General features: G+C 35.0%; 7 protein-coding genes, 1 long non-coding RNA gene and 1 other non-coding gene across 19 annotated transcripts; 3 read left to right on the top strand and 6 right to left on the bottom strand.

Moving 5' to 3' along the window:
* The first annotated feature begins 4,963 nt into the window (after nucleotides 1–4,963).
* LOC111009235 (uncharacterized) lies at nucleotides 4,964–11,863 on the top strand. Its single transcript, XM_022282254.2, is given in 13 exon segments — nucleotides 4,964–5,299; nucleotides 5,389–5,519; nucleotides 5,695–5,789; nucleotides 6,071–6,128; nucleotides 6,731–6,925; nucleotides 7,073–7,149; nucleotides 7,389–7,471; nucleotides 7,719–7,770; nucleotides 8,016–8,084; nucleotides 8,962–9,048; nucleotides 9,156–9,217; nucleotides 11,398–11,542; nucleotides 11,544–11,863. Coding segments are annotated over 12 exon segments (1,116 nt in total). The 5' UTR covers nucleotides 4,964–5,299; nucleotides 5,389–5,401; the 3' UTR covers nucleotides 11,619–11,863.
* Nucleotides 11,864–16,572: 4,709 nt separating this feature from the next.
* LOC111009215 (Pentatricopeptide repeat (PPR) superfamily protein) lies at nucleotides 16,573–58,146 on the bottom strand. 2 transcript variants are annotated; one of them, XM_022282223.2, is made up of 12 exons: nucleotides 57,921–58,141; nucleotides 56,725–56,791; nucleotides 43,330–43,555; nucleotides 43,033–43,135; nucleotides 42,845–42,909; nucleotides 42,522–42,638; nucleotides 42,307–42,405; nucleotides 26,369–26,522; nucleotides 20,409–20,524; nucleotides 19,915–20,064; nucleotides 17,185–17,280; nucleotides 16,573–17,017 (listed from the first exon to the last, which is right to left on the bottom strand). In XM_022282223.2, exons 1-12 carry the CDS (start codon nucleotides 57,952–57,954, stop codon nucleotides 16,904–16,906), a joined length of 1,341 nt encoding a protein of 446 aa, XP_022137915.1. In that variant the 5' UTR covers nucleotides 57,955–58,141; the 3' UTR covers nucleotides 16,573–16,903. The 2 variants fall into 2 exon arrangements, with proteins under 2 accessions (XP_022137915.1, XP_022137916.1); XM_022282224.2 differs by lacking the exon at nucleotides 16,573–17,017 and having other exon boundaries at nucleotides 17,192–17,330; nucleotides 57,921–58,146.
* On the bottom strand, nucleotides 35,355–36,431 carry LOC111009216 (uncharacterized). The gene is made up of 2 exons (XM_022282226.2): nucleotides 35,712–36,431; nucleotides 35,355–35,475 (listed from the first exon to the last, which is right to left on the bottom strand). The coding sequence occupies exons 1-2, from the start codon at nucleotides 36,289–36,291 to the stop codon at nucleotides 35,441–35,443; spliced, it is 615 nt and encodes a 204-aa protein (XP_022137918.2). The 5' UTR covers nucleotides 36,292–36,431; the 3' UTR covers nucleotides 35,355–35,440.
* Nucleotides 58,147–60,843: 2,697 nt separating the features above from the next.
* Nucleotides 60,844–67,865, top strand: LOC111009259 (uncharacterized). 4 transcript variants are annotated; one of them, XM_022282295.2, is made up of 9 exons: nucleotides 60,844–61,241; nucleotides 61,449–61,660; nucleotides 62,239–62,520; nucleotides 63,401–63,523; nucleotides 64,344–64,491; nucleotides 66,393–66,613; nucleotides 66,900–66,989; nucleotides 67,123–67,159; nucleotides 67,257–67,358. In XM_022282295.2, the coding sequence occupies exons 1-7, from the start codon at nucleotides 60,884–60,886 to the stop codon at nucleotides 66,900–66,902; spliced, it is 1,347 nt and encodes a 448-aa protein (XP_022137987.1). In that variant the 5' UTR covers nucleotides 60,844–60,883; the 3' UTR covers nucleotides 66,903–66,989; nucleotides 67,123–67,159; nucleotides 67,257–67,358. The 4 variants fall into 4 exon arrangements, with proteins under 4 accessions (XP_022137987.1, XP_022137986.1, XP_022137985.1 ...); XM_022282293.2 differs by lacking the exon at nucleotides 66,900–66,989 and adding an exon at nucleotides 67,524–67,865 and having other exon boundaries at nucleotides 60,845–61,241; nucleotides 67,257–67,428; XM_022282292.2 differs by lacking the exon at nucleotides 66,900–66,989 and adding an exon at nucleotides 67,648–67,865 and having other exon boundaries at nucleotides 60,846–61,241; nucleotides 67,257–67,428.
* Nucleotides 67,866–68,593: 728 nt separating this feature from the next.
* TRNAG-GCC (transfer RNA glycine (anticodon GCC)) lies at nucleotides 68,594–68,664 on the bottom strand. Its single transcript has one exon. It is a non-coding gene; the product is annotated as a tRNA-Gly (tRNA).
* A 3,331-nt stretch (nucleotides 68,665–71,995) lies between these two features.
* On the top strand, nucleotides 71,996–78,974 carry LOC111009380 (uncharacterized). 2 transcript variants are annotated; one of them, XM_022282442.2, is made up of 9 exons: nucleotides 71,996–72,192; nucleotides 72,339–72,504; nucleotides 73,144–73,355; nucleotides 74,362–74,643; nucleotides 75,299–75,421; nucleotides 77,412–77,553; nucleotides 78,184–78,281; nucleotides 78,484–78,520; nucleotides 78,626–78,974. In XM_022282442.2, the coding sequence occupies exons 2-9, from the start codon at nucleotides 72,372–72,374 to the stop codon at nucleotides 78,742–78,744; spliced, it is 1,146 nt and encodes a 381-aa protein (XP_022138134.1). In that variant the 5' UTR covers nucleotides 71,996–72,192; nucleotides 72,339–72,371; the 3' UTR covers nucleotides 78,745–78,974. The 2 variants fall into 2 exon arrangements, with proteins under 2 accessions (XP_022138134.1, XP_022138133.1); XM_022282441.2 differs by having other exon boundaries at nucleotides 71,997–72,192; nucleotides 77,412–77,556.
* Nucleotides 78,975–80,557: 1,583 nt separating this feature from the next.
* LOC111009194 (ENTH/VHS family protein) lies at nucleotides 80,558–90,639 on the bottom strand. 6 transcript variants are annotated; one of them, XM_088123545.1, is made up of 15 exons: nucleotides 90,422–90,639; nucleotides 90,239–90,336; nucleotides 88,565–88,650; nucleotides 88,369–88,420; nucleotides 87,857–87,936; nucleotides 87,696–87,774; nucleotides 86,450–86,533; nucleotides 86,183–86,328; nucleotides 85,181–85,531; nucleotides 84,474–84,515; nucleotides 84,247–84,342; nucleotides 84,001–84,179; nucleotides 82,631–82,773; nucleotides 81,473–82,319; nucleotides 80,558–81,359 (listed from the first exon to the last, which is right to left on the bottom strand). In XM_088123545.1, the coding sequence occupies exons 3-15, from the start codon at nucleotides 88,597–88,599 to the stop codon at nucleotides 80,899–80,901; spliced, it is 2,595 nt and encodes an 864-aa protein (XP_087979671.1). In that variant the 5' UTR covers nucleotides 88,600–88,650; nucleotides 90,239–90,336; nucleotides 90,422–90,639; the 3' UTR covers nucleotides 80,558–80,898. The 6 variants fall into 6 exon arrangements, with proteins under 6 accessions (XP_087979671.1, XP_087979669.1, XP_022137872.1 ...); XM_088123543.1 differs by having other exon boundaries at nucleotides 84,247–84,345; nucleotides 90,422–90,638; XM_022282180.2 differs by having other exon boundaries at nucleotides 84,001–84,155; nucleotides 90,422–90,638.
* A 3,510-nt stretch (nucleotides 90,640–94,149) lies between these two features.
* LOC148211198 (uncharacterized) lies at nucleotides 94,150–96,869 on the bottom strand. Its single transcript, XR_015790712.1, has 2 exons — nucleotides 96,739–96,869; nucleotides 94,150–96,611 (listed from the first exon to the last, which is right to left on the bottom strand). It is a non-coding gene; the product is annotated as an uncharacterized LOC148211198 (long non-coding RNA).
* Nucleotides 96,870–112,165: 15,296 nt separating this feature from the next.
* Nucleotides 112,166–116,702, bottom strand: LOC111009171 (uncharacterized). The gene is made up of 3 exons (XM_022282137.2): nucleotides 115,003–116,702; nucleotides 112,710–114,364; nucleotides 112,166–112,619 (listed from the first exon to the last, which is right to left on the bottom strand). The coding sequence occupies exons 1-2, from the start codon at nucleotides 116,555–116,557 to the stop codon at nucleotides 112,737–112,739; spliced, it is 3,183 nt and encodes a 1,060-aa protein (XP_022137829.2). The 5' UTR covers nucleotides 116,558–116,702; the 3' UTR covers nucleotides 112,166–112,619; nucleotides 112,710–112,736.
* Nucleotides 116,703–125,554: the final 8,852 nt, after the last annotated feature.

Raw genomic sequence — 125,554 nt, 5'->3', positions numbered from 1 at the left:
TTCTAGCGTGGCTCTTCTTCCTTCTCTCTTTATTTTCTTCCTCCTTGCTTCTCGTCTTCTTCATCCTATCGCCACCGTGCCCCGGCCCATGGTCGCCTGCAGGAAATTTTCCAAGACCATCACTTTCATGTTCAAGTGATATCATCCATACATGACCAGTAAGTAGATTTTTTACCTTCATTTTTTATTTTTAAGGAGGGCTACAAAGGTAATAATTGAGATAAAATATTATAAAAATATAGCTAGTTAATTCAACAATTACAAGGTAGGAAATTGACCTACTGTGAGATGGTAATAAGGATTTTATTCATTGAGTTTTGTTCGAAATTACCTAAAAAAAGAAATATTATTAGTATAGAAAATAGAAGAATGCACATTCAACCATAATGGTTGTATTATAGTAAGTTAATCAATTATTGTTATAACTTTTGTGCATTAGTATTTAGGTCAACTATTGATTATTGGGATTTGAGAGATATTTACGTTGTCATTTTTTTTCAAGCAGTGAGTAAATGGAACTAAGTCTAAACAAAGAATAAACTTTCTACTAATTATACAATTTTTTAAGATTCAATTTGATAAAATAAAAAGTTAAAGAAAAAGAAATTGAAAAGTAATAACAATTCGGAAAAGTCTCCAAGAATGACTTAGGACTTCAAGAAATATCTTTGAGTTATTTTGTTCAAGTCATAGAACCGAACGCTGAAATTTAAAGTTTGGTACAAATTTTTAAAACTTGACTCATCTTGATCAAGTACATGGATAAGAGTTCAACCTTTTTATAATAAAATAAAAATACAGTGATGACCATAGTTAAAAGGCAATAGATGATATGAAAGAATATTTAGAAAAGAAAAATATATATTTGCAATTTTTTATTAAAAATTATAAACTTGTAATTTTTTTTAGTGCAAATTATTAAGATAGCACGTTAGCAAATAGACTTTTTGCTATTTGATTAGAATATCAGTTAGTTTGTTTCTGTACCAATTAGTCTATTTTGTACTGGTTTGTGGTTTTAAATACTTTCAAATTTTATTTTTTAAACTTAATCAAAGATGATTTTATTGTCTTTCATGCAATTACTTTTTCAATAGGTTATTTAAAATAATTTAACATTGGCATATCTTTTTGCTCGTTCAAGTGATTAATAAATATCGATATGGATAAATATTTGAAGTCATATATACATATCAAGGTTTACCGAATAGAATTAAGTTCTTTTTAAATGATTAATATAGTTTTATGCAAATTTAAGAACTAACGCATAACATTTTAAAGTTAAGAATTGAAATATAATCCGTATGAAAGTTTATGAACAGAGTCGAGTTATTTTTTTTTTTATCCAAAGGATATTAAAATTAAAAAAAAAAAAAAGAAAGAAAGAAAAGTTTGCAAACCTTTAAATTTTTGTCTCAAATAATGGAAATTAAAAGTCAGCTCTATGATTTCATTTGACTTTTAATTAAATATTTATTAATTATAAATGGATCCAATAAACATTATAAATATTGCAGACTTGCAGTAATATGTGAAATGAGTGTCATTTGTACAATGCTATACGTCTCGTACATTGGACAATCAGATCATAATGCAACTTTTTTTTTTTGACTAAATTGGTTAGGATTCTTATATGCTTTTGTAGATAGCATATTTAATTTATATATGATTTTTTTTTTAAATAATACAAATGTTATGTCATGGGTGTATTCTTCTATGCTTCATAATTAAAATATTTTTATATTTTTTTTAATAATACAATATGTTATGTCATGGGTGTATAATATTCTCATATGCTTGATGATTAGAATATTTTTATATGATTTTTTAAAATAATACAATATGTTATGTCAGGTCATGGGTGAGATTTTTAAAATGAGAATAATTTACATTGATCGTGCAATTGAAGTCATATTAAGCATTACGCAATACTTGGTAATTAAGTTGCCTAGGCGAGACTCATGTCTAAAAGATTGTCTACTCAACTTCACCAAACGAGATGTGGAATAATGTAGCAACTCATGACAAATGGTTCTTGATGATCGTAATGAGTCGAGTCTGGTTAGAGGGAGTAATCGAAAGAAATGAAAAAGTATCATTAAATGAATGCTTGAATCTTGTGAAAGCTAGTCAAACATGACTAGGATGAACTTAGTCGTAGCTACTTGTCATTGCACGATTGTAAATCATTACGTAACTACTTACAACGTAGTGAATGCACTACATGTTAAATAAAATTTCCCAAGGATGCTCAAGAAGCCTCTTGAAACCACTAGGTTAAGTGATTTGCCAAATTTTGTTCAAGAAGTCTCCTTACAGATAGAAACCTCTAGAATCCACTAGAATAAGTAAAGCTTGCTCAAGAAGCCTCATTGAATTGAAGAAACTAGAAGATACTTGAGTGCAATATGTAGCAAAATTGTGGCCACTAGATCTTCATCTATCCAAGGTTAATATGTGGCATAATTATAGCCATAGAATTTTGCTTCATGAGCAAGCGTGGATGGACTATAAATAGGAGGGCACCCATGCTTGGCAAACTATCCCAAAAATTCTCCAATTCCAAATGAGCTAAAGTGTGAGTGTTAGTGTGAGGCTTGGTAAAATAAAGATAGAGAGAGTTTCTTCTCATGAGAGGTTTTGTTCTCCATAAGAAAGAAAGTTTGTAACTCCTACTTTATTCAGTGGAATTCTTCTTCCTTACCCGTAGGTTTTTACCCTAATTCATTTAGGAGTTTTCCACGTAAAATCACTGTGTCATTTCTCTTCTTTCTTCTCAATCCATTTTAGCTACGTCTTACTCTATTCGATTCTAATCCTTCTTACAACACTACAAATGTATAATTAAGTCACTTACAACTATAACTACGTATTAAGCTAACCATAACTAATAACTATTTGTTGCGAAAAACAAGGGATAATTGGTCAAGAATGACTTAATAACAATTTACGACTATATTATCTCTTCTGTATTATACATGGAAGATAAAGAAGAGATAGAGTTACACTCACCAACTAAGCAAAATCCTACTAATTTCAAGACTCGAATAAACTTATGCATCTCTATGTGTGTTTATTAGACACCACACATTAGTGTCAAGTACTTGATGTGCATATAATCAATCTTCCCAATTGTTTGTCTGTAGTCAATAAATATTTATATACATATATATTTTTTGGAAGGAAAATTGAGATGTAATATGAATCCTAAAATCATGACTTTTTTTTTTTTAATTTTAATTCAAGTCTTGATTAATATGTTAATGATTAGAAAAGTAAGCTAGTTCTAGTGCTTCAACTTTTTACATATCAATTACATATAATAATTGATAGCTTATAAATTTAGTTCCAAATCTTTTATAATTATATTCATCTAATGTAGTGAATTTTTCACTACGTTATAGAATTTTGATTTTGATTCTAATAAATTATTGTTGTTAACATTATTACTAGTATATATGTTCATTGAACTTACATATAGAATAAAGGGACCGTTTGTTTCGGGAATTTAAGATTTCCGTGAGACGGACATCTGGATTCTCACGTTTGTTTTGTGGTAATATAAGATATCCGGGTATCGTACGGGAGGCATCTTACGAGTTTTGGATGCCCTTTTGAAACACGGGTTTCTAAGACTCCCGTGTTGGGCATCCACTTTTTACATTTTTGTCCTCCATTTTTTTCTCCATATATTTTCTTTCATCAATTTTTTAAAATTTTTCCTAAAAAGTTTGTTTATTTTTATTTTTAAATTTATAATTAAAATAAATTAATATACTCATCGTGTAATAAATAACTTTATGCTATTAAGTATATTTGTACATTAGATTTACATGTAAAATAAACTACAATTAAATTATATAATATATCCATTTATTTTTAATATTGTGAAGGAATTACATTATTAATAATATTGATTATCATAAATATATAATTGTAAGGCAAAGATTTTTTTTACGATTCCTCTTAAAAAAATATAATGTGATGATGACAGGATAAATAAATTTTAGCGAAGATAACATAAATTATATAATTGTCATTTTGAAAACTTGTTAAAGTTGAAAATGAAACTTATATTAAATTAATAATTAATTAATTTGTTCTGTAAACTAATATATAAAAAATAAAAATATTAAAATAATTCAAATAAATCTATTAAATATTAGATAAATTTATAAATTATATAAATATTTATGAGGGCATTTTTTTGAACCTTCTATAAATCTAACAGAATAAATCTTGTAAAACAAACTGTGACTATCCAAATATTCCCAGATATTTTTAAAAATATTCTTATGAAACAAACATGGTTATCTGAAGATGTCGGACATCTAACATTCTAGACCTCTGAAATTCCGGTATCTCTAGATGTCGGTCATCTACATTCCCAAAAAACAAACGACACCTAACAAAGAGTAAATAAACTCACGATAAAACAAAGATGAGCGGGAAAAAATATTTTGATTTCAAATGTATTTCACCTACCTTGCCAATGAAATCTTTCGGCTCATCCATTCTTATTTTATTTCAATAATCTTCTCTTCTCTCTTATGTTCAGTATCAATTCGAGCCTAGCTTAGCTCACTAAATTTAGAAGTTGGATATCCCACGGCAACAAAAGAGAAAAAAAAATTCTAACATGGTGGTCTTAAAAATATCAAAGTCAAATATTGATATTTTATTAGTTATAAACAATGTTTTAAATGTTGATGTTGATGTTGATGGAAATGACGACCTTGATTTCATGAAAATATTGATGAAATGGCCATATCAAAATATTTCTATAAAAGTTAGAAAAATTAAAAAAATTCGTAAAAAATATTTAAATGAATAAATAAATATTTTTCTATTTCTAAATTAATTAAAAATAATTAATTTAGTGCCATTTTGTTAATATTTTTTTTTGAAGAAAATATCGATTTCGAACTCATGTTCATGTTCATGGATATGTTTATCGGCTATTGTTGCAAATGCTGCAAGAGCAGCAAAGCAAAGACAGCTGCAGTCGTTTTCATGGTGTCCGCTGACATTGCCGCATGATCCGGCCATTGCCAGTTTGACTTGGAAAAATTCCTTCGCGATAATTTCAGTGTTTTCCATTTCATCGCTTAGATCATTTCAAGAAAGCGAAAGGAATTTTACAACCATGCCGCTGGAGTCTAGTGTCGCGATTGTCAAAGCTGTTGTCGATCAACATTTCGATTCTTTCATCCACATTTCTCCACTCACCCATTCTACTACTCTCGCCATTCCCAATTTCTCTTCCCAATTGCCATGGCGGTTCTGTAACCTTCTGAAGGTTCTGCGATTTTCTTTTCCTTTAAGGGTTTTTTTTTCCTTTATCTTTCGATTTCGTCGTAAGGCTAATTTGGACGCGTAAACATGCAGGGGAAGGTTGAAGATGAGAAGTTTTAAGCAGCTGTGGACGAAGAAGACATGGGTTGGTCTTGGATTAGGGCAGTTTCTGTCCCTTCTTATCACTTCCACGGGGTTTTCGTCCTCCGAACTTGCCAAAAGGGGTTGGTTTGTCTTTGCATGTCCTCCTGCTTTTCCCCTGTTCTAGCGAACTGTATGTCTATTTCTGACCTTTTTTGTTCACTGCATCAGCAGTTGAGGGAAATTAAGTGGTTCTTATTAAACTCTAATTGGAGATTACTTTCTGAAATTGATGCTTTATATCCTGCTTTGTTTTAGGAATTGATGCACCCACCTCGCAGTCTTTTGTAAATTATGTGCTCTTGGCGTTTGTCTATGGGATCACCATGATTTCCCGTAGGACAGTTCTGAAGGTTACTTTTTCTGTGATTGATTTTTATTTAGATTCTTTTGTCCTCAATACTCAAACGCCAGTTAGATAACTTCATTTATTCATTTATTTGTTTGTTTTGTTATCTACTGTTTTGAAAACATTTTCAGAATCCAAGCGAAAGCTTGAAAACTAAAAAGGGTAGTCTTCCTTCAAAAGCTTATTTTTGGTTTTGAAATTCAGCTAAAAATTCAATAGTGTTTTGGATGAGATTATTTTCTAATGGATGGAGCGTAAATAATAACATGCTTCCTTTCAATGCAGGCAAAGTGGTATTACTACATACCACTTGGGTTAGTTGATGTGGAGGCCAATTACCTCGGTAAAAATACTGTGATATTTTTAGTTTGTGCTGTGGATTTTTATTTGTTTTGTGTGCGTGATCAAGAAATTGGTTACTGCAAGAGTTATTTGTTTTTTGAATTATTGGAATTTATGTACTTTTATTCTAGATCATTTTCTGTCCTATGGATAAATTTCTAGTCTCATATGAAGCGATAGTTTGAAATTCATTCAAATCATTGTAGCTTCTTTTCTTTCGGCACATAAGCTCTCTGCAATTGAACTTTTCTTCCGATCCTTCAATTTAGGAATTCAAGCAACTGGGAATAAGGGATTCGATTTTGTAACTAAGTAAACGAACATAGAAACTGAAATTGAGTTGGAGATACACCATTTTCCATTTTAATTATATCTTATTGAACCAGTGAAGGGAGTAAAATATAAAATGCTTTAACATTTCAAGTTTCATCTATCATCTTGCATTGAATTTCTTTCCTAATTGTTCGGGAATATTTTTTCCGACCAAGCTCTTTTGTCCTTCAAGTTCCATGCATTCAGGATTCCCTTGAAATCATATCATTATGGATCTTAATTCCAATGATTTCAGAATGAAAACTGATTCAGTTCTCATCTTGCTTGCAGTGGTAAAGGCCTATCAATACACGTCAATTACAAGTGTAATGCTTCTTGATTGTTGGTCAATTCCTTGTGTCATGCTGCTTACTTGGCTGTTTTTGAAAACAAAATATATACTGAGGAAGATAATTGGCGTGCTTATCTGTGTGGCTGGCCTTGTGGCAGTTATTTTTTCTGATGTTCATGCTGGTGACCGGGCAGGTAGTATTGTAAGCTATAATGCTCTATCCTATCTCTCTTTTCCTCTCTACCGTTTTCTCTATCACATTTCGTTGTCAGAAACCTTTTATTTAATTATTTTTTGTGTGTTACATGTTTCTAGAGCCTTAATAGTCAATTTTTTTGCAGGAGGAAGCAACCCCATCAAAGGGGATGCACTGGTTATTGCTGGTGCTACACTCTATGCTATCAGTAACGTCAGTGAGGTAAAAAAATAATTCATGAAAAACAGAAAATATTCTTAGTTGAAAGGACGTGTAAAGTAGGTGGTGAAATGATTAGTTTTTAATTCCATTTTTGTACCTTCATTCATAATGATATTTTCTTCACATGCTATCATCGTATTCTGCTTAGGGATGTTCTTATTAGACTCACTTTTCTTTTTCACTTATCATCGATCCTTGGTCCTCTACTCTTTAAATTTTTAGTTCTCTTTTCTTTTCAGGAATTCCTTGTGAAGAATGCTGGTAGAGTTGAATTAATGGCAATGCTTGGTCTCTTTGGTTCAATCATCAGTGGTATCCAAATGTATCCATGACCCGATGCTCAATTGGTTCTATTTATTCTAATGGCCTTTTTCTGAAACCCATAACTTGGTTCTCTTTTTTTTATTCATTTATTCTATTAGTTTTCGAAAAAACGACGCTTTTGTTCCATATTTATATTTAATCAGTGAACTCTATGAGACCTTTTTTTTTTCATTCTTTAGCTAGTGCCTACAACTATTATGTCACCAAAGTTATTCTCTAGTTTTGACCCTTGACGATTTCAATAGAAGCATAGTTGAACGCAATGCGCTAAAATCGATTCATTGGACAACTGGGGCAGTAAGTCTCTCACTCTCTCTCTCTCTCTCTCTCTCTCTCTCTCAACATCTACTCAAATAGATGTATACTTCTCCGTGCTCAACAAATTTATTGTTGGAGAATGTGACTAAGAATATATGGAGGATATTTACTTGAATACAGTAGTAGCTTACAAATAAGCAGGGCAGGTTAGAAATTGAATTTGGTTCTTGATTATGCGTGTCCTTTCTCACACGGTTCTATCCTCTTTTTTTTTATGGTTCCAGGCACTTCCATTTGTTGGATTTTCATTAGCTATGTTTCTCTTCTACTCGTTAGTTCCTGTATTGCTTCAGGTATGCGAGATGCAATTTTGAATCTATGATATGTTTAACAATACGTGTCCATAAGCAAGACTATTACCTGAAAAATAAATGCAGAACCCGGGACTGGGATCTAAAGGGTGATGTTTATATTAGCTCTTATTTGAATTCAGGAATTATTTAACAAATCTATTTTTATCCCTGAAGTGTAGTGTTTACCTCTTTTCAACCACCATGGATTGAGCTAGTGGTTACAATGGCATTGTAAATCACAGATGTCTTTAAGGTCATTAATCAAGCAGCTATCTCATAGAATTAAGGCTAAATATATCAAATGGTTCCTATTAGGTAATTTTTCGTTGGCCCTTAATCTTTTAAAACTCACAATTTTACCCTTAATATATTAAAAATTCTTAATTAAGTCCTTCCATCAAAAAATCTTTCAAATTTTGTTAATAGAAAGTTGTTGTGTCATTAAATTGTTGTTTTATTAACATATTTGGATATGTGGGATATCGCTTGAACATATGACATGGAAAAAAATGATTTTTGTTGATGGGCCAATCATATTTTCTTGTCATCAAATTATGTTTCATGCGTCAAGTAGTATCCAAGTGTGCATATCCACTCGGCAAGATATGTTAATAAAATACAAAATCATACATCAACTTTTTTTAACCAATTTCAACCGATGTTTCCTAATTGAGAATTTTTAATATCTTAGGGGTAAAATTGAGAATTACCTAAAGGATTAGGGACTCTTCAATATATTCCACCTAGAATTAATTAAGGTATGTGTATTATGGACACTTAGTATTCATAGGATATATGTTGATATTTCTCGTTCCCCAGCCCCTGCGCGGGCACAAAGACTGATAATGCATGGAGTTTCCTGTTTCTTCCATTGTAGACCAGTGGAGCGACAATGTTGAATCTGTCTTTGCTGACCTCAGACATGTGGTCTGTCGTAATACGCATCTTCGCTTACCATGAGAAGGTCTGGTAACCTTGAATGCGTATCTCATTTTAGTATAAAGTCCTATCCCAAACGACTGACTGACTTATGCCATAAGGCGGCCTTTCTTATTGAACTATTGCCTACAGGTGGACTGGATATACTTTTTGGCATTTGCTGCCGTTGTTGTTGGGCTTATTATTTATTCAGTGTACGTATTCTACTTTCTTTTTGGGAAGTTTTTTGATTGCAGCAATGGGGAACTTAGAGCTTAGATTTCCTTTTACTTCTATTTTGGTCTTTTAATAAGCTTTTGGTATTCTAAATCTTTAATTTAAGCTAGAAATCTTAAGGATGAGTTTCAGTTAAAAGATTTTAGCTCTTCATTGACTCATTGTGTTAGGCCACCTTGTTCTTGAATGCTTGAGTTAACGAAATTTTACACTTTTCAGTTGGGAAGGTAAAACTAGAAGTTCTGTAGGTTTTTGTTTTCCTTTCTAATAACTGAGGTATCGAGGACTCCACAGTTGCATTATGCTCATGGCTACCCTCACAAATTGTCTGGGATACATTTCCCACCTATGCTTGTTTTTCGAGACAATAAAGATTTTAAATTATTAATTTTTTCAACGGTATGTAGGCTTCAAAATAGAATTTTCAATATTTAGATGTTTTTATTATCTTCTCGTTACCTTCCCTTTGGGAGAAATTTATTTTTACCCATGCAATAGTTGAGTTAGCCGATTATTTTTTATTTTTTTATTTTTATTTTTTTATATCTGTGAGTATCTAGGCTAGCTTGTGCACACTTTAACTAATCTTACAGGGAAATCGTCTAACCCTATAACATTTGGTGCTGGGAAACACATAAGAATTAAATTCTTAAAGTAGGTGGTCATCATGCGGTTTGAATATATTCTCTCAATTAACCGTAGTCTTTTTGGACCAACGAGCCACCCATGATAGTTGTTGAGTTAGTCAATTATAATCTTTTAAGATTCAATTTCACTTGGTGGTGAAATTTATACTGGTTCACAATGTTTTAAAAGGCTAAAGGTGGCCTCGAGGCTTTTCCTCTTGAAGAGGCGAGACGTAAGTCACAGGGCGGTATGAGGCGTAAGCCTCAATTAATTAAAAGAATTATACAAATCTATCAAGTATTGCTAAACATAATAGTTATATAAAAGTATAAAAAAAATCACATGTTAATTGTCACTTAAATAAAAATCCTAAAAGAAGATCCACAATATCACTACTAATATCACTAATAGGATTGACTTATTCTATAAAATTTGTCTCTAATGTTTTTAAAGTCTAGATAGTAAAAGTAGCGATAGTTTGAATTGTTACCACACCTACCGTGCATTCCATATGCAAAGAAATCTTTATATTTTGTAAGAATTGGGCAAATTACTAATATTGTTATAATCATTACACGAGGCGTAAAGACTTTAAGCCTCAATGTGTCTTCAATGAGGCGTAAGCCTCTTATGGTTCAAAGAAGGCGTAAGTCTTGAGGCTAGAAGTTAGAGTCTTGCCTCGAAGCGAGCCTCAAGGTGTAAGTCTCAAAAGCCTTTTAAAACATAGCTGGTTCAAAACTAAATTAAAAAATTATATATAAAACAACCAATTAATCTTATAAAGTTTAATGAACAAACAACCAAAAGTAAAACATTGAGCCAAAAATGTCCAAACCTAATTATGAATTGACAATATTCAAACTTTGCCAACTACAAGATGAAATAATCCAAACTTTGCCACAAAATCAAGCGGATGAAGAAGTCCTCAAAACTCAATACCAAAATGCTCAAACACAATTAGAAAAATGCCTAACACTAGATTTACCATTTACCAATAGCTACAAAAATAGCCTCTTCCAACAAGAATATCCACAATTAGCCATAAATCTTGAAAAGGATAAAGAAATTTAACTAAGGGATGGTACTAATTTGAGTAGGTTTAATTCGATAGAAATTAAAACTTTAAGATTGAATTTGACTTTGTAGAATTACGTATAGGGGTAGATAGTGAACTTTTCCCTCTTTCTTTTTGATAGCGGCAATTGAGACAACGAAATTCGATTTTTTTCCTTCTCAAAAACTAGTTTTTATTGGTTGTACTGTCCTTTTGTGGGAAACCATGTCATGAAAATACAGGTACCTGGGATCTCTATATTACTTTGTATCTGAACCAGGCATTTCAAAAATTCTCTTCAAGCTTCCAAGCTAATTATCATCTTAACTTCCATTGATCACTTTTTTAAAGCCCTGGATGTAGAAAATGTGTTATTTGATTTTGGCTTATAACAGAAAATATTAACCTAGAAGTAAGTTTTTATTTACCCTATCAACATCTATGCTGCCTTGTGGCTGAAGACTAATTCAAATGCAGGGCTGACGAAGAAGAAGATATTGGCCAGGCCAACGTTTCTGATGTAGCGGTAGAGTCCAGAAAGCCCCTAGATGAGGAAGGAGGGTCGGGGAATCGCGAGATAGATGTAAGAAGGACCATCACTGAAGGGAGTAGTAGTAGTACCTAGTAAGGCAGATGACATTGTTGGCGGCAGTGCAGGGAGGGACGGCATTGATAAGAGGGTGAGAAAGCCTTTGTAGGACCAGATTTATTGCTATTGTGATTAAGCCAGATGATATAATATGGTTCTGAATTCTCAATAGCTACAGAAGTTAGGAAGTGGAAATTGTAGGGTAAGAAAGAAGAGTTCAATTGGAAAATCTCAACAAGAGAATGTTCCATTGAAAGGCTTGAATGTTAAAAATTGTGAATTGTAGTTGGACAAAGAAGATTATAGTTATTTTAATGTATAAATGAGAAATGTCCAATTTTTCATTTGATGAAATTTCATGTGTCTCAAATAAGATAAATTGGTAGATGAAATTTCATAAGAAGTTTGTGAAATTACAGACATTAATGTGACAGCATCATCTGGTGTGAAGTATTCAAAAATATTATCAAGGTTTAAAAGTTTTATCGCGAGATTTGAAATCATGAGGCATACTTTGATACATCGGCTCATTGATCTTATTAAGAATACAAATTGCCTCATTTTCTTTGGCTTTTTAACTTCGAGTGAGTTTAATATCAAAATATTTTATGTCTCCTGGATTTGGGTCATGGGGTATACACGGATGCTTCGAAAATTGGGGATTAAAGCTTTAATTCTCAATTATCCAGAAAGAAAGAGGAAAAAAAAACCTTATTCTCACTTCTATAGTTAGAAAAATACTTATCTCATCTCACTTCTATGGTTAGAAAAATATGCAATAAAAATATACATAGTAGTTTATAAATAAAAGGTTCAAGGGCGTGATTTACCTTCCATAAAGGATAATGGACGTTATTTAATCCAAATGAATCGCTTCTCATTCACAAGTTCTCATGCATCTTAAATGTAGTTTCCATTCATTTTTTTGGAGGCATTTGTAGTTTGAGGTGGTCATTTGCAAATCAAATTTTCTATTATTCTTTGAAAAGTCAAATCAAGTGTATAAAACACCTGAACTCCTAATTGTCTAGTATATATTTTGAGCTAATATTAACTCTTAAAAATATCTCAAATATATATGTTTAATTCTTTCTAGAAATATCTGCGAACTTATAAATAGAGAAATCTTAAAAATGTTCTAGAAATACTTTAACCTTTAATAATATTCATTGAGAATGACCTAAAAAAAAATCAGTTTTTTGGGCTACAAAGAACTCAAAAGTACCAACATATCTCAAAGGTGAGAAAATGAGCAAGGATTAGAGCATGAATGGTCTCATTCTTGTATTTTTCTTAATAAAAGTTTTTTCTCCTCAAAGTCTCCATCTTTTCCCTTGTGTGCTAATTTCCTCTGCAAGGAAATCAAATGGCCACATATGCACTTTATCCTTTTGGTTGTTCAATGAAAGAGCTCATTTTCTTTTGGTTATTTATGTTCAAAAAAATTCTTCCCTCTCTTCCCTATCTATTATCTTTTCTAACAATCTCTTCAACCTTAGCTTTTTTTTTTTTTTTTTGAGTAAATATTGCTTTCATTAAGAATCAACGGCCACGGGGCAACAAGAGGGGAAAAACTTTCCCTTTCAGAGACACGAAGAAGCCAAAAGGGGAAATTACAAGTCCAAGAAGAAGAACAAGAGGCATTGAGACCCTGTTTAGCTAAGATGTCAACCGATCGATTGCATTCCCGACGTACATGCATGAAGCTGCAGACATCTGAACCGAGAGCAAGAGCACTAATGTCGTGAATCCAAACCTATTCAGGACCGAGGGTTTCCGAATCACCTTGAAGAAGAGAAATGGCGGTGAGACAGTCCGGTTCAACTGTTAAATGTGAATAGTCCAGAGAAATTGCGAAATAGAGACCTTCACGAATGGTCAGAAGCTCAACAAGTAAAGGTGTGTAAGAAAGAGGTACAAACCCACATCCCGCTGCCAATAAACGACCAAATTCATCACGAAGAAGGAAGCCTAACCCAATCGAATTAGCTCCACACGCAGCATCAGTATTTAATTTCAACCGTACCGTGGCCGGACTCTAATTGGCAATTTTTGTTCTCTGTTGTGGAGCTAGCGTGGGAGAATGGAAAGCTTGACGAGATGAAACCCAGTACGAGGTGATCCATTCACTTTTAAAAGAGACTTCAGGAATTGGCGTCTCTTGAATGATTTGGTTTCGGTCATTCCAAATGGCACAGCATGTGATTATTGTAATTTCTAATTCTGAATTACTAAGCTCCATATGCCATCTCTCCAATTGATCAGGAAATGGAACATTCAAACTCGCAAGACAGGGTGTAGAAGGGAGAATGGTAGACCATAGTTGCTGCACTCGAGAGCAGTTCAATAGAGCATGAGCTGTAGTTTCCACCTTGTTTTTTCAGTAGGGGCAATAAGGCGAGACATCTAACCCTTTCCTTTGAAGATTGTACATAGTAGGCAAGAACCCATGCATTGATCTCCATAGGAAAGATCTGATTTTCGTAGGAATGCTCATGTTCCATATGTTCTTCCAGAAATTACCTCTGATAGAATAGTTGCTAGTGTCTGCAATAGCCAGTAGTCTTCCAAATTATAATAGCTGAGGGGAATTTTTAGGATTAGATCAATATCATCTCTGTAGAAGACACTAGACAGTATCCCAAGGTTCCAAGTGCCAGAGGGCTCGATCAAACTAGAAACCATAAGATTACCATTAGAAAGTGTTGGTGTGATCGGCTTAAAAGACTTTTCTCTAGGTAACCAAGGGTCCTAAAAAACCCTTATTGTATCATCTTTGCCCACTTGTTTGCGAATCCCCTGAAGAAGGAGGTCATGGCCTCATATGAGACTTTTCCAAAAATATGAAGCAGTAGAATTAGCAGAAGCCCCAATAATAGAGAAATCCGGAAAATAAATAGCTTTCAAAACTTTGGATACTAATAATGATGGATTTTTTAGAAATCGTCAAGCTTGTTTGGCTATTAAAGCCTTGTTAAAGCCCTCCAAGTCACGAAAGTTAAGATCTCCAAGCTCAGGCATACATAGGCGCTCCCAACTCATCCAATGTAATTTCTTTTGCTCACTAGTGGACCCCCACCAGAAACGAGTAAAAATACGAGCAACATCATCACAAAATCCTTTAGGCAACCGAAACACACTCATAGCATAAGAGGGGATTGCTTGGGTCACGCTTTTGATAAAGGTTTCCTTACCTCCAGTGGAAAAAAACTTGTGTTTTCACCCCTACATCACCTTCCATATCCTATCTTTAAGAAAATTCCAATCATTTCCCTTCCTCCTCGAAAAGCAAGAAGGCAAACCAAGGTAGTTCCCTAATTCCTGAACAAGTTCAACCCCAAGAAGGATTAAAGGTAGGCTTGCCTATTAGCATGGACATTTGGGGAGAACAAAATAGCGGACTTAGAGAAGTTGATACATTACCCCGAAGCATTCCCATAAGCGGCCAACAACTCCTTCAAAAATAGGCATTCAAGCTCAACGACATTAAGGAAGATTAAACTATCATCAGCAAATAGTAAATGGAAAATAACAGGGGCAACTTCATAATCAAAAGAAACACCATGGAGTTGGCCTCTTGAGTTTGCACTGTAGAGCATCATAGAAAGGTCTTCTGCACATAGCAGAAATAGATAAGGTGAGAGGGGTCACCTTGGCGGATACCTCTGGTAGGAATAATTGATCATGTTGGTCTCCCATTTATAAAGATAGAGAACTGAGCCGAAGTTATACATTTCATAATCAAGGAAACCCAACCAGGAGCAAAGCCGAACTTGAGCATTAACTGCTCTAAATAAGTCCATTCCACTCTATCAAAAGCCTTACTAAGGTCCAGCTTTAGCGCAGCAAGCTCTTTCTCACCAGTCTTCCTGCTTTTAATAAAGTGAAGACATTCATGGCCTATAATGATATTGTCACTAATAGCCCTATGCTGGACAAAAGCAAACTGAGCAAGCGAAATAATAATATCAAACACCCTTTTAAATCTGTTGGCTAGAACTTTCATGATGATCTTGTAAGAAACATTACAAAGACTCATTGGACGATAACTAGAGATGTACCTTGGCTTTAACCTTAACCTTAGCTTTTTCAACTATTGACAACTCTTCAATGAATTGTAATTTTGTTAATTTCTTTAGAAGAGTTTCTTGCCGATCTCCTTGAAAGTTGTCTTTGAGGGCGACTTAACAATTGCACAAACAATTCTTCAATCAAACAATTTATACATTCCAAAGTGAGTTGTAGCTAGGAATTCATTCCACCTTCTCCTTCCCATTATGGTCAATTATCAACTCATTCTGTTACGAACCTCAAGTATGAACATGTCATTGCTCCAAGTACACTTTCGTTCTTACATGTTAATTGATACTCAAAATATTAACTTGATCGTTAGAGCTTCTTTAGTTGTCACAGCACTAGTGTCTGCTGTGTCTCAAGTTTTTCATTACTCTCATTGTAGATTACCAAACATCATCATAGATTTTCACAGGTAGTTAAACAATTGAATATCAACCTTTTCATATGTAGATTCTACGAGTGAAAATTGTATTACTCCTAGAAAATATCTTGCCTCACGAAGCTCAAAGAAACAAAATATGGTGTATCAAAATATACATTCCCAGCTCAAATTGTAGTTATTACAGTTGGGATATTGCATCAGTTGTTTTACACATCCAGCAAAAGGATATCGAACTAAAGCTTGTAACACTTATATCTCACATAGACCTCATTTGATAAACAATTCTATTCTTTGTTTTTCTACTTTTTATAAAACTGCTTTGATAGTTACCTTAATATTAAGACCATTTCAATTTGAGTCTTTTATTTTCCTACTTCCTCTCCATTTCCTTGATATGGTTTTCACATGAATTTTTAGCCGAATTTGAAAAATAAAGACTGCTTTCTAAAACCCACTTTCTTTAGTTTTAGAAAGTCAGCTTCATTTTTAAAACCGGTTCAAAAAAATAGATAATAAAACAAAGAAACGCATCAGTATAAATAGTATTTATAAACTACTTTTTCAAAAGAAACAATAAAATGATTATCAAACGGGATTTCACTAATTGCATAATAAAAATTTTATTGAATGAAAAGAAGCTTGCGCCAATAAAAGATCTCGAAGAACAAGATGATTGATGACAGAGCTCAACAAATTTCTCAAAGCCGGTGAGGGGAGGACACCCCAGGGAATTCAGATATGAAGGTGAAGAGGGTACCAAATACAACTGAGGGCAGACAGAGAATCCGTAATAAACAGAGAATACATTATACAACTTGAACTGTACAATTCAGAAACTAAGACTCTAATGTGACAGATTTGAGTGAAGAAGTCACCTTGAGCTTTGAAATTTGTTTCTAAGATCCTCCAAATCTCACAATAATGCACAGGGTGTTCTAAAAACTGACACTGTCTCTAAATCCATCTCCATGGCTTCGTAATTTCTTACGACGAGACCGTGGGAACAAGAGTTGCTGAATTTGCTTCTCTGCTGCAACTTCAGATGTTGCCTGCAAATACAACATGGAAAATGGACAACCTTTTAAGAGGTGGACATAATTTTAACAGGGGCAACTGGCTAAAAGATAAAACGTTTGTTCTAGGAGGCACCCACCGTATATGGACCATTATATAAACCAGAAATCTTCTTATAAACCATGACGTGTAGATAGCTTACCCGGATTTTGAAGGGAAATCGAAAAGTCCGTACTTCTGTCCCGAAACATACCCTCACATCCATGCCAAGACTATCGACTCCTATCAAAATAGCGTCCTGGAAAGCAGATATCACCGACAAGTGATAATCACGGAAGCAAAAGTTACCTGTACCTCTAATTAGATAAACTGTCGTCTATTAAGTGTTAAGTATTTCAATCAGATGCATCGAGGTCACAACCGTCACATAGGCCAATATGACAGTAAAATATCGAGAAACAACATTGAATTCCACCAGAGCAGGTAAAATGGTTGGAACTAAACGACTCGCAAAACACAAATTTAAACAGAATTTGCATACCATATTGAATATGATGCTTCTTTTCTACATGAATTGTTGAAAATTAGTAAAAAAGTCTTCATGGCATAAATGTAGTACTTCCTATCTAGATTTCTTTTTAACTATTTATTTCTAGACATCCTATTTTATCCCCTCTGCTACAAATCTCTACCCCTTATCCTTTTTATATAGCCTTCCTGAAGAAACCAACAATATCACCCTTTAGACCTTGTCTTCAACAAGATTGAACCCTCCCTGAAAAACACCACATATATTCAGATTAAATGATAAGTCTAGTCCCTTAACTTTCAGCTTGTGACTAATAGACCCCTAAAAGTTCCAAACTTTTAGTTTTGTGACTAGTAGATCCATGAACTTTAAAAATATCTAACAAGTTCTTAAACTTTCAATTTTGCATCAAATAGATCATAACTTACTCGACACTTAATTTTACGAATCTATTAGACACACGATGTTGAATAGGACCTAAACCTTTCAATTTTGTTTCAAATAGGTTTGTGAGTTTGAAAAAAATATTGAATTATGACACGGGCCTATTAACTAAAAATTTAAAGTTCAAGGACCATGAGACATACAATTGAAAGTTTAGGAAAGACACTTTTTATGAGACTTTTTCAAGTGCAAGTGAACTATTAAACACAAAAGTTCAAGAACTTAATTTGTAATCTAAGCTAAAATTTTTCTTCTTGCTACTAAGTAACTTTTTCTTTTTCTAAATTAAAATTGAACTTCCAGTGAGAATAATGAAAAAGAACAAATGAAACAGAAAGGCATAAAAAAACAGCTCAACAAAGGGGAGCCAAATTAAAAGAATTGACTCCCATCAAGTAGGATTAAACCTAAATTTTCTACATCTCACCAGCCTCCTCTCCTCATTAGAAGTAAATCATAGAGGTTATTTTCCCTAAAGTTCCCACTTCATCTAAAGCTAAGGATGTGATACAACCCGAACAACTCAAAATATATTGAAATATAAAAGATATAGAAACTACAATAGCTACCAATTAATTCGAGGTACTTGGACCCTCCCCTCTCTTGAGTATTCTTACACAAGTCTAAGTCATACTACCAATTGCCTACCCTCATCCTTACCCCCTCACCTTATTTATAACCATAACTCCCTAACCCAATTACTGATATACCTTGAATACCCTAATAATATCCCCAACCTATCCTAATAACAATCCTATTAGGATGAAACCTCCTCCTCGGCATCCAGCAAATATAAATCATTTCCTCAATCTCCTCTTTACAACGATACACTGTCCATCACGATCTACAACTTTTAAGCTGCCTTTCAATATATCTAAGTTCTTCATAGACCATCCTGAATAATTTTCTCCTTATACACCCCACCTCCCACTGATCAACAAGCTGCAGACATTTTTGAAGCGAAAGGGAGATGGGTCCTACATTAGGTGCCAGATTTCTAATGCAAAGGGTGGAGTGACTTGACACAATTTTAATGAGTATTACGTTAACTGTATATGATTTGCTGGTTGACTCAATGTTTAATTCAATGTAAATAGAAGTTGTTAAAATTGACTCGCTAAGAGAGTAAAATTGATCTTTTCCCAAATTGATAATAAAACTCAGAATAAAGGAAAATGGGGTCTAGAATAATTAAAGTTTTTTTTTTTTGGCATCCAGCATCAAATAGATAAGATTCCAAATGCCATACTAACTTTTATGAGCTAGCCAAACGACAAAATGCAGTATTAGAAATCTCTCCAGTTATGCAACATTTCACATACACCAACATCCATGGAAATAAATGGACAAAAGTACCATATTTCTTGAACCATTATTGACGTTAAAATCCCAAGGTCGCGTTAAGAACCAGCCAAATGAAATTTTATTGCTACATCATACACGATTTTTTTTTTTTGTCCTTTTTTTCTCTCTTCTTGGTGGGGTGGAGGGAGGGGAGGGGAGGCAATGAAACCAAGAACCCTAGGACATTCCTTCAGTAAAATAATTTTAAAAAATGGGCAATTGCACATATAGCAATTTGGCCAAAATAACATTCAATTAAGCACAAGCTAAAAAGATTTGCAAATATGACACAACTTTTCCGCACATATATCAGTTAGATGTACGTTGCTGATGGACGTCTGTCTATCAGTTTATTACTTACGTCTATTGGTTTAGATGTCTATCGGTGATTGACACTGATAGATACACGCCCTACAAAATTACCATATTTTAAAAATCTTATACTTTTTGTGCTATGTTTGCATGTATGAAGAGACCCTTTTTCCACCTTACAATCTCCTTTTGAAAATTCTTTAGATGGATCAAACTTGTACTATTAAACGAGTTGCATGATCAATAAAATTATAATAGAATGTAAAATTGTCACCGCAACAAAAATAATGAAAAAAACATTACCTCAACATGAAGACCTCTTTTTTTGCAAAGAGCTTTAAGAGCAATATTACACCTAATACCCTTCTCACTAAAATGCTCTACAATTTCCGCAGTGGAGTGCACAAGAATATCAGGCTCAGCTTCTTGAAAATCTTGCAAACTGATTTCAGTCTGAAACCATTCAAAAATAGTATATCTAAGTTACTAATACCAGAATTTTATGAACTATTTTTGTTCTCCTTTTGCTTCATGTGAAATCTATTCATGTTATCATGTATCCTACCCTTTATGTAACTCTTTTTCTTGATTAAATTTTTGCTTCATATTCCACAATGCAAAAGGATAATAGCCAATACGTTCTTCCATTATAATCTTACCGACACTACTGATAATAGCCAATACGTTCTTCCATTATAATCTTACCGACACTACTAGAGATCAAATAAATATTGATATGTGAGACCCAAATTACCCAACAGCAAAGAAGGAACAAAAAGGAAATCTGATATACAGACCTGAACTCCATACACTGAGAAGAGCTCAATTCTCATTATCTCCAACCTGTAGAGAGTTGATCTTTGGCTGCTTTTATCACTTTTGGACTCGAAGCTCAAGGCTTCACCATCTAAACCTGCGGTCGAAGATTACATGACTACGAAGAACTCCATCAACACTAAGCCTATAATGCTTAGAAGCTAAAACACTGATATATATATCCACATACACACAGCGTAATGAATCAGTGACCTTTCTGTTTATACCAAAGGAAAAATAAAAACCCTGCAAATGTAGAACCTTCTAGTACTTCTCATAGATCTATCCCTGATTCAAAACCGCAAGCACAGATTCCAGGTATGTCATTATAAAATGTGAATGGATCCTACATACAGAACTAATGATTGTGATATTCCTTATGTTAAAATATAGATAATCATTCTTGCCTATTGGCTATTGCAAAACAAAAAGTTATAAGATCTTGTACTAATCATCCTAAATATAATGTTTTTACTCCCCTTTCAATAGTTGCAAGCTAAACGACCTTATCGCTAATTGGAAGGCGTTCTTGTAACTTGCCGGCCTTTTGTATTTCATATCATCAATGAAATTCTTGTTTCTTACTTAAAATAAATAAATAAATATATATATATATATATATAATCCTAAACATAATTCTATAACATTGAAATCCTTAACAATATTCAAGACGTTCTTAAGGGCCCTAAATGGATACATGCAGTTATTTATTTAGGCCTTAGAGAAGAATGAGACCTGGGAAACTATGACCTTCCAATAGGAAAACAACCTCAAAGTTGTAAGTGGATTTTCATCATTAAACATAATTTAAATGGTGGCATTAGAAAAATTCAAACCTAGGTTGACATTTAGTATAAATTACCAAGAAACCTCTGCACCCGCTGCTAAACTCAATACCATTTACATTATCTTCTCTTGGGCAATCAATAATGATGGAGTCCTCTATCAATTGGATTTTTTTTCCCAATAGGAAACAATGAAATTGATTTTATGAAATTATACAAAAGGATTAAATCATGTCTAATGAAGTTATGAAAACTTCTCCAATGGGATATAAGAAAATGCAAACAATAGTTACTTTAAGGAGAAAAATTTTTACACCACGAAAAAGCCAAAAAATATACAGAATCAATCGTCATGGAGAATTTTCCTTATCCTTAAAAATCCTCGAAATTCTCTCTCCAAATGAACCAAATATATGCTCTGTTGAGGTGGAGCCAGAGGATTTTCTTTTCTGCTAGGAAGGCTGTGGAAGGAAGATTAAAGACAACCAATTTCTTGCGTTGTCCGGCAAAACCACTGCCCAGCCAAAAATATCGAGTAAATGCTTCCAAATGGATGCAGAGAAAGGACAATCCACAAAAATGTGATATTGAGATTCAATTCCAGCTTTTCATGAACAGCACCAGCTTGGAGAAATTAACAACCAGGGGCTCTTCTTTGAAGCTTGTCATATGTGTCGAGGCACAAGTGACTTAGCTTCCAAATCAAAAACTTGATTTTTTGGGGGGATATGTGCCCTTGCAAATATATTTGTGAAGGTCAGCGGAAGAAGATAACAAACCCAAAGCAAGGCTTTGAGTCAATAATTTTGTTGAGAAGATACCATGTTTTTCTAGGTTACAAGACCAAACATCAGCCCTACCAAAGGAAGAAAGGAATATAAAAGAGCTGATAAGGATGCCCATTCCTCAATTTCCTATTCCTAAATTCCTCCTCTTTGAGATTTCTATGAAAATCATATTCCAGAACTTATTTTTTCCATCCCATAAATCAAGCATCTTTTTTTATAGATAAAGCATGTAGTGAAGGGAAGTCGATAAAGGGGTCGTCTTTGACCCATCCAAAAATCTGTCCAAAACAGTGTAGTATGATCATTTCCCACTTTGCAGCAAATATTTGAGAAAATAAGATCTCCTGTCGCTGGATATATTTCCAATGCCCTTTTTTGAATAAAAGAACTTCTCATCAGCTTTTTTAGATCAAAATTCTTGGACTCGTATTTTGAAATGATGTTTTTCCTCCACAGAGCTTCCTTTAAATAAATGATGGCCAGACCTCCTGATGATGAGGGCAGTTTCACCAAATCCTATATAAGGAGATGAAAGCCATCATTTTCCTTGTTACCTGCCCAAAGAAATTTTATATAAATTCACCCTATGGAAGCAGCGACTTTGGTTGGTATTAGGGAAAGAGATAAAAAGTAAATAGGAATATTTGCAGGGGTTGCTTGAATAAGGATGACTCTACCCTCCTTTGGACACATGGAGTGGTTCTAAATTCCAATTATGAAGTCTTCTCTCCACTCTTTGAATGACAGGCTGCCAAAAAGAAGTATGGGTGTTTATCATGTAGAGGAAAGCCCAAGTAGGAGCTCGGCCATGTGCTCACTTTGCACCCAAACAGGTTGGCAAAATGGGAAAAATGGTTACCTTCACAGTTAATACCCAAAAACTCAAATTTCCAACGGTTGACATTAAGACCCGACAGTTCTTCAAAGCATCTAATGCATAAAGATATAATCTCAATGTCTCTCTTCATGGGAGGAAAATAAAATCTTGTCATCGGCGGCTAATCGTTTTTTGATAGGAAACTGCACTTTTCATTAAGATAAATGAAAAAGAATACAAAAACCCGGGCACAAGAAACAAGAGCCCGACAATCAGCGGCTAATCTGGAACTCATCTTTATGCACATGAACATCCCCCGATAAGCCTTTTTGAGGCTGCAAGAGATAAGATCCTACTTAAACAGTCAGCAACCAAAATAAAAGGAAAGGAGGGGGAGGATCTAGCTGCATATGACCCCCCTCGTAGTGCAAATTTTTCCCTTGGACTTGCCATTTATAATGATGGAGAAATTTGTAGAAGAGATACAGCCTCTAATCCATCACCTCCAAGATTCACCACCAAAGCCTTTTGCTTACAAAATCAACTCTACAAAGTCCCAGGTTTACCAAAGGCCTTTTCCAAGTCAAGCTTGATAACTACATCCTTCTTCTTTCTAAACCATTCATCGATTAATTTATTTGCTATAAGGGATACATCTAGAATTTTTCTTCCAGCCACAAAAGTTCTATCAATTAGATATTCATAAAATCTTCTTTTAAATGAGGATCCTAAAGAAGAGATAGGGAAACTTCCACTGATTTTGTAACTTCTAAAATAAAGAAAAGTTTGTAAACCAAAGAGATCCCTTAATTTTCTTAAACAATCATTAGAGCCAAGTTTGAAAAATGTTCAAATGTTGTTGAAAATAAAGGTTGCCCTATATGCCACATTGATCCTACTTTACTTGTTAAACATTCTACTAATGGTAAAATTGCAAATGTATTCTGTAGGCTGATGACTATATCCTAACTAGGAATCATGTGGAAAAAATAAAGAAAGCAAAGGTCCTTGGCAACTAACTTTGAAGTAAAAAACCTTGGAAACCTAAAACACTTCAGGATGGAAGTTGCTAGATCAAACCAACCAACAACATCTCCCAAAGTCAAAAGGGAAACGTACCCTCCATCTCTCAAGAAAAAATTAGAATGTCAGGATGTTAGTTAGCATTTTTTAGTATTAAATATTAACCTCACCCGTATCCAATCTAAACTCAACCAGCCATATCAAATTAAATACCCACGGTAAGGTACTATGACAAGACACTTTATATCACTCGCCCCTTCTTACCTTGATATATCATATTTCACCATCTCCCCGTCATCTTCAGATCTCACCCGATCAAAGGAAAAGACATGCTCTTGTGAGTTCATGAATGAATTGAAATATCAGCTGAACAATTTTTGGTTGTGAAAACTGGAACCATTCGGTAAAGCTTTAACTTGATTTTCTGTGAAAAAAACACTACTAATATTTTCTGGTTCAATTCCCTGATAAGGAAAGTATGCAATTATTTTGAGTGGTTTGATGAAGTTATTTCTTGTCGTGCCAAGATAATTGGAGCAAAGCAGAGGAAAAAAATAACATACAGACCCCTGAGGAAGAAGATGGTGGGAATGGTGAGATACTTTTTTTTGAACAAGATACGAACTTTTCATTGATAAATGAAAATGAACAAAATTGTTCAAAGATACAAACTCCCATAGGAGTGAAGGTACAGGAAATAAATAAAAGTAAGCATTAGAAGAAATAAAAACCATAAACTTAAAGAAACCTCCTTAAAGGGGAATTATAAAAGCCTCCAAATTCATACAAAGCATACTAGGAGAATAAGAATAGAAGAGATCGGAACGAACACACCATTGGGAGGCTTTGAATTTGGCGATTGAGAAACACTCCATAGGAGATCGATTCTTGCCTTCAAATATTCGTTGATTTCTCTCAAACCATAATTCGGAAAGAAGAGCTTTTATTCCAAAAGCCCAAAGCATATTAGTTTTAGAGCTTGCTTGCAGCCCACTGAAAAGCTGAAAAATGATTTGAGGCACCTCCAGATCCCACACCCATGAAACTCCAAACATAGATAGGAATTTTTTCCAACGGACCACTGCATAGCTACATGAGAAGAAGACATGCCTTTGGGTTTCCCCACTTGCTTTGCACAGTAAACAACATGATGGCTGCATCAAAGAATTGGGCATTTTCTTTTGTAATGTCTCCGAAGTGTTAACTTTGCCCATTAGAAGAATCCAAACCATGAAATTAACTCTCTTTGGACAAAAAGAGTTCCATAAAATAGGTAGTACTTCCTTAGGAAAATTAGAAACCGAATGCTGGAATTTGCTCAATGATCGAACTGAAAATATACCCGAGGCTTCTAAACTCCAAACTCGTTGATCTTCTGAATCAGTGATGGAGGTTGAAGAAAGCAAGGATAAAAGATTTGCCAATTCAATGACTTCATCATCCTTCAATGAACGCCTAGTTGGCAGCCTCCAAGAATAACCAGTGTTATCCCAAGCATCCGCAACTACAGTGGACGGATAAGAAGAGATCCTAAAGACGGCTGGAAATCTATCTTTAAGCAAAAAATCTCCCATCCATCGATGATGCCAAAACAGACACCTTTTGCCATTCCCGATTTTTAAATGGAAAAATGATTCCACTTGCTTCCATACCTTAGATATATTCCTCCAAGGGCTTCTACCTGAACCTATCAACTTAGTCAAAGTGAACCAATCACCAAAATCAAAGCCATGAATACTAGCCACCACCAGCCTCCACAAACTTGAGGATTCAACACTGAACCGCCACCCCCACTTGGCAAGCAAGGCTCGGTTTCTTTTAGCAAAGTTCCCTATGCCAAGGCCACCTTCCTCTCGATCTAAAGAAGATATGTCCCACCTCACTAAGTGATTTACTGAACCTTTCAAAGAATCTCCCCAAAGAAAGGATCGAACATTTTTCTCCATTATTTTGCAAATTCGCATAGTGAGATATGATGCAGGCCAGGTGAATTTTTTGTAATTAGGTGAGATATAAAGTGTTCTGTGACAATATTATAGTGGAGTGGATATTTAACACTTAAAAATATAAGCTCATACAAAATACATTTCACATCACCATTCTATTATTTAATTTTATTTGCATTATTATGCAGGAATTCAGTTTAAAAAAGCAGCAGAATTGAACTTTTAAAACATTGGAGCTGAAACTAAAAGGATTGTGTAAACTTCAAGGACTAAATGATGGTTAGCCTAGAAAATAAGTTTTGAGTTTTCACTTAGATAGCAGATACATGAAATAAGAGTAAGAAAAAGTAGATAATGAAAAGAGTTTTTGGATATGGTGGAAGGAATTCTACCACATCTTCAATCATACCAATCGAAAGTAACATATTCATGTTGAACAAAAAAAGATAGGAATGAGATTAGCAAGTGCTTCTACAAGATCCCTACACGTAATTATCTCAACCATTCAACTGAATGGTTCAGAAACAGAACGAACTTGTTATCCTAGTTCCCAGTGCTTTTTCATCATAACAAGGAAGTTACCTTTCCATTCTGTGGTGTAGCCTTCACTTCCTTCAAAGTAAAATAATCTTCTTATATAAGATTCTTCATCAGCAAATGCAGGTCTGAGACATCCCAAAATGGAAACTCCATTTGAAGGATGCTTCATCTTTTTATCGTATTCCATATTGATAACCTATAGATAACAAACATTTAACAAAGAAAAGAGTGGGTTAACTCTTCCTAGTACTAACGGATGTATTATGAACTATAGCTGCTAGGAGCAGGATATGATGTTTTGGTTAAATACATCAACAATGGGTGGGGTGGGGTGGGGTGGGGATTTGAACTTCTAGGCTATTTTATGCCTTAACTAGTTGAGCTATGCTTAGAAGAGATTAAGGTAAATAGAAAACATAAGGCATCAATGCAAACACATTAATCAATATATCAACTACAAGTATTACCAAATATTCTGGTACACATTCAATGGTGGATCAAGAATTTTGTTGCAGAGGGTCACCAGGGTCACCAACTGACTAGTTCAACCATAAATTTAGTCTAGTTGTGTATTGAAATCATAGGTTAGTCTTTTACTTACCATTTAAATTGTTATATACTCTCCTTCAGTCAAACGAATTATATTTTCCTCCACTAAATAACTCTAATTATAACGTGTTAACAATGTTACAAGTGGACATAATTCTATCTAATTCTACAAGTTTTTAGCACTTGATCAATAAAAATTGTGAAATATTTAGTGAAAAATTCAATGAACATGAATTAACACTTAAAAAGAAATAAAATAGTATAAAGTATAAAGACTAAACAAAAAAACAAATATCAGCAATCTTTTTTTTTTCTTTTTTGAGCACCCAGTTTCAATAAGAATGAAACTTAACAAAACCAATGCACTTTACACTTCTGAATCAAGTTCCTTTCTTCCTAAATATATAACCTGAGCAAAACGTTTTGAAGGGAACACCTCTTCTCACTTTCAACTGTTGATAAGCTGAAACACTCCTCCAATGCATCAAGGGAAGAAATATCCTTGATTGATCTGAGATTCTTTTTCCTTTTTCAGATTTTCATTCTTGGCACTCCACTGTTTGAGAGAGAATTTCAGATTCCTCAATTTAGAATTAAGAGCAAACCCAGCCCACCCATCAGAAGTATCTTCTGCTAACTTTTCTTTAATGAAACGAACAGTCTTTGTTCTTCAGCCATGAGTTAAAGAAAATAAATGGAGGACCCCAGAAAAAACCACCAGCTTCTAAAATAAAAGAGTGGGGAAATGATCGGAAGCAGTATTTTCAATTTGTAAGTTCAAAAGCCAAAGAAACCCAGCCCACCCTGGAATGGGTTGTGTGGCCATCAACAGGAGGAAGAAAGAGCGTTGTAATTCCAGCAGGAATGAAGACAGAGGGATGGCAAGCTCTTTGGACAATGTTGAAAACCTTTTTTTAGAACAAGAAACAACTTTTCATTGATATATGAAAAGGAGAAAAAGTTCAAGAATACAAACTCCTAAAGGGGAGAGAAAAAAATAAAAGACAAAAACATAGAATAGTCTCAAGAGGGAACAATGTTGAAAACCTTTTCGGCCAGAATAGCAGAGGATTAGGCTATGCAATTGGAGAAGAATCGTAAGATGGGGGCTGATCGAGGTACAGTGGTAGAGAAGAATCTAGTCCAAGGGCCTTACAAGAAAGAGCAAGGGAAGCTCCACCATGCTGTAGAGGTGGTGGCTGGGGTCGACACTAGAAAGAGACTTTTAAGGAGGTAGTAACGAACAAAACCCCTAAAGATGCTACATTCTTCAGAGATTCGCTGAAGGGTCCAACGAGTCATTGGGTCAAGAGGGCCGATGAAGTTCTGAAAATGTGTTGGGGATGCGACTTTCGTAATTACCCGAAGTTGTGCTCATGATGATTGGAAAGCTATCTACTACAGTTCAAGCTTACTTCTCATAGAGATGTATTATTAATCCTTTTATGGCAGACAAAGGTTTAATCGAGTTTGAAGACGATAGGTTGATGGACATTGCTACTCAAGTTGGCCACTAGATGAAGATTGGGGAATTTTTCGTTAAGATCGAAAGATGACATTCTGAAAAGCACAGTCGAGCAGATGTAGTGATCGGGTATGGAGGTTGGATCAAAATCCTTGACTTACCTTTGATGTATTGGAGGAAAGGAACCTTTGAAGCTATTGGCAAACGTTGCGGTGGTCTGGTAAGTATCTCCTCCAAAACACTTCATAGATTGCACGACTGCCTTCATACACGTTAAACCGAACAGATGTGGCTCTCTTCCAACTTTGATCAAAATAAGTGATGCTAAGCTAGGTGACTATGTCGTGCGGCTTGTTGGGTTAAGTTGTGTAAATCCTCCTCGTCAGTGTGGAATCCCGCCCCCTTGGTTTTCCCGAGATGTTTATGTTGTCCAACAAGAAGGGTGCATCGATCCAGAATGTTGGAGTCCTGTTTCTCTAATGTGGGATTTGGCCTTTAGAAGAAACCTCTTCGACAGAGAACTAGATAGCTGGGCTACTTTTACTGAAAAGCTGGATGGAGTGCTGTTAGGGCAGGGTCAAGACAGAATGTGGTGGAAGGAGAATCCAAGTGGGGTTTTTTCAACTAAATCAGCTTTTTTGGCCCTGACTTCCCTCCTCCGAAGATGAATACTTCCTTTTGTTACAGATTTGGAACTTTAAGGTTCCAAAGAAAGTTAAAGTGTTTTTGTGGTCGATGTTCTATCGTGGGATTAATACAGCCGACAAACTTCAGCGTAAACTTCCCACCTGGACCCTCTCACCTTCGGTATGTTTGTTATGTTGCAAGGATTCTGAGACGTTAGATCATATTTTCCTCCATTGTCAGGTGGCTTCTTCAATGTGGTTTTACTTTGCTTCCATTTTGGGAGTGTCTTTTTGTCTCCCTCAAAAGATAGATGAGTTTATTTCAGAAGACTTCGAGGGAAGGGCCCTTCGGGGTAAAGCTTTTGTAGTTTTGTGAGAAGGGTTATATTTTTCTTATACTCATTACAACCCATTTAGGGGTAAATATACAAGAAGACCTTTCAACAAATAAGGAATTAATCTAAACCTATAAGGAAAACAATAAAATTACAGAATATACAGAGACATAATGTAAATTCTAATAAGGAAAAAACTTAATTTACGGCTTGATTTTCTACACGCCCCCTCAAGCTGGATGATATATGCTTGTCATTCCAAGCTTTGAGATTAATCTACTAAGGCTGGGTCGATGCAATGCCTTAGTTAAAATATCAGCAGCTTGTTGTTGGGAAGATACATATCTCAGATTGATAGTATTTGTCTCAATCTTCTCGCTGATGAAGTGACGATCTATTTCGACATGTTTCATCCGATCATGATGTATTGGATTTCTTGCAATGGCTATGGCAGATTGATTGTCACACAATACCTCTATAGTACCTTCTGTCTTCACCTTGAGTTCAGTGAGAAGACGTTTCAACCAAACTCCTTTACAGATCCCATGGGCTAATGATTGAAACTCAGCTTCAGCACTACTTCGAGCTACAACTTGCTGTTTCTTACTACGCCAGGTTACTAGATTCCCCTATACATAGGAACAGTATCCTGATGTTGACTTACGGTCAATAGGAGATCCAGCCCAATCTGCATCCGTGTAGACTTCAAGAGCTCGGTTTGTGGTTTTTCTGAACATCAGTCCTTTTCCAGGATCGTGTTTGAGATATCTCAATATTCTATACACAGCTTCCATATGCTCCTTTGAAGGTTTGTTCAGAAATTGACTTACCACACTAACAGCAAAACTAATGTTTGGTCGCGTATGAGTTAAGTATATTAGCTTTCCAACTAGGCGTTGATATCTACCTCGATCAACTGGTTCATCTTCAAGATTAACTCCAAGTTTTGAATTTGCATCCATAGGAGTGTCTGTTGGTTTACAACCACTCATCCCGGTCTCTATTAGGAGATCTAACATGTACATTCGTTGAGTGACAGAAATCCCTTTACTAGATCTTGCTACTTCCATACCTAAGAAATACCTTAGGTGTCCCAAGTCTTTGATCTCAAATTTCTTCGAGAGAAGTTGCTTTAGACGAACCATTTCTTCAGAGACATTTCCTGTAAGTATTATATCATCAACGTATACTATTAATACAATGATCTTACTTGGTAAGAAGTGCTTGACAAAGAGGGTATGATCGGATTGACACTGAGTATAGCCGTCTTGTTTCAACACATTTGTAAATTTTTCAAACCAGGCCCGAGGTGACTGTTTTAGTCCATACAGAGACTTCCTGAGTTTACATACCTTTCCCTTGGTATATCTGTCCTCAAATCCAGGAGGTATGTCCATGTACACTTCCTCTACTAAATCACCATTTAGGAATGCATTCTTCACATCAAGTTGAAACAATGGCCAATCTAGATTTGTTGCAATGGAGAGAAGTACCCGAATAGTGTTTAGTTTGGCAACTGGAGCAAAAGTTTCCTGATAGTCAATCCCATAAGCTTGGGTGAAGCCTTTAGCCACCAGGCGAGCTTTGAATTGTTCTATACAGCCATCTGGTTTGTGTTTGGTTGAGAAAATCCATTTACATCCAACCGTGCGCTTACCTGGAGGTAAGTCTGTAAGGATCCATGTCCCATTTGTTTCCAAAGCCTGCAATTCTTCTAGAGTAGCAGCCTTCCATTCAGGTTTCTGCAAGGCTTCTTGAACTGTGTTGGGAGTTTGAACCTGATCTAGTGAAGTCACAAAAGCTCTAAAATACGGCGACAGATTAGTGTAAGACAAGTGATACCGTATGGGATGTTGGGTACATGAGCGAATACCTTTCCTGACAGCAATGGGTCTATCATCTCCTGATGTCTCATGTGCTATTTCAGGGACATTGAGATTTTGGTTTAGATCTTGGCTTTGCTGAACTTGTGTAGGTTGTATTTCGTTTCTCTCAGGTTGTCTTGTTCGTCGCGAATAAACTTGCAGTTCAGCCTCAGAGGGAGATACGTGAGTTGGCTCAGAATGAGGTACAGGTGAACTCTCAGAGAATGTAATTGGCTCAGAATCAGAAGAGGGTACAAGAGAACTCTCAAAGGATGGGTTTAAAGAGAAGTCAGGAATGCAATCCCAATTTTGTGATTCAAGAACAGAATTCTCCCCCTGAATGACAGAATTGGGATAATATGGTTGATTTTCAAAGAAGGTGACATCCATGGTATGAAAGAATTGTTGGGTGGGAGGATGATAACACTTGTATCCTTTCTTATTTAGCGAGTATCCAAGAAAGATACATTTTATGGATCGTGCATCAAGCTTACTACGATGCTGAGGATATATATGAACAAACGCAGTGCACCCAAATATTTTTAATGGTAATGGAGACACAAGATGGGATGTAGGATAAATTGAGAGTAAACTTTGTAAGGGTGTGTTGAATTTGAGAATGCGGATGGCAAACGGTTTATAAGATAGGTAGCAGTTAGGACAGCTTCACCCCAGAAAGATTTTGTAACATGGGATGTGAGCATGAGAGAACGGGCTACATCGAGAAGATGACGATTTTTGCGTTCAACAACACCATTTTGTTGAGGTGTGCCAACACAAGAGCTTTGGTGAACAATACCATGAGATTGAAGATATGGACCAAGGGTAGAGTTGAAGAAATCACGAGCATTATCAGTTTTAAGTATTTTTTTTTTTTTTTTGAACAAGAAACAAACTTTTCATTGATAGATGAAAAGGAACATAAAATGTTCAAAGATACAAACTCCCAAGGGAGTGAAAAAACATAAAATAAAAAGATACAATCCAGAATAGCAAAAGTAAAAAGACAGAGTATCATCCTGTATATGTCTAACTAGGGAAAATGAAAGCCCCCCAATTAACATATATCATGTCTGGAGAATAATTAGCAAAAAGATTGGATAGAGCACACCATTGAGATGCTTTAAACTTAGCCAAGCTGAAGCACTCCACCGAAGGTCTTCTTTTTTCCTCAAAAATCCTTTGGTTTCTCTCAAACCAAATCTCCGAGATGATAGCTTTGACACCATTTACCCAAATAAGGCTCGCTTTAGGAGGTAAAAAAGGACCGAACATCAGCTGGGTAACAATCTTTGAAACATCCGCATCCATTACCCAAGAGATATTGAACATATGGAGCAAGGAGAGCCAACAATCTGCTGCATATGGACAAGAAAAGAAGGTGTGCACCTGAAACTCATAATCTGCCATGCACAGTGTCACAACCATACTAGTAGAGAGTAGGTTGTGACGCCCACGTAGTGTGCAAGTGTCAGCGACAAGCATATGTCGCCCATCGGGCCATGTCAAGGGCCGAGAGTGAAGTGCCGTGATGCGACCAAGGAGGATGGTGCATCACCTATCACACCATATGGATGTGCTCAAGAATGCCTAGAGAAGGCATATGCAGAATGCAAAGCGAAGGCGACGTCAGTGGTGTCGGTGACAAGCTCAACGGGGGCCAGTTGGGGCCCCGGGCCACGACCCTAGAAGTTGGGGTTCTGTCAAGAGTTTGGACGAGCGGCTTTAAAGTTAGATGCATATTAGTGAGATATGTAAGCACGCCAAGTTTCGTGTCAATCGGAGTTCAAACGTGCACTCTACGTTGGCGAGTGACTCCTCGCCACTTTCGACGTTCATGCCTGCCAAGTCAAGTTTGCCTTAGAATGTACCTTAGGGGGAGGCATGGTGTTGGCTCTCCACCACCCCTGGGCCATGTCAGGGCCTAAGTGAGCCACCCCATGGCACATGCGTGTGTCATGGCGAGGGCGAGCGTCTACAAGACGAGTGTCTTGGGCGACTTCCGTCGAGGATAGAAAACTCGAGGACAGTGTCGGGCGGCACGGGTGTGCCGGCATTGCGCCTCGGTCCATGTGTCGGAGGTTGCACCACGGGGGTCCCTATGCGGTACGGTATGCTCAAACGACACGGCACGAGCGCAAGAGTCGTCGTGCCACGATAGTGTCCGGATGGCTGGATGTCCGGAAGGTCCCGATCATTAAGACAAGCACATGGGTCGGTTCTCGGTATGCGTGCCCAAGTGAGCAGTGAAGCCCGATGACATCCCGACGCTCGGGGTGACATCCTAAAGTACCGGTGGGCACCCGGTAAAGTGAGAAAAAGCTAGTCTTAGCCCGGTAAGTGGCAAGACTCATCCCGGTTGCCAAGTTTAGTCATTCCTTGTCCGGAAGTCGGCAGGAATCATCCCGGCAGTACCCGGTAAGGCCGTTTAGCCCGTTATTGAATAGTTTCTCGGCAGGAATGGTCTTAGAGGCGTCCGATGGGCCCGATAAGCTAGTTCCGACATAGTTAAGCGGCAGGAATGTCCCGGTTGTACCCGGTTGGCGTTTTAAGCTCGTTCTGGCCTCGTTATAGGTCAGAACTCATCCCGGTAAGGTCCTGGCTCATCGTAGGAGCAGGACGATCGAGTGACCGAGAACCAAGATGGTTGAAAACAAGTTGCGACGTCGCGTTCAGAAGACCTTGGCCTAGAGTAGAGGCAAGGTAGAGCCGTGGGACTTGGCCTAGTGTAGAGGCAAGCCGGCTAGAGTCGCGTTAGAGTTTAAATGCACGTACGGGCGACGTGCATTGCCGAGTCAAGGGAGAATTCCGCTGTAAGTGAAACTCGGTCGAGGAAGAAAGAACCTCGCCTAAGGTCCGACGAAGCCACGAAAGGGCGTGAAAAGTGGATTGGAGCTAGAGTTCCTCGTAAGGCTGGCCATGGTCTAGCTTAGATCATGGCGCCGCACGGTTGAAAAATGTACGACCGTGACACACAGCACACAAATGGATGGTTGCAAATGCATATGTGATAATTTTTTTTGAAGAACTTTTGCTGTGTTGACTTTTCCATTAATAAGAATCCAAGAAAGGATATTAACCCTTTTTGGGCAACCCGTCCGCCATAGCCTATAGCATTGATCATTGGTCATCAAGGAAGAAGCCTTTCTAGGCTTGCATAAAGAAGCAACCGAAAAGGACCCTGAAGGTTCCAAATTCCACGTCAACTGATCTTCCTCCTCTTGCAAGATAATTGAATTTAAACTTGATAAGAGTACTAAATAATCATCAAATTCTTCATCTTTAAGATTTCTTCTTGTTTCAATTCTCCAAGAAGAAGAGCATGAATCCCAAGCCTCACGGACGGAGATAAAAGGGGCAGAAGAAACTCGAAATAAAACAGGAAACCGTTATTTTAGTATTGAGTCCCCTAACCATCGATGGTGCCAAAAAAGAATACGCTCACCATTTCTAACTTTGAAGATACAATGTTTCTCCACTAGGCGCCACTGTTTTTGAATTGTAAACCAAGGGCTACGATTGCTTCCAGTCTTGTTCCAAAAGCGAACCAACCAAAATTGTCGGTTCCATATATACTGGCCACTACTTGTCTCCATAAGGCAGAGGGCTCCACATTGAATCTTCAACCCCATTTAGCCAACAAAGCATTATTCCTTGAAGTAAGGTTGCCAATACCCAATCCGCCATCTTCTTGATTTAAAGATGCAATATTCCATCTTACAAGATGATTCACAGAACCTTTTTCAATGTCCCCCCAGAAGAAGTTTTAAGTATTTTTATATTGACTTGAAACTGAGTTTGGATCATTTTATGGAAAACGGTGAATAAGTGGCTTGTTTCAGATTTTTCTTTCATAAGGAATGTCCAACTCAAACGTGTGTGATCATCAACAAAGAGAAGAAACCAACGTGCCCCATTGATATTTTTTACCCTTGAAGGTCCCCAAATATCTCCATGGATAAGGGAGAAAGGCTTAGATGGAAGATAAATGTGAGGTGAATAACAAGCACGAGTATGTTTGGAGAGTTGACAAATCTCACACTTGAAAAATTGACTCTTTTTATTGAGAAATGAAGGAAACAATCGTTCAAGATAAACAAAGTTGGGATGACCAAAACGATAGTGCAACATCATGACAAGATTATCTTTATGATTTAAGGACTCAGAAACCCTAAACATAAGCAGACTCACGATTAGACTAAACTACAAGTTCATTGCATTTCTTTGTTGGTGGAGGACTCGTTGCTTTAAGAAGATACAATCCCGCACATAATTCAGCATTGCCAATCATCTTCCCCGATCCCAAGTCCTGAAAAATACAAGAATTTGCAAGGAATTTAGTTTCGCAGTTCAAGTCTTGATTCAACTTACTCACAGACAATAGATTATACTCTAATGTGGGCACAAACAATACTGATGCAAGAGTTATGGAGCTTCATATCTGAATACTCCCAATTCCAGTGACTTGAACAGGTGTACCATTAGAAATTCGAACAGACAGGTTACCCGTATAAATTGAAAATGATGAGAATAAGGATCTATCACCTGTCATATGATCCGATGCTCCTGAATCCACTATCCATTCAGATGGAAGAGTTTGAGTGTGGAGAGCACGAGAATTTTGGTTACCTTGTTGTACATTCCCAGAACCACTTACTGTTGTTGGTGGAGTTGTTCTGTTCAATAGTTGTTGTAGCATGTCCAACAACTCTTTGGTATGTGGTTGTTGGTTAGAAGTTTCAGAGACAACAGCATTGCCTCGAGTTTCTCGCTCTGATTTGGTAGTGTTCGGCTTCCAGTTCGCTGGTTTTCCATGTAATTTCCAACAGGTTTCTTTGAGATGTCCCACTTTATGACAAAGATCACACCATGGTCGCCCTTTGCGCGGGCGGTTATCGTCATATAGATTCCCCCGAGCAGCAAGAGCGATTGGATCATTAGGATGATCTCGTTGGGAAATTAGCGCAGATCCATTTTGAGTAGGAGGATGTTCGGTTTGTCCCAACATGACTTGCTTTCGACTTTCCTCCCTACGGACTTCGAAGAAGACTTCTCGAAGACTCGGTAATGGCTTAGTACCAAGAATGCGACCACGAACTTCATCAAGTGATTTATTCAGACCCATCAAAAATTTGAAGATCCTTTTTGTCTCCACAAATTTTCGAAAGAGGATACGATCATCAGAACATTTCCATTCATAAGTTTCAAATAAATCTAGTTGTTGCTAGTAACGAGATAAATTGGAGTAGTACGCTGTAACCGTTGAATCACCTTGTTTAATGTCTTGGAGAGTAGTCTCTATCTGGAATAGCTCAGCAGTGTTTTCTTTATTAGAAAATGTATCCTCAGCAGCATCCCAAATTTCTTTGGCAGTAGAAAATAGGAGAAAATTCTCACCAATTTCAGTGGTCATGGAATTTATTAACCAGCTCATGACTTGATTATTTTCAGCCCTCCATTTGCGAAATGTTGAATCATCGAGTTTGGGTGATTCCACTTTACCGATGATATAGTCTTCCCGTCCACGACCATACATGAACATCATCACCGATTGGGACCACTGAAGGTAATTGTGGCCATTGAGTTTGTGACATGTTATCAGATTATTGTTGCTTTCGGAAAAGGACGAGACGTTAATTTGTGATTCTGAACCTGCAATTACAAAAAAAAAAAGGTGTAAGGAGCTGTGATTCGGAATAAAGTACGGGTAGTAGCGGCGGCGGCGCGGCGGCGGAGAGCTCGACGGCGGCGGCGGAAAGCTCGGCGGCAGCGGTGGACACAGCAGCAGAGAGGCAGGCTTCTGCGAAAGACCGAAGCTGCGACGAGCGACGACCGGAGCTGCAACGTGCGACGACCGGAGCTGCGACGTGCGACGAGATCTGTGATGGGGTGATGGCGCCTGAGACGAGAGTTGCGGCTGGGATCTGCAGCGGAAGCGGCGGCTAGGGTTTTTTTCAGATTGTGACGGCGCCTGAGACGAGAGCTGCGGCTGGGATCTGCAGCAGAAGCGACGGCTAGGGTTTTTTTTTAGATTCTGGCGGCTAGGGTTTTTCAGATTCTAGGGTTTTTCTAGCTCTGATACCATGTAGTTTTGTGAGAAGGGTTATATTTTTCTTATACTCATTACAACCCATTTAGGGGTAAATATACAAGAAGACCTTTCAACAAATAAGGAATTAATCTAAACCTATAAGGAAAACAATAAAATTACAGAATATACAAAGACATAATGTAAATTCTAATAAGGAAAAAACTTCATTTACGGCTTGATTTTCTACAGCTTTTGTCCTATGGAATTGTGCGGCTAGAGCATTACTTTGGCTTTTGTGGAGAGAAAGGAATAGTAGACTTTTTGAAGATAAGAAATCCTTGGTGGATTCTCTTTGTTGAATATATAGCATACAGTTTCTTGGTGAGCTTCCATCTACAAGAAGGTTTTTTGTAATTACAGTCTTCAAATGATTATACGGGATTGGAAAGCTGTGATTGTATATTTCTTTGTGGAGGGTTTTCTCAACCCTCTGTCTTTAGGCTCTCTTTTTTTAATGGAATTCATCTTGTTTGTTTCTTATCAAAAAAAAAAATCCTCATCGTCAGTCCTTCACCAACTCCTATTTGCAGTCCCTCATAGATTGCACGACAGCTTTCATACACGTTAAATCGAATAGATGTGGCTTTCTTCCAACTTCGATCAAAATAAGTGATGCTAAGCTAGGTGACTATGTCGTCCGGCTTGTCGGGTTAAGTCGTGTAAATCCTCATCATTAGTCCTTCACCAACTCCGACTTGCAGTCACTCGAAAACTCCATGGATGTCGCTCAATTCTGCAACATGATGAGAACTAAACCGTCAGACCATTTTCTCTCCCCTATTAATAGCGCCCGAAGGGAGCCCTTATTCGAGGCAGATAAGGAAGCGGATTTGTCGTATTCATTTGGGCTAGAAATCCCAACGACCATGGAAAAGGAAAAGTCTCGAACTAAGAGAATAAAGCTGGTACCTAATATTTTGCCTTTATTCATTCCCTGAATCCTGCAGCACCCATTAATTCGAATTTTCCATACGTTAGAACTCGTTTGCCACTTGGAAAATCCTCCAGGAAATTTACTCAGTCATTTCCTCTCTCATATTCTCAAAGGCATTTTCGTTTCCTCTAAAGATGCAGTTTCGAAGGAATTAATTGATATTCCTATAACGAACCTCATTACCGACTATGAGAAGGCACACGTCATGGACACCAAAGATTCTGATTCTGTTGGGCCCGACCCTACTCTAAAATCTAGCTTGATTCATTCTACTAGGATTGTGGCAAATCCATCTCCGAGTAACGTTGTTTTATCAGAAGATGAGGAGGAGCTTAATGTTAACATCAGTAGTCCAGACGTCACTCCTCTAGCTGAAAAATAGTTAGATGTCCTTGCTCACTCAAAGGCCATCTCATTCGGGAAAGACTTTATTAATCTATTTGGCCTGAATAACAAGTCTCCTCTCCTTGATTCAAGGCTTTCGCAAGACAACCTCCTCTCTTCGGAAGATAAATCCTTGCAGGTAATTTCAGATCATCCCTCTAATGTAGATCTACTACCTCTGCTCCTCCTTACTTCAAGAACTTTGGCTTAACATTAGCGCCGGTTCTTATTTCCCAATGACAATTCTGTCAAGGAATGTTTCTGGTATCCATGCTTATAAGAAACGGTTGAAGATCAAGAAATTTCTTTTGAAGCACTGTCCTGATATTGTTTTACTTCAAGAAACGAAGTTGCAGCAGTTAGATGAGAAAATCATCAAATCTATTTGGAGCTCCAATGATGTTGGTTGGCTCATATTTGATTCTATTGGAAGATCAGGAGGAATTCAATTCTCACATTATGGGATGAAAGCAAAATGCAAGTGCAAGAAGTCCTTCAATGATTATTTTCCTTAACTATTTCTTGCTCTCTCTCATATGCAGGGTATTTTTGTAACTAATGTATATGGGCTGACGGATTATAGAGAAAGAATTCAGTGACATGCAAGGATTTACTGATAAGGTGCGTGAGAGGTGACTTCACGGGATACCAAGTTTTCTATCTTTATTAATGGTAGACCTGGGGGCAGAATCCGCACTTCCAGGAGTTTAAGGCAAGGTGATCCACTCTCCCTTCCTTTTTCTCCTTGTGAGTGATGTCCTGGGTAGTTTATTGGATAATATCTATTCCAAAGGTCTTTTTGAGGGCTTTACAGTAGGTAGAGACTTGGTACATATCTCCAATTTACAGTTTGCCGATTATACTATTTTGTTTAGTAAAGACGAAGACACTATACTATCAATATCCTTGTTGTCCGAAACAATCAAAGACTTTGAATGGCTTTTGGGGCTGAAAGTTAATTGGGAAAAGTCATCTTTAGTGGTGTCAATATCGATTTTCTAAGGGTGCAGCAAGTTGCTCAAGGCCATGGGTGTACGGCTTAAAAACTTCTGATTATTTATTTAGGATCGTCTCTTGGAGGAAATCCTAAACATCATGAATTTTGGTGTCCCATTCAAGATAAGATTTCTCACAAGCTTGATCGAAGCGTTATCATTTATCGAGGGGTGGGATATTGACTTTATGTCATCTGTTCTAGGGAATCTTCCCTTATATTACTTTTCTTTTCTCTTTTCAAATGCCAGCACGAATTTGCAAAAAGTTGGAAAAGCGTATGCGCTCTTTCTTGTTGGGAGACTCATCAAAAGGTTCCGGGAATCATTTAGTTTGGTGGGATTTAATCACTCTTTCTCGTGATGAAAGTGGCCTAGGTATTGGAAATCTCTCCAAAAGGAATAGAGCTCTCTTATCCAGATGGGGATGGAGGTTTGGCATGGAGCAATTTGCTCTTTGACATATGGTGGTGGCTAGCATCTATGGTTCTGATTGCGAGGGGTGGAGTACTTTGCCCAAGCAGAACGGCTCAGGGAGAAGCCATTGGTCTAGCATTTCTAAATCTTGGCAGTAGGTGGCCTCTTATTCTCATTTCAAAGGTTGTAATGGTAAAAGAGTTCATTTTTTGCATCATCTATAGGTCGGAGATGCTTTGTTGAAGACAGATTCCCCACTATTTATAGAATTTCCTTGGCCCCTTCTCTCTTGGTTGATGATGCGTGGGACAGAGGTGTGTTTAATTGGCGAATTCTCACCAGACGTTCATTGAAAAATGAAGAGATTGTTGAGTTAGCAATCTTTTGTACTTACTTTCTTTGATTTCACTTTATGAGACAGAGGATGTTCGGTTTTGGAGTTTGGAGAACTCGGGTGCTTTCACCGTCAGTTCTTTAGGAAAGATTGGGGCTGTTTCCTCTCTTTATCATAAGGATGTGTACTCTTAACTTGAATAGTCCAAAAATGGTCAACCTTTTGACTTGTATTCTTCTCACAGGCAAAGTCAATACATCATAAATTCTCCAAACGAAGTTGCCCTTTATGTTTCTACAGCCTACGATTTGTTTATTGTGTGTTGCTAGTGGTGAGTTTCAACAGCATGTCTTCTTCTCCTTACGCAGCTGATTGTTGGGCTCTCTTCTTCTCTTTGTACATCTCCGGGTTTCGAACTTGGAGACCTCAAATAATATTATACAGCTCTATTGTGGTGTCCATTTCCATAACAAAGCTAATCTTCTATGGCTTAATGGGTGTAAAGTCATCATCTCATAATTATGGTATGAAAGATTCTACAGCTCTATTGTGGTGCCCGTTTTCATAACACAGCGGGTTTTTTAAGGCAAGCACAGATCCTATGTGGATTGTTTTTCTACAGCAAAGTATAAAGCCTCGCAATGGTGTGCTCTCTCCAATCTATTCTCTAATTTGATGCAGCACTTCACAAGGTTTTTTAAGAAATGATTCAATGCCCTTTCACTAAAAGGCTGAAACCTATTTATAGAGGTTTCAAGCTTAAAAATTACATGAGTAACTATTGTTACTGTGCAGTAAAAGTAAAGCTATTAAAATAAAAGCTATAACAGTAGCTAATAAACGAGAAAAGCTATGAAGAGCTACTTAACTACATCATAATTATTCTCCAAGTATGATTTGTATGGATTGGGAGGCCTTTATAACTCCCCTTAGTGATGTTCTTGCTGTCTTTATTGTCATTTCTAGTTTTTGTTTCTTTCTGTTCTTTTTTCACTCCTTTTGGAGTTTGTATCTCTGAATATTTCTCCTTTTCATCGATCAATGAAGAGTTTGTTTCTTGTTAAAAAAAAAAGTCTTGCATGTGCTCCCATACTTGTTTGCTAAGATCTTTCGAAAACTCAAGGTGCCTAAATGCAAGGATTCTGTGAGAGTCCTTTAGGAGTATAGGGGAATATTAGTTTGTTAGTATGAAGGGGTAGTATGGTAAAAAGTATGCTAATTAGTTAGGGTGAGTCCTTATAAATAAGGGTAGTAGGGAGAGGAGAAGGATATCTTGGAGAATAGTTTTGTGTAAGGAACTTGAGAGAGTTCTTGGGAGAGAGATAGCCCTCTCGAAAGACTATCGATATTGTAATTACTCTTTTGAATTGCAATATAGTTATCTTGTTAGGTTCTTGGATTTGGGATCCTGACAGACTCATTAACCACCTAGAAGTCTCAACTCTATGGACAAGCCCCACTATCCTTAGCCCAAGCAAGAGCTCTTTATGCAGGAGTAACCAGGAGGATGCCAATCATCTATTTTGTCACTGCCATTTTGTCGCTTCTTTATGGTTTAAGCTGCTGGAGGTTTTTTATTCGAGCTGGTCCAGAGTAATTCAGCAAAGGCTTCTCTTTTTTTTTTTTTTTTAACAAGAAACGAAGCAAAGGCTTCTATTGTTCAAATCCTTAATGGTCAAACTTCAACCATTCAACCACTAGAAAGAAGACACTTTGGTTCAGTGCTAATACAACATTTTTTGGACAGTTTGGATAGAGGAATAGAAGAGTGTTCAAAGACATGGAGAAAACGAGGGATCATGTGAGGTGATATAGTCTTTTATTTTTTGTCTGTTTGAGCTTTTAATCGATACATTTTTTGTAATTACTCTCTTTTGGCTTTACTGACCAGGTAGAGAACTTTTTTGTCACTCTACAGTTCTCTGTATGTAGTACATATTGTACATGCTATAATAATAATAAAGTAACAGCTTATCGGTGGCAATCACCTTATTCAAGCACTTGGCAAAATATACAGGATGAACCAAGCTAGAAACATCTGGAACTCCCCAGTCAACTGGAATATCAGACAAATCAGTTTCCACTACCTATAAGACCAAGAGAGAAGTGGCTACATTAACTCCAGAATATAAATGAATTGGGAAAGATAAGGAAAAAGAAAATCAGAAAACTCTGAACCGAAACTAGACAACTAGATATTTACCTCAATATAGTCATAATCAAAAGGAACAACATCACCATTGCCACTATCTGGCGCATTATAATCTCCAACTATCCTCCTACTCTCATACATTTGCATGTCCATTCCAATCAAAGCATTCTGAGGGTGAAGAAGTTAAATAAATACCATAAATCTCTCTACAATGTTGAGGTAAGGAGGAAAGAAGTAGAGAAACTTCAGGACATAAAGAAAATAGGAGGTCTCCAAAAGCATTTGATAATAATGAAATATGTAGATATAAAACAATTAACTTGGACCTTTATTGATTCATTCCAATAATAAATCTAAAATATGTAGATCCTTACCACAGGATTGTGTGCTCCACGATCTTCTAACATGTTCACATTGTCAAAAATTTCAAAATACAAATCTGTAAAGAACAAAATGTTACCAAGATTTATTCAGTAACTAAGCTACAGTATGCGCTCATCCATCACAAATGACAAACCATTAACAAGAGAAAGTCAATAAATATTGAGAAGAAATAAAAAACCTCCATAATCGTCGATAACATATTGAAACTCATCCCAAGATACTTGTTCGTGTGGTTCACTGTGCACAGTTCCAGGAAATAATAGCAAAGCGTTGCTATTGACCTAATATAGGGAAAAAGGGATAAAAAAAGAAAAGTATGACTGGACAGGTCATTAGGTGAAACCACACTCAATTCTACCCTAATGTTATCTCCATAGCATACAATATTTTCCATTAACCACATGTCAGATCACTTCTATTTTATCTAAAAACTTGAATATAATCAAGAAGAAACACCTAGTGCATCAATCCAAACCTCCACAGCTGTCCTTGCTACTTCTGCTGCAGTGAGTTCAGTGTCCCGTGCTCTTTTGCAAACTTTTAGATCTTCAAGAGGATGATAACCTTGGTTAGTCAAGTAACTTGATGAATCTGGAACTGAATCTGGATAATCTGCAGCAACTGAAACTTTTGACAAGCGAAGGTCACGTCCCTTAGACAACCAATGTAATTCTGTTGATCCAAACATTGGGTTTCTGCCACTAAAAAATTACCACAGAAACAAAAAACAAATATTCAATTCTTAAACGGAAATGACAAGTTAAAGACATGATATCAAAAGACCTCTTGGCTGAGACCACGACAACAACAACAAAAAAATAAATAAATAATTAATTGCAAATAAGGAAGTACGTTGATATATTTTTTCATTATCAAAAGTTTACTCCATGAGAATTGAATTTTTTATCTTAACCGTCCAATCAAAGTTACATGCATTTCAAATAATATCATGAGACAACTACCAGATCTTGCATTGTGTAGCATTGAGGAACTAGTGAAGTTTATCAAATTTATAACTTCACTCCAACCTCACCTACTGAATTGGCAACAGAACAATATATGCTTCTGATGTTCCTCATTTTGTCAGCAAAGCACACACCAATTTGAAAACAAACTCCAAGACACCTCTTCAGCAGTATTATACACTTTTTTTTTACAAGATACGAACTTTTCATTGATATATGAAAAGGAACAAAACTGTTCAAATATATAAACTCCCGAAGGAGGGATAGAGAAAGCAAGAAATAGAAAATAAAACATAAGACAAGACTACAAAGGAGAAATAAAGGCCTCCCAATTCTTACAAATCATACTAGGAGAATACGAAGAGAACAGATCGGAAAGAGCACACCATTGAGAAGCTTTGAATTTGGCAATGTTGAAGCATTCCAATGGCGGGCGACAAGAATCTTCAAAAATCCTTTGATTTCTCTCGAACCAGAATTCTGAGATGATAGCCTTAAATCCATTAATCCAAAGTAGATTAGCTTTAGGTGCCAACCCAACACCATGTAGAATCTGAAAAATATTATTAGCAGCCTCACGATCCCACACCCATACTAATTGGAACATCTGGAGAAAAAGATTCCAACAAACAGCAGCATATGGGCAGAACAAGAAGACATGATTTAAGCTTTCTTCATTTTCTGCACATAAAAAGCAAATGGATGGCTGTAAAGCCATCTTAGGAGACTTTCTCTGCAAAATATCTGCTGTATTGACTTTGCCATATAATAGAATCCAAATTAACATATTAACTCGTTTTGGGCTGCCCGAACTCCAAAGAGAGAGTAGAAGAGCTTTTGAAACCCGCAAATCAGCTATTTGAGACTTGCACAGAGAAGAAACAGAGAAGAGGCCCGACTTTTCCAAACTCCAACAACGAACATCATCATTTTCTGAAATAGTAACTGAAGAAATGCAAGAAAGAAGCTCCGAAAGCTCCAAAATCTCCTCATCTTTCAATGCCCTTCGAGTTACAATATTCCATGAAGAGGACTCACTATCCCAATCTTCCGAAACCGAAATAAGAGGAGAAGCCGAAATGCTGTAAATAGAAGGAAATCTATCCTTTAAGAGAGAGACTCCAATCCATAAATAATGCCAGAAGAGAGTTCTCCGACCATTGCCAACTTTGAAAAAAGAGGATTTCTCCACCTAAAGCCACTGTTTGATGATATTATTCCAAGGACTACGACCCGAACCATGAAGTTTAAGTATCGCATTCCAATTAAAACGGTCAGAACCGTATAAGTTGGCCACCACCCTACGCCATAAAGCTTCTGTCTCCAAGCTGAACCTCCATCCCCATTTGGATAAAAGAGCATTATTGCGCTTAAGAATACAACCAATGCCTAAACCACCTGCTTCCCGCGAGAGGGAGGCAATATCCCATCTCACCAAATGTCTCAAGGACCCTTTCGAAGAGTCGCCCCACAAAAAGGAACGCATCTTTTGCTCAATTTGTTTACTAACTCTCACTAGGACTTGAAAAATAGATAAGTAATAAAGGGGAATGCTCTCAAGTACATATTGACATAAAGTCGCTCTTCCACCTTTTGATAAGTGATACTTTTTCCAACGATCAAGTTTCTTAGAAATTCTTTCTTGAACTAGAGCCCAAAAAGAGCTTGGGATTTCCTCCTAACGGCAGGCCCAAATAGGAAGACGTTCAGCTTTGCAACAAAAAGAATTTGCAACCTGCACAACCCTTTGGTCTTCCATATTTATGCCACTCAAAGATGATTTTTCCCAATTCACTTTAAGGCCGGACAACCACTCAAAAGCTTTAATGGCTTCAAATAGGATCTTAAGCATCTCATCATCATCTTTACAAAACAATAATGTGTCATCAGCAAATTGCAAGTGGGAGATGTGAATTGAATCCCTTCCCACTACAAAACCTTCGAACACTCCTTTTTGGTAAATGTTGTCCAAAAAACTACTAAGCACATCGCTTATCAATAAGAATAGGAAAGGAGAAAGGGGATCTCCTTGCCTCAACCCTCTTGAAGCCTTAATTCTCCCTCTCGGTCTCCCATTAATGAAAACCAAAAAGATATTGCCTCTAATACAACCGTTTATCCAATTAATCCACTTTTTGCCAAAGCCTTTCTGTTTGAGGACATCTGAAAGAAATGCCCAATCAACTTTATCAAATGCTTTTTCCATATCGAGTTTCAAAATCCACCCTTTCTTCTTTCTACTTCTATAATCATTCAATGAGAATAGGATCAAGAATCTGCCTTCCACTTAAAAAAGCACTTTGATTACTAGAGATGGTAGAAGAGATAACCTTATTAAGCCTTTCTGCCAGCACTTTTGCCAAAATCTTATAAGTAGTCGTCGTAAGGCTAATGGGACGGAAGTCTTTTACTTTCTCCACTTTGTCTTTTTTCGGAACAAGACATATAAAAGTCTCCTTAATACACGAGTTCAGTTTGCCATTATCATAAAATTCAGCAAAGAATCTTGCAAAATCTGCCTTCAAGAACTTCCAGAATTTAATGAAAAACTCTGCTATAAAGCTATCGGGCCCTGGGGCCTTATTCTTGCCAAGGTCTTTTAAAGCATCCCAAATTTCTCCTTCCTCGAAGTGTCTTTCTAACCAGACACTATTCTGAGCTGAAATAGGTCTCCAATTGAAGCCAATTGGTAAAAATCGCTGCTGTCCATCCTCTCTGTAAAGAATTTCAAAGTACTGCACAATTTCCATCTCAATATCCCTCAAATTCACAAGAGAATTCCCTGCAGAATCTTGCATCTCAGAAATTAGAGCTTTTCTCCTTTTTGCTACCAAGAATCTATGAAAGAATTTGCTATTTTCATCTCCTTCAGCCAACCACCTGATTTTACTTTTTTGCAAAAGATAATGTTCCTCTCGAATATAAAGATCAAGCAGATTCTGTTTTAAGGAACATCTCTTCCCCACTTCCTCGATTTCTAACCCCGACTCCTCCTCTTTCTCATCAAGCAAAGAAATTTCTTCAATAATTTTTGCTTCTGCAACCTTATCCTTCCTTTCTTTCTGTTTGTGTCATTGCTTCAGAGCGATCTTCAGATTTCTAAGCTTAGCAGAAATAAGATAACCTGCCTACCCGTAGGATCTATCCTCCGAAAGCTTGGATTCAATTAAATTGATACATTCCTTATCTTTCAACCAGGAGTTAAAGAATCTGAAAGGGCAAGGCCCCCAAACAAATTCTCCTGAATCTAGAAAAATAGGGTAGTGATCCGATGTAATACGTTCACCTCTATATACACGAGAGTTATGAAAGAAAGAGTCCCAATCTGAAGAAACAAAAAATATGTCCAGCAATGAATGCGTATTGTTATTTCCCATCTTTGACCATGTATACCGGCCATTGGATAAGGGAATTTCCTGGATTTCAAGCTCTTCAATGATTTTATTAAATTTCCTCATTGCCTTAGACTGCCTTCCACCCGAAGACCGATCAGAAGCCCATCTCGTGACATTAAAATCCCCTCCCATACACCAAAGTTTGATAGAGAATCTAGCAATATTACAAATTTCATACCACAATTTCTTCCTTTCTTTTAACTCGTTGGGCCATAAATGTTGGTGATACATATATCCTGTAGATTAGAAAAAGAGCACATTATGGTTAATGAAAAAACTCCTTCAAGGACTTCCTGAATAGCTACTTTGCTTTCATCCCATAATGCAATGAGGCCTCCTGATTTTCCCGCCGATACAATCTGAGCCCAGCCAATATCTCGAGAACTCCAAAGTGACTTGATCACCATAATATCAATCTGTTGTAGCTTGGATTCTTGAATGAGTACTATGTCCGGACAATGCTTCAAGATAAGTTTCTTGATTTTTAGCCGTTTCTTATAACAACATAGGCCACGGACATTCCATGACATAATCTTCATTGAGAATTCTGAATTGGGACCACCTCTATCCCCACGGATTCAAAGAAAGGAGGAATAGCAGTCTTGGTAACAAACTTTTCTTCCACTCTTTGGGCTGACTGTTCAAGGTTGGAGTTAGAGAGATCCTTGTCTAAATCAAAGAGATTAGGAAGTACTTCATCAGAAAGAAATTCGGATGAATTATCAGAGTCGGAAATAAAATTCATTCGATCAGGGGAAGGATCAGGGCTACTAAGACTCACATTAAGTCTTCTTCATCTTCATCTTCGGAAAGTGCAAAAAAAACTTGGACTTTTGTTGAAAGTGTCTTTGGTGGAAAACACAAGACCAGGGAACAAAGTTTGCTTAAGGGCAACCGGTAATTCTTTTTGCCCAAGGACTTTTCGATCTTCTCCCTCCTCCATTAATGTTTCCTTAATAATTGGGATTTCTAATCGCTGCAAATTAGATTCGTCCTTTAGCTTTGGTTTGAATTTCTTCCGCGAATACGAGAAAGGTAATGGGGGAATAAACTTTCTTGACTTATTTTTCAATGGCGTAGATTTTGGAGAATCATCTGGAATAGCAACCGCCTTTGGGGTTACAGAAATTAGGGTTTCATTTATTACGGAGAACATTCTCTCCTCCCCCAAATCTTTCCCCAATAAATCTCTTTCCATATTTCCTTTCGAATTTAATTTGTTTGCAAATTCTCTTTCTTCATTAATAGAAATTCTGCCTCTTCCTTCACAAAGATCCTCTACCTTTTCTGATTCCACATGTGAAATCTCTACAGAATTGTTAACTTCCCTCCGATTTCCAAGAGAATTTAAGTTAGCCTCAATCGGAACATCTAACGCCATCTCTCCTTCCTTTAATCTCTCTTCATTATTAATGGTAACCCTAAAAGCCGGAAGAATATCTTCCTCTCCCTCCTTATTTTGAATACCAAACAACATTTGCTTCATAGACTCTTCGTTTTCTATAAATGGCGCTGTCATTCCGCCTACCATATTTAATTTTCCAACTGTATGGCCCAATTGACAATTAATCTCCTCCATTACTGCCTCTTTTTCCAAGTTTAAAAATAAGTCTTTCCTCTGCGACTCTTCAACTTCCAAGTCAGGCTTTCGATGATCCAACTGTTCATCTTCCATTATTCTTCGAAAACGATCAACATCCAAAGGGTTTGATAGTGGTTCAAAATCCAAGCTGGAATCAACTGAAACTACTGAACATGGAGGGTGATTAACAAAAACCCTAATCTCAAAAGATCCATATTTCTCATCTGCAATGGTCACAGTGGCTGGCATTAAACCATAGATATTAGGTTTAACTTTGATGAATGCATCTGAGGCCTCCAACATGTTAAAAGTCTTTGAAGAAATCTTCAGTAATCCCCCGAAATGCCTACCAATAGCTTCAAAAGTAGAACGAGTCCAATAATACAAAGGTAGGTCTTTGATTGTTATCCAACCACCATAACCCTGAATGAACTCTTTTCTATTATGCAGGTAAGGACTCCACTTTTCTAATTTAATATGATATTTTCCTATCTTTCTCCACTTTCCAGATAGCTCACAAGGCTTGAGCATCCTATCCCCTGAAAATCTCAAGAGACCCTTATCAACCATGATAGGATTTATCACACAGTAAAGAGAGAATTTTTCTTTTAAAGCCTTGGAAATCGCATTCCAATCGTCATGTGCACACCCCTTAGAAACCACCATAAGGCGATTCCAATCTAACTCCAGCACCTCTTCTTCTTTTTGAACCCAATAAACTTGATGTTTGTCGACTTTAGACACCTTAGATCCCTCAAGCATCCTATGGATGATGCCGGAGGCCCTTGCAAGCTTTAACTCACATTTTCCAGCAACCACTTCGGCATAAGACCTTCCATCTTTTGGAGTCGACTTGGGGACAAAACTACCTTTCCTTTCCGAAAACTCCTGGTGAAGTTGTTTCCCTACTACATTAGCATTTTGCGTAGCAGAGAGTCGATCATTCCTTACCATCTTCGAAGCTTGAGCTTCTGTAAACCTGACAAAGAAAGTTTTCAACATCTTCCAAAATATTTGCCAACCATCTCTCTTCGATCCAGCAGGGACAAGTACGCTCTTCCTACCACCCGTAGAAGGCCATACCACCCATTCTAAAAACCAAATGTTCTTAGTTCTGTATTTTTGTATACGACATTGCCCAAGATCATCGCGTAGCTGAAAGAATAAGGAGTCCGGAATCGATTGCTGATTAACTTCCAACATGTGATTTTCGAACCATAAAAATTGAGAAGAGTGCAGGGACATCACCGTTTTCCTTGCCACATCCTCGACCCTGAACATATCATTCTCACCCCAAATACAGAAGAAGGAGTCATCAATACAACAACTACTGATTTCCATAATGAAAATCCGGAATGAACCACGAACAATAAGATTAAAATCAAGCTAGAGACAGGCTAATTCAGAAACTAACAGCAAAAGAGAGACCGAAAGGAAAGGAAGGGAAGGAAGAGAGAAGAGAGAGAACAGAGCATTTTTTACCAAGTTCTTGATTGTGCCACTTAGCAGTATTATACACTTCATAGCACAAAGTCCAAAATAAGACTTTAGTTTTCTTAGAAATTCTGCCACTCCACAGTCCGTACCATATTAAGCAATTTTTTCTTGACTATTATTTCTTCTACCCCAGTAATCTTCTTCAGCGTTGTCTTAGTTGAGAACACAGGGGCACAAAGACATCGCTTTATTATCATCAGAAATTGGCTTTTAAACATATGTCTCTAGTAGTGCAGCATACTCAGAAATCTCTACTTCAAGTAAGTTTCTTTTCAGGACAATTCTTCAGCATCTTCCACCCCAAACCATCATAGGTTGGCCTAGTGTTCAATAAGAGCCAATGTAAAAAGTAAAAGACTTAGAGGGAATGGGTTCAAACCATGGTGACTAACTACCTAGGATTTAATATCTTAGGAATTTCCTTGGCAACCAAATATAGTAAAGTCAGGTAGTTGTCTCATGAGATTAGTCAAGGTACGTGCAAGCTGGCCTAGACATTCATGAATATATTAAAGGAAAAAAAAAAAAGCATCTTCCACCCAATAATCTCTCAAACAACCACTTCTATAGTTATGTCCTACACATTGTATAATCTTGAGGAACTTATTTTAAAGGTGATCTCTTGCTCATCTATCCTCTCAAAAAGAAATCCTTCTTCCATCCCCCAGCTTCAAAACTGAATTATCTTTAATAATGTTTCAAGTTTGGAAATTACCCACCAAGGACTACACCAACTTCCAACCTCTTGTTTTCTAACCAAATGCCTCAATTTTCTACTTGAAACTTGTTCATGATAACTTCATATCATAGTTCTTTCCTTTTTCCTATGGAAACTCCAAATTCACTTGGCCAACGTTGCTTCAATTATGGATTTTGCCAACACAAATCCCACACCACCCCATTGGTATAGCTATCAAATCCACCAGAGGCAATCTCACGTGATTTTATCTAATTTTATGGCTACAATATTAAGCAGTTTAAAAATAAACATGAAATAGGTTGGAATCGTCAAAAGTTGATTTTGCCCCTAAAAGATGTCACCCACTAATTGTGTTAGTGTCCACAATTCTTTGCTAGCAAATGGTTAGAACTTCAGGATGTTTTTTATTAGCACCAATTGGAGTAGTTTCTGTAGTATACTTTTGTTTTCAAGTAGGTGTACTCAACTCATCTCTGGGACTTGTCACTTAAGTTAGTTTACGATCCAAAATATTAATAATAATAATATGCATTTTATTTATATAAAATCTCACTTAAAATAAAAAGAATAACAAATCAATGTTGGAAGAATATTGTATTACTCTTCAACTCAATTCTATGTTCATTCTTTAAATTCAAACTCTTGAAATTATGTTAGTCTCTAAATCAAAACAAATGAAATGTAATCTTCAGTGTATATTATAGTTTCCATGTGATGAGAGCATAAAAACAAGTCTTTATAGCATTGTCCCATCCGGCATCCCTGCTGACTTTGCAGTAAGCACAGAGGCTTTTGTTCTTTTTTACAGCCTTCTCACGGAAAAGACATTGTTCCAGTGGGTCCCACCCCAACACCCACTTTCTGTAGAGGTTCCGTGTAGTATCCAAATGGCCCCAAACAAAGAAGCAAAAAGGAAATTGGTTTCCTTCTCCAAAACCAATCATACCCGGTTCTTTCCCAAGAAAGGTAACTTATGCTCTACTTCGAAGATGGGGGAGGCAGAGACATCAAAAAGGAAAGAGAGAGAAAAATCAAAGGATGGTGATGGGTCCTCAGAGTTGTCTTTTTCTAGCATTGAGAGTCAATATTCGAACAAAGAGGATGGGGATGAAGATGGGATAGGAAACGGAAGTGACGCCCTTTTCTGGTATGGATCCTCCGACGGATTACTTTGCTTGTTTTGGAGAAGATGTAGTTGAAAAGAACAGCTTAGAGAAACAGGGGCCACAAGCTCCGATGGAGGTCAATGAGGAGGTAGGGGACAGAGAGGTAGTAGGAGTTTCGGAGGAGGGTGATGAGAATTGCTTCCCTTTTTCCCGAAAAATGGTGGTCGCCATGAGGAAGCATAACATGTGTATCAAACCAATATCTTACAAAACTACCTTTAAAGGTAGCACGGCGAAAAAAAGGGAGGCCCGTGAGATCGTGGGGAAGTGGGGAAGTTAAAGGCATGGGAAAAGGAGATGGAGGAAGAAGAGCTAGCAATTTGTAGCCTAGATCAGGGTATAGAGGGTGATTTATGAAGATAATATCCTGGAATGTGAGAGGTTTGGGCGCTCCCTCCAAAAGAGCGTTGATTAAAGATTTTCTTTACAAGACTGATCCTGATCTGGTTATTTTGCAGGGGACAAAATTAGAGTTTATCGATAGGAAGATTGTGAAGACAGTTTGGAGCTCCCGGAGGATAGGTTGGATCACGTTGGCTGCAGAAGGGTCCTCAGGGGGGATTTTAATTTTGTGGAACGAGGACATAGTTGAGGTTGTAGACTCCATTGTGGGTGTGTCTTCAGTGACTATACGTATCAGCTATGCGAAAAGCTTCATTGGTTGGGTGACAGGAGTGTATAGCCCTTCGTCGAGTAGAAACAGGGATGGTTTTTGGCAAGAATTGCCTGATTTGGCTGCTTTATGCTCCGATGATTGGTGTATTGGAGGAGACTTTAATGTGGTTCGGTCTACGCTAGAGAAATCTAGAGGTGGTAAGGTCACTAGAAGTATGAGGGAGTTCAATGAAGTTATTGAGGCAATGAATGTTGAGGATATTCCTTTGAAAAATGGTTTGTTTACATGGTCCAATTTAAGGAGCAGCCCGGTCTGCACCCGTATTGATAGATACTTCCTCTCTCAAAGCTGGTTTCAGTTTTTTAAAGACGTTTCGTTGTATAAACAGACTAGAACAACCTCAGACCACTTTCCTCTTCAACTTAATCTAGGAAATCATAAGTGGGGCCCTTCTCCTTTCCGATTTGAGAATATGTGGTTGAATCATCCCTCTTTCTTACAAAATGTCGATTCTTGGTGGAACTCTTGCTCCCCCATTGGTTGGTCGGGCTATGTTTTTATGACAAAGCTTAAGGAGTTAAAAAAAGAAGGTTGTGGCTTGGAATAGGGATTCGTCTGACGTTGTTGAGAACGTGAAAAGGGAGATCATTGAGAAGATAGAAGAGATAGACAGAGAAGAGGAGAGGGAGGGGGAGCTCTCAGGAGAAAGAATAGCTCACAGAACATCTTTGAAAGCATCCCTGATGGAGGTTTCCTTTAAGGAACAGCAAATGTGGGCTCAGAAATGTAAATGGAGTTGGCTTAAAGATGGTGATGAGAACTCTCATTTCTTCCATACATGGGCTTCGGCAAGGAGGAGCAAAGCCTCCATTCAACATCTTTGTGACATTAACGGTTCGGTCCTCACATCAGAGAAGGAGATTGAAACAGAGGTTTTAGGCTACTTTAATCAATTGTATTCAAAGGCAGAAGGTGATAGATTTTTTTTAAGGCTGTGAGTGGAATTCTTTGCAACCTTCCTTGGCTGCTAGCTTGGAAGTTCCTTTTGGGGAAGAGGAGATTTGGAAAGCTATCCAAAGCTTTGGTAATTTGAAATCTTCGGGGCCAGACGGTTTCACCATGGAGTTCTATAAAAAGTCTTGGAACATTCTGAAGGCTGATATAGTAAGGGTATTCCAAGAGTTTTTTAAGAATGGGATTGTTAATCTTTGCACAAACGAAACCTACATTTGCTTGATCCCGAAGAGCTCACAAGCAAACATAGTCAAAGATTTCAGACCTATTAGCCTAGGTACCTCGCTTTACAAAATTATAGCCAAGGTTTTGGCTGAGAGGCTTAAGAAAGTTCTGAGATACATTATTGATGATGCTCAAGTCGCCTTTGTTGAGGGTAGACAGATCCTAGACGCCATGCTTGTGGCTGCGGAGGCTGTCGAGGACTATGGCAGCACCAAGAAGAGTGGCTATTTATTTAAGATTGACTATGAAAAAGCCTATGATATGGTTGATTGGGATTACCTCGACGCTGTGCTCTTACGGAAAAGCTTCGGAAAGAGATGGAGGACATGGGTTAAAGGTTGTGTCTCCTCGGCAAACTTTTCTGTCTTCATCAACGGTAGGCCCGGGGGAAAATTCATGCTACGCGGGGTTTGAGGCAAGAGGATCCCCTCTCCCCTTTTCTCTTCACGTTGATAGGAGACTCTTTCAGCCGAATAGTTAACTGTCTGTTGCGAGAAGAGAATCTTTTGAGGCTTTGAGGTGGGCCGAGATAGGGTTCTGGTGTCTCATCTACAATATGCAGACGATATTTTAATTTTCTGCCGGCATACAAAGGTAACTTTAACAGATTGTGGGCTTTTATATCGATGTTCATTAGGAGATCGGGTCTGCGTATTAATTTGGCCAAATCCTCTCTGATTGGTATTAATTTGGATGAGGATAAAGTTGCCTTCAAAGCAACCACTATTAGGTGTCGAATTGAATCTCTGTCGTTTCACTATTTGGGGCTGCCTCTTGGTGGAAATCATAGAGCAATAGAGTTTTGGAGACCGATGGTGGAAAAGTTCAAAATCAAGTTGTCCAAATGGAAAAAGTTACTTTTATCGAAGGGGGCAGACTGACACTTGCCCAATCTGTTTTGAATAGTTTACCAATTTTCTACTTCTCTCTGTTGAAGGCCCCTGTGAGCATCACGAAGGAGATGGATAAGATAGTGAGGGATTTTTTTCTGGGGGGGCAGGCCTACTCATGGTTGTAGAAATCTGGTGAAATGGAATATATCCTTGCTTCCTATGAAGTTGGGAGGGTTCGGAATCGGTGGTTTTCGCCTTAAGAACACAGCTCTGTTAACAAAGTGGCTATGGCGGTTTACACAGGAAGATAATGCTCTATGGAGGAGAGTCATAACTAGCATTTATGGGATGTCGAAAGCTCCCAAAGGAAAGGCTAGGGGGAGACCTTGGTTTGATATTGCCAAAAATGTGGACTCTTTTAAAGAAACGGTGGTCTTTAAAGTGAGTCGAGGAACTAGACTTAGCTTTTGGCTGGATAAATGGGCAGGCATCTTGCCTCTTGCGCATGATTTTTCGGATATGTTCGCCCTTTCTTTAAAGCAGAATGCGTCTGTTTTTTAGTGTTGGGACAGAGGAAACCAGACGTGGGATATTGGCATAAGGAGGGGTTTGTTTGATAGAGAAGTTGAGCAATGGATGAGGCTGGTGCAGAGGCTGGTGCAGAGGCTGGATACTGTTGTTTTAGGAGAGGATGATGATAAGATTGTGTGGAACCTTGAGGGGGATGGGCTTTTCTCTACGAAATCAACATTTTTGAATCTTGTGGATACTAATGTCAATTCGCTTCAGTCCCCTCTAATTAATTTTATTTGGAAAGATGCCATCCCGAAGAAAGTGAAGGTTTGTTTATGGTTGTTAGCTTACCGAGCTTTGAACACTTATGAGAGGCTCCAAAAGAAATGCCCAGGTTGGTCGATTTCCCCTTCTGGTTGCTGTTTGTGTTTAAGAGAAGCAGAATCACTAGACCACTTGTTTCTTCACTGTCCTTTTACTAAGAAAGCTTGGATGGTTTTGTTTGATATTTTTGGGCTCTCGGGTTGCTTGCCTAGAAGCATTGAAGATTGGCTGCTTGAATGTTTTTATGGATGGCATCTTAAAGGAAAGGTCTATTTTTTGTGGAGGTGTGCTTTCAGATCGTTGCTTTGGAACATTTGGGTGGAAAGGAATCTTCGTTCTTTCGATGACACGTCTAAGTCTTTTGATTCTTTTCGTAATAGTGTACATATCACAGCCTCTTGGTGGTGCCATAGAAATACTAAATTGTTTTGTAACTACAGCCTCTCTATGATCTTACAAGATTGGAGAGCCTTGTTGTTCTAGTTTCTCTTTTGGAGGGGTCTTCTCGTCCCCTGTCCTTAGGCTGTTTTTGGCTTCTTTTTCTTTCTTGTTTCTTTATCAAAAAAAAATATCCTCAATTTATTGAAAATGGCTAATAAGTAATCTGAAGACCCTAGATAGTTAAGCAAACAGAGAAAAATAAATAATGTCTATACAGCTTTTTGAGTATCCTAATGACCTTATTCTCTATCTTTCTTTTCTCTTTTTTAATAAGGAACAATTTCATTGATGGTATGAAATTACAAAAGATGGAAAAATCCTAGAAAGTCATAAAAAAGACTTCTCTAATTGGATATATAGAAGAAACACTAAAGTGATGAAACATAGGGGAACGTTTACACCTACAAGCAACCAAATAAACTATGGCATCAAAAAAATTGATCATTCTCTATCTCTCTTTTAATCTTCCATGCAACCAAAATGTTTTCTTGCAAGTATAGAACAAATAGCACAAAAAATTAAAGGGATGTGTACATGCCTGAATACAAGCAGATTGACAACAAGCTACAATAAATCATAACTCATCAGAATTAACTCACCGAACATCACAAGAATATCTATTCCAACTGCTTGTGAATGCATATGATGTCGAGCAACAGGCCCCTTCTGCACAACATTAATAAAAAAATAATAATTAAATAATTAAAAAAAAGTTACAAAATTTAAGACAAACTCTAAGAAATGAAGGATTTGAATAAAAATACCTCAATCATTAAAAACCAAGTCAAAAAAAATTAATAATAATAAAAATGGCGACTCACGATGACAAAACTTGAAGTTGTAACCAAGTAAAGTAACAGAGATACTAGTTTACATTACCATTTCATGATCATTTACTCAGTTTTACTTATTTACAACTTCAAGTTTAGATGCTTGATAAAATGCTAAGAAGCAAGGATACTTCAACTTGGGTAACGTGTCCGTGTCGGACACATATCGAACACTTGTTAGCTCAATATATGTTTTACACATTAGTCATACAAGGTGAATATGGATTCGACACTTGTTATGCATGTATTTAAGTATAAAAAATAGACATAAATAGTACTTTAGGATAAAATAATAAAATTTGAGAGTAAAATACATTGATATTTCTTTTAAGTATAAAAATGCATAAGCTTATTGACTTTGAGTTTCCTTCACTTTAAAAAATGGTATGTTTTAGTAAACATGTTTGTGGCGTGTCCGTGTCCTGCATTTTTAGAAAATGACGTGTCACCGTATACGACAAGTAAACGTGTCCGTGTCCTAGATTTTCAGAAAATGACGCATCACCATGTCTGTGTTGCATCCGTGTCTCGTGTCCGTATCCAAGCTTGTTAGATAAAATGAAAATTCACATTATGATAGTTGACAAAATGAAATCTGCTGGTAAACATCAAGAGCTTCTAAAGCACACAAGACCTAAAACTTCGGCAGTTTTATGTAACAACCAGACTCCCAGAGTAATAAATAAGACAATTTCATCCGTTTTTCACCTATCTAGATCCAAACAGCTGAAAACCCACTTCAAACAAAATTAACCCATCACTTAATTAGCAAATGGGTATTCAGAAACAATTTGAAAACGATGATCGATGGCCCTTTCTCAAAAAGAATGTCCAGGCAATCAATTCATCTTAAAACGAGGAAAATGAAATGGGCATGTCATAAATTCACAGATCGTCGCAATCGATGATACCAAATGCGAAGATATGAATTCAATATATAAAAATATGCGAATGATCGAGATTACCGAAGGTAAGTGAAGAAGCTACAGCAATTGCCATGAGAGAGATCAAAGTTGAACCGGGCAGAGATAGGTATCGTTCTCAACGTATAGCCTGTAGTACGAATTGGCCATCGAGATTTGAATGTCAGCGGAAAGGGAAGATGTCAAAGCGTGTGCAGAAATCTCAGTTTAATAAATGTATAAAATAACAAATGGGTCTGTCGATTCTGTTTTTATTAAACCTGAAAAAGAAATATTGAGTGCAAAAATATTGAACAAAGGATATTGCAATTGTGAAGTACGAAAGTGGAAGGACATGAGACTGACACCACATGTTTTTATTTTAACGTGGTACACAAAAGATAAAGGGAAAGGGGCATTGTGTAAAGTAAATATGTGGGTAGTTTGTATATATAAAAAAATAAGATATTTTGAAAATATGGTAGTTTTATGAATAATGTTGGCTTTATTTTTTTTAATTCATGTATGCCGTTACTCAAGTCGACATCCTCACTTCCATTTCGTCCGCCGCTGCTTGCACGATTGTTTGTAAAGGCGAGAGATATCAAACCTTCAACTTTGACTAATGAAGTATCTTATTAGAGAAGGGAAGAAAATGGACCTGAATACAACAAATATCTTATACTTTCTATTTTTCCAAATCCATTGGTAATGCTATATTCTAAAAATATGAACCGAAACTTTAATTTGCCATGGATAAAATAATTGGATTTTAACTATGAACATGAGGTGTGGTTAGTGCCATATAGGTCGTTTGTTGTGGCAACACAGCTTCGTATCTTCCATGTAATAACTTACCAAGTCATGGGTTCCATACATTAAAGGATTTATGCCCAAGAGTTCTTTGGTATCCATTCGCGTTCTTATAATTGTTTACTCCATCACGTGTTAGGTCTAGAACAAGCTTAATGTTTTTTTAGTATTTTTAATTTTAATGAAAAATTGTGTCAATGACTTGACATAAACTGCAAGTCTAATATCTTTGTGTATCCTAGTGTTACCATTTATCAAACATTTTGATAAATAATATAATTTGATTATGGTTGCTGAAACAATTGTAAATCACTTGGATGCTACAAATTTACTTGCTTACGTATGACAAATTTGCTGAGCAATATCAAACTAATTTGAAAGGTAACTAATTGTACTCTTAAACAAAACTAGTTGCAAACTTTGTAAGCATCAATCGGAGTGTGGAGGTAACAATTTCAAACCTAATAAATGACAACTCAACTCAAGGGAGTGGCTATAGTCAAAGTCAAAACAATTGAGTGGATGAGATAGCCAATGAATTAAAAGAATTTGGACAAGTATTAATATATCTCATATTGTTGATGATTGAGCTGATAGACAAGTATTAATATATCTCATATTGTTGACTTTGGCTTACAAGTTAAATATGGTATTTTGAACTTAACGAGACTTTCTTTGTTCGTGACACAACTAATAATTTATTGGGAACAAATGAGTGCATAATATTAGAAGACATTATGATATTTAACGTTACAAAGTTAGTATATCGCAAGGGGCCAGTTTTAACAAACTCCATATGTTGATTTCAATAGAACTTTTAGGTTTGTAGTTAAGTCTCCAACAATTTAAATTATTTTAATCATTGTTATTTAATTGGAGTACTAGTTAGTTTGGATATAAACAAATATACATCTTAATAGTCCTTTCAACGAAATGGTTATTGTGTAAACTAAAAAAATAGGGGGATTCTTCCCCTCCTAATAGTATTTGTAAATTGTTGAATACTCTATAAGGTCTCAAACAAGTCTTTTGAGTATGGTATGACAAAGCTAAAAAATACTCAGTTGCTCGGGTACCATGAATATCAAGTCTAATTCCTATGAGTTATTTCTCGGGAATTATAAATGTATTATCACTAGGCTCATTTATGCATGTGACATTATTATTCCCCTTGTACCAAACAATTGTACGATATCTTTTTGCACAAAAGGATATTAGTCCTCTCCATTGCTTCCTTGGGAGTTGAAATGCACAAGGTTCCCTCTGGTTTAATTCCTAGAGGCTCACTGTATTGCAGACATATTTGAGCAAAAACTCAGTTTTCTAAACCTTAATTTGTGTGCATTTTCAATCACCCTAGGCATTAAAATTGTTGTGTTTCACTCTAACTCTGTTATTTGGAGTATATATTCTAGGTTCATAAAATGATTTTATTTGTATACATTATTTTTTAATGTTGGTGGACTCTACATCTTTTTTAATACGATGCTGAAGCACGCGGTGAATGAACAAAGTAAACATCATCCGAGAATGAAAATACTTGGCTACTCAACAATTGAGACCAATATTGTCATGATCACAATTTTTAAAAATAAATCTCTATTTTTACATTTTTTTTTCAATCTTAATTGTCTGACATTTAATGGTGGTTGCTGACCAGGAGGAGACAAGTATTTTCCGCTAAAAAATTAAATTCCCTAATTTGATTTCTACTCACTTGAAGTTTTAGTGTAAAGTGAGAAGAATTAAATGTGACACCTGTGTAGGGAGAAGAGGTACAGTAATGAATCGATGCCACCTCCGAATGAGAGAGATCCTGAAATCATGAAAGAATGGTCAAGAAAAGCTTAAAAGAATCGATAGTCACTCCCTATATTTACAACGTGTTAACTAACTCAAAAATTAAGCGTGCTTGACTTGGTAATATTCGATTGGCCTCCTACTTGCTTATACAGGGGAATGTTGGAACAAAGAGGTGCCGAATCCGAATTTCGAATCCTAGATCTAGGGCGTTACATTAAATCATACAAAAGGAGAAGTTATTATTTATAGGATAATTAAGTAGTGTCAACACGAATATAGATCAGCGATAATTGACATGTATGTTGAGTTTCATCCCGACCCCACGTGGCAATACTAAAAGAGAGTTGGGCATTATTACTTTTTAGTTCTTCCATTGTCTCTTTAAGCTCATTTCAACCCAAAATCCTGCGATGAAGCTTCCTGTGGCGAGTAACGATGGTTCTCTCTCACTCTCACTCCCACACTGCGCATCTCTCCGCCTCCAGTTGCCGTCGCCGCCGCCGCATTCACTTCAACTTCATCGCTCTCCCTCATGCTCGCCTTCGATCAAACGGACCATCTCTCTCTCCAGCAATCCTCATCAGAGGCGGGTTGCTCGAATCATCGCGATGTCAGCAAGAAACTACGACGAATTTGTGGTCGATTCTCCGGCCAAGGCGCTTCGGAGGATCCTGGAGATGCCTGGCGTCCACCAAGGCCCCGCTTGTTTCGATGCTCTCAGTGCTAAGCTAGTTGAGAGAGCTGGCTTTCTCTACTGCTTTACCAGTGGTCGGTGTCTCTCTCCCTCGCTCTTCAACCTTTTGATCTCAATCAATTAACATTCACTGCTGAAAGCGTAAACGAATTATTGAAGTGATGAGAATCTGGTCATAAAGTTAATTTTGAGTTGGAAGAAATTCGCTTTAGTTCTCGTTCTACCCAAGGTTTTAAAATAGTCGTGCAAGCTAGTGTTATATTGAACTGGTCTTTCTACAGGATTTTCTATATCGGCTGCTAGACTGGCACTGCCAGATACAGGTTTCATATCATATGGTGAAATGTTGGATCAAGGGCAACAAATCACTCAATCAGTGTCAATTCCTGTGATTGGAGATGGTGACAATGGATACGGAAATGCAATGAATGTGAAGAGAACTGTTAAAGGGTACATACGAGCAGGCTTTGCAGGGATCATACTTGAAGATCAGGTTCTTTTATAGCAATTTAGATGTTCTGCATGAACGTTAAAAGTAATGATATTTTATTTATTTATATATAACTTGGTTTTTGTCATGAGCAAGAAAAAGAAAAAGAAAAAAAAGAAGAAGAAATGTTCTAGAAAACTTTATGCGAGTACGAATGAAAAACAACTATATTATACCCAAAATTATCCTCATGAGAATAAACAAAATTTAGAAGATAATTTTGAGATATTATTGTTACACTTCTAGAATTATTTGTTTCCACTTTACTATTCCATCGGTTTCAAGTATGGAAATAGAAACTTCTCATTCAGGGGCATCCAGGGATGATAATCAAGTGGTGATTTTCTTAAATTTCACCTCAGCTCAAAATTTTCTTGGCAATAAAGCGTAATAAGGTAGTTTGGAATTTAAAAACTATCTACTTATTTTCCTTTGGCACCCTGTCCTGAAACCCAGAAGTATTATTTGATCATTTTGATGCCTTAACTAGCACTGCATTGTATGAAGTATTAAATTTTTCATCATAGAGTTTGCTCAGTTATCTAGGGCCATTTTATTACTTACAAGATTATCATGGCAAGGTATCTCCAAAAGCTTGTGGCCATACACAAGGTAGGAAAGTGGTATCTAGAGAGGAGGCTGTGTTGCGGATAAGAGCAGCTGTTGATGCTAGAAAAGAAAGTGGCTCTGACATTGTTATTGTCGCTCGAACTGATTCTCGTCAAGCAGTGTCCCTTAACGAATCACTGTGGAGAGCAAGGGCCTTTGCTGATGCTGGAGCTGATGTTCTTTTCATTGATGCTCTAGCTTCAAAAGAGGAGATGGAGGCTTTTTGTAAAATCTTTCCCAAAGTGCCTAAAATGGTATTCTTTGATTTCATTGCCATAAAATACAAATCAAGAAATGCGCATTCAGAGTCTCATATTGAAAATGATAATTGCATGAATTTTTAACATTAAAGTTTTTCTTTTTAAATGTTTCTAATGCACGGTCTTTAAATGAGCTATTCACAATTTTAAACAATCTTACTGTGTTCATGATTAGTGTTCTCCATCGATATTATGATGAAATATTGGATAAGCGAAAGACTGGAATTACTAATATACTATGGACCATTTTACCAATCAATCTGTAATTTTGAAACAAAGGTAAATTGTGTTATCAAGTGAATGGCAATGCCATTTATTTTCATTTTATCCATCTTCAGACACTTGTATTTGTAGCATCTTTTGGGACTTGGTAAGGGCTCTTGTATTATAATTGTCTTCTTTTTTTTTTTTTTTTTTTTTTATAAATTTGATTAGACTGTAGTTTAGAACTAAATAGAGGAGTGAAAATGAAGGAAGGAAATCCCTTTATTCTTCTTTGTTCTCATTACTTATAGTAAAAGGGAGGAAACAAACGGACATATATATATGTATGAACAATGAGAAATTACAAATTATAAAATGAGGAAGGCTGGAAACAGGAAATATATCAAGGAAACAATATACATGGAAAAATAATTAATAAGGCAAATAATATCTAAATAATTTGAAGGAACTAGCATCCCTTGAAACTGGTGAGCTCCCAATAGAATTCAAATTAGATTGTGTTTTGGACTAAAAATGTGAATTATGTTTTATACGCTGTTCTCTAGTATATGGAGTTAAAGTTTTCATACAATTAGGACGCTTTTATTATTCATGACATCACAGTCAGTGATTCATAATTGAATGGTATATCTCTTCTGCTTTTATGTAGGCCAATATGCTTGAAGGAGGAGGAAAAACACCCATTGTTAATCCTCTTGAACTGGAGGCAATTGGATATAAACTTGTTGCTTACCCTCTTTCCCTGCTCGGGGTATCCATTCAAGCAATGCAGGTATAGCATGTCTTCACCTATAATGTGCGCAAAAGCATTGATCATAATATTCAAAGAATTTTAAACAATTTTTTTCATTCAAGTTAAGAAAAGTTAAAGATGTTCTGGCACAACAGTATTAAATGATGAATACAAATGATGGCTTCAATTTGGAAGCTCGTACAATATGGGTGGTAGGAATTAAGAATATACTACGGTCAATTTGGCAAGAAAGGAAATCTATAAAGTTTGTTGACAAGAAAAAGATTGGGAATAGATTATTATGGCTCATGTAATGCTTCTACTTGGTGTACCTATCAACGCTCTTTTATAATTATGATTATTTATTTGTCATCAACACCACTCGTAATGCCTTTTTGTATTGTATATTGGGTTTCTTTTTACTTTGTTTCTTACATTTTTTTTCTTACTAAAAGAAGGAAGATGAGTTTTCCTATTTTATGGACTTAGGAAAAGATACTTGTTTAGGAAGAAGGGACTTTGGAAAAGGTTAAATTATGTAGTTGCCTCATGATATTGAAATTTCATTAAAAATGAGGGTATTACTTAAAAATATTAATTTTACTTTTCACTTCAGTTATTTATTTAGTTATTTTTTCTTATTATTCATTAACTCTTAAGTTATTTTAATTATTTAAAAAAGTATTAATTGCAAAATTTTAAAATTGGCTTGTAGATATTATCTTGAATATTTCCGGAATAGTTCCGGAATATCATTATTTGGAAAATTACATTTAGCCTTGAAAGTGTAAAACGACTAGATAGCCTAATAGGAAAAGTCAAGATGTTATAGTTGCTCCCCACATTTCGTTACTTGCAGGATGCACTGCTTGCAATTAAAGGAGGCCGATTGCCTTCTCCTGGAAGCATGCCAACTTTTGGAGAGATGAAGGAAATATTGGGTTTCAACCGTTATTATGAAGAAGAGAAGAAATATGCTTCTGCTGTCAGTCAGCCTTCACTAAAAGGTTTGTAGGTCTTTACCTTTCTCTCCAAGTGAATGTGAATCTATTGCACTTTATGAGGGAATTGAATAATAAAATTTTTGACTTCCCCAATAGGTTCATCTGCTCAATTTGAATAGATAATCAATCATTTATCAACCGAGTGGCTTCCTTGTTTCTCTTTTAGGCCCGTCCAACTTCTTCAGTAAAATTGTGCTTCCTATGTGAAGTTATGTTTCTTATAGAAAATAAAAAGTCATGCATGTGCAGCGGAAGATCTACATTAAGCCTGAAAAGCTTGTTTTGCAGATGGTAAAAGCAAGTTCACATAATTCTTCACTTGATTTTTAGTTTATCAGAGGTAGGGTAGGACAATTTTGTGATAAATATTTAGTTTTGTTGAAAATATTATTTTTTGTTTTTAATAAGATACAAACTTTTCATTGATGAATGAAAAGAAACAAAAATTGTTCGGCGATACAAACTCCCAAGGGAGTGAAAATAAAGAGACAAGGACAAAGAAAGAAAAGAGCAAAGCTACAAATAAAGCATAAGCAAAAATAAAAGACTAGAAGGGAAAGATAAAAGCCTCCCAATTAGAAAAGATCATGCTGGATGAATAATTAGACAATAAATTGGAGAGAGAGCCCCCAAGGGGCAGTCCAATTGGCAAGGGCTTGGGGTCTCTTGGTCATACTAGCTTAGAGGTCTCAGGTTTGAAACTTCTGGTGAGCTTAATATCAAAAATCCTTGATGTCTTCCATGTCCGAGTCTTGGGGCGGGCGCGAGTGCTCCTGGGTATAGGGGAGCAAAGCTCCGATTACCAGTTATAAAAAAAAAAATAATAAATAAATAAATTGGAGAGACCACACCATTGAGATGTTTTGAATTTAGCTGAGTTGAAGCATTCCATCGAGTCTCTGCAATTTCCTTCAAAAGGCCTCTGATTTCTTTCAAACTATAGGTCATACAACAATGCTTTGACTCCATTTGTCCATAATAGACCTGCATTGAGTGACAACTCCGGACCAAATAACAATTGGAAGACAGTCTTTGAAACCTTGAAATCGAATGCCCATGACATGCTGAATAAATGGAAAGAGATCTCCAACAAGATAGTGCATAAGGGCAATGGAAAACAATATGCCCCTGGCATTCTCCATGATTGGCACAAAGGATGCAAAATGAGGGATGGAGGGCCATACGTGCAGTTTTTTTTTTCTTTTTGGGAGAACTTCAACTGTGTATTGACCTTGCTGTTGAGAAGGATACAGGATAACACATTAACCTTCTTAGGGCTTCTAGACTTCCACAAGAGAGCATAATAATCTTTTGGGAGAAGAAGCGATGTAGCCCTTGGTTTGCATAGAGAACTTACCGAGAATAAACCGGAAGATTTTAGCAGCCATCTCCTTTGATCGTCTTCTCCCCTTAGAATAACAAGATTAAGGCAGAGTAATAAACTTGAAAACTCTTCAAATTCTTTATCCTTAAGCGGCCTAGTATCAAGTTTCCAAGAAGAGGTAGCTGAATCTGAAAGGTCAAAGATAGAAACCGAAGGGAAGGTAGAAATCCTGTAGAGATGAGGAAAATCTAACCTTTAAGATACAGTCTTCCAACCATAAATGATGCCAAAAAGAATACACTTGCCATTTCCTAATCTGAATGACAAATGTTTTTCCACTAATTTCCACTGTTTATCAATATTATTCCATGGGCTTATACACCCATTCTTGTAGCCTTATTATTATTATTATTATTTTTGATAATACTATTAAGTTTCACTTATTTTTTTTAATAATGTGATCATACATGGGCAAAGATTTTCAATTACCTTGTAGCCTAATTTTTTTGCCTGACCCAAATTTTGGTAGTAGTTCATTAGTTCTACTGTTACTTCATATAAATTAGGGTTGTTTTGTCAGTGGGCAGTAGCATAAACAGTCTTCAAGGGAGAGTTGAAGATGATTCAGAGGAGAAAGACCAAAATCCTCAAGGTCCAATTGTCGAAGTGATTACTCCTGAGATATATAAAGGCTATGATGCAGATGGATCGAGACGTCCCTTTTCTGGTATCTGGTCCCGGAGATTGAGAGTCAAAATAATCGGAAGAGATGGATTTGAGAGACTTGATGTTAGGATTCCTGTAAGTATTAAAGATAACATATTACTGTCTCTTTAGTGTCTATAGATTGTGTTTGCAGAAAAAATAGGCACATATCATATTCAAATAATTATAATGTTAATAATACACCAGCCGGACATATCTTTTCTAATTAAACGAGCGGTAAAATGCCAGGATCACTGATGCAGCTATGAGCATGATATTCTGGTCATAGTAGCATATTATGTGAATTGGTATATTTATATAAGCTGCTGAATGTTCTTGATGGCTGCCAATTTGGCTAAATGAATTCAATTTTCATTGGCAGTGAGAATGTAAATTGGTGAAGTTAAACATTCCTGATTCCTTGTATATGGGCATATACATGGCTATCTAACTGAATTTGTGTAATATGGAGGTCAGAAAATATTCTAGGACCGAGTTCTGTTGCAGTTTTGTTTCTTCATTACTAGTTCAGTTTCTGATCTAACTTTCCATTATTAGTGTTCTTTCCATTGTCTTGAGGAGTTTTGTATATTTCTTTATTTCAGGCGGGATTCTTGGATGGACTAACAAATATAGTTCCAGGTAGTTTTTGCTTCCTCGCCCTCGAAGCGATCAAAATTAAACTTTGGTTGACTATATCTTTTATGACCAATGAAATTGACATATTTTTGAAGCATAGCTTTGGGAGGTATAAATATCAAAGAACTGATGGACGATGCAGCTGGAGAAGTAGGAGGGAAACTGTTACTGGATTTTGTTGATGGCATGGGCGACCGGATCGAAGTCTTTCTGGAGTAACTAACTTCATTTTGTTCATTGCAACTATGATAAAAGTCCAGGAGCCAGCGAAGGTATCTCAATTGTAGAATTTGCGCTGATAACATTTGATGAAACTCACTACAAATGCATTTGTATTCAAAATGATTGGATGTTTTCTTCCACATAGAGCTGCATATCGACATTGCTTCATCAACTGGTCAATTTAAAGTACAGCTGTTGCCATAAGTGAAGAGTCCAGGAACCTAGTGTGATGTATAACATGTTCGTCTTCTATCTCGTGCTTCTTGCAGGACATTATTTCAAGCAGTTCGCACGATCTGATGCGACTGCCGAAGAACGGCTGCATACAACTGCATCATCAAGGGGTGGCTGGATTATAGCTATTTATGCAACTAAATTTCACATCTTAAAATTGATGTTTGGATTCCTACGTCTACAGGTGTTCCTTACTGCTTAGAGAAATGAGTTCTCTACTCAGAGAAATGAGATTATAAATTGTCATTTTTAAGTGTGGCTCCTTTGCCTTGTTTTGATTTGGTTGATGATTATTGATGCAGGCATTACTTTATTGGTAAAAAACAAAGTGTTTAAGACCATGATTTACAACATCTTTTTTATAAGGGAAAGTTGCAAAAACTATCTATAGTTACAATCTTATTCTCAAACTTTCAATTCAAGCTGACCATCTGCTCGGGACGTTCGAATTTCGCTTCAAAATTGTTGTTACATTAAACCCTACCGTTGTAATAATTATATTCAGTTATAATAATGGTATAAATTTGAGGGTATAATTTGGTTATAATGAGATTCAAACTTGTATAGAGGAGAGGGAATATAGAATTAATGCGTACGCTTTGTGCCAGTTGTTGACTAGCTTACCAAAACCTTCTCCCACTTTTTCGTTCAAAGTTATTCCTTGTTTTGTTTTCTGTGTGATATTAGGAGCTGCATTTATCTTTGCATTCATCTGGAATCTGGTTTCCAGAGCTGTGAGAGTTCCAATTTGAGCATTATTATTAGGTGGATAATCTTTCGATATACAACATCAAACAATAATCATGAGGCCAATTCTTCAATGTTGGAGAATGTAAGTAATACATTGTCACTTCTTAGTAGGTAGTTAGTTATTTAGACTCGTCACTCCAAAAATATTTATGTACACCTTGTTCGTGGTAAAATTTGCAAAAGGAATTCGGCCATTTGCTCAGATGTGCCTATATATTCATCGTTGCAAAATGCACCAGCCGGGAATCGAACCCGGGTCTGTACCGTGGCAGGGTACTATTCTACCACTAGACCACTGGTGCTGTTGATTCCAAGTGGCACAAAGATTGTAATTGATTTTTAACTTATGATCATTCCTATATTTAAAATTAAATTTTGATTGAGGTCTAAATCGTCTTATTTCAGGATATTCTATTTTGGTCTATGAATCTTCAAAATCGTTGAACTTTAAATGGAATACTTTAAAGAAAGTAGAATGATAGGGGAGGGAAGAGATGGGAGAAAAGAGGGAAGGGAAGAGGATGGTCACGTTCGTAGTCCAATCATATCAAAATCCAACCAATATGTTAACTATCACATCAGTATTTTGTTAGGTCGACTATATCAAGTTTAGAAATCATATAGAATAATTTTCTAAACCTCACGCTAAAATACATTTCTTTTAAATATTAAAATCTAATTTGACACAAAACTCGTCAACCTCATCCTAACTCAATTGGTTTGAGACGTGAATCTCTGGCCAAAAGATCGCATGTTCGAATTCCCTTCTCTACATGTTGTTATACTTAATAAAAAATGAATACAAAACTCAAATTTTAGAAACCAAAAGTGTGTATTTTCTCCAATATACAATTACACAAACCATTCTTATTACCATAATCTTAATATATTATTTGAACTTCGACCTTTAGAGAGGTGGGTAATGTATTCTAATCGTGCCATAATTTTTTTTTTCAAATATTTGTGTTAGAGGCTATTTATCGCCTGTTGCGTGGTTTGAAGACGTTTTCTATTTGAACAAATTATGATTATTACAAGTTTCTCTAGCTCGGTGTAAACCTTCTGAGCTGAGCTATCAAACACCTTATTCGCCCGATTTGGCGAAGGTACGAGCCGACTTACTCAAAGATATCCACAGGGGTGTAAACAACACATCACTCTGACAACGCGCCGCGTTTCGCGGGCGATCGGATGACCGTTTGCCACTATCGGAAAGACCTGTCGGAGATCATCCCTATAGGTAGGGATGTCTACCTCTTTTACAAGTTATGTGAATCCATTTATGCTTAGAGCTTAGATTCAGATTGAGATTGACTTGCTCGTTAGAGTGGTAATCTTGTTTTGCATGTTCTCCGATGGAGGGAAGAGAGATCGTCTCCTCTATTCCAATCTTCGAGGATTCTGAAGTTGTCTTTTAGGATCAAACAATTAGATATTATTTGACACGAACATTTGATAGGATTTTTCCCTCTATAGGGATTTCACCAAGGGTGGGGATTGCAACTAATAAAAGGTCAAATTGCATTCACATTCAGAGTCTTTTTCTTCCATTTCCTTTTAAGAATGTCACTTTACAAATAGGAGGGTGAGGAGTTAGCTTCATAGTCTAATTTTAACCATAAGAAAATTTTCTTAGAGCATGAAGTTTTTAGTCATCTTAGCAAGGGATCTCATTTGTTTGTTAATAACATTTTGGTTAAATTACAAAATTGATCTATGCCAAGGTCTATTAAGTGACATTTCGAAAAGTTATATTAATTTTGTCTTCCTACTCTAAAAAGTTTATATTAAGTCTACTCACTTTCAATCGGGTGAATATGTTATTATTGTTAAATTTTCTAACCCCTATAATGACACGCCGACAACGTATGTAAATTACTTAAGACAATGTGGTGGGTGGATTTTTAGCATAGTCATCAAATAATACAATGACAATGATAAGACCTTAAACTAACGGCGGATATGAATAAAATTCAAAGGGTGAAGACACTATTTATGGCTTAGCCTTAGTCGTTGTTTTATTTTATTTTTAGAATCTAGATGCCTAGCCTTTTAAAAATATCAAAAATATTAAATATATGAAACTATAGATACATACCTTATGGGAGATTTGAATCTCTGCTCTCATATATTGAACTAAAAATATATATTTGACAACTTAAACGATGAAGTTGGGTATAAATTTTGGAAATAGCAAAATAAAGTTTTTTTTTTTTGTTATTTTTTCTTCCCAAAATTTTACAAAGCATAAATTAATTCATTATTTTATCAGTGTTGGCTTAAAAAATTCATAATAATATTAAGAAGTAAATATAGCGTAAAAAGAATTAAACTTTTTAATTATAAAAGAAGTAAATTTCATATAAAAAAGTTTACTTTTTAAAAATATTTAAACATTAGTAAATGAGAAACTAGCAATTATTAGCAAACATGTTCAATTTTTTTTTCATAAGAAAAAAAGAAATAACGAAAAAATAAATAGTTATATTTTTATTTATTAAAAAAATTAAAAAATGAGAAACAATAAACAATAACAATAAATAAAAAACAAAAACGCTACCAAACGAATTCTTAAAAACTCATGTTGTGAAAGATATCAAACATTCTAAAATATCTCTTCATGGACATCAATTTAAGTTTTTCAACAATTAAATAGACACGGTTTTAGACCATAACCAATTTTACTATCTAACCCGACATACCACTTTTTTAAATTTCTGATTATAGTTTTTTAGTACAATAAGACCCTTTACTTACTCGCAAATCGTAATCAATGGATCGTAATGAAAATTTTGATTCCCTTTAATGGTGTTTACCAAATTGTAGGAATGTAATCAAATTGTGGACCCATCTCAAACTTTGTAATCTCATTACATGAAAATGTGTAATCTCATTACACTCCTACAACCTCATCAATTCCATTCTCATTCTCATTCCTATGAACCTCACATATATATTATAATTAATGTACCACTTTTACCCTTTCTCTCACACCTATGGATTAGATCCATATAATTTTTAACTAGTCTTTTTTATACTTTTATAATTTCTTTTCCATTTATACTCCAATTTTTATTAGTTGATGGGATTTTATTATATAATATTAATATTATTTTTAAATAAATATTATTACTTTTAAATATTATAATAAATAATAAATAAAATATAACAATATGTTTTTATTAAAGTTTGGTTCTTCTAATAAAAAATATTTTATTTGATGTAATTTTATTTTAATTTTTATTATATATTAATATTAGAAAAATTGTTATGATAAGAAATATTTAAAAAGGTTTAGTACAATAATATATTTGTAATTGGTTAAAAATGGAAAAGAGGTATATTAGTAATTATGATATATCTGATTCCGATTTCGATTCCAGTTTTAGTAAACAATATCAAATATGAATTCTGATTACGATTCCAGAAAATTTCTAGTAAATAACATTAATAAAATAACATTAGGATTCCGTTGATTTATTATGATTGCAATTAAGTAAAGTGGGACGAAGGTTTAAACTTTCACAACTGATTAAATAGCTTAATCAGCTGAGCTACGTAGAAAGAAGGGAAGATTCGAAGACTTTTCTTTGGATATATTTTTGTTGCTTTCTATAAATAATGTAACATCGCGAGTCAGTTGAACGTACGGAAACAGGTTCGTTCTTCCTGTATGTAGCGACCAAGAATCGTTGCCTTCTGTCCTCACACTGCGTATTTCAATCTCTTCATCGCACCCATTTTCGCCGTCCCGATTTGCAGTTGCAGTCTCCTTCCAACTCCCACTCTCTCCAATTCTTCACTCAAGAAGCCGCCCGCTCCAACCATCGGTACGCTCTCTAGTAGTCTACATTCTTAAATTCTTGCATTGCTCTGTTAATTGCCACTGCGCTCTAGCCAGGGTTCCATGATTTTCTAATGTAAGCGGTTTCTCTTCTTCGTTCGCTGATGATTGGGCCACCGGAAACCGTTGTAGACTGCGTAAAGATAGTGAGGAAATATTGGAGTCATGGGAGAAGCTCCTGCGAAGGCGCTTCGGAGGATTCTGGATTCGCCTGGGGTTCATCTAGGTCCTGCTTGCTTCGATGCTCTCAGTGCTAAGCTTATCGAGAGAGCTGGATTTTCGTACTGCTTTACCAGCGGTCTGTGCTTCTCTCTTAATCAATTAGCATCCGTTTGGTAATAAGTAGAGGGACGTTAGAGGGGTAGAGGATTAGACAAATATTGAGGGGCTATTCCAAGTAGTTGGAGTTGGGAGAGGAAGGGAGCTCTCAAATTTCTTCTCCATCTTTGTGATTTTTCTACATTTTATAACAGTATCAATTTGGTTTCTATCAAATTCTGTAATTACTTCTCTTCTATAGGCAGATTTTTTACTAGATTATAAATAAAGGTCGTACTTTTCAGAAAGGATATACAAAATTATCAACCATTTATTACTTCATATAGCTTATACTACACAGCGAAGAGTTATCGTAACATTCTGCATAATTGGAGCATGTATAAATTCCTTATCCAATCTAAGTGCAGCTTAACATATATGCTACTTGGCTAAACGTTGCATCGTGTCCCAAGTCTTACCACCCAAAATAATGAACATGAAAATAATTACCTAACGGAAATCTGATGAGAAATGTTGTCTAAATTTTCGAGGTTAATAAATTAGCTACAATTTTAGCAGTGCGAGAAAATTCCTTTTATCTAACCGCATTGGCCTAGCTTTCTTCATAGTACTCTAAAATGGTTACTAAAACTACTGACATTACTTTGGCTTCATATAGGATTTTCAATATCAGCTTCCAGATTGGCACTGCCAGATACAGGTTTTATGTCATATGGTGAAATGTTGGATCAAGGGCAACAAATTACTGAAGCTGTATCAATTCCAGTCATTGGAGATGGGGATAATGGATATGGAAATGCACTAAATGTAAAGAGAACTATTAAAGGGTTTATTCGAGCAGGCTTTGCAGGGATCCTTCTCGAAGATCAGGTTCTTTTACTGTATGGCGATGACCTTTTTGAATAATTAAAATTTTTAATCTTTTATGTATCAACATGATACTTTGTTTCTACGGAAGGAAAGAGTTCTGCATGAGCTGCTTTCTTGTTAGGTGAAACTTTTTGGTCAGTCCCAGTTATCACTTTCTCTTTGTTTCAGTCTTTTGGATGTTGGATAGATGAGAAATAGAGAGAATGGGAAGAATAGAGGAGGAGGAGGGAGAAAAATGAGATCACTAGTCCCCGGTCATCACTCAAATACTTCGTTTGTGTAAGGTTGAACTGAAGTGTAAAATATCTTGAACTGAACATTTCTTGAACACTTAAAGACTCTAAAATCATATATCAATATAATTCCATGCATAACTTTAATTGTATTATAAATATATAAAAACAAGGTTGATAAATGTATAAAACTATAAATATTTCTGTAGTGTATACGTGCTGCATCATACTGTTCATAACATAATATCTCTTAGCAACTTATTAACATTGACTCATTTCCAGCTCATGGTGAGGTGGATGGTGATTGGTAGTGAATCTTCATATCAGACCTGTGCAGTTGTTTCATGAGTTAAAGATTACAAAGATGTCATATTAATTTATTATTCAGTTTATTAATTTTTTTAAAAATATGATTCCAATGCCTTTGGTGGACCTCATGTTAGGAATGTCAATTTTCCCCACAGAGATAAACCTGCCCCTGTCGAGAATGGGGAACTTTTTCCTGGGTTTAATTGAGGACAGGATAATCTTTATTTTAGGAATATTCTTTGCATTGGACAAGAAGTAAAGATCTTGGAAACAAAGCCACATAGTTCGGTTTCAAAATTTTAGGACTTTACATTGATTCTTTTTCAGTGTACTAATAAAAAAAGTGGTCATTGGATGTACTGTCTAGCACTTCTATTCAAAAAGAAATCTTATTTTTTCATTGAAGAATTTGCTTAGTTATCTAGGAGTTAGGACTCATTGGTTGACAAGATTATCATGGCAAGGTATCACCAAAAGCTTGTGGACATACACGAGGCAGGAAAGTGGTGCCTAGAGAAGAAGCAGTGTCGTGTATAAGAGCAGCTGTTGATGCTCGAAAAGAAAGTGGCTCTGACATTGTTATTGTGGCTCGAACTGATGCTCGACAGGCCGTGTCCCTTGATGAAGCACTTTGGAGGACGAAGGCCTTTGCTGATGCTGGAGCTGACGTTCTTTTTATTGATGCACTAGCTTCAATAGAAGAGATGAAGGCTTTCTGCAAAATCTCTCCTGAAGTACCTAAAATGGTATGTTCGAATTTCCTTGCTATAAGATGCAAGTGAAGTACTTTTTTTTTTGGATAGGAAACAAATTTCATTGATAGCATGAATATACAAAAAAAAACCCTATCACAAAAAACTTCTCCAGTTGGATATGAGAGAATTTAAACTGTAGCTGTTGAAAGAATTTACACTTTTGCACCAAGATAAAGCCAAAAAGATAATAGAGTCCATCATTTGTTGGAGCGGATGCAAGTGAAGTAGTTTGAACCACATTCTCATATTGAGATGTTATTACATGAATAGTTTGACATGAATTACTTTTAAGCTGCAATTTATGGATTTTCTGATATGAAATTACTTATAAGTTGCAATTTGTAGATTTTGAAGTGAAAGGTTTTCAATTCAAAAAATACCTTACCATTTTTACGATTTATGTTCTTTGTCAACATTGCAATGAATTACAGAATGATACGAATTTATCATAAACAATGTCGCATTTCACACAATAGAGCTGGCATCTTGCATCTTGCATCAAGCATCATTAGATATCTGTTATTAGTTTCTTCAATTCCTTAAATTATGGCACATCTTGGCATCCTTTTCATGTTGCCTTTTAATTCTAAATGTTATAAATCAAATGAAAATTTCATTGACAGATACTTCTCTTATATCTTTTTAGGCCAATATGCTTGAAGGAGGAGGGAAAACACCAATCCTCAATCCTCTTGAACTTGCGGAAATTGGATATAAGGTTGTTGTTTATCCTCTGTCCTTGGTTGGCATCTCAATTCGAGCAATGCAGGTAGCATGTCTTTCTACACCTATAATGTGCACTATAGAATTGATCATTTATGAAGTCTTACAAGCGGAATTATAGTTGGGAAATCAAGGACAAAGTTACACAACCCATAGAATAAATCATACTCAAGCATGGTCGTACGAAATTTGATTATCCCAATCCATTTATTTCAATATTTGTAATATCTTTTGTATACAGAGAGAAAATTGATGGTGGTTCCTCATGTTTAAAATGTTTAAAGAAATATCGAACTTCCTTTGTTTCCTGCATTGGCTTCCCCCATCTATGTAGGCCTAACAATCTAATTTATTGTGCCCCAACAAATTACTGCATTGTGCTCAAAATTTTGGCTTATTGAGGAATGATTGAGTTTAGTGCTATACCATTAAAATAATGGAAGGACGAAAAGGTTCTTAGATTACAATCTTATGCAGCAACTTTTATAAGGTTGATATCGTAGATAATAGATTTTAGATATGTTACAAATTTGGAAATCAATCAGGAAAACAGGAAGGATTGTTTCGAAAAGGGGTACTTCAATCTTTTGTGATAGATTTCAGAATTGTTACAAATTTGAGAATCAATCAGGAAAATGGGAGGGATTGCTTCAAAATGTCCAAAGGGTACTAGTCTACTAGATGAAGGTTCTTGATAGGATTACTATTAGGATAGAATTGGGGATATTATTAGGATATCAAGGGTATATTAATAATTGAGTTAGGGGGTTTGGTTATAAATAGGGGGAGGGGGAAAGGGAAAGAATGAAAGTAGGCAATTAGTGAGTATGGTTTAGGCTTGAGTAAGAATACTCAAGAGAGGGGAGGGTCCAAGTACTTCGAATTACTTGGGAGTTATTGTAGTTTTGATATTTGTTTACATTTCAATATATTTCTAGTTTGGGTTGGACGCTGCCGTGCATGAAAAGATATTGAAGATTTTATGAAACATGGAAATGAGAACATTGGATCTGGGGAGGAAAGGAGAATGATCAATAAAGTCTTGAGGAAGGTGATGATGTGATGTCTAATTTGTGAGATCTTCAGGAAAGGAGAAAGGAAAAAAGAAAAAGAAAAAACTAAAGGTAGATGTTTACAAAAGGCCTGCCCAAAGTATTTGGATGGCTTAGTATGTCCCAGGGATCATAGATTATTTGCCAAGTTTGTTTGCTCTGTGGGAAACTAAACAGCTTCTACATTTGGCTGATATAATCCAAAGAATATGCCATTATCTAGTCTGAAATCTAAGTTGTTCTTGCTTGTGTCTAAAAATGAAGAGAACCTTAGTCACTTGCTGTTTCCACGTCCCTACGGGAGCAAAATATTGGGAACTAAAAGCAATGCCACTTTGTGGGCATGGGTTGCAAAAAGTGCTGGAATATTATGGATCAACATGATCAAAGAACCGTTATGGAGTTTGTGATGGAAAGGAATTATCAGATTTTGAGAACAAAAAACTGAGTTTAGAGGAAAGACTGGAGATTATCAAACATTATATGGCCTCTGGTGTACTCCCAAAGTATTTAGATTTTATTCAATTAACACAATCAATTCTTGTTGGGGATACCTTATTATTATCAATTCTCGGATTTTCTTTGATGGGGTAATCTTTGGAGAACTCCCAAAGGAGATTAGTCATGTAACTTTTCAAATCAATTATTTTAAAAAGGCTTGGAACATCCTGAAAAAAGATTTAGCAGGGTTGTTTCAAGACTTCTTCGAAAATGGTATTGTCAATAGTAGAACAAATGAAACCTATATTTGCCTAATTCTGAAAAAAGTTAGAACTTCTAAGGTTAGTGACTTTAGACCGATTAGCCTAGTCACCTCTTTACAAAATTATTGCCAAAGTTCTTGAAATAATAGTAGTTTCAGCTCAAAGGTTAAAAACCATTGCTCCTTGTTTTATTTTTATTTTATTGTTGCTTTTCACCTTACACTTCATCTATATGTTGAGTGCTTGCTAAAAGCAATTGTAATCTGTTAATTTATTGCAGGATGCACTGCTTGCACTTAAAGAAGGTCAAATACCTTCTGAACGCATGCCATCTTTTGAAGAAATGAAGGAAATACTAGGTTTCAACAGTTATTATGAAGAAGAGGAGAAATATGCTTCTGCTGTTAGCCTTCCTTCGCAAGGTGGTATGTAGACCTTTTACCCCAACTATTGTGCTGTACATGAGAATTGAAGGAAATAATACTTATCTTTGACAATGGATTCAATTGCTTGACCTTGAACAGATAATTGATTAGCATTGAACGCTTTTTACCTAATTTCAAATTGATGTTTATGAACTATCTGTCAATGAAGCCATCATATTTCCTGTTTAAGGCTCATCCAACTTTTTAAAGTAAAATTACGTTTCTCGTAGAAAATGAAAAAGTCAGATTGCAATAGCTGATCTACAGTAAGCCTTTCAAGCTTTAATGCAAGCTCATGATTGTTTCTCCTGCTTTGTTAGCCACCTGAGGAGGACCAATGTTAGGATGAATAGCAAGTTAGGAAAAAAATTGCTTACGTTTTGTTATGTAGTTACGTAATTCAGTAAAGATTTTCTGGTTCCAATACCAATTTATGGAACCGACCTAAAATTTCATACTACTTATTAGATCTGCCATTATTTGATATAAAATTAAGGTTCTTTGCCAGTGGGAAGTAGCATAGACAGTTAACCTATGGTTGAAATGATTCAAAGCTGAAAGACCAAAATCATCAAGGTAAAATTGTCCCTGCAAGTACGCCTGACTTATGCAGTAACTTTGTCGCAGATGGATCAAAACATCCCTCTTCTGGCATCTTGTCCCGGAGATTGATGGTCAAAATAACAGGAAAAGATGGACTTGAGAAACTTGATGTTAGGATTCCTGTAAGTGTTCATAAATATCATATTTATGATCTTTAGATGTCGCCTTAGATTGTTTTCCCAATATTTTGGTATTTGGTCCGAGTTGATGCATCCGTGTCCACAATCTTTAAAATTGGTTGTACTATTCAATTCCAGTCCTCTGCCAAAGTTGTATTGTAATGCCAGATTTTCTTTTGAGAAGTTCTGTTTTTACCCTTTTCAGGCGGGATCTTTGGATGGAGTAGCAAACATAGTTCCAGGTAGTTATTTTTTTTTCGTTGAAGTCATTAAGATTAAAATTCCTTAACATGTCCTTAAGTTGACATGTTATAAACAAAATAAAAATTGTCATGGTTGGAGCACAGCTTTAGGAGGCGTAAACATCAAGGAACTGCTGAACGATGCAGCTGAGGAAGTAGGAGGAAAGCTGTTGCTTGATTTTATTGATAAAACTGGTGACCGAATTCACGTTTTCCTGGAGTAACTTCGTTCAGTTCATTGCAACTGCCATGAAAACCTGGAGATGAAGGAAGGTATCTCAACCGTAATATATGCTCTGATAATTTGCATTTGCTTACAGTGATACCGCAGGACACATGTAAAGAATAGGTAAGCAGACATGACTGTATTTGTCTGTTAATAAGCGGATTAGTAAGCAAACACAAACATCTTTGTCTGTTAATTACTGGATTATGAATCTCTTTTTATGTTCAAGCCTATTCTAGTCGTTATTCGTTTGGACTCTTATTGTAGCGAGCCTTGAAAATTCCCTTTGTTAGCAATTGGCAAGGAATAGGCTAGGACCAAAATACCAGTGATAGACTACTGAGACAAAGATGAGTTGTTAGAAATATTGAGGTAGGATGAGTAGTTGGTTAGATCCTGTAGGACTATATATGACGGTAATTGAAGTACTTAAAACTAAAGTGATGTTGGTGGCTCTTTTAGGGTCAAAGTTCTAGGAATTCCTGTCTAATGAAACTAGGGATTAATATTATGAATTCAAGCTAGAAAGGAAGTATAAAGAAAAGTTGCAATGAATTCATTCCGTCTTCAAGCAGTTATAAAATAATAGTTGAGAAATCATAAGCTAGTGGGTAGAATTTGATATCGTTGGGGCAATTCTAGTGCAAGATCACCAACCAGTCCCCTACTACAAAGTTTTGTCTTTAAAAACACACTAGAGAGAACCTAATGTAAACTGTCAACTATGTAGAATGGAGGCGTCTTTTAGAAAGGAAATTCCTTACTCTCTACTAAAATTTTTGTAATGCCTTCTAGAGAGATGTTTGATTATTATGGAGCATTGGTGTTAGCTAATATATGCTACTTACTTGCCTATCCATCTTAATGGTCCATGTAGGCGACAATCCATTCCCATAGTGAATAATTACTTTTCCTCCATCTAATATAACTCGAGTTGAATATGTTAAGTCAAACATGGTTCAACGGATAAGATAATATATCTTTTTTGAGGTAGATCCAATTTGCCACTTCTACACATTTGATGAACAAATACTGTATGTGTATATGTATAATTTAATCCTTAGTGTTTGTGACTTTTTCCATTTCATTTCAACTCTGTTAAATCCTTACCAAGGAGTGTGAACTTAAAGATGAGTGTGAACTTATTTAAAAAGAGTACTTTTTTTAATAATATGAAGTTATCAATTGTTAGTATAATAATATTTTGGACAAATTGAACTTTTGGCTTTGAAACTTAAACAAACGTTTCTTGAAGATATAAAAACATTAGTCTTTGAATTTTAGGAGATGGTCCTAAATGGTCATTTAATTGGATTAGCCTTTAGTTGACTTAATCAATTTTATTGTAGAATGATATCAAATGGGGCGAAAAATTTATTAACTATCACTTTTTTTCCTCTTCCTCTCGACTTTTTATCTCTTCCATCTCTTGCAGCACTCGCTACTGCACCAACTACCACTTATCGCCAGGCTCTTTAACGGTAGAACAAAGCCACATTTTCGCCTTTACATGTATCTATTGGTGACTTTCTCCTAGAGAACAACATAGTTTTAGACTACTTTTAACAGGTCTTAGATGACCCCACTAGAGTCTTCCAATTTCCTCTGGTGAATTTTGAATCATGCGTGAAGGCCAGGCTTGAAAAGGCATAATGTAGAGTAGTTACTAGAACAAGGGAGAGATTCAAGCCCTAACAAAGTGATTACTTCTAAAGGGATTTACCAAAGTGCGTGAATTTTTCTTCTAAAATCATTCACAGAACAATTAGACTCTTTCAATCAGTAGACTAAAAAAATATGAAATATGAACGAGACATAAACTTTGACCATCGTATTTTATTCTTTAATTTGTATTCAATCAAATATACAATCACCAGAAAGTGAAAAGGGAAATGATAACAGAGATTAACCTCATTCATACACACAAAATTCAAAGCAGAACACTCAACCCACAAAGAATGAGTAACAGGAGATGATCTGGGAGAATACAATGACGATCAGATGGAAATATATTAGATTGAAAAGTAATAAAATCTTGGGTTGGATGCAGACCTTCGAATATTTTTAATGCTGTGTCCTATCTAATCTCATCTTATCAACCTGGTAAACAAGCAGCAGCTCTGCCACAACTCTAAAAAGATAGTCTGATATGTCATCGGTACCCGCCATACGGTGGCTGTTGAGGGGCATAGCCACCACCACCCATCATTGGGTTGTATACTCCGGGCATGTTCGCTCGAGGTTGCTGCATCGGGACTCCTTGTTGCCCCATACCCATATTCATCCCCATGCCACCCATTGGTTGATTCATACCTCCATAGCCTCTCATACCTATACCCATGCCCATGCCAGGATTGGGGCTCATACCCATACCCATCCCCATGCCACCCATTCCAATTCCCATACCCATGCCCATACCTGAACCCGACATTACGTTTGGCGGAGGCCTTAGTGCACCAGCACCGGCTCGGCCTATCCCAGAACCAGATCCCATGGCTTTACCCATGTTAATGGTAGATACAACTGGAGCTGTACTAGGCTTCTCCATCCTCTTCTCCTTCCTATTGAGGGCTTCAAAATCAACACCAATATCTGCCAATGGGCTGGCTTTAGCTGCACATGGGAGAACTTTTTAGTCTTCAAGAAATGAGGAAGATCCAATATGTTCTTTTTTTTAGACGTATGATTAAGTCCAGAAGAATAATCAATAAAAGCAAGATACTCACGTCCAGATATGTTTAGATTGACAAGCCCTCGGCTTAATGTGTCAGACCATACTGTAGATTTGGTCTCAAACTTGTTCTTTGAAGCTTGAGATGCAGTTGAAAGTGATCCAGCCGAAGGAGGAATTTGCTGGGAAGCCATGGATGTGTAAGCTCCTGCTTCAGGATGAAAACTACCCGTAAAATTGGTGTTAGATTTTACAACGGGAGAGTTTTGGGCTTGGTAAGATGCTTGAGAAGCTACTGGAGCTACTACAGAACCCTGTGGCAGATTGAAGTTCCCGCCAGCAAACTGAGTATGCGGTCCTGTAGTTTGAAGCGTGACGTGAGAACTTGTGGGAGCTACAGAACCATCCTGAGCAGATCCAAAATTGTTGGGCCGTGTATTATTAAGTGAAGTATTTGGAGGAGCCATATATGAATTGACATGAGCTGGGGTCCCTCCCTGTGGCTGTGGAATGAACATCCCATTGTTGAACTCTCTTCCTGGTACTGTTTGATTTTGAAAATTCACAGGAGCTACATTTCCAATGTCTTGCGGAAAATGCTCCCCAGTTACAACTGGAAAATGTGGCTGTACTGGTGGGCTGTTAGATATTGCAAGTCTGGGCTGTGAAACAGCAGCAGGTAAAGATTCAGGAGGAAGGAGATTGGCCAGTACACCGATGTTTTGATCTTGTAGAGACTCTTCGCGAGGATGGTGCAAGTTTGCTTGTGATTGAACAGGTACATCTGTTGCGGAATAAGTTGGTGCAGAAAATGACTGCCCACGGTGAAAATGTGCTTGACTTTGGACATCAGAGGAAGAAATGGCTTTAAAAGGTGAGTCACCAAATGGGTCTTCAAAAGTCTGCTTGAGCATAAAAAGTTGCAAAAAAATATCAATCTATGCCAATAGTAATAATGGTGATCTGAGATCCAATTATACATGGTAGTGATCTACCCGGATTTACGAGAAACGTAAAATTTATTTGTTTATCACACCATAAAAATTTATACCCTCCCGCTACATCTACCAAACTCTCTCTAATGCCAGCAATAAAAGTGATGAGAAAAGTCATGGATGCACAAGACCAAAAAAATTGCTTCATGCAATGATACACAAGCATGCATAAGCAAAACAGAAATGAGTTCAAGATCATTTCAACGCCTCAACATTACCTGATTTTGAGTATGGGGACCCAAACCAGAGCTAGTCTGAGTATGAAGCTCAGGATCCACCGTTGATGTTACTGGTTCAACAGGCACTATGGCTAAGGCGTCGAGCAAATCTGTCTTCGAACTGTTTGAGGTGGTTGGAGCAGCTGAGATAAGAAATAGTAAAAGAAAACAAGAAAAAGATCTTGAGTACAAAGCACAAATAAAGACCAGAGGAAAATGCAATATGATGGAGACAATGCCATGTACTTTAATTCAATCGTATCTGATGTGTTACTAGAATTAAGCCATCTTTTGATCTTTTCTTAGCATATCAGCGATTGAGATGTTACTGTCAATGCAAAGAAATGCCTTTGATCTTTTTCTTAAAAAAAGAGAGTTAATTGAAAGGATTGAGAAAAGGAGGTAATAAATATGCTCAGACAGGATGGCAACCCATAGCCTAGTAGCCTCACTTTGCAGCAAAGTGGTATCTCCATAATACATTATCCAAGTCTTCTGATGCCCTCTCTCAGAAAAAACACTAATAAGGAACCAAAAACACACATGGAGATCTCTGAACAATCTGGTGTTATTCCTCTTCAAAGTAACCAACCAATAGAAAAATCTTGATCTACTTAAGAATTTATTTTAGCTTTCCAAAGTTTGGCATGGCAAAGGTGGGGAGGAAGGGATGTATTGGGAAATCAAATGGGCAAAAGAAGATTTACAAAAGAAAGTGTCTGAAAACTCAGGAGTACATCTTTTAGTTGGACCCCCACAAACGTTTCCTTATATACTGATCTTTCTTTTTACAGAGAGCATTTCTAATCAAAAGATAAGAAACTGGAAAATTATTTGAAACATATGAAAGATGAGGATGCGCAGTCCTACAATATTCCTTTTCAAAATTCCCAATAAAAACAAGAAAATCTCTTTTTGGAATTTTATCACTGCTGACAAAGAGAAGCCAAAAGAACTATCCTACTCTAGGAAGTGCTCACGTGAAACAGACAAATTTTCTTTTTTTACCTTTTCTTGCTAAAGATAAGAGACGAGAATTAAAAAAACAATGGTACGGAGAGAAGGGGAGGTAGGACTAGATGGCCATTCCATTCCCAACCCAGGCAGATAAGAAGGTTACATAAGGCCTCTCAGCATGACTTTAAAAAAACAGTATAAAGTTCTATCTTTCGTCATATACAGTAAAATAGACACCAAATTTCACTTGTGTCCAAGCCATTCCCACATCTTCCTTTAATCTCAAAAGATTCTCATCCTCTCTCCTTAAACTCCCACAAGATGTCTAAGATAGTCGAGAAAAAGAGAGAGAGGGGTTTGGGTGGGGGGGTGGTATGCTTTACAGGAAACTTACAATCGAGTGCTTCCCATACCTGGAATAGAACCACGGGGGTCAAATTCATCAGAACCATCAAATTCCTGGGTACGCGGGGATCCAGTAGTTCCCTGAGTAGGTAGCTGGCTTGGAGTACTTGATGAGGGAGGAGGAAAAGCTCTTGAAGCAGTAGTTGCTGGCGCTGCGACATCCCTGTTTACAGATACAGTATCCCAACTGAAGGGATGGGTGAAAAATATCAAAAGCAAAAGTGATGGTCATATCTTTGGAGTAAAATTAGTACCTTTGACTAGGCACAGTGTTCCCAGATTCACTCACAGCTTCTTCATAACTAGGAGGAGCACCAATATTCTGTTCTGAAAATTTACGTTCAAGCGGCCTACTGAAAGATTCAAAATTTGTGATGCAACATACGTACCTCAAAGTCTCATCAAACAGTACCACTAAACTGCTTCCGCATTAGAGAAATATAAAATGAACAATAAAATTACATGATTGAAGAGAACTAACCTTCCATCCTGAGATTTCTCTTCAGCTCTAGCACCACTGTTGCTGCAAGAAGAAAGGGAACATAGGAATAAGTGCCTTCCAGAAAAATTATACTTATATATAGCTTCATATATATGCAAAGAATGTTTCTTATCTAAAAAGAAAAAATATAGCTTCATATTGCATATTGCAAAATTGCAATGTTTATTGCAAGTTTTCATTGCAGAAGACTTTAATGATTTAATAAAGTTTGCATCCCTCAGAATGTGAAAGAGCACAATATAGGAGAACTTAATGTACATTTCCAACAAAATCTGCATGTCAAGCTAAAAAAAAAATATGCTCGACTCTTTTTTTATAAGCAGGCTTGGTAAGAAGAGGGCAGATGGCAAAAACTATTGGAATTTGTGGGAGTCCTATTAGGAATATTAGTTTGTCAGTATGAATGGGTAGTATGGTAATTAGTATGATAATTAGTTAGGGTGAGTTGTTATAAATAAGGGTAGTAGGGAGAGGAGAAGATCATCTTGGAGAATAGTATTTTGGTAGAGGAACTTGAGAAAGTTCTTGGAAGAGAGATAGCCCTCTCGAAAGTCTATCGGTATTGTAATTACTCTTTAGTATTACAATATAGTGTTCTTGTGGTTCTTGTAATCGGGTACCTAACAGAATTCACTAATATTATAGTTATCTAGCATCAACATATTATATCTGCAGCATATTCTTACCGAGAAGGAATTTGACCATCATCATCATATGTACGTTCTCCATTTCTGTCAGAGCTCCTGCTCCTTGAACCATACTGATCATCAATGCTTCGGCTTCTTCCCCGATAATCATCATCCCTATAACCATCTCTGTTATAGCGTTCTTCATAATCACGACCATAGCGATCCATGTCACGGCCGTATGACTCCTCATTTCTGCCAGAATGATCATAACCATATTCTCTTTCCCTTCCATAGGAGTCAACACTTCTGTCTCCATCACGGCTTCCATATCGTCCTTCATAGCGGTCCTCATATCCTCCCCCTGAACTTGGTCTATACATACTGCCCATAGATGACGCGTTGCGAAACCTGTGTGGTATCATTACATTCATAAAGTTTTTAGAACTATTCCATGAAAGCTAATAGGACATTTTTATGCGACTTAATTGTGAAATACATTATAAAACAGATTAACTAATGAAAGAGTATTAGAAAATACAGACCTATTTGAAATAGATGAGAAAATAAACATGATATGTATGTGGAAACGGTATTTTATTTTTATTACTTTTTTGAAGGTGACCGTATTAGACAACTGAAAGAAAGTATTAGCAACCTACACCCATAATAGTTAGTTATTATTATTATTATTTTTTATGAGATACCCATAATAGTTAGTTAAAATATTTAGCAATAACAGTTAATAAGCAGTGTATAGACATTCTATGAGAAAACAAATGTCAAGTTTGTTTTTTCCTTTTGCTGGGGGGAGGGGGGGTATTTACTGTTAAAATTAGCAGGAAGTTTAATATTTGGGTCACTCGGATGCAAAAACACTAATCTCGCTTGTTGGAAGTATGGGTATATGAGTTAAAGTAACCTGAGGATCAGAAATGATAAGCAGGCACTAATAAATAAGATTATTGGTGCAATAGATAAAGACAAACTAAGAAAAAATGAACAAAAGAATGAAACCTGAACAAAACTATAGATTAATCAAACTTCTGAGAGTAGACTCACTTGTCCCGATTAGTAGCAGCTTTCTGTCTGACCTCAATAATTCTTTCTTTATCATTTACAAGGGCAACAAGATTTTGAGATTTCTTTCTCACATTGTTACCCTGGTCCCTCCCACTGGAGTCGATGTATTGAAAATCTGATAAGGTCTGTCATCCAAAAGATGATTGATTAATTAATAAAAACCAATCACATTTCAAGAAAATCAGAGAGCTGGAGTGAATATAGCTGGTAGTGAATTGAGAATGAGGAAGAGAAAGAGAAATTTACCGATATCTGATATGAATGTTCTCTAATGTCATCTATGACACGCTCCGACCCATGACCCACCAAGTACTCCAAAACAGTCAAACCCTGAGAAAGATTTAAGTTTGGATAGGAATAAAGGAATAATGGGCATTCTCTCCATGCAATCATCTCATGCAACCATCAGTTCACAGGATCATTAGCATTTGAAAGTTTTACAAAACTAGCAACTTTTTTCACCTCATAAATGGACTCCACATTGTCATACATTAAGCAGAAAATTACTAGATTATACGATGGAAATGAAGGGGGCGGTTCTGTTAACACATTTGGTATAGGTTAACAATTTCTTGTTTCTCGATCCCAAATGTTTTTATTCGTATAACTACAACGGAGCTTGAAAAACCATTAGAGAAAAAAGTCTGGTTCCTCTGCTGCCCAGGAACATCAATTTTTTTTTTTTTATTTATAAGAAACAGACTGATGTATTTAAAAGAAGGCAAAGGACGAGGGCACCCTCCCAAGAAACCACTTAGTAAGAGCCTTCCAATTGTTAATTGTCATAAAAAAAGAATGGAACCACGAACAATTAAAAAGCAGGAAAGAAATCAGTTTTTCTAGTGATTCTGCAGCCTTCATCCAACTAAATGGGCACTTCAAGCCTCCGCCCATTCATTAACCTCTAGTAGATGGATAGAATCACAAGGCCTTATTTGTTTTATTACAGGAGAAAAACATCTTCCCTTCTTTTGAGATGAAATTGAGACCATGAAAACCTCTAGCCATGGAATTTGAAACTTAAAAGTGAAATATACCGCCAATGAAATCATCTTCCCTTCTTTTGAGAAGCTTTTTTCAATGGGAATGTGGCAATAATATATTTTTTTCAAACGGGCAACTCGAGTCTTGGGCTTCATTATTAGGGGATTGTTACTCATTTATCTTGGGTACACGAGCAGTAATATTTATTGAGAACTTTATGACTGAACAATGGGAAAGACAAAGATGAAAAGTGAATTGATTAAACAACTTCTTGAACAAATCGAATATTGGCTCCTGGGGAAAAAATGATAATTTAAAATATTCGAAGTCAAGGCTATTAAGATTTCTAACAATAACCGAAAGCGGTAAAATACGATGATTGGTGAGTGGAGGAGTTCATTTTATTTTCAGTGAGGTAGAAAGTCTGAAATAAATACCATAACAACAATCCACAACTAAGCACCACTCAGAAAGATATTACTGAAAGAAAAACAGAAAAACGGCAAACCTTGTAGACATGCCTCCAATTCTTGCCAGTATCATTAATCCGCTTCCAGAGTATTCCCATGATCAATTGATATTCATGACTGCATGGACATTTGGAATAAGTTCTCCCCTGGTGTAGAATATTCAATCTAAAAGCATCCACAAAAGCAAGCCTATGCTTACTAATTTCTAGTTGCCTGTGCTATATCTGCAAGAAGGGTTCCATGAGGACCCCAAGGCTCATTGCTAGTAGCATCTAAAACCTGAAAAGGGGAAAGAAAGAAAAAGGTAAAAACACTGTTTCATATAAGTCAGCGTGCAACTAGAACCCATGCTATGAAGCCCGCATTTCTGTCCTTTTTTTGTTGTTGTTTTTGTTCTTTTTTATAGGACTGTGAGAAGCATTTTTACAATGAAATTCATGATATTATAAGTCTCAATCACAATACCATCGTAAATAACTTTTTGTTAATTATTTAATGCAGCATCCGTAGCTTTGCAACTTCTTAGATCCCCAAGAAATTGTGCATCAATTATGTTGATAACTGACCTCAGGGCTATCATTGTGGACATGAGTGACCAATGAATCTAAACACTAGTTTTCTCATTTTAAGGAAAAAAGAAAAAAGAAGAAAAACAACGAACCTAAACATGATCACTTTTAGATAGAAAACAGAGGAACTGAAAGGGTGTACCTTCTGCTCTATTTTAGGAATTTTGAGCACGGTCTTATTGACCTCTCTCTTTCTGAAATGAAAGATAAAGGGAACCTTTTAGTCACATCTAATGCATAAAGTTAAATTCACAGGATCAATGAACAAATGAATTTTGATGAGACAAGACAACTCGTTTATAATTTTAAGTAATAATCAAGCTAAGAATATAGCTTACAAGTCCCTAACGGTTTGATCAAAGGCCTTCTTCATCCTAGCCGGTAATTTCAGTTACAGCAACAAGCAGAAGCACCCCTACTTCCCCTGTTCAATTAAATTGAATCTTTCGTTAATCTACACAGTATTGACACACATTCAAAAGGAGATATAGTTATGTATATAATATGTAATAGTTCAAACTTGAGAAGAGACATAGCAAGAAGATCAATGATCTGTATATCAGTAGACAGTAGTAACGTTCTGGTGAATGCACGTTCCATGCTGCAATGAATGTCATGTGGAAGATTATAAATTTTACCTTAAACTGAAGCCGAAGGAAAATAAACCAATCATTAGTCCAGGCCTAAGTGGCCCTGTAACTTTGAACTTCAATCACCAAATAAATTTGAATGATTGGAAAAGTCAATTTTTTTTTTTTTGGGGATGAAGAACCATCTTTCATTGAGATGGAAGTTCAGAAGAGAGGACAACAAAAAACAGAGACACAAGAGCCCAAGAACGAAATCAACAACGGCTACAGAAAACAACTCCAATTGTTAAGAATGAAAACAACATATAATTAAGAAAAACACAAACACAAACAAAAACAAAATCTTTGCAACACCCCAAGGAATGGGAGGCACATTAAAGTAAGAGCTTTGAAAGCCTCCTTCTAAGTCATATTTTTCTCTAGTTAGATTTTCCAAATAGTAACAAAGAAAGCCACCTGCCACCAACCAAAGAAATTGTCCATAATTACATAAGGGAGGATGGACAAGTACCTTCTCCATCATATCCGAACTAACACCAAAAGTTTCAAGAAATAACCAAATTTTCATAGCAAGATGAAGTTACTGAAACACTAAGGACAATGGGAGATGGCTTATGGGATCCTAAATTTGCCCTTTACTCACAACAACCGTTACCTATCCAACAAAGCGACAATCATATTTGCTCACAAGAATCCTACCGTGAAGTATCAAGCTCTAAACGAAAGCGGAATAGCCTCTAAGCTAGGAGGGTAAAGTTCTTGCTTGCCAATTTCTCTATACGCAACCAGCCCACATTGCACCATTTGGAAACAGCATCCCACCTAACAAGATGAGACCTTCCACCTTCCTCAACCACCAAAAAGTTCCTCATGATTCAAGGAAAGTCATGATATTGTTCCATTACATTCAATTTTTACCATGCTATAGACCTAACTTATTCCCCATACAATTAAAGCACCCTGTTTTTGGCTAATGCCCTTATCTTAAGCCCCATTATTAATAATCTCCTAATCAGCGACGTAAATGATCTGAATTGGAGGGTGGCCACATGTTGACTTTTTCAGGTAGCTCTCGAGAGATTTATACCACAACTGGAAATTGAAATGAAACTTCCCCCATCGAAAAATTCACAACACAATGCTAGAAGCAATTATCCCAACAGATCTTCGGACCAATGAAACAAAACGAAAAATTAACATCAAAACCGATAAAACACAGCTAAAAGAACAAAAGACATCCCATATGTTACAATCATTACCAGCAATTTTACACGGTCAGAGCAATTATTAACAAAAAAATCTCCGCACGAGAAAAGGTAGTCACAATGAAAGACAAACATTGCAAAATCCGCAATATGAAAACAAAGAAAACTACACGACATTGGAAACAACGAAAAAAGGGTGTAAGCATAGGAATCTTACAAGACTAAGGACGAAAAAAAGAGAGCTGAATCAACTGTTTGAGCAGCAACCCAGAAATTGGAGTGCAAAAATGAGCAGTAAGAAGGGGTCAAGTAGATCTGAATCACAACCCAACAACTAAAAATCAGAAAGAAACGAAAAGAAAGAAATTTGACCGTATTCAAAATCAAAACAAGACCGAACCTGATAGAATCGAGCCGATGGAAAACAGAAGCCCGATCTGGGGATTGAAAGAAGAAACTTCTGGACTTTGTTTGAAGCTGGGAAGAATTAAAAAATGTCGCAGTTATTGGAAGAGGAAAGAGAGGGAGCTTCTCTCTCTCTTTCTCTCTCTTTTGAGAATTGGGTGGAAATGAGAGGAAGGTGAAATGGGCAAAATTTGCGAAAGACAGCGCAATTTGCACAGCTGCAGGCACAGAATAATAAAAGCCAAATGGGCTTTCGAATCAATCACGCATACTTATTTTATTTGTAATTATGTTCTCAATTCTAAAATTCCACCTAGTTATTAACTTTCCATGTTTTCTCCATTTAATAGGTCAATTTGCTTGAGGATGATGTTACGAATAAGGTTTTAAATATTGATAGTCGATGAAAAAATTAGGAAAATTGTAGTCGATAGTTAACATCTTTTATATATTTTAAAATATGAAACCTGTTTTTTAGAATTTTCAGTATATCATATACTCATATTATATCAAATATATACCCGATACATGTATCAGTGGTAAGATATATTACATGTATATATTTGGACAAAGTTGTCATTTTAAAATTGAACTTTTATTTGTTAAGTGTTATATTTGAAAAAATTATATGTGGTTGTTATTTTACTAATTTTACTAAATGTTTTTTGCCGCTAAAAACTATTTAATTTAACAAATAAGTATTTCATCATCTTTAAATAAATTAAAAGTAATTAATATTATATTATGTATATATTAGTGAGATTTTGTTGATATTTTTCTTATTTTGTCATTTTTGTTTGTAGTATTATGAAATGTCGATTTACCTCTTATGTCGATGTTGAATCCATGAATATCTGAAAATATCAATGGAAATGTCGATATGTCGATGTATATTTGTTTAGTACAACATGCAGGGGTGGATGTTCAAACTCACAACCTCTTAATTTGAGATATATGTCAATTACCATCGAGCTATGCTCGCTTTGATATGTCGATGAATATTTAATACCATGAGTATAATCAAGATTTTAAAGGTTGACATTGATGGAAATGTGAAGATCTCAATTTTATAGAAATGATGGTGAAAATGTTTGATCTTGACGGATATTTCTGAGAAAATTATTAAAAAAATCAAAACTAATATTTAAATTAACAAATTAGCCTTTTACCAGTTTTAAATAAGTTAATTTTTTTTTATAAAAATATGTTAAGAATGGTATATTAAGATTATGTTAATATTAGTGATATTTTGTTGATAACTTTTATATTTTGTCGATTTTTTTTCTTTTCTGCAATAGTATGGAAATATCGATTCACCTCTCATGTCAATGTCAATGAAAATGTTGACATATGATGAAAATTTAATAGCTTAGATATAACTCAACTGATTAAGCCATACACATACACAATTTGACTACACAATTTGACTAGAAAAATCTAAGGTTGAAAATTGTATTCTGTATTTTCTTCCCATTATCAAGAATTGTCATAGGAAACATAAAATTCTTCTTAATTGATGAGTTGCAGTGGTTTATGCATTAGTTGAACATATTCCAAGCTTTCTTTACAACCGAATCTATCTTTTCCTTTCTTTTCTTTGAATATTCTATTAGCACTTCCTCATGAAGAAAATTCTTTCTTCATCTTTCTTTTCATTTTCAATTTATATGGAGGGATGGCTGGAAGATTTGAGGGATAAGTTGGTCATTTTAATGTGTTAGCACGTAATTTATGTTGACCTATCATCTTTTTTCACATCTTTCTTCTTTTCTGTCTTCTTTTCTTTTAAAAGACAGCTCGTTCGTTTTAAAAGACAACTTGTCCGTTAACCTAGGTGTAGTTTCACTGGTTAAGACACTTATTTCCGATCAAAAGATAGTAAGTTATAATCCCCACATCTACATATTATAGTAAAAAAAGACAATTTGTTCTTTTCTCCATCTAATATTACTGCAAGTTTGTTATAACATCTCCAAAAATGGTATTTTAACATGAATTTACATGGTAGAGAGTTCAAAATAAATGATAAGAAAAACTTATGTACTAAAGTGAGAGCAAAAAAAGTAGGAAATATAGCAAAATAAAGCTAAGGACAATATTAACCATACTTTGAAAGCAATCCTATCAACATGTTGATACGATCTTATAACATACTTTTTTGGGCAAATTGCAAAAACCACCCCTGAAGTATGGTGGTCATTACAATTACACCCTTAAACTTTCAATTGTTAAAATTAAACCTTCGAACTTTTATAAATGAAAAAATTAAACCCTCAAACTTTCAATAATAAAAATTAAACCCCTAAACTTTCACATATGATAAAATTGCACTCTCTAATTCAAAAATTGTAAAATCTAAACCCTAAAATTTTGAAAATTTGTATGTATTTGACAATTGTAAAATTAAAATTTTTTTTTTCTGTTCGTGGATATTCGATTTTGCAGACAAACAGTAGTTCACAAATGGGAATATGCTCAATCATTCATTAACTTGTGAGTGATTTAACCGAACAGTGGACATTATTTTCCATTTCAAGTTTCAACATCAGATCTTGAAAAGTATCAGCTTTATTAATTACCTATGCGTACAAATCTATGCCCCAAAACTTGGCGGGGTTATTGGTATTTCCTGTCAATTCCGCCGATAGAATTATTATTCATGTCTTCTTTTGTAAGCTTAAACTTAAAAACTTTGAGCAATCTCTCGGATTTCGACGTCCCTGAGAGCAATTTGAGCAATACTAGGCAAGTCTCGAGGAAAAAAGCTTTATAAAAATTGTTTGCAAAATCGGATATTGAAGAGCAAAAAAACTTCATTGAATTCAAAATTAATGAAGATCGAGAATATTTTCGGTACATAATATGGACGAAATTGTAAAAAAAAAATACCATTTAAAAAAAAAATTAGGGTTTAATTTTAATTTTAATTTGGAGGGTACAATTTTATCATATGTGAAAGTTTAGGGATTTAATTCTTACTATTGAAAGTTTAAAGGTTTAATTTTTTCATTTATAAAAGTTCGAGGGTTTAATTTTTACAATTGAAAGTTTAAGGGTGTAATTGTAACGACCACCATTCTTCATGGGTATTCTTCATTGTAAGTGAATTTCTTAATATGTGATTAATCCTAACTTTTGGGCATTTTTTTTATATACTTCTATCGGGTAAAAATGAAATGTTACGCAAGCAAATTAAGCCACATGGTTTGTGTGGGAGAAAACAACTCGGAACGGCTGAACACATCGGATGATATCTAAGTGCATCGAGAATGGGGTCGAGCACTCCTAAACGTCTCATACAAATGATAGCTAGCACACCCTATTCCCAAATCGCAATACCTGAGGCACCACTCACGACGCTATCACGCCCTCTATCGCAGTATGTGGAAAGGAGAGAATGACAGTGGTTCCTCTAGACCCTTGGCGTGACATATTGCTCCCTAGCGGACACCTGAGATGGGGGTGGAACCCCCTATTGAACAGGTTTCTCTCTCTCCATATATTAGGAAGAGAAGAGCTCTAACGAAAGTAAGGCGTATTTTCGTGCAAAACTCCTTGTGAGAATCTGGCACATGTTGAGAAAATATATATATATGCAGTAACAATAAAATATCTCTATTTCTCAACCAAGAGCAATCCAAATCTAACTAGTATTTTTCCCCTTTCACAGTTATGAGCAAGTCACAGTTTTATCAATGCAATAAAGAAAATACGAGATAGGGATAGAAAATAAACACCAGAAAAATATACTGATTCACTCAAAGCTCGGAGCTACGTCCAATCTTCTGCAATATGCAGGTTCCACTATAATGGGAAGATTACAATAGGCCTCACTTCCACTAAAATGCTCTCTAGATGCTACAACAATAGTCATCTTGTTTCTAAGTACTACAACAATAGTTACTTAGGGCTATAGAATGAAAAACCTCACAAGAATCGCGAGAACGGATTGCTGACGACGCTCTACATGCCAAGATCTCGTTTTCCTATCTTCCTCCGCCGGTAAAAATGGCCGCCACCAGCCTCTATTTTTTTTGCTTCTGTAACGGCTCACATATATATGTAAAGAAGAAAAGGAAACTTAATAGAGGAGGAAAACTAAAGTCGGGCTTTATGTTTTTACTTGGCCCAACAACCATTAATCCCTTTCTTTCTCTTTTTTTTTGTCTCCACGTTTCCCAACAATCTCTCACTTGAAGACAAAACATCAATGTTGCCTCCCACTGCAACAACATCATCGGATCATCTTGCCAAACAACTAAGGTTCCATCTGTACTTGCCTTTAGACTGGGCAACCTACGTGGTTTTGTCTTCCAGACATAAAAGACACAGCCACGTGCTCCCACTCGAACTAAGTGGTACCTCCCAACGCTTCCTTCTTCGATCATAACCAATGACTCTCAAAGAAAGAATTCTTCTTCGATGACTTGACACTCCCACTCCAGTCTGTTACCAAGCTAGAGACTTCAAGCTCGACCTCAGCACCAACTGTGATCTTATTCTTCGATGCATCTTTTCGTCTATGCGACTTCATCAATTCGTTGAACCGTCTGACAACTGGGGCTATTACCTAACAACCAACTGAACTATTTTTCTTTCTCTGACCTCCCAATTGTTGAACTTGAACTGATGGATCTATCCAGGTTGTCAATGCTGCTGGTTCTTTCCTATCTTCATCTAAACAATCTGCAACTCTGTGCATCATCTGTCTCTCTGATCCTTTGGCAACATCAAACCATACTGTGTACACTGTATATGTCCTGTGGCCAACAACCACCAACTCGAATCCTCTAGTGAGTTTCCACATATTTCCAGCAAACTAACTTCTGTAACCATCGTCATCCAACTTCCCTGCAGATATTAAATTCATTCTGATGTTGGTACGTACCTGACATCTCGCAGAACCAACTCAGTCCCACTTTCGATCTTCAGATTGATATCTCCAATTCCTCTGGTCTTGGAGAGCCTACCATTTCTCATCCTCACCATGCCATAGTTGTCTACAGTAAAAGATGTGAACAATCTCCTATCTGAAGAGATGTGTACTGAAGCTGCATTGTCTACTACCCATTCTGATGACTGGTCCACCGACATTATGTTACTCTCAACACAAACAAGAACATCATGCACAACTACATTTGCATTTGCATCTAGCTTTTTCAGATCCTCTTTAAATTTTCTACGGTGCCTCTTATAGTGGCCCTTCTTGTGGCAGTAATAACATTCGATTTCTCCATTCTCATTCCTCCTGCTATTTTTATATTGTCTATCATCATAATCAAATTTTTCTTTACCTTTATGAACAATCAATGCTGAGCCAGATGCAGAACTAGAAGTAGATTCTTTTCCACTCTCTTTCCTACGAATTTCTTCAGCAATTGTAACATCACAAATTTCTGTAAATTTTAAACTCTTATCTCCTAACAAATTAGACACAGCCGTCTTCATCGTTTCCCAACTTTCAGACAAAGAAGTCAACAATAAAATAGCATTCACCTCATCACTAAATGTAATCTTAAGAGATGCTAATTGATTGATTAAATTAGTGACTTCATTTATATGGGAATTAACAGAAGCATTCTCATCCATACGAATGTTAAAATATCTTCTAACAAGATATACTTTATTATTGGCAGAGGGTTTTTTATACCTGTTCATCAGTGCATTTATCAGACTTATCGCCGTGTCTCATTTGCCACAAGACTCGCTACAGTCATTGATAGACCCAACCTGATAATTGCAACTGCCTGTTCATCCATATCTTCCCAATCTTCAAGCTTCATTCTATCTGGTCGTTCCTTCAACGCTTTGTGCACCTTTTTGCAGGTTAAGTAATCATTAATCTGCATTTTCCAATAACCAAAGTTGGCTCCATCTAACCTCATAATCCCTTCGAAATTTGACTGCTCACCAATTCCCATGACTTTGAACCAAAAGCTCTGATACCAATTGTTGAGAAAAAATATATATATGCAATAACAATAAAATATCTCTAGTTCTCAACCAAGAGCAATCTAGTAGGAACTAACTAGTATTTTTCTTCATCCACAGTTACGAGCAAGTCACAATTTTATCAATGCAATAAAGGAAATACGAGATAGGGATAGAAAACAAACACCAGAAAAATATAATGGTTCACTCCAAGCTTGGAGCTACGTCCAGTCTTCTGCAATATGCAGGTTCCACTGTAATGGGAAGATTACAATGAGCTTCATTTTCATTAAAATGCTCTCTAGATGCTATAACAATAGCCACCTAGCTTCTAAGCACTACAAAAATAGTTACTTAGGGATACAGAATGAAAAATCTCACAAAAGAATCGCGAGAACAGACTGTCGACAAAGCTCTACAAGCCAAGATATCGTTTTTCTTTCTTCCTCTGCCGGTAAAAATGGCTGCCACCCACCTCTATTTTTTCTTTGCTGCTTTTGTAACGGCTTACATAACCGCTCACATATATCTGTAAAGAAGAAAAGGAAACTTAATGGAGAAGGAAAACTAAAGTTGGGCCTTATGTTTTTACTTGGCCCAACAACAATTAGTCACTTTCTTTTTCTTTTTTTTTTCCTCTCCCAACGGAACACACTCTCAAGTAGACTCTCCCCCTCGAGATTGTTACTGCTCTCTCATTCTTTTTGCCCCATACTACTCGTTTGTCCATACTTGAGTTATAACTTAAGCATCAGAATGCATTTTCAAAGCACCACACTGATGCAAGATTTTTGTGTGTTCAAGTATCAAGTTCTTTTAGACGAAGGCATACGTGGTGCTTATAGGTATCTCACCAAAAAGTCGACATCAACACATACACTTAAAAAAAAAAGATTATATTTTATGTAGTATAATACAATCTTTTTCTCTCATATGTAGTTTGACTTGATATAAGATTTGTTCTTGAGGTTGAATTTCATAAGAGATTTGAGATCTTCGATCGTGAGCTTCAAAAGGTCTTCAATCTGCTCAAGTTTTCCTAAATTCTAAATTTCTAATTCTAGAGATGATCCACATGAAATAATTTGATTGGGTTCATGGCTTATGCTACATGGCAAAATTTGATTGAATTAATTTATGTATCACATTATTTAATTTGTAGTATTTTAAATTTAGAAACACCGGTCAAACTTTGATTGATATCCATTTTAACCGGATATAATTTTGTCTTTTCAAGTACAACTTGACACAATATGACCAGACTAGTTTATGTTATCAATCGAGTTGATGTTAAACAAGTGATATTATTTGATTTACTAACTTGATTTTAGTTTAGTTTGGAGACACGATAATTTATAATTGGTCGTAGATTTTAGTAATCTATTTCTGTCATTGCTTTCCACGAAAATCTAAAGACCCAATCTAGAGAACGACGCTGTTAGATACAAGAATGTATGCTACCGTCACATGGGAAAGGAAATTGCTCTCTTCATGTGATGTAGGAATTTAGTGCCAAGCCACCTCATTTACATATTTGGAAACCAGAACAGGGAATATTAATTAATTAAATTTTTATTAAATAATGAGACCCACCACAAGTTTGAGAATCACCCTTCTGAAGAATGAAAGAATCCAATTCTCATAAAAAAAAAAATCAATTCTATTTCGTTCTTTTTTCCCCTTCATTTTTGTGGGGTACATAATACTTTTTAAGAAGAGCACTTGTCCACCGACCAGCAATGGAAACTCCTACTTTACTTTTGTTTTGATGCAATTTATTTTTAATGGTTGAAAAATATTAATGAGATCCACCATACTTATTAAATACAATACAAATATATCAATAAAAATAAATTACATATGAATCTCTCAAAAAATAAAATAAATTTAATATAGCTCGACGGTAATTGACATGTATTCGTATCATTATCCTGCCCTCAAAACACACCTTGTCCTCAAGGTGTGGCTAAACTAAAATATTTTTTTTTAACACGCACCAGAGTTTAAAACCTAGCCTTGCAAAAATCCAATTAAATCGGCTGCTATGGTGGGGCGGTCATGAGATGTCAGTGGAAGGTGGCAGCAAGATGGTGTGGCTGCTACTCGATGCAGGCGATGGTTGACGATCGGTGATGGATAGCGGTCAACAACGGTAGCCGCAGTGACAGCGATGGACAACGATGGTCGAAGGCCGTTGTTGAAGGTCGTTCGATCCCCATATCCAAATTGTTGTACTAGAAACAAAGTAAGAGATGAGTTTTTTTTTCTTCTTTTTTTGTTTTTTTAGTATAACAATTTGGAGAAAGTAAGTAGGAGTTTCTACTCCCAACAAGTAAACAAGTTTTTTCCTTAAAATATTATTTCACCTTTTTACCTTTTCTATCTTATCTACTTTGCAAATAAATTATCTTATATTAAAACATCATAGTAATATATTTTTATTTTATGTAATTTTATAATAAAATAAACAAATTTATATCTAATTTGTCATTTCTACCAAGTAAAGGTGTAAACATGGTTTTACTCCTTATTAATATTAGTTAAATTATTAAAATATAATTTATTTTTTTTAAAGAAAAATTTGTTATTAAATAGCATAACAATAAAATTGAATAATATTCTCTATCAATCCTTATTCTTCTAATAAAAAGTTATACTAATATTTCAAAATTATACTAATACCTTTTAGTTGATGTTTCGTTATTATTATTTAATGTCAAATAAATTGTTAAGATAAAATTTATTAAATAACAACAAAAATAAAATAATTTAATATTCATTATTTCTAATTTTTCTTTTGATTAGAAATTGAATTAGCAGATTGATTAGCTAATGCATTCTTAATGGCTTAGGAATGTGAAACGGATAATTTGGTATTTATCTGAATCTAAATCTAAATCTAAATCTTATCTATATCTATAATAAAAAGAGAGGACATAGGAAAAGTATTTTTGGACCATTTTTTTCCTTCCTAATTTTACTAATTTACAAACTATTTCATTAATATATTATTATAAGTATTAATTATCTATACTAATAATGTATAGAATTTAAAAGGTTAGAATGCAAAAAAATTTCTTACGATATAAAATTAATTTTTTTCTTTAATTATAATTCATACTAGAATTTCAAAAATTTTTGTAACTTCTTATCCTCTTGCTACTATAAAAATAGGTTTTCTTCCATCATGTTTTTCACAACACTTAGAATTTGACTACTTATTTATTCTTAGTTCTCTCAAAACATCTCTCAAAGATTATTTAATCTTGAAAACATCTTGAGATGTTGGTAACATATTTATCAAGTAGCAAAATATGCTTATTCATCAACTACATATACTTACTTTTGATAATTTTACTACATATAAATAATAAACTAAATTTATTAATTGGTAATATATAAGTAACTAATCAACCATCGATAAATGTAAAGTACATCTTAATTGTATTTGTTGATGCAGAAATTTGTCCTTCTGTGATTCCGCCAAATTCGCACCAATCTTCAAGAATAAAAGAAATCGACGAGACTTGCAAAATAAAATAGCATTAAAAACCGGTGTGGCTCTTGTCACACAGGCTCAAAGTGTTGTGAGCATACCTTTAGGGTTTAGCTTACTCTCCTATTTACAGAGGTCAAATCCTAATTCTTTTAGGATTTACATCAGTTGAATCCTATACCCTTTAGATTTACATAAGTTGAATCTTAATCCACTCAAGAGATCTAGACGGGGTGGGCCTCATGCTGGGCCCGTTCGTTTTATTGTGGACATAAGGTCGGATTGAGAATCGAGGTGGGATGGTTCGGGATGAACCATTAGGGTTCTCGGTCGAGGGGGCCGAGAACTGCTCGGTGTCGAGGAGGTCTCGGTGCCGACCACTGGTCGACTGGGGGCCGGCTCGAGTCGCCAGGTGCCGATTCTCTTTCTTAGTTCGTGCCCACTTCTTGGCTTTCTTTCGATCTCCTGTCGCCTAGTTGGATCTCGCTTATTTCCCTATAACAATATTACTATAATATAAAATAAAGTAAAATAAAAAATGTAAACATACGTATTAAGTTAGAATATGAAAAGTTTATTTACCAAATATGAAAAAGTTTATTTACCTAAATTAATTTAATAATTATTACTTTTAATTATATTATATTTAATCTTAGAATAACTAAAAATATTAAAATCTCAAAAGAATAGAATGAAATTTAATACCAAGAGTTTTAAAATCTCAAAAGAATTATAATTTATATATATAAATTTTACCCTTATTTATTGCTTTGAAATTTATTTCAATAATATGAATTTGAACTAAAAAGTTTGAATATAAAAAGTTTTACTATTTATTTTTCTAAAAATTTATCGATTTATATTTAGTAATAATTAATTATACAATTTTAATTCAGTCAGAATTTTAAAAAGCTTTATAACTCTCTTATTCTCTTATTATAAAAAGAGTTCTTCCACCATCTTCGCCACTAGCACTATGAATTTTATTTTATTTTTTATACTTTTGTTCTCTTTCATTTTCTTCAATTTTCAAATCTACGTAATCTCAAAAGCAATTCAAGATGTTACGTGATATATTAAAAGAGGATGTATGACTCAGTCTATATTATGAATTATTGATTTGAGATGTTACAATTTAATTTCAAAGTTAGGTGTTTGTCTTGTAATTATCAAGTAAGAGGTAAATATAATTTGCATTATACATATATATATATATAGTTCTACTTGCATAAGAAAGAATAATGATACATATTACTAGTGTATATCATTATACTTGCATATACTTAATCGTTATTCTTTCTTATGCAAGTAGAACTCTATAAATATATATATGTAATAGGTATGATTATTCTTTCTTATCCAAGTATAACTTTATAAATGTGTTTCATACTTTGATCATAGATATACATCCAAGCAAATAATTTTCAAGAGAATAATATTCCTATTCCCGGTTATTTCACAATAATTTTAGTTTTGAGATAAAAACAATGTATTAAAATTAAATTGATGTCGTTTGGGTTAGATTGTTGATTAGATGCACGCGACTATTTGAGAGAGACCATTTTAGCTATCATACGAGTTGACTTGTTGCTCAATCTAGAGATATGGTTACGTTGAAGGTAATGAAAGAGAAAATTAGGGTTAATTTTTTATGTCCATCAGCCAACCAAACTCATCCCAAAAAGTAGAAATATTCTCTTGAACAAGTCTAATAGAGTTGAGAGAATCCGATTCAACCTGGAGGTGAGAGAAACTCATGGATTGAACTTGCCGTAATCCTTTGAGAATCGTCTGTAGTAAAGCAAGTAGGGGCATGATGAAGCGGGAAGGAATCTCGAAGAAGCCATTCGAATAGAGCCATTTGAATATCGAAAAAGGACTCCCAAGGGCCGTGGAACTGTTCGCATCTAGGCAGAGTACGCGATGAACACTGGACATTTCAGAAATTTGAGAGGTAAGTGCAAATCCATTCACGTTAGGAAGGGCAACGGTTGGAAAAGGTGTTGACAGATATACTTGGCCCGTTTGCAAAGGAACATAGCCTTGATGAATTATATTTCACTATAATTAAATCTCACAATGATTATTCCATCAGTCCATTACCAGCTAGTAGATTAATTAAGCCTTGATGAATAAAAATAGAATAATAATTTGACTCATACATCTTGTGCAACTCCTCAAACAATGCAAATATTCATGACCACTCATGTTGTCGTAGCACAACCCGACTTAAAAGTTAATCACAAGATATGTATATGCTAAGAATTTATTTAACTTATTTGAGTAACAAATATCGGTCAAAGTCAAGTTAGTTAAGGTAGGTTGATAATTGGGAGAGCTTAGACGTCCGAAATAAACTGAAAAGTTGCTTGACAAGAAAGGACATATACAAGGAAACAAACACTTGGATGCTCAAGTTAATTTGAATTCGACTTTAATATAGATATCGAACTATATGTGTCCATTGCCAAAACATCCAATTATATCATGGATCATCAATTGGAGACGCACACTCCGAAGATGACGTTACTTTACCATAGTGTAAATGTCCACATTTACATTAGCTATGTAATTATTTAGACATAAGATAAAGAGCCATTCAACAGAAATATTATTCATAAATAGTGCTGCAGTTTCATATATGTTAGTCATAGAACATAAATAATTAGAAACTATACAAGTTCATAAAAGGGACGACTTTAATCTTCGGACATTAAATTCATAATTACCCGACCATTTTTGCAATCTTTTCAAATTCAAACCAGGCTTTTTTTCACCCCTATTTTAAAATCTAAAATCCTTGTTTATTACACGGATTTAAAATTTTTCATAAGAATAACTTATTTACAGGCATCATTTATTCCATTCCATGGACAAGGCTTTCTTGTCCGTTCCAGTTTCATGGGTTGTTTGTTACACAGATTTAAATTTTTTTTTCCCTAAGAATAGCTTATTTGCAGGCATCATTTATTCCCATAGACAAGACGATCTTTTCCCTCCCGTTTCAAGAGTTTGTCCATGGTTTTGTGCCAGACTCTTTATCTCTCTTCTTTTAAATAAATTATTTTTTTAAATGTAATTATTTACTTTATTTTATTCAAATTAATTAATTGAAATTAGTTAAAATATTTAAATTAAATTTATAATTAACAAAATTAAAATTTTACCAATAATGTACTAAATTAATTATTCTATTGTAATAATTTAATTTATTAAAGTGTATACCTTATTTTTTAATAAAAATGTAATTAATTGATGCAATTAATAAGATGAAAATGATTAATTTTGTTAAACACATAAGATGATAATTATTAAGTTTGATTGCTAAATAAAATCAACAACATAAATTTAAATATATTATTTATAACATATTTATTAACGGGTGAAACTTAAATTAAAACATAATTCTTAATAAAGATAAATTAATTAATGTAAATTAATTATTGGGAGTTAATTTTGATTGATTTTAAAGCTTTATATAAATATATAATTTTGCTAAATATGTATATATTGAATTTTAATTAAATAACATTTAATACCAATTATTCAATTGATTATTGTGCTAAATTGTCAAGGTAGCTAAACTGTTAATTTAAAATTTAGAATGCTAATATAAAATAATTTAATTTATATAATTTATTTTTGATTTAAATTTGATTTGTTATTAATAAGTGATTATCACATAAAATGCATATTTCTAGAGTAATCACACAAAATAAACATATATATAATTTATTTTCAGACATCTTAATCCTAGACATATATACAACCAAATACAATTATCTTTGTTTCTCAGGTATCTTAATTACAGGCATCTTAATCGCAGACATCTTTTTTTGAAACCTGGAACCAAACAACCCCTAATAAGATATTAAGTACTCCAATTTGAAGTAAGTCCAAGAACTATGAAATTCCACTTACATGCCATTATATCCAAGTTACAACCTTGTGAGGCATAGATGAAATAACTTTGCATCAAATTTAATACTTTGAATTCACAAGCATGTACTCAAAATTATTGGTAGGATATGTAGGGCTCGTTTGGTGACGATCTAGTTTTTTGTTGCAATTTTCTTCATTCTAGTAGAGAAAATTAGAATTACATACCTCCAACACCCATGAATTCAAGAACGATAAAATAGTATTTTTATTTAGGATTTTGGAACAAATTGGAAATGGAAACTAGAAACAAGAAACTTGTTTTTGTTGTTCTTAAAATTTCTATACAATTTTGAAATGTTTCTAAAAAATGAGAAACAAGGAATATATATAATTGTCAAATGCTTAGATTTCTTAATAAAACTGGAAACGAAAAACAAGAAATGAGAATATTATCGAACGGGGCCGTAGTTAATCATACACACACAAAATAAGTACAAAGTAACCCATATGAATGCATTAGGCAAAAAAAAAAACGAAGAAATTGAGCAAAATATAATATCAAAGCAAAGCACTACACATATGCATCTTTTTTATGAGATTATTCTACTTTTTTTTTCTTTTTCCCATTAACTCAATAGCTTGTCTATTTAAAGAGTTTCAGGGGAATTTATCCCAATCACATAGATTGGGCTCATAGCTAGAATATGAAACATGACTTTAAAAAGGCTTTCAATTTGATTCTATATCAAAAGGCCCAATTCATTGAGATTTCTCTATCAAATTATATCAAATTTAAGTTCATATAATTAGAATTATAAACACGAGTTAGCTCTTCGATATATATATATTTTTAAATAAAGTTAATTTGGTTGAGATCATGTAGATCCAGCTCTTTTTTTACATGTTGAGTTCTTTGTAGATGAAGAGATGTCGAGATATATTTTCATGCAATAATTAACCATGTGAGCTAATGATAATAGAAAAATAATTAAAAAAGACTCGAAGCTCGTTCGTCATGCATATTCATGAAGGTCAGTAGAAGAGAGTACAATTAGTTGATGAAAATAAATGAAATCTTTGAAGTTATGAGTAAAATATGATGGTTAGGTCACACATCAAGATTTGAATAATTTTTTCACATTAATTTGTTATTTTAAGAAGAAAGCTCAAACCAGAAAATATCTGTCAAACTTATTTGTTGATTTCAACTTCTTTGCTAGATTATTTGTCAACTTGTTTGGTTTCTTTAGAAGGGTTTTTTGTTTTTTTTTTTTTTGGGATAGAAGGATTGGCAGGTGACTCATAAGTAATGTCTCTCTCTTATTCTTTCTTAAATTTAAAATAAAAGTTTTTAAAGCTAATCATATTTGGAAAAGCACTTTAATTTTGGCCTCTAGAATTAAAGAAAAGATTAAAGAACCAATAATATATCATATAATTAAGTAAAGTTTATAACTAGCCTCACCCTCTTTTGGTAGCTTGGGGGCAAAACTTATGCTTTACACCTAAAATCAACATGTCTCATTATTTGGTTCTGTTTATTTCAAAACTTTTCTTTTCTCAGCCTACTTTAGTTCACTTCTTTCCATATTGAATGATAAGACAAATAGTTCTTTTAAGTGGTAGTATCCTCTAATAAATTTATTAAATTGACATAAAATTTTAACTTGCATGATTTAATATAATGAACCGCGTATTCGTTTAGAACTCAGTAAATTGAGTTTGGTAGTCATGAATATGGTTCAGGTTGAGTATGAGTTTAAACACGTGATGACCCTCGCACTCATGGATAGTCCACATTCTCGAACATAATACAGATATATAGCTCGTATTGGATCATAATATAGATAGATTACATTTGAGTCATAATATGAATAGTTTATATTTATTAATATATGAATGTTTGAGTAAGTTTTAATGCTCGAGACTTGAGAGCTATACAAATAATTAATAGGCTTAGATTGTCAACAAGCATAGTTGAATGATAAGTTGATACGTAATTATCTTCTCTAAGGTTAAAAGTTCAAACATCTATCTATCATATTTGTTGTATTAAAAAACTATTTAGATTATCAAGTAAAGTTTCTCTAGTGAAAAATTTCCTCTCTCCCTAGAAAGGTAAATGATGGGGGAGAAATTAACTCTTTTAATCAGGTGCTCACAAATCTTTGATATCAATTATTAACACAAATATCTTAAAATAAAAATGAATATTTTCTTCTTTATTTTAAAAAGATCGAGATAATGACTCATTGTAGAACTCGAAAATTTAAGTTAATATATTACAATAAATTTCATCTTACATCAGGATTTTTTTTAGTACAATTATATCAGTATTTTTCATGAACTTGAACTTTTCTTAAAAATAATTGAATAAACAAAAATATGCTGAAATCTTTTTTTAGTACCTGATATGGTGTGGGGGATCAAACTCACAACCACTTGATTAGATATATATGTCAATTATCGCTGAGTTATGCTCGCTTTTGCAGAAAAATTAAGGTTGAATTAATTATCATTCACATAAATCAATCGTTTTAGGAAAAAAAATTAAAGTAACTTTATTACCTCCACTGAGTCCATAATGAATTTTTCAGCATAAATGCTACATTTTTTCTTTTTGGACAAGAAAATAAATGCTACATATTTGCAATTACATATTTAAAAAATAATTTGTAATTATTGTTATAAAAATACATATCTACAAATTAATAATTTAGACAATGAAAACTTCCTAATTAAATTTACAAATAGTGCGTATATAGTTTAAGATTGAGATTTTAAAGCCAAATCGAGCATAGCTCAAATGGTTAAGGTGCTTATCTCTAACCAAACAGTCATGAGTTTGAACCCCCACCCCCACTCACATGTTTGTACTCAAAAAAAGATTTAGATTTTAAAATCAGTCCATTTCGGTAGCCTTGGATAAGCAACTTGATAGTTAGAATAATAAATTGAAAATAAAAAAATAAAAAATAGAATAAGTCCAAGTATGATCATTGAAATGGGTTTTTTAACCCAAATTTGTTCAATATACATACACACACATACATATAATTGTACCCACCACCTTTTTATGAACAATAATTTGTTCTTGCAACATGTTTTTCGTTTTTTTTTTTGTTTTGTTTCTATCCTTTCCCCCAATTGTTGCTTATATCACTTAAATATTCAAATTATTTATATTTTTTAATTTCACATTTGTCTTTTTCATGCATTATTGATTATTGTGATTGTGGTTATTTTTGGACATGAACAACACATGTATTAACTATAATAAAAGGAATTTTTACAATAAAATATATATTATGATTTATCCATAGAGATTAATTAAATTAATATACAATATAAGTCATCAAATTAATGGTTAAAAAGAAAAAAAAAGTTAAAAGAAAAAGAAAGATACTTTGAAAAGTGAAAGTGGTAGAGAAAAAGGTTCAAAATAGAGACCGGATTTCATTAAATACAAATTTTATCTAAAGCGAATTCTAAAAGCATATTAGTATTATTTGTACCATTTTTTTTTTACTAAATGATATCATAAAATAATGTACATAAAGTCGATAGCTTCAACTTATCTTTAATTTAGTCTTTATAGTTCTAAAACCTTCATTATAGTCTCGATAATTCTGTTAAATGTCCTAAAATATTATTTATTTTCTTTAGAAGCAATATGTTAGAAAACTGATGCTAACTGGTAAGTATTGTATAGAAATTAAGGACTTGTTTGGTAATGTTTATGTTTCTTCATTTTTAATAAATAAAAATGAATTGCATGGTCCCAACGTCCATCCATTCAAGTATCATAAAACAATTTTTTTGTTTCATGTTTTAGAACAAAATGGAAATGGAAACAAGAAAGAAGAAATTTGGTTTGTTTTGGTTGTTTCAAAAATTTCAATACAAATTTGAGAATGTTCCAAAAAAAAAAAATAATAATAAAAAACAAGAAACATAGTTAGTTGCAAAATGCTTAAATTTCTTAAAAAAATTGAAAATGAGAAATAAAAAACGGAAACGTTACCAAACGGGTCATAAATAAATTTACTTTATATGTCTGAGTTAAGTAAGAGGTAGAGGAAATCTCATAGGTTTTTTGAGTCAAAAAAAAAGTTATATATAAAAAATTATTGAATGAGCCGCCACGATGTGGTTGTCCCAAATAACCCTGCAAATTTGAAATGTATATGCTTACAATAATCAAACAACTCGTCATATTGCGGTAGTTTCTTCCAATAATTTTTTTATTATCGAGTGCAAGTCAATTAGATTAGTTTTTATTTATTTATGATTTTTAAAATAAAAAAATGTAAAAGTGAACAAGTATAAATAGAAAATGTTATATTATTTTTGTAATTGACAAATTTTTTTTATGGACAGTCAAAAAAGCTCACCAGCTAGCAAGAAAACTACATTTTATTTTTTATATATCGATTAAAGAGACTGGAGCCTGTTTGGAAAGCCATAAAATTTGGGCATGGAAAAGTCTACAGTCTTCAAAGGCCCCCCACATTTAATAAAATGTCCAAAATGCCCTTACTATGTCATTTTATTTTTTTCCTTTTACTTGAGAAAAATTTTCAATTTTTTTTAATATTCAAGATTGAATTTGACCATCTTTGATAATTATTTTACTTAAAAAGAAAATTAATTTGTTCACTAACAATCAATATAGGTATTAAAAAAAATTCACTCTAACACCATGTGAATTGGGATATTAATTTGAATTTATAAATAAATTTATACCTGATTCAACTCAAATTAAATCTGAAACTCTATGATAAGATATTCAATTCACATTGTGATTCAACTCAAATTAAATCGAAAACTCTATGATAAGATTTGCGCAAGAACTCTTCTAAAATTAATTTAAATTAAAACATTGTGCTTATGAATTTGTTGAAAATTATTACTAAAATAATGTTAGCGAGCAAACATGATTTTAAAAATTAGAAAACCAAAAATAATATCAGATTTAAGAAAGTAGCGGTCAAAAACCTTATTTATTTATTTGAAATTTGACTAAGATTTCAAAATCCATAATAAATAAAATACTATTAAGAAATCCTTTTTCCAAACATAAAATTAAAACTAAAATTTATATCTGAGTAATGTCTAAATCATAAATTTCTTTCTTTCTTTTTTCTTTTTTCCAAATTTCAAACCTACCTTAACCTAACTATCATCTCTTTATACTTTTAATTAATCTCTTCCTAAAAAAATGATTCTTTTATCAACATTAAGTAAAAATAGTCTATTTTTGTCCATATAATATATGAGAAATTATTTATATTTATATTTATATATATCTAAATCTAATACAGTTATTACATCCGATTATTCCAACTACGATCGCATATCGTAACCCTCTTTATTGTTTAATCAATCTAAATATAATTTAAAAATAGCATAAGAAAAAATACAAAAAGAAAAAAAATTCAAACAAAGCCTAAAAAAGGTCAATGGGTGGCTAAATTTGAATTTTTGAAGCCAATAATTGATCCAGCTGTGTAAATACCTGCTCCACCAAAAACTCCAGCAAACATGTTCTTATCAAAATGCCTTTGTCCATTATTATAATATAACTCATAGTACATTGTACTAAAAAAAAGAACCAAAAAGAAAAAAAAGACACATTTTTGGGTTTGTGTTTAATGCATTTTATCTTTTTTTTTTCTCTTTCAATACCAAATTTTTGTTTGACTTTTCCTTCTTCTTGCTTCTCATCTCTTCCATGCCTATATTTATATTATTAATTTTGTTCATTTTTCTTCAATTCACATGTTGGATTGAATCATTTAGATTAAGATTTGATATTGTTAATAATTATTATGCGTTTGAGGAATTATATTTGTGGATGTTTGAATATAGTTGTCGTGTCGGTGGACTTGTAAAAAAAATTTAAAATCGTTTAGAGCGTCCAATTAATATCGATGTGATATTTGCTGAGGAGGGAAGCAGAGTAGTAAAAATTATTGAATAGGTTAATTGTTGATCAAGAATCCCTAACTACTATTTGTAGAATTAATTAGAGTCAAACTACTTTATGATCCTTAATGATGTAGGACCATTTTATCAGTGGAGTTACTGAAAAGAAAATTGATATAAGAATGAAAAACTTGTAGGAGTTTGAGATGGGTTTAGACTCATAAAGAAAAGTTAGCTAATGAAAATAGTATGTCATAGAGATTTAATATGAACAACGATGGCTCGAAAACCATCATCCACTAAGATAATTTATACAAGTAGGAGAGAAGAATAACGAAGAAAATAAAATATTTTTTCATAATGTATTTTAGAAAAATAAAGAATTTGTCAAATTTTTAGTGGCAGCCAACAGAAAGATAGATGCTGATCGATAAGTAACTAAATATTGTTATTTACTTAATATGTGCGGGTAATCTTACCACCGACATCGAGCGCATGTGTGAAAATTCTCATAAAATGTAATTAACGACCACTATTTAGTTTATATTATCTTTTGTTCTTATATACATATTTTTGTTATGAAAAGTCTTCTCAGTTTAAGACATTTTGAACCTTTTGTTTACTTTTGGCAGTGAGAATTCTTATTGAAATTGAGTTTCAGTTAGGTGTGTATTGAAAATGTGATTCACAACTTGGTTAAAATTGTAGATATTTTGGTTGTTGATAAGTTCGCTGCTTAAAAACGTTTTAACCCGTTTTTAATTTGATTCCTAAAGTTTAAAAATTCTCTTTTAGTCCCTTAAATTTTTATGAGTTCCAAACGAAAGGTTTTACTTTTAAAATTTAATTAAATACAGAGAAGTTAAAAAAAAAAATAGTAAATGATATAGTTTGTTTTACTTTCGAAACATCCATATATATAATTATTAGGTTATAAGGTAGGCAGATGATAAGATGAATATATTAAACCCATCATTTGTTTACAAATCAAGAAAAATAGAATTGAGAAAGAAATAAGTTTGAAGAAGTTCCGAGTAATAAGATCATAAATATCAGACATAGATACATGTCACGTTTTCGTAGCATTAAATTTATAACTTATCAAACTTCGAGAGATCAAAATTGATCTTTATAAATTTAGTAGGTTAATTAAATTAGAGACGGAAGGTGATCAATTTTAACTGCTCAAACTGTATTTTAACTAAACATTAGAACTCCCACTTTACAAATTATACTCATCAGTGAGAATCGACTAAAATGTACATTATTCCCAATATACTAATGTAAAATTTATTTTTAATTTTATATTAAATAACCATCATAGATTGAGCCGGTAGAAAATGAGGCTATGAAAACTAACTTGAGAACTTTGAATACAAATACTTAAATATCTTACAGGATCTTGAAGATTTCTCTTGTTGGAATAGTCGAAGTTCTGCAACAATAAATTTTTTAAAACTATTTCATCAAGTTTTCCTCACAAAAAACCCTCTTGGTTTATTTTTGAAAAAAGAGTATAGAAAAATATTTGTTAGATGTGACTTCAAACCCACTCCATCTTCATGCACCATATTGATTATTAGTGTTAGAGAAAAGGAAAAGAAAAAAAAAGAGAGAGAGAGAGGAGAGGTCTCAAATGAATAATGGGTTGCTTGAACATGAGATTGTGTGGTTTGTGGAAAAGTGGAATGAAAAGTGATCCCCACATTCCACTCAATCTCTCTCACCTTAATTATTTCACACCTCACTCCAATATCCAAAACAAATCAAAAGCTCTCTCTTTCTCATCTTTCTCTCCCCCACAACATTTTAGGACAAAATTTCAAGAGAGAAAAAAAAAAGAAAGAGAGAAAAAATAAGAAACGTGGTTTTGGACAATCCAATCCCCTTCACAAAAACATACAACTCCCTTAGTTGGACCACTAAACACAAAAAGGCTGACATCCACCAAATGAGAAGAGGGAAGGGATTCTAGAGATAAATCAAATGTATCAGAGAGAAATCAATGTACTGATGAGAGAACAGTGAGGGTCATTATTAGAATTATACAACTATTAGAATATTATTAAAGGTGCTTCCACCGTCCTAAATATATGATTTCGTTCCGTTAAGGCCAGAGGAAGTTCCATTTGCTCCATTTCCATATAGCTGACAGTATGTGCACATCAAACTCTCCCTCAAACACACGCATTCAGAAGTCTACTTTTCCCATTTGGCACATATAAAAACGGGTAGGATTTGGATAAGGGACCAAAGTTGAAAGCTTGGGATTCGATAAAAAAAAAATAGAGTAGAGGATGGCAGGGGATAGAGAGTAGTATGAAAAATTTCAAAGTATGAATCAAAAATATGTTTTGGGATTTAGAGAAACAAAAGATTAAAGGAATAGTTGGTGAATACACTTAATTTTTCAAGAGTAGAAAAGTAGTAAAGTAAATTAATTATCAAAAGTGATTTAGGATGATCTGAAAATAGAAGGAAAAAAAAAGGAAAGAGATAGAATCATTTGAAAGAAGAAATGTATTATCTTATTGGAGGAGAGTTCTACACTTCAACTCAAACGTACGCACCACAATGAAATAAATAACCCAAAGTGAAGAAAATCACAAATCTTACACAATGCGTACTTAATCTATTCACAAATAGAGATAAATTAAAACAAATAACAAAAAGCTTCACTATTTCAAATCACAAACAAATATTCATCATCTTCTGCAACTTCCAAGCCCTGCCATTGATGCAAACTCGACCCTTGAAGCCACTTTCCGAGAAGAACACAATAATAAAATGATATGGAAGATGGCAACAAGAAAAGAAGATGCAATTTGGTCCCAACTATGTAGGTTTGAATGCTCTGATTTTGTAAAAGGACCTTTATTCTTCAATGGACTCAATTCTCCACCTCTAACCGTTTCACTAATGAAGCCTTTCTTTATTCCACTTTTGAAAATAAAACCTGTGGAAATGTCAATGATCGTTAGAAATTGTGCTAGAAAATTTGATGGGTAAATGAAAAATCATGAGTAGGGATGCTTGAATTACTTACAAGATTGGTGTTGAAGACTTTTAGAGCTTAATAGTGGGGAGGTGGTGGGGGAGATGCGTAAATGTAAGCGGGAGATGGTGGTGGGGGAGATTTGTAGTAGTACGGGGGAGGAGGAGAAGGTGAAGGAGGGGGAGGAGATTGGTAATAGTATGGCGGAGGAGGTGATGGAGATGGTGGTGGTGGGGATTTGTAGTAGTATGGTGGAGGAGGAGATGGCGATGGTGGTGGTGGGGATTTGTAGTAGTATGGTGGTGGAGGAGATGGCGATGGTGGTGGTGGGGATTTGTAGTAGTATGGTGGTGGAGGAGATGGTGATGGTGGTGGTGGGGATTTGTAGTAGTATGCTGGTGGGGGAGAGTATACTGGAGGAGGAGGGGATTTGTAGTAGTATGGTGGTGGGGGAGAGTATACTGGAGGAGGAGGGGACTTGTAGTAGTATGGTGGGGGAGGAGAGTAGACTGGAGGAGGTGGTGACTTGTAGTAGTACGGTGGGGGAGGAGAGTAGACTGGAGGAGGTGGTGACTTGTAGTAGTACGGTGGGGGAGGAGAGTAGACTGGGGGTGGAGGTGACTTGTAGTAGTACGGTGGGGGAGGAGAGTAGACTGGGGGTGGAGGTGACTTGTAGTAGTATGGCGGGGGAGGAGAGTAGACGGGGGGAGGTGGTGACTTGTAGTAGTATGGCGGGGGAGGAGAGTAGACCGGGGGAGGTGGTGACTTGTAGTAGTATGGTGGGGGAGGAGAGTACACTGGGGGAGGTGGTGACTTGTAGTAGTACGGTGGGGGAGGAGAGTACACCGGGGGAGGAGGTGACTTGTAGTAGTACGGTGGGGGAGGAGAGTACACCGGTGGTGGAGGTGACTTGTAGTAGTATGGCGGGGGAGGAGAATAGACCGGTGGTGGAGGTGACTTGTAGTAGTATGGCGGGGGAGGAGAGTACACAGGAGGAGGAGGTGACTTGTAGTAGTATGGTGGGGGAGGAGAGTAGACTGGAGGAGGGGGTGACTTATAATAGTATGGTGGGGGAGGAGAGTAGACTGGAGGAGGGGGAGACTTGTAGTAGTATGGTGGAGGAGGAGAGTAGACTGGAGGAGGGGGAGACTTGTAGTAGTACGGTGGAGGAGGAGAGTATACTGGAGGAGGTGGTGACTTGTAATAGTACACTGGTGATGGAGGAGGTGGAGACTTGTAATAATAAATTGGAGATGGAGGAGGCTTGTAAACTGGCGTTGGAGGAGGTGGTGACTTGTAGTAATAAGTGGGGGATGGTGGAGGTGGGGACTTATAGTAGTAAATTGGAGTTGGAGGAGGTGGTGACTTGTAGACGTATGGTGGTGGATAGTAGGGCTTGGGCTTTTCACACTCCTTGTAAGGCTTCTTGGGAGCATAAGCAAAAGGCTTAGCTGACAACACAACCTCGTACTTGGTCTTGGACTTGACCTTCAGCTTGGCACCGACCTTGCCCCAATGGAGGTTAGTCGCAATGTTGCACGGGGATCCCTTAGGTGCCGCGTGAAGCTTAGCCTTACAAGCCTTGGCTCCATATTTAGCATACTCAAAGCCTTTGACTTCAATGCTGTATTTGCCATTGTTCTTTGTCTTTCCGTATGCTACTATTTCCTTCTTTCCCGCCTTGCAAGTTACTTCCACAACGGCTCCTACAAATTAAAAAAGAAAAAAAAAATTGTATATCAGAAAACGACACAATTTCAGCATTTTACTGTACAATACCATTATTTTAGTCTAGAAATACCTAGCCTATTTGTCTAGCTACTTTAATAAGTTCATTTTGTTTGAGTCATACTTAAAAATATTATTAAATTCACTATTTTGAGTCGTGATGGGTAATAATGGAGGCAATGATAATATCACATGGATGGATGGAGGGCAAATTAGTAAATTTGATTTTTTAAATAAAAAATATGTATTAATCAATTAAAGTTGGGAAAAAATATTCTCCTTTTCGATTTTCTAATCCAAATCCAATTATGTGTCGCTTTCATTTATGAAAACTGGTGCATGGATAGAAACATGATCAATTTTTGACTTGGGTTTTGGAATAACCAAATTTGGAATCAAAATCCTTGTCATGAGACTCACATAAAAGAAAAGAAAAATAGAAACATTAAAGATCAATTTTGAAGAGAAAAAGTTCAAAACTTTAATTTGATGAATACTCGAAGGAAAATAGTTGGCTTCCCAACATTAAAATAAAAAAAATTTGGTTCTTTAATGTTAAGGAACTAAGTATTTTCCATGCTCAAATGAAGAGGGAAAATAAAAATTTTAAAATTACCTTGAAGGTGCTTCTTGTCGTGTGATTTTTCTGGGTAAGCCCAGTCGTAGCATCGGATGCAGTATACTTTTCCAACCACCTTGACGACAAAGTGGTGGTGTGGAGGGTAGTATGGTGGTGGGTAGTACGGAGGAGTGTAGGGCTTCGGGGGTGGAGAGTAATAAACTGGTGGAGGCGAATAGGTTGGCGGTGGTGGAGATTTGTAGTAGTACGGAGGAGAGTAGGGAGGCGAGTAAGTTGGGGGTGGTGGAGATTTATAGTAGTAAGGAGGAGAGTAGGTCGGGGGTGGAGGAGATTTGTAGTAGTAAGGAGGAGAGTAGGGAGGAGAGGATGGCGGGTATTTTACGGGTGGTGGCGGAGATTTGTAGGAGTAGGGAGGAGAGTAGACGGGTGGTGGAGGAGATTTGTAGTAGTAGGGAGGAGAGTAAGGAGGAGAGTAGACGGGTGGTGGCGGAGATTTGTAGGAGTAGGGAGGAGAGTAGACAGGTGGTGGAGGAGATTTGTAGTAGTAGGGAGGAGAGTAAGGAGGAGAGTAGATCGGTGGTGGCGGAGATTTGTAGTAATAAGGAGGAGAGTAGGGAGGGGAAGATGGAGGGTATTTTACGGGTGGTGGTGGGGATTTGTAGTAATAGGGAAGAGGAGGAGATGGAGACGGTGGTGGAGGAGATTTGTAGTAGTATGGTGGAGGAGGAGAAGGTGATGGTGGTGGTGGGGATTTGTAGTAGTATGGTGGTGGAGGTGACGGTGATGGTGGAGGGGGAGATTTGTAATAGTAAGGTGGAGGAGGTGACGGTGATGGTGGCGGAGGAGATTTGTAGTAGTATGGTGGAGGAGGAGACGGTGATGGTGGTGGTGGGGATTTGTAGTAGTATGGTGGAGGAGGAGACGGTGATGGTGGTGGTGGGGATTTGTAATAATAAGGTGGAGGAGGTGATGGTGATGGTGGTGGTGGGGATTTGTAGTAGTATGGTGGAGGAGGTGATGGTGACGGTGGTGGTGGGGACTTGTAGTAGTACGGTGGAGGAGGAGACGGGGATGGTGGGGGCGGAGATTTGTAGTAGTATGGTGGAGGAGGTGATGGAGATGGTGGCGGTGGAGACTTGTAGTAGTATGGTGGTGGAGGCGACGGAGATGGTGGTGGCGGGGACTTGTAGTAGTACGGTGGTGGAGGAGAGGGCGATGGCGGTGGTGGAGATTTGTAGTAATACGGTGGAGGCGGTGGAGGCGGAGATGGAGATGGTGGTGGAGGAGACTTGTACTCGTACATCGGAGAAGGCGGTGGAGGAGACTTGTACTTTGGGGCGGGCGAGTAAGGAGGAGGAGGAGACTTATAAACTGGAGCAGGAGAGTAGGTCGGAGGCGGCGGCGGCGACTTGTACTCATATGGAGGCGGTGGTGGAGAGCTGTACTCGTAAGGCGGGGGTGGAGAAGCGTACACGTAAGCATTTCCGGCAACAGATCCTACATTGCCGGAAAGAAGAACTACGGCCAATGCCATAGCAAATTGCGGCCAAAGACGACCCCAAGAGGGGCCGCCGCCACGGTGGGTCTTCATGGGTGGCCGGAAGAAACTCACCTCTCTCTCAGGCCAATTTTCCCAGAATTTCTCTGAGATTTTCTCGGGAAAGTGAAGATGAGAGAGAAAGAGAGATGGAAGAGAGAGAAACCCCTTTGGTTTCTTTACTGATTGTGTTTGAATTGCATGAAAATAGAATATATTTATAGTGAGATCACCGGGACCAATTCCAAGTAGTTTCCCATTTGATTAATTCATCAGATTCTCTTTTAATTTCTGCAAGCTGGCGTTCTTAATTTTTTAATTAAAAAAGAAAATTAAACCAAACATTTTTCATTTCTTTAGCTAATTTAACTTTACTTATAATCATTATAATTTTAATTATAATCCCTCTTCTCCCCCATTAAGTTGCCTAGTCGGCCACAGCAGGAGCCAGTCGCCAGCAACTAGCTCAATTTATTATATTAAATTTTCCAATCATTTCTTTTCTAAATATCTTTTTTTTTTCCCTTAAATTTCCCCGTCCCCATCCCTATTTTCCTCTCTTTTTCTTGTTGCAAAAGAAACAGCAACAATTATTAACATTACAAAAAGACCCAAAAATATTCCAATAATTATGTCTAGAAATCTTTTATTTTATTTTCTATATTTCACGTAGATCTGATCCAAAACGCCCATTAATACCCAATGTAATAATGTTCCATATTCTAAATTCTTTTATAAAATTTCTATAAATTTAACAATTTTGATATTGTGTTGAATTAGAGATTTGCTATACATACCCACAAATCTGAGTAAAATAGTGGGTGAAATTAAAAGCCATCACGGGATGATTAGTTGAGATTTAATTTGTGCGAAGACTTTTCTAAGGGAAAGGTAGAAAAAGAGAGAGCCAATAAATAAAGCCATGAGCGGCGGCGATTTCACGGAGGGACACTACGTGGCACAATTGGAGCCGTCGGATCAAATCTACCTGTACTATATAGAGCAAATGAATATTTTTGCGGTGATACAAAAATATATTATTTCTTGTTTTAAATAATAATTATTTTTTAAAAAATGGATTTAATAATTTTCAAATTTTATCCAAAATAAATAAATAAGGGTTTTGGAGTTATGTAGACGGGCATTATTTAGGCAATTTATGCCTCCCATTTCTCTCTGTCCTCTCTACACAGTCCAAAGTCTTTTTTTTTTCTGCCTAAATTGACTCCTAAGAAATTTCAAAAAAAAAAAATATTATTCATTATTATCTAACACAACTTTTTAAAAAAATTATAATGTAATAATTTGTAGGTCCAATTTTATTTCCCAATTTGAACATTACTCAACTGGTTCAGTAATTATCTTCTTCGATCAAGAGGTCATAAGTTTTCTCCCCACATGTACTAAAAATGTTTTAATTTTATTTTGCTCTCTTAGTTTTTATATTTATTTTATTTTTGCGTTTAAAGACTTCTAAACATTCTACTTCTACTTTATTATAATAATTTATTTCAACTGTTTCTGTTATTTTTTTATGTATCATATATTATTTGAAAATTGGAATAAAATAGAATATTTGAAAGTTTAAATTTAAAAGAAATTATTTGAATAATTGGAGATATATTTGTATTCTATTTTCACAAATAAAATATTGAGAAATATGAGTACAACAATTTTGTTGGGCTATGTTAATAATTATGACATTACAAAATGCTAGGTGATTCCATTGCCAAAAAAGAAAAAAAGGAAACAAAAAAAGCATAGGTGATTCAATTAAGTAGCTCTGCAGCCTTTTGGGGGAATTCTTTTTAAGTAAAAAAAAAAAAAATACAGAGAGGGAAAGACTATAGTGAAAATAAGAGGAAATTTTGTATTTGCATTTGTCAAGTTATAACCGACAAATTAGTACAACTCGTTCAATACCATATAGAAAAGTCTTAAAAAGAGAAGCGAAATAAAAGACGAAGTCCTACTCGACCAACTCTTACACATTTTTGTTTATTTCATTAGTGATGTTGGAATGAGGATTCAGATCTCTAATCTTGCATAAGATTTTCCTTTTATGCCTTAACTAATTGAATATAGTCAAACTCAAACTTGAGATGTCATCGATAATGATATGTATGTTTAATGTTGATATTAATTTTAATACGATGATTTGGAGTTCAAAGTTTAAAGTTATACGGTAATTAGAAATGATTCAAAATAGAAGATAAAGGTAAATGATGAATGATAATGTGGCAGTTGTAAAGAATTCCAATTCATGGAAGGAATAACTTCGACATTACTTTTGCCCTACAATCCTAAATAAGATCCAAACCATTCGAGTGGACCACTTAAAATCTAGCCTACATTTAAATTTGATTTTCTAGAACAGAATTAGTCCTCAAAATTTTACTATTGTGTCTTTTTAATCCTTAAACTTTAAAAAATTCCAATTGTATCTTCTGAATTTTAAATTTAATTTTATGATCATTCGGGTAGTTAACTTCGACAAACGTTAGTTGATTTAACATGATATGAAAATCATAAACGACCTAAGCAATAAAAATAAACAAAAAAAAATTAATTTCAAACATTTACCATCAAATTGATTTGGTTGAAAAATGTTGATATTGGGGATATAGCTTTGAGATTGATTGTAAGGTAAAATATAGTAAAGAATTAATTAGTTTGGTTGAAAATTAAAAGTGGAAATTGTAAATATTTTGTTTTTATATTCAATGGGACAATATGATTCACACCCAAAAATAATTGAGATGAATAAAAAGGTGAGGAGGTACCCTTTTATGTATTGACTAACAAATTTTGAGGCACATGGTGTGGTGGGGTTTTTCATTACTAAAAATAAAAAAAAATAAAAAATAGACCTTTCTAATTTTTTCCCTTCTCATCACCACTCATCTTCTTTTTCTTTTTCCTTTTCTTCTTTTGTTTTTGTCCAAATAAATAAATAAATAGATGTCTCAATTAGTCAAGCTTCTAGCTACTCGTCTAATCATCTCAATGATTAAAAGAAAAAAAATTATTTTCAAGAAACAAATATTCACTGCTGCGGTGATTGAAACATCTCAACTATTAGAGGCCAATTCAAATAAAAAATCGATCAAAATTTCTGAATTTTTTTTGCACGTCATTATCAATTAAAAAGAAAAAGGAAAAACAAAGCTCACAATCTTATCACAATATGATTGAGGTAATTCATGGTATTTTTTCTCTCTTTTTAACCTTTACCATTTTCTTCAAATTTAATTACTTGTAGGGGTAATTCAACATCCTTCTTATTATAATTCAAAAAGTTAGGTTGCTCAAAAGCTGTATCCAAACAATGAGGTGTAATAAAGCAAGTGTGGAGAGGGCATGATGGTAATTTGGGTTGAGAGAGGGAGAGAGAAGGGAAAATGGAGAAGAAGACGAGGGACGTATGTGTGTTTGTTAGGATGGGAGGTTTGTTTTTCTTATGAAATGTAAATGGTCGCTGTCAAAGAGAGGCGGCTTTGGGTGGCTTGGCTGGCTGGCTGGCAATGCCATTAATGAATTGGAATGTTGACGATTCTAGAATTCATCTCAATTTGGTTCGGTTCGGTTCGTTTGATAGATATTTTGTCAGATTTGTAAGGTGAATGCAAACAAAACTATACGTTAATTAGAGAAGAACATGATCCATGGTATATAGATGAGGAGAATTATCTCCATTAATACGAGACATTTTGTGTAGAATCAAAAACAAAATCGTGAGAGTTTTGCTTAAAGTGAACAATATCGTACCAGTGTGGAGGTATTGGGGTACGAGAGTACCGTTGTCCTTTTACACATTTTGTTTTTTAAAATGATGTTTGATTTATCATTATTTTTTTGATATGTTTTTCACATTTAATATATTATCAGATGAAATCGAGAGCAACACGCGGACTATTCTCAGTAAGACACATGAGCTAGGGTCGAGAAGAAAATTGCGAGTTGCACCAAGTAGTGCTTAGCTTGAATAATCTTACCACGTGAATTTGTTGTGTTCGAGGAGTTATAAATGCATGCGTTTTACTTCGAGGAACCATGCTTTGAAACCTCACCTCTGTCTCGACCCTCAACTAAGATCGAGTCGAGATATCATGGAGTAAGTTGTTTTCAGCTGCTCGTCCACTACTACGAAAATAGTGTCTAAATTCTCTGGTTGTGCTTGGTGACCACTAGGTGAATCTCACATTTCAATGCTAGCAATAAGGGAACATATATTCGCACAAGCTAGTATGCGAATTTGATGGCTCGTCTCAAGAACATTTTGATTTTTACTAACTTTAGCGCGGAGCTCTTTCTTTCCTTTTTTTTTTCTTTTTTTTTTTTGTGTGCAAGTCTCATTTACACCTTCCCAATCTCATCTGTAACATTTTGATTTTTACTAACTTTAGCGCGGAGCTCTTTCTTTCCTTTTTTTTTTTTTTTGTGTGCAAGTCTCATTTACACCTTCCCAATCTCATCTGTAGTTTTTTAAGTAGTCAACTAAATGAATTCTTCCTAGCCAATTTTCAAAAACAAAAAAAAAAGTTCTTAAAAACTATTTTTTTTAGTTTTAAAAATTTTACTTAGATTTTGAAAACGTTTTAAAAAAGTAGATAAAAAAACATATAGGTGAAAAATAAGTCGTATTAATTTGTAGACTTTATTTTTTAAAGAAACAAGAACCCAAAAATAAAATGATCGTTAAAAGAGGCCTAATTTTTTTTTGAGTATCTAGAAAAGATTAAATACATTAAGTTAAATTAAGTTCAGTGGTGATTTATCATGATATCATACCGCGCCCTTTTATTTATTTATTTATTATTATTATTATTATTTTAAATTTTTGCAAATGATATCATTCTTGTGTTTCATTCGGATTGTACGGATAGTTTTAACAACTTGAAAAATTGGTGAATATAATGCATACTCAAAAGTAAAATTAAAAGTTTCACCAATAAAGAATTTAAAATTGAAGTTACATAAATGCCCACATCTAACCACAAAAGATACTCAAACGTAGTAGTAAAATATTTTATAAGTAACCATAAATCTTCATTTCTCAAAAAAAAAAAAAAAAGTAACCATAAATCTTCAGAAAAATAGAAACTTGAAGAATTGATAGTTTTTTTTTCCTTAAATTAAAAGTTATAAAATCATAATTTGACTTATCCAATTAAAAGTAATTATTTCCATATAATTTGATTTTATCGTATTATGTTTTTGAATTAATAATATATGAAAACAAAAAAATATTTATATTTTTAAGTCATGTCATTTTTGTAACAGTTGTAGGATTGAATTCTAATATTTTCTCAATGCCAATAATTAATTTAAAAGACTTTGAAACCAAACACCAGAAATTTTAGAACTGGAGAGAGAATTAATGGATATTTTTAGATTTTAAATGTTAGAAACTAAAATTAAAGAACGGAAAATTTTAGTTGATTAGTCACTTTCTTGGTTAATTATTTTCATTTTCATTTCATTTGGTAATATTTCTATTACTTTTTTTTTTGGGTTTATAGATTTCAGCTTTTGAGTAACATTTGAGTTTGTTTGATAATTGTTAACTTTTTTTTCTCATTTAAAAAAAAGTTTTCTTTTAATTGTAAATACATTTTTGGAAGTGAATACTTTTTTACCATTTTTTTTTCTGGTTTCATATTTTATAAAATAATTTAACAAAAGTATTATTATTATTATTATTATTCATTTTTCTATTACAAAATGCGTAAGTGGCATAATATTTTCTTAATATTTTATTTTTTTAAAAAAATTATTTTTCCATATAAAGCTTTCATTCTATTCTAATAATATATTTTTTTCGTTTTTTAATGAAAATTTAAAGAAGAAGAAGTAATTAATCAAACATATTTATGTTTTTTTTCCCCTTGAAAAAACTTGAAAAACGAAAAATAAGAAACCAAGAATAATCGTGTTACTTACAACACCATTTGGTTTCTTAGTTTTATACACTTAATATTCACTTACGATCCTTTTTCTTTTCATATTTTTCTTTTTTTTTTCTTTAATCTCGTATGATTTTAGAAACATTGAAAAAAAAATTAGTTGGTTGAGTATACACATTTCCCCTTATATTTGTGTAATTTTTCAATTTTATCCCAATTCTTTTACACTATAAAAAAATAATCATATTCATGTTTATTTTTTAAGAATTCAACAATGGTGAAGGAATTTCAATCTTCCACCTTTTAAAAAGGTAAAATAATATCTACGTTCATGTTTGACGTTTTAATTATATTCTCACTACACTATACAAGTCCCTGAATTTAAAGAAATATTTCTATTTGGTACTTAAGTTTCAAAAGTGACAGTTTGGTCATTGACTTTGAGAAAATAGTTTTCAAGAAAAATAAAATAAAGAATTTGACCAAGAATCTTTTAGAACTATTTTTTAAAGTTCCGCTGTCATTTTTTAAAATTTAGAGACCAAATAGAAGCGTATCTTCAAATTCAGGGACCAACTGTCGGTATATTTAGAAGGTTTGATATTCGTTTTTATAAAAAGAACTTATTTTAAGTTGAATAGATAAGTATAGGTTGGGTTATCATAACTGTCATTACAATTATAGAAATGTGCATTAATTACAAGTCCAAAAAGTGAGCTAAAAATAGGGGAAAAAAATAACCATGATGATGAGATGAAAGCCTTTTGAGCTGCCCTTGTTTCCCTTGTATTGAATCAATAGTTGGCAATTTCTTTCTTCTATGAACTTGCCCTCACCTAACACAACAGCTATTGCTTGTCTTTTTTTGCTTTTTTAAAATTTATTTTAAATAAAAGAGTTGATAATTATCTTTTTTTGTTAAAGGGGTTGGTATGCATAATTATTGCTTGGTTACCAATTGGTCTAATTTAGAATTGAATTGATTATCATCTTTTTATGTATTGAAAGTGATTGAAACTTATATGTATTTCATTCCTCTCTCTCGCTAAAAATAGAGACAAAAGTAAGCTCGTGCTTCAAAATTGTTCTCGAAACAATTTGGTTATTATTTTTTCTCTAAAATAATCAGGGTTAAATTATAAAAACACCCTTCAACTTTACGTTTTAAAAATACGTGTATCTTTTCAAAAGTTTCAATAGTATCCTTGGCCTTTTATAAACGTTTCAAAACTACCAATTTGGGCAAACATCTGTTAGTATTTTGAATGAAAAATTATTTATGTGGTATATTTAAAACGACGTGACAATTAATGTAGAAGTTTGTTTGGGTTAAGCTTGGAAAGAAAGTAAATGTGACGAAAGCTAATGTTTTAAAAGGGAGATTACGGCAAAATTGGGTAGACAAGGTAGAAACAAGCTCTCCGGACAGTGAAAGAAAAAGACTTTAGGACAAAATTAGGACGTTAATTGCCACGCCATTTCAAATTCTGCCCCGTCAGTTTTTTGTTCAAAATATATTAACGAATGTTTATTCAAACGGTATTTTTGAAACGTTTACGAACAATGTAGTGTTCAAACGTGTGAAAGAAAAGGAATAATTTTTCAAGAAAATTTATTGTAATTTAGCCAACTAAATAAAAAGATTTGTGAACGGTAATTTATGGTTATTATCTTTTATAAGTTATTTAATCATAATGTTCAAAAATAATTTTGAACAAACAGGGAAATAAGAAATGTTACCGACAATAGAGAGAGAGATTGTAAATCTAAATTTGAAAATTGGTAAATGAATAAGATAAGATATATTTTTGTTTGTTTTTTTGAACATGATAATATAATAAATTAAAGTCAAAGGAAGCTCATAAATGATATTTCAGTTGTATCGGAGATTGTAAATTAAAATTTTATTTTTAAACTAAATTTGGGACCGTTAGATATGTTATTAAAATAGGGGGGAAAACCAAGTGCATGTAACGCTGCGTAATGATAGCTGATCCCATTTAATTTTATTTATTTTTTTATATTTTTTTACAAAACTAAATTTATCGTAATAAAGGATGTATTTTAGGACGTTTATGTTTTTTTTTTCTGCTTTTTTGTCTTTTAAGAAATAAAAAGAATGAGTTGGGTAACTATTTTTTATTTTTTATTTTCATAAAACACTCAATTGAAATATGAACATTTTATTTGAAAATAATTGAAAAATAAAGCATTGACAGTTATTTTACCATTTTAATAGTTTCAATTTTAATTATATATTTTATAAGTCAAGGATGATAGATAGTACTTTTTGTTAATAATGCTTTTGAATGTCTAAAAAAATGTTTTTGAAAATTTGAAAATGTGAAATAGGAAACTTTCTACATTATTATAAGGAACATTTCTTGAAAAATAATTATTACAAATTTGATAATATATTATTCTCGCAGTTCTGTGGCAAGTAAAATTGAAAAAGAATATGTTTTCAAAAAAAAAAAAAAGCACAACAACAAAAATTTATGTATGAAATATTTATTTTCCAAATCATAATACTAAAAACTACTAATAATATCTAAAAGAAAATATTGAGGCTATTAGGATATTTTTATTCTTGATTTGATATCTAAAGTAATTAATTAACCCAAGTAGTCATTAGTAAATATTACGAATTATTAATCATTTTCAAAGATCTGAGAAAGTCTTCTAATATTTGTTGAGAAATTAATAAATATAAGGGTCGGTGGTAAGAGTGATTTAATAAATATTAAGCCAATTTGCTTCTCACATGTTCGTTACCCATCCTTTTTTTTTTTAATTCGTTCATTAATATAAAATTTCTATCACTAAAATACGAAGATATTAAAATCAATTTCAAATTTATAATATTTAAAAGTTATTGAAAACTTTTATAGTAGAATATTAGATGATACCACAATTGCATTTAATGTATCACGTTAGTTAATGATATAATAATTTATTAATCTTTTCCAAACTGTTATTTTTCTTAAAAAATATTGAAGTATGAATAAATTATAAACCTTGCTATTCCACTCTTGTACGGTTGGTTTAAATCTCAAATTTTCTGTGTGTGTCTAATACACTTTATGTTAATATTTGATTATTAGCTTTCAAATATTTTATTTGAGTACAAAATACTTTATATTTT

The sequence above is a fragment of the Momordica charantia genome, assembly GCF_013281855.1.
Source record: "Momordica charantia cultivar OHB3-1 chromosome 5 unlocalized genomic scaffold, Mcharantia_2.0 BLBB01000005.1, whole genome shotgun sequence".
In the NCBI taxonomy this organism is placed as follows: domain Eukaryota; kingdom Viridiplantae; phylum Streptophyta; class Magnoliopsida; order Cucurbitales; family Cucurbitaceae; genus Momordica; species Momordica charantia.
The sequence above is the reverse complement of the archived record's forward strand: the minus strand, read 5'-3'. Positions and strand labels throughout refer to the sequence as shown.

What these genes read in the sequence shown, in the direction of transcription:
- LOC111009259 (XM_022282293.2), top strand. Translation starts at nt 60,884, where the DNA reads ATGAAGCTTCCTGTGGCGAGTAACGATGGTTCTCTCTCACTCTCACTC. An exon ending in TATCCATTCAAGCAATGCAG is followed by an intron (nt 63,524 to 64,343) that starts GTATAGCATGTC and finishes CGTTACTTGCAG; the next exon opens with GATGCACTGCTTGCAATTAA. An exon ending in ACTAACAAATATAGTTCCAG is followed by an intron (nt 67,160 to 67,256) that starts GTAGTTTTTGCT and finishes TTTGAAGCATAG; the next exon opens with CTTTGGGAGGTATAAATATC.
- LOC111009380 (XM_022282441.2), top strand. Translation starts at nt 72,372, where the DNA reads ATGGGAGAAGCTCCTGCGAAGGCGCTTCGGAGGATTCTGGATTCGCCT. An exon ending in TCTCAATTCGAGCAATGCAG is followed by an intron (nt 75,422 to 77,411) that starts GTAGCATGTCTT and finishes AATTTATTGCAG; the next exon opens with GATGCACTGCTTGCACTTAA. An exon ending in AGTAGCAAACATAGTTCCAG is followed by an intron (nt 78,521 to 78,625) that starts GTAGTTATTTTT and finishes GTTGGAGCACAG; the next exon opens with CTTTAGGAGGCGTAAACATC.
- LOC111009215 (XM_022282223.2), bottom strand. Translation starts at nt 57,954, where the DNA reads ATGGCAATTGCTGTAGCTTCTTCACTTACCTTCG. An exon ending in TGTTATCGACGATTATGGAG is followed by an intron (nt 42,910 to 43,032) that starts GTTTTTTATTTC and finishes TGTTCTTTACAG; the next exon opens with ATTTGTATTTTGAAATTTTT. An exon ending in GTGGAGCACACAATCCTGTG is followed by an intron (nt 42,639 to 42,844) that starts GTAAGGATCTAC and finishes CTTCACCCTCAG; the next exon opens with AATGCTTTGATTGGAATGGA.
- LOC111009216 (XM_022282226.2), bottom strand. Translation starts at nt 36,291, where the DNA reads ATGGGTCTGAATAAATCACTTGATGAAGTTCGTGGTCGCATTCTTGGT. An exon ending in AGCATCGGATCATATGACAG is followed by an intron (nt 35,476 to 35,711) that starts GTGATAGATCCT and finishes TGTATTTTTCAG; the next exon opens with GACTTGGGATCGGGGAAGAT.
- LOC111009194 (XM_088123543.1), bottom strand. Translation starts at nt 88,599, where the DNA reads ATGAAGAAGGCCTTTGATCAAACCGTTAGGGACTT. An exon ending in GATCAAACCGTTAGGGACTT is followed by an intron (nt 88,421 to 88,564) that starts GTAAGCTATATT and finishes CTTTCATTTCAG; the next exon opens with AAAGAGAGAGGTCAATAAGA. An exon ending in TTCCTAAAATAGAGCAGAAG is followed by an intron (nt 87,937 to 88,368) that starts GTACACCCTTTC and finishes TCCCCTTTTCAG; the next exon opens with GTTTTAGATGCTACTAGCAA.
- LOC111009171 (XM_022282137.2), bottom strand. Translation starts at nt 116,557, where the DNA reads ATGAAGACCCACCGTGGCGGCGGCCCCTCTTGGGGTCGTCTTTGGCCG. An exon ending in CGACAAGAAGCACCTTCAAG is followed by an intron (nt 114,365 to 115,002) that starts GTAATTTTAAAA and finishes TTTAATTTGTAG; the next exon opens with GAGCCGTTGTGGAAGTAACT.